Source organism: Phalangium opilio, unplaced genomic scaffold, assembly GCF_054372755.1.
Source record: "Phalangium opilio isolate 3A_F unplaced genomic scaffold, DU_Popi_V2 ptg000070l_1, whole genome shotgun sequence".
Lineage (NCBI taxonomy): Eukaryota > Metazoa > Arthropoda > Arachnida > Opiliones > Phalangiidae > Phalangium > Phalangium opilio.
In genome coordinates this window covers 2,850,426-2,986,619 of record NW_028324182.1, presented here as the reverse complement: position 1 = coordinate 2,986,619, position 136,194 = coordinate 2,850,426, and the positions used below count along the sequence as shown (strand labels likewise).

Below are 136,194 nucleotides of genomic sequence, written 5' to 3'. Positions count from 1 at the left end.
TAGAAAGACTGGGTTTATTTGAACATATTTTAGGCGCAGACGCAATTCGATATCGAATTTAATCGAACTGCATAGTTGATATCAGCAGGAGTTCATATTAATAATAAGTATGAAACTGGCCACAGAGTGCTGTCAGTTGTGACGTCAGATCCAAGGTTAAACGTCACGAGTCTGCCTTTAGCAATGAGCGGCCATGACAGTTACCGTTTTTTCTTTATGGGAAAACAGCATGGGTGACGTCACACCGGCGTTTCTGACAGCACTCTATAGAGCTAATTTTAAAAATCGCGAACAACAAGATTCTGTCGTTGCGCATAGAAAGGATTAGCCTGTTTATGGACATACAACCTTACAGTATATCGTAGTGGTATCTATGCTCCTTAGTTTTCGTTTCAAAACTTCTGTTGGCTGGGATCTCCGTCGAAAAGAAAAATGGCGATATGGTGGACGTAGAAACACGTTGCAATTCTTATATTAAAGATACTGCGAATAATTTTGTCCAAACCGTTATAATTTATCCACGGAATTCTCACTCACACATATCACAACAAAACATTATTGACGATCGTTTAAATGTTTAGTAGAAAACTAGAAACCCCGACTAAAAGCCAACTTCTTAGCCAAGGCTTAATTTACACCGTTCCGAGAGAAGCAGACGTGAGCCATTTTCGCTCCCAAAATCACAAGATAAAAATAGTGCTAAACCGGAAGTGTGTAAGTTAATGCGCGTGGGTGCTAAAAAATGGGGTAACTATTTTTTTTTGGGAGCTAAGCGGTGTATGAATCCGCTGAGCTTTACGGCGAAACTTTGTTGTTACGGGCTTTTTAACCAGTTTCGTACTTCGGGTTATTATGAACTCCTGATATCAGTAACGCTATAGACAATTAAATTAATTCCAGAAGAGAAGCAAAGGCCACAGGGGGGGGGGAGATCACCTTCTCGCGTTATTTATATTATTGGCGCCAACCAAGAAGCGCGTGACCACTAGAGGCAATGAGCGCGAGTTGGCTAGCCTCCCACCCCGTGTGTAGTTAACTCTCTGGGTGAACTCCGCCTGGCGTTGCTAGCTCTTGGTTGGTGCACAGCCCACTCGATCACGCAAGTTGCACTCGCTATAGAAGCCCGTTCAAAGAATTCAAAACCCATGCATTTTCAAGAATCGAGGGGATGTAGTGGAAAAGCTAGTAAAAACATGAACGAGTCCAGATTTTTGAGACAAAAAGCACTGAAATGTTAGGGGGAATTGTCGAGTTGATGAACAAACTTTTATAGGAAAGTGAAAAATGTAAGCTCTAGCTTCCTGATTTTTTTACTATTTGTAAATTAAAGTACGCTAAAAATTTAGATAATATTTTGAAAGGCTTAGGACTAATAGTTATTTTTCTAAAAATTATCAAACTTTCAGTTTGTGGTTTTTTCAACTCTGGATGACTTCTAGCCATTTTAAAACGCGCTGGGCAAATTTTTCAAATAAATAATTTTTCCCCCAATTCTTGTTGTACTTGGTTTTCACATATTTGCCAAGTTGTTTTAACGACTAGTAAATTGTAATAATAAATCAAATATAAGATATTAAATACAGTATTTTGATGAAGAACGTTATCAGAAGGGAATTCCCTTCAGGCGTTATTAGCTGGATTGGTTGGACCTAGTCTTTAATTTTTTACTGAAAAACTATTAGCGCTTGAAACTTCAAGATTTGTAGGACTTTAGAAAACGTTACTACGCACCTCTCAATAAAATTTCAAGACATTTGATCCACAAAAAACGAAATTACGCCCATTTTACCCCAAAAAACGGCATTTTTCTCATAGACATAATGCTAATTCGTAGACTGCTTTGACGAACTTTATCGGTTGGGCCTAGTTTTTATTTTTTTACTGAAAAACTATTCACTCTTGAAACTTGAAAATTTGTAGGACTTTAGAAAACGTTACTACGCACCTTTTCTTAAATTTTCACGACATTTGATCCACAAAAAGCGAAATTACACTCATTTTACTTCAAAAAACGGCATTTTTCCCATAGACATAATGCTAATTCTTAGACTCGTTTACCAAGGAGTACTAATCGGTCATATTCTTGACTTTTGGCTGTTTGAAGGGGCTTCTATAGCGAGTGCAACTTGCGTGATCGAGTGGGCTGTGGTTGGTGCCAGCAGAAGGGAATAAGAGAGAAGGGACACACTTTATATCTCCATAATGCTTTACACTCGTAACAACAGTCTTACTAACCTCAAATCAACTACCCTTCACTGATTGGCTATCTAACTTCTGTCTTAGCTGTGACGTCAGATAAGAAGGTGACGTCTCGGTTGACGTATAAAAAGTAGTTTTGTTTACAACTTTACATTGAAGGAGATAAAATGGCCGAATTTCATGTTGATAAACGAAATCAAGCTGTGCAATTAGTTTAGATGCACGGGAATTGAGAACATACCAAAATCAGATAATTTGAAGGTAATAAATAGATGAAAACTAATTATTCTGAATTAATATTAAAAAATATAAATTAGTTTCAATAAAATACATACTTGAGGTTATAATTACACAAGAACGAAACATCGACAGCCCTAAGCCTTTGGAGAATGAAAATCTAGCAGACAAATAGGCCGCCTGATACCGCGGACTCGGAGAACTTAAAGAACTATATTTGCAGTAAATTGGTTAAAAGCTGTGTACTTGCGCAAAGTTTACGCGGTTTTCTTGAGGTTGGTCGGACTCCCGTTACCATAGCAGGCTCTAATGTCTCCCTTCTCTCTTATTCCCTTCTGGTATTGTTTAATGTTTGAACATGAAAAATAAATATTTAATATTTTAAATGCTTATTCATTGATAAGAAGGGAATGGTTGACAATTTTGTTGTCTCCTTCCACAACTAAATTGAGTCCGTTCAACTGCATGGTTCACCCAAACCAAATTTAATGTAAAAACTTAGTTTTCGAGCGTCTTTTGTGACATTAAATCGCGCATTACCAGTGGCGTCGCTAGGCCTTTTTTAGGGGGACTATAGCCCCCTCAAATTCCAAACTTAGCCCCCCAAAATAATCCGTAAACCCTACCAAAAAATTGCTGTTAGCAACCTAATATTCTGTAGCAATATATAAAAAAAATTATAATGATAGATTCGTTAACTTCGAGGGGTCGGTCATTCATGAAATCCCGTACGCTACCCGTGAAATCCAATTTAAGAAATCCGAAATCAATGCTGATTTCGAAATCAAATAAAAAATCCGAAATCAGCAACGAAATCACAAAATCAGTAAAGAAATCATAAAATCAGTAAAAAAAAATCACAAAATCAACAAAGAAATCACGAAATCAACATAGAAATCACGAAATCAGAAGCAAAATCAGTAAAGAAATCGAGAAATCCATTACAAAATTCACGAAATCCAAAATCAAAAGTAATCACAAATCCGACGAAATCACGGGGAAAAATCTCAAAATCCGAGGAAATCACGCGAAAAACCTCAAAATCCAAAGAAATCTTGGGAAATATCGCAAAATCAGTCGAAAACACGGTAAAAATAGCAAAATCCGACGGAATCACGGGAAAAATCTCAAAATTCGATGAAATCCATTGGATTTTATCGAATTCTGAAATCCGAAGAAATCAAACGAAATCCGATGAAATCCGACGAAATCAATTTGGATTTCGAAATCCCGTACACGTTTTCCTAAACGTCCGACCCCTCGGTTAACTTTCATCTCTGCAGAGATGAATTTCAATATCAAGCAATACAATTTTGAAGAAAAGAACAGATGGAGACAAGTAAAATGTTTCATATTCTTTCGAAGGGAGTCCCAATAGTGTGGACTAAACGCTAACCAAAACTAAAAATAAACTTAAGACGAGTGAAATTCCTTCCGTAGTTTTTATCAATAGAAGGTTGTATATCTTTAAAATACGAATAATTTCACGTTGACACAAATTTACGGATAGTTTTAAAGGTCTACACATTTTCCAACGAACCCATTATGCAATTTTTTTTATTAATTTCTTATAATAACTAGTTTTCCCAGATTTAGCCCCCCCCCCCAAATTTCAAACCCTAGCGACGCTACTGCGCATTACAGCCATTGCAGCTCTAAACATATCACGTATCATTTCCAAGTTAACCTCATTCCAAGCAGTTGTCTTGAAGATGTCTTCTTGACGAATAACGATGAATTTGAACGCGACTTCTTTAAGTTTCTTAATTTCGTATTTTTTTGCAATTAGCAGAATTTCCACGGCGTTTTCCTAATTGATCAGTGTTTCCAGTCGGGCACCGCAAATATCACGTAGATCTTTCAAAGAACAGAGATAGGCTGCGTGTATCAATTTTTGGCTAGTGTTGTCGATATTTCGAGGAATTTTTCCGGTGTAGATGAAGTATAGTAAATCGTAGACGGTCTCCGCGTCGAACACTGTCGTCCAGTCAATTACATTTTCGTTGGCTTCCTTCGTCTCAATTTAGAACATCGTTTTGAAGTACTCGGATTTGACTGCCAGCAACACTCTTTATGGCAGAGAAATTCTTTCTCTTCTGTTTTGATGACACAGTCGCTTAGAAAAGTACTGTTCATGAAGTCATCAAGTTCAAGGGGAACTATGCCGTCAATCATGTCGTCCTCGAACCCACCGTTATCTTTATCAAGACTGGTAAAACAGGACTATAGGTTAAGACAATATCATCCCAGGCTCTGCAAAATGATTTGAATCCGAATTGACGAGTGTCGGATTCTTCGATCTTAACTTGATGCGAAGAAGCTTTTCGCCGCCATTTGTTGACGTAAATATCAACATTGCAGAATGATTTAACGTACTTTGTATTATCATTGGTACTATCCCAACCGAGTATCGCGGGGTATATTATATCTGACCATCTAGAGTAAATCTCCCACATTCGACTTACTGGTTTGTTTTGACTATTAAGACACTTAAATTCAACATCCCATACAAAACAAGACGACCCAAGGGCTCGTAATAGTAGTCACATCGTACGAGTGAATAGCCCCTCTATACCTACCCTAATGAGTGGATAACCCCTCTATACCTTACCCTAATGAGTTAATAACGCTATCTTTTACAATGCTTAAATGATTTACCGTGCATAAAATCAGAGTGAATAGCCCCTCGATGCCCTACCCTAAACAGTGATAAAAACTTCTGCCCGATCGGTAAAAATTTATTTAATATGCTTTTGCCTCTCCAACCGCGAAGTTATATCTCCTGGCCTCGGATAAGATCATGACTCCTAGTTGAAGATATACAGAGAGAGAGGGGGACCGTGCTTGCGACAAACCTCTCTCTCTCCGAGTATAGCGCTTTATTCGAGACCGTTTCTTGACAAACGATGTTAGGCGAGGCTGTATAGTACTGGCCTGGCAAGAGAAAGGTCCGCGGTTCTATTCTCCGTGGAGGAAGAAAAGTTAAAAAAATAATTTCTTCCCTGTATTAAGTTTGAAACTCCACCTGTGAACTGTAACGTTAACAAAAAGAAAATATTTTCTCTCGACGTTCAAAAATGACGAACGAAAAATTTGACACTGCCAAAGGCAGGACTGTGACACCCCTACTACTACTACTACTATTACAACTACTACAGGGCAGGTCAAACTAAGAGCCTCATCGTAGATGTACATCATACGATGTGGCTAAAAATCGTCCATTTCCTTTTCCGAATTGATGCGGAACACGCAAGTTTGTTTCTTTAACCGAAGAAGCTTGGTTTTCTTTTTCAGAAGCTGTATTCTTAGCCATGTCTTAACTATAATTAACTAATGTTTCAACTGGTACAATAACTTTAAACATAACCCACGAGAAAAATAAAACTATGTTAAAACCACGAGAAAGATAACGGCTTTACTACTAGAATTTCTGACTTTCCAAAACCAGGCCTGAAACATTTCCTTTCTAGACCCTGCTGGAATTTTGTCCAATAGTAACTAAGCAATAGAAACCAAGGGTGGTAGAGGGGGGAAATATCGAAGGTAGATCCAAAGAGAATTTATAATAGGGAGTGGAAGCCCTTGACAGTGCTAAATACAATGCAGCTCAAACAAGTAGGCTGCGACGCTAAAACTGACCAGGTAAATTTCCGGTCACATGATTCTACTTTAATTTTAAAGTTTGCCCTCAATCACTGTTGGTTGTACAATTACCCAATAAGGGTTCGCGATTTCGAGTGCGACTGGCACCATGAGGAGTTATTTTAAGTCAGATGTTTCCCTTTCCCTAAAAAGGTAGTGTCCATCTCCCCTAGACCCTCCCGCAACATTCTAGACCCACCCTAGAAGGATGGGGCCACAAGAAAATAGTACCGGAAATAGACCTCGCCAGTTTTGTTGATCACGTGATTTTTGAGCTACATAATATTCCTTAGTTTCCACTCCCTATTTTAAATTCTCTCTGGTAGATCAGTGTGAAAAAAATAAGGATTTTTTTTAAACTGGACATGTGGCCTGTAGAGGCTAGGTATTTTAATTAAAAAACTGGCCACGGTGACACCTACCGTTTTTAGCCTTTAAAATCAGGCTTTCGTAATTTATGGCCAAATTATCTATTCTTAACAATTAGTAGGTTAGCTTTTATAGGTATGGGTGTTTCAAAATAATGGAGTCTTAAATTAGTTAATCAATTAAAGTCTTTATTGAGTAATCTATATCTATACTAGCTGTTACCCGCGGCGTCGCTCGCGTGTAATAAGAACTTCCATCAAAATGATAGAAAGAATGGGTAGATTTTACTGATGACTAATATTTTTGTAGCACCCTAGGAGCGAAAGCACTCGGCGTTGCCCGTCAGCCCGTCGGGACATTTTTTATTACTTTTCACGCGGACATTATTCCATAAAGAAGGGTTTTTTAGTTTTTGGCCGCCATTTAAAAAGATGGCCCCAAATCGAACCCAAAAGACCATTCAGTCCGTCTATAGGTTAAAGGAAACCCGTGTACTAAATATCTGTGAAATCGGTTGAAACGCGCGGACTTTGTTGCATAGAGAAAAGTTTTTACATTTCTGGGCGCCATTTTTTAAGATGGCGGCGGATTAGAAAAATCTTTCTTAGTACGCGCCTACTACTTATGAGTAACGTTCCTGCAAATTTTCAGCCTTCTAGGGCAAGCGGTTTGGGCTGGGCGTTGATTATCAGTCAGTCAGTCAGTCAGGACTTTGATTTATATAGATATAGATAAATCAAAGTCCTGACTGACTGACTGATAATCAACGCCCAGCCCAAACCGCTTGCCCTAGAAAGGTGAAAATTTGCAGGAACGTTACTCATAAGTAGTAGGCGCGTACTAAGAAAGATTTTTCCAATCCGCCGCCATCTTCAAAAATGGCGCTCAGAAATGTAAAAAATCTTCTCTATGCAACAAAGTCCGCGCGTTTCAACCGATTTTGTAAACATTTAGTACACAGCTTTCCTTTAACCTGAATGGTGTTTTAGGTCCGATTTGTTGCCATATTTTTAAATGGCGGCGAAAAACTTAAAACCCTTCTGCATGGAATAATGTCCGAGTGAAAAGTAATAAAAAATGTCCTGACGGGCTGACGGGCAATGCCGAGTGCCATTCCTCCTAGGGTGCTACAAAAATATTAGTCATCAGTAAAATCTACCCATTCTTTATATCATTTTTAATTTTACACGGAATTTTATTCCGTTAAAATTTTAGAAACGGCACCAAAACCCCTGTCCCTGTCCCTGTGCCGGACGCGTCCGCGAAACGAACGCTTACGATAAGAGAGGGAAACCAGTCGCGTCCGCGAAACGTACGCTTACGATGAGAGAGAGAGATCGCTAGCGTACGCGGTGGCGATACGAAGCTCCGCGTAGAGAGAGAACTGCCTGCCTAGTATATTAGTGAGAGGGGGAAGAGGGAGAGGGGGCATCCCGCTCGGAGAGAGAGGAAAGAAAGGTAGTTTAAATCTCGCGGGCTTTTTTGAGTGAAGGGAAACAAGATGATAATTTTCGTGCACTACTGCACTTTGTGCGCGTGATACATCAGAGATTATGCTGGATGGTTAGGTTAGGTTTCGTAAAATAGAGGGGACAAGGGATACACGATTGTGTTTCAGAAATGTTTTTAGTTGTACGATTTATTGGAAATCAACTATACGGGGGGTCACGTGAGCCGTGTAAAATTACTATTAAGGCCCAGCCCTTGGGCCATCTTGTTATGGAAGTTCTTATTACAAGCGAGCGACGCCGTGGGTAACAGTGATGGGCGCTCTCATCTCCTACTCATAATTTTGAGTAATTTCTGAGTAAAGGAGAGGGCTTTTTTGAGCTTGTGATATGAGCGGGAGAGGAGAGGTAGTAAAATTTGAAATTGGAGGTGAGTTTGAGATGAGAGGTGGTTTTTCAACCTCCACGAGTAACTTTTGTGGTGAGATATTTTATTTTCCAAACTCGGATAGATAACCTAGTATTGAGAGCAATTTTTTTGGATCATGAGGAAAGTAGTTGGATGTGAGATATGATTTTTCGGTAGTCCATGAGTGGAGTGATAGGTGAGAGGCTGTGTTTGGGCATTTTTTTTCTTGAAGTGAGTGTATGATGTAAGTTTTTGGTTTTCCATGGAATGAGTGGTTGATATGAAATAGGTTTTTTAATGTGATATGAAATGAGTGGTTGATGAGAAGTTCTTATACTCGATGAAAGGAGTGGTTGACGAGATGTCGTTATACTTGATGATAGAAGTGCTTGGTGAGATACTGGATGAAAGTAGTGGTTGATGGGAGACATATTTTGGGCAGTAGGTAAAAAATACTACAACTGAAAAATAGAAAAGAGAAACTTTGCACCGCCTGAAATTTAAATGAGTTAGTTTCAAAGGCGAAACCCTACTATCTCAACCATAATAAAGGTTTATTTAATTATGTTGTGGCTGTCAGTTTTTTTTTCAGCTAAACGGAAATTACGGGATAACGTGTTTTGAGTTTGTACTTTTGATAAATTTTGAGATTATCTTTGAAGCAACTTATGTTATTTATAGGGGTTCGAAGCATTTAAACACGCGTTAATAAGATAAGCTTTAGTATTCTAAGAGAGCGGTAGATTACCGACTACTGGTAATGAAGCTAGATTACCGATGGACGCGCAACGCCCTAATACGTTTTCTTTCCAATGATTCTAAACAATTTTAAATAATATTAAGACTGAATTAGAAGATATTAATAAAAACTGCCTTTGTAGACAAAAAAGGGAAAGTGTAAAAGATAAGTATAGAAAATTAATTGCCTGAAGTACAGATATTCAAATTTTTCTTTTTGAGGAAATGATTATAAATCTTCAATTATCTGAAAAAGTTCTTATCCTACTTTTTTCCCCTAAATTTCATTTGCCCAAAAAATTTAAACACAGTATTTTTCTAGTAGTTCTAGAAAATAAGTCACCTTCAAGAATTTTAAAGGGATACAATGTTCTACTTTATACTTTGCTTATGGAAGATTCAAATACAAAGATATCTGAAAAAATGTAGCTTTTTTAAAGTTTTATATTATAAAATTGGAAATATTGATATGGTATATATATCAGTTTAAATTTTTATATTTTAAAATTGGAAATATTATTAAGCGGAAAATAACATAGGCATTTTCATTGTGATTTCACTATTAGTGTCGAAAAAATCTGTAGATTGATCGTGATATCTTGAGAGCTACACAACACGTAAAGTTTTAAAACTTCGAAATCTTTACAATTAACGAAAACTTTTTCTGCCCATTTTATTCCCCTTATTGGGGAGGCCGAATTTTCAACCTAATTGTAAATGTTTGAGAGAAAATAAAATGCAAGCGTGCTTCTTTTTTAAAATTATGCATATCTTTCATGTTAAATTATATTTACTGAAGTAAATTTGGTGAAAAAAATTAAGATAAGAATTTTATCAAATAATTGATGTTTATAATCATGTTTTCAAAATGGAAAATTTGAATATCTGTTACTCCAGGCAATTAATTTTCTACACTTATCTTTTACACTTTCCCGTCTTTGTCAAAAATGACATTTTTTTTTAATAATGTTTGACTTCACCTCTTTTAATTTTGCCTTTCATTATTTTTTATCTGATTAGCTTTGATTAAACTCTATTAGATACTCACTGAGAACAAGTACTTTGCGCCTTATTTTATAGCATTGGTGCATAAACGAACCCCAAATTCTCATATATAAAAACAAAAAGTACACTTCATTGAAGCTTGCTCGAGCCATGTAATATAATAAAACACCCTTTTACAATGAGATAAGTGCTAATTTAAAAATGAGATGAGCGCTAAAAATAAAATGATGTGAGATTGAAGAAATAGTTTTGAGTTCAAAACTAAGACTTCATGAGTGTTAAATGAGATGAGTGAAAAATACCAGATGACATTGCAGGTGCTTAAAATGAGATGATATACAAAACCCGGGATAAACTCACCGAGAGATATACCTACTAGAATAAAAAACTGAAAGGAGAGGAGGAGAGGACAGCCAAATTAAGGCTCTGATTTGAGGGCTGCCATGAAATGAGAGAAAATGTATATAACTGAAAGGAGAGGACTCAAAAATGAGCTTTCAATAATACTGACGAACAGTAGTGCGCTTGATATTTGGTTTCATTTTATAAAATAAAAGAGGTGAGCCATAGAGGAGAGGTTTCTATAGAAAAGAGCCATTTTGTTCACGTGAGATGAGATGGCATTGTATTTTAATTTGATAAAATAAGGAGAGGAGAGGTTTAAAAATATTTCACCATCTTATGAGATGGGAGAGGAGAGCGGCGCTTTGGTCAATATTTAAAAAAAGGTGTGAGTGGGAGAGGGAAGAAAAATATCAAAAATGCCCATCACTGGTGGGTAACAGCTAGTGTTAAATTAAAAAAAAAAACACAAATGGATCACGAGGTGTATTAATTTTTGACTAATTTAAATTCTCTTTCGCATTTACAATTATTACTAAGACCAAAAATAAGATTAAATTTCAGTGTGGTCATCACAAATACCAACTTTCTTACAAATTTTATCAGTAGATCTATATCACTATCACTCTCATTCTCATTTTCCCTAACTTTAATGTCTTTAGATTTTTTTGACTTTCTTCTGTTGAACCTTATGCCGCATCTAGCCAGCCAAAGGTCAAGAGGTAGGTAGGGAGGGAGTTGACACTCCATTGTTATCCTCCCATAGACGCTAATACAGTCAAAGGCAGCAGGCTGCCTTTCCCTAAAGACCAGACCCAAACAAGACTACCGAGAGAAACTGTTTATCTTCCCTTTAGCTAACTGCAAAAATCACTTCATCTACACTGTGTGTAGAGCGTAGACTGACAGACATACGAAACCCACCCATAATCCTACTCCCACATACACAATTCAGGCCTAGCAAGCGTAGAAGCAAAGACGAGACAGTTTTAGAGATTAACATAGTATCTATTTAATGAACCAAAATCTTGAGGGGGAAAAACTTTGAATTAATTAAGTGGCCACCAGGGCCAGTAGAACCTCCAAAGCGTTTAATTTTAAAACTGTCCCAGGTAGTTTTTAAACTGGCTATTGGCCTGTGATAGTGCCTTATTTCCCACACTGCCAGGAAGTGCGTACCAGGAATTTTCGGGGGTTTTTTTCGCTCAAAAAATCCGAGGGGTTAGTCACTTGAATAATCAGGTGTACAAAACCGTGGAATTCAATTATTTGAATTCTAGAATTCTTAGAAAATCATTGTGGATAATCAAAGGCAATCAGAAATCTCCGATAATCACTGGAAATCACATGAAATCTTGAGAAAATCAGAAATAATGACATCATTTACTAGTAATCTTTCGTAATATCCTCGGTAATCACACATTTTGTGTGATAATCACGCATAATCAATCGAGGAATTTGAAAATCCAAAATAAAAATCGTAATCAGTTCAAATAGAAATAATCAATGCCTTCATCGAAATTCACGAAGAATCCAGTGGTAATCACGGCATTCACCTAAAAATCACCGGAATTTAGAATTCAAACAGAAATAACAAGTAATCTGCGGCAATAACGGGAAATCAGTGTAATGATTATGGAAATCACCGAAAATAACCGTAATCACGGAAATTTAGGAATTTATTCAGTAATCAACGGAATTCCCATAACAATTCAGAAATGAGAAATCAGGTGTACAGAATTTTTGTGAATGACTAGCCCCTCGGAAAAATCAAAGCCGTCATTTTTTAACATGCCCGTCTATGGGAGGAACACCGTTTTTTGGCCCTAATTTAGTAAATACTGGTTCAAATCTCTTGAAATTTTAATGAGATGTGCAAATTAAGGTTTGTTATTATTGTGCAAAGTTTCAAAAGTTTCTCTTTTATAGTTTTATTTTAAACAAATTAAAACGAAAATTAGCCATAATTAAAGGGCTTCGTTTTCAAACGGTTTAAATGTGTTTTCTTCGGTTTCACTGGTTCGAATCTCTTGATATTTTAGGGAGAGGTATATGTAAGGGTTGTAAATGATCGTGCAAAGTTTCAAAGTTTTAAAACAATTAGTTCTTTCCCTAAAAATTCCCTAAGTTACTAAATAGGTTGTGATTAATAATCACAAACAAAATTTTAATGAATTTTTAGGAAAATAACTGTTCGCCTTATAAACCCTAAATATCCAAAAAATTGTTAAAGAGGCATACGCTTGAATTGGAACGTCAACAATAGCTATGTTTAAAATGATTTTAGGAATAAAGTTTCTTAAAACGATTAATCTAGAATTAAGCTAAATTAATGACGATTAAAATAATTAATATCAATTATATTTATTTAATTATTTAAGAAAAACCACTTAAAGTGTTAGTGCCATAATTTTCGTCATCCACAAACTTAAAATGCGAAAAAAATCCTTGAAAAATCTAGTTTATCATGATACGTTTCCTTCTTTATTTGGTTTCATAGCAATTTATAAAATTGCAATCAAAGTATTGTGTTTGGAAAAAGCCTAGTTTAAATTTTATTTCGTTTGATGACGTAGTAAGGAGAAATTTTCTCTCTAGATGTCGCTCACGTGACGCCTGTTAGCGTCGCCGCGTTAAGCCTATTTTATTCAGATTCGCGCGGCATTAGTAGACTCGGGCGCTCGCGCTTGGCTTTTTCGCGGGATGCCGCGAGTGACGTAACAAGGAGAAAAACCCGCAAAAAATCTTCTCCACAAATTTGCTTTTGTGCCCCAAATTTTAAGTATTCGAAGTGGTTTTTTTGTGTTTTCCCTCATATTTAAATATTTATCAAGCATATTTTGGAATCAGAAGAGTTTAAACTCCCAAAAAAGTAAGGTTTTCTTTAGATTTGAGATAATTTTTAAACCACGTCGCTATTCCTTTAATTACGTCTCGACTCGGAGAGGTTTTTTTTTTGTTTTCCCAACTTGTAATTTTAATACAATATTAGAAATTACACAATGTAAACTATAAAGCATAATTTAAAAAATAAGTTGTACTGCCCATGGCAGTAAAATTATGTTTCTAGAATATACTAGACTGCTTTTGGAAACTAGTTTTTGGAATAATTATTTTAATTTGAAAAAAATTTCCTTCGCTACTAATACCAGAAGTGAAATGAGACTAGAAGTGAAGGGCTCTAGCATTGATAGTAGATCCTGGCACTAGTGAACAAATTTGAGGATTTTATGCCGCTTCCACCGCGCCTACACTAGAGAGAAAAATTGGTCGAGTTCCAAAAGCATTTCCTACCCCCTTCCCTCAACCTAAAGCCGCGAATCTAGTTCGGTCGTCTACCACCGCGAGCGTCTCACGTTTTGGAGGGGAAAATCTGAAACCGCCACCAGAGGGCCAACCGTTGGTGTGTTATCAAGAATATTCACTTTCGCCGAGTGAAGAATTTGGTTAGCTCAGTACTTCTGGTCTCATCTCACTTCTGGTATTAATCAGGGTTGTTGATTTAAAAAAAAATTTAAAAATCAATAAAATCGATTTTTTTATTTAAATTGGATTTTTGTTTTTATTGAACCACTAGTTAGTAAATTACCAACCTGAAAAGATTTCAGGTTGGTAATTTACTAACTAGTAGGGGTGAACCGGTGCCGATACCGATACTCTGGGTTTCCCGATAGTATCGGATCGTTTCGTTTAATATGAAACTAAACCGATACTCGTTTAAAATGCATTAATTGATGGTGATACGTAACATTTTTAGGTCTTTCAGTAATGTATTGATGGTGATAATACCTAAGGCGTGATATTATTTTGGAAGTACCTTTTACTTGGTAGTATAATTGTTTCATTGTATGTTTAATACATATGTAATTGGCGCTGTACTAATAAAAATATCTGTATCGGGTTTTGGATCATAGTGAGTAAATATCGGTATCTGTTCATGTTTGGATCATAGTGAGTAAATATCGGTATCTGTTCATGTTTGGATCATAGTGAGTAAATATCGGTATCTGTTCATGTTTGCATCGGTATCGATCGGTATTGGGGTAAGCCTGGTAATGGCTTAGAACCACATTGCACGACTTTCAGTTAGCTAGAACCCTTCCATCTTTTACCCCAGCGGGGATTCGAAAATCGGCGCGGTCGCTCCATTGTTAGTCTCGATGCTCGGTTTTCAGCTCGCTAGAACATTTTTCGATGAAAGTCGGCCTTTAAAATCCTAGAAAACATTTTTTAAAAAAATAAAGAAGTATTTTATTTTAATTAAATGATTTTTTTAAATAAATCGATTGACTTAAATCAAGACTTAAATCAAACAACCCTGCTATTAATATATTTGTTGTTATTTATTTGTTATTATTTATTTGTTATTGATTAGTCGCCGGGCCAGCTCGCGATTATAACAAGTTGGGAAACTAAAATAAACCTCTCCGAGTCGAGACGTTTTTCTTAAATAATTAAATGTAATTGATATTAATTATTCTAATCGTCATTAATTTAGCTTAATTCTAGTTAAATCGTTTTAAGAAACGTTTTTCCTAAAATCATTTAAACATATATAGCTAATGTTGACGTGTGAATTCTAGCTTATGCCTCTTTAATATTTTTGGAAATTTAGGGTATATAAGTCGATTGATTCACTATAAATGACAAGAAAACCCGCAACTGCGTGAAACCTTGGTGGAAGCCCTGCCATTTGGAGACTAGACTTTAGTTTCTCGTAACCCTAGCCGATCACCGCGTAAATCTTAACCCTAACGGCGATGATGGAACTGCGATCTCATTCCGGATATCTATATCTATATATTCCGGATATCTATATCTATATAAATCTAAGTTCTGAGTACTGTCAGGAGTTCATAATAACCGGAAGTACGAAACTGGTTAAAAAGCCCGTAACAACAAAGTTTCCCCGTAAAGCTCAGCGGATTCATACACCGCTTAACTCCCAAAAAAATAGTTACCCCATTTTTTGCACCCACGCGCATTAACTTACACACTTCCGGTTTAGCACTATTTTTATCTTGTGATTTTGGGAGCGAAAATACAATTTTGATGGAAGTTCTTATTACAAGCGAGCGACGCCGCGGGTAACAGCTAGTAACATACGTTTGCTCCGATTTGTCAACTGCAAACGCGGTGGCAGACACAGAAACGTCCAGTGTAATACCTCTACGTGACGTCATCGTCACTCGGAGAGGTAAAAAGGAATCGTAGCTGCAAGAATTACAGGGCTGCTACGAAGTTTTCAGATGCAAATTTCGTAACTTTTAAAGGTTTTTTTCTGACCCAATTTTTTTATTGAGATAGTTATACGAGCCTCAGGAGAAATTCTTAAAAAATCAAACTTTTTCACGTTTTTCTCTTAGTCAAATCAAAACAAAAAAAATATATATTATTGAGGGGGCCATCATTATACATCTGAGTGTACGAGATTTGAAATCACTATCGATTTTGATGATTTCAATGATTTAAGAAGGATTTGATTGAGTTGCTGATTTGGACCAGATTTGAATGATATGAGAGCGATTTTCAGGATTTTACCATGATGTGAATGATATGAGAGCGATTTTCAGGATTTTACCATGATGTGAATGATATGAGAGCGATTTTCAGGATTTTACCATGATGTGAATGATATGAGAGCGATTTGAATGATTTGTATGATTTGAATATCTGGTGACTTGCCGAGGATTTAAAGGATTTGAATGATTCGTCGAGGATTTGAATGATTTTTCGATGATTTGATTGATTTGTGGAGGATTTGATTGATTTTTCGAGGATTTGATTGATTTTTCGAGGAATTGAATGATTTTTCGAGGATTTGATTGATTTTTCGAGGAATTGAATGATTTTTCGAGGATTTGAATGATTCGTCGAGGATTTTAATGATTTGTCGAGGATTTGAATGATTCGTCGAGGATTTTAATGATTTGTCGAGGATTTGAATGATTTGTCGAGGATTTGAATGATTTTTTGAGGATTTGATTGATTTGTGGAGGATTTGAATGATTCGTCGATGATTTGTCGAGAATTTGAATGGTTCGTCGAGGATTTTAATGATTTGTCGAGGATTTGAATGATTCGTCGAGGATTTTAATGATTTGTCGAGGATTTGAATGATTTGTCGAGGATTTGAATGATTTTTTGAGGATTTGATTGATTTGTGGAGGATTTGAATGATTCGTCGATGATTTGTCGAGGATTTGAACGATTCGTCGATGATTTGTCGAGGATTTGAATGATTTGTCGAGGATTTGAATGATTTGTGGAGGATTCGAATGATATGTTAGTGATTCGAGTGATTTGGTTTAAATGGTAGTGATTTGAATGATTTTGATGATCTCTTGATTTCACTGCCATCTAGAGTGAATTGAATGATTTTGATGATCTCTTGATTTCACTGCCATCTAGAGTGAATTGACTGATTTACTATTGATTTCACTAATTTCTTTAGTGATTTGAATGATTTGGTAGTGATTTGAATGATATGCTAGTGATTTGTTTGATTTGGTAGTGATTTGAATGATCTGCTAGTGATTTGTTTGATTTGTTAATGATTTGATTGATTTTGATGATTTCTTGATTTAACAGATTTCTCTAATGATTCGACTGATTTACTATTGATTTCACTGATTTGTTATAGTGATTTAAATGGTTTACTAGTGATTTCAGTGATTTCTTATAGTGATTTGAATTGTTTACAAGTGATTTCATTGATTTGTGCAGGGATTCAAACGACTTGAATGATCTGGTAGTGATTTGATTGATTTTGATTATTTTTTGATTTAACAGATTTCTCTAATGATTCCACTGATTTACTATTGATTTCACTGATTTGTTATAGTGATTTAAATGGTTTACTAGTGATTTCACTGAATTGTGCAGGGATTAGAACAATTTGAATGATTTGATTGATTTCATAACGATTTTAGTGAATTGTTATGTTTGGGAGCGATTTATGCGATTTGAATGATTTGAGAACCTATAATTGTACGAGATTTGAAGGAGTGGCGGCCCCCTCGGATAGTATAATCGCACCTGAATATTAATAAAAAACCCTTTATTAGTGTAATTGCTATGTTTTAATGAAAGCTAGGTAGTAAGAAAATAATTGCAAAATTTCATCTGTATTTATTTCAATATTCAAAGCGGTTTCGATTCGGCTTTCACCTTAACGATCATTCTGCCAGTCATGACATCGATACTTAAAGGGTGGGTGAAGTAGAAAATCAAGTGATTTTTTTATCAATTCTTCTACTAATTATAAGACCATTCTGCATAGTGAAACATTCAGGAAATACCAACTCCGAATGATTTTAAAATTCAAATTAGGTTCAGATTTTCAGAATAATTTGAAATAAGGACCTCTGACCAATAGCATAACGCCCTACCTTCCTGTTAACAAAATTCTCGTGGCACGCACTACATCTCGCGCCATGATTGTCACATCGCGAGCAACTGTTATTAAATCTCGCGCTAAATTTCATTCGGCATGGAACGTGCCACGAGGATTTTGTTAGTAAAAAGGCGGTTCGTTTCGCGATTGGTCGGAGGTCCTTATTTAAAATTATCAATAAAATCTGAACCTAATTTTAATTTTAAAATCATTCGGAGACTGTATTTCCTGAATGTTTCACTATGCAGACTGGTCTTGTAATTAGTAGAAGAATTGATAAAAAAATCACTTGATTTTCTACTTCACCCTCCCTTTTAATGAAAGCCAGTAAGAAAATAATTGCAAAATTTCATCTTAACGATCACTTTGCCAGTCAAGACTTCTTATGTTCTTAATGAATTGAACGATTTGACGAGTTAGAATTTAGTAATTCATTCCTGTGTATGAACACCGCGGGTTGAAGTGTTGTTAGCTCAGTTGGTCTTTCCATCAACCTAAAATCATGTCGCTGAAGATATTCCTTTTCGTGTTTGAAGTGATTCATAATTTGATGTCGTTAATATCGTCTCTATTTAAAAGTATGCCTTTACCGGTACTTTGGGATTCCTACCCAAATTACGGCTTCAAGTCCGTCTTTGCCTTTGGTCACGCCAGATTTCTAAAACTCTTTCCACCCGTTAAGGAAATTAGTTCAACAACTTGTGAGTTTGACTTTTAAAATGACTAATTGTTAAAGGGTATGAGAAGCTTCGTTTGAAAAACCTCTGATTTATATAAGAAAAGATAGAATTAATTTCTGTGAATTCAAAAATATCAAGCTTTTAATTCTCCCATTTCTGCTTATTTGGCCGCAATATGCATTTTTGAAAATGCTTCATATGAAATTATTTGAAATCCACTTTTAAAGAAAGGCTAAAACGTTTCCCGTTGGGTGACGTCACAGATTTTTTTTCACGTGAGATGGTGCCACTCTCTCCGCTATCAGACCCAGAGTTTAGACTGGCGAGAAGCTCGAGACACCTATAGGATTCCGGCGGTTTTTTTTCCATGACATCATAGTTGTTATGTCCTTATGTAGAAATAATAATGATTGAAGTTATACTTATAAAAATATCGTTTAATGAGACGGGAAGATTTTACATTCGTTCTGCTCTGTGCAGGTTTTTGGCGCGAACTGAGGGGCTACGCCCCAGACTATTTCTTTAGGGGTTTCTAGAAGTTACAAGTATTTATATAGTGGTTTTTCTTGTTCCAAGTATATCTTTAGTGAGTGGGAGAATGGAAGACTATTTTGTACATTATATATATATGCGATTGATTAGATATTAGATATAACAATATACCTTCACTGTAAAAAACAAGCTGGTCCAGCAACCAGAACATTTTGCACACCCAATCAATTTATAGGACATTGGTCCAGTGAGGCAGTGACCCCTATAAGTGTCTCAAAGTTATCTTACTTCTGTCCCTGCTTAAAATAAAACCGAAAAAATAAATCACAGCAAGACAAGGTTGAAAAGGGGCGGAAATGAGTCAAATACTTTGAGCCTCCTGGAAATTCGCGAGAGCGGAAATAAGCAGAACACTTGAAATGTATCCAGGGACACTATTCTCTAAAAATTTCAATAATTAAATACCCAAATCCAAATGTAAACATTAGGGTTGGTTCCATAAGGAAAGAGAGCTTAAAACCTTATTCTCTAACCCAAATCCAAATCGACATTTGAATCTCCCGCCAAACATTTCACCATCTCAAATTGTTCTCTTATTTCTTTAAACCAATTCGACATTTGAATCTCCCGCGAAACACTTACGTCACTTCCTCTTTCATTGCATAATTTTATTTCAGCATAAATTACACTAAGGCAGTAAATTAATTACCTACGATAAATTAATTTATTACTTTAAAATTAGAATTTTATTCATTATAAAACTAAGCTTTTCCTGAAGGTTTTGAACCGTTTAATTGAAATTATTTAAACTATTAGTGATGATCAATTGGCCAATATCGTAAATTAACCGATGTCAATACCAATTTATTTAAAATCAATGAAACGAAAATATCAATATCAAACAATTACCCACTGGAAAAGATAATAAACAACACTTGAGCTATTGTCATTAATATTTAAATCAAAGTAGAAAATTCAGTTAAGCAAAGGCTTAGAGCTGCCGACTGAAAATATTAGCTTCCCGCGTACATTACTATGGACTCATAGATAATAAACACCAGGATCAGAAGGTCGGGGCAGAGCTTGCCGCGCTTTGTACAAACTGGGTATGTTCTACTTCCGGAAACCAGCGCATGCGTACAGCTTAGAATCATGGATAAATAATGCACGTGTTGAAACAAATTTCCCCACGTGCATTCTTTAAAGTTTTTAGGCCTATCGGTTATCATCTTGTAGTATCATATGAGCATATTTTGGCACTATGGCTTTAACTGACTATAAACTACTTACTAGAAACAAAAGAAGGATAGCCCTTAAAGGTCAGGTTAATTTATACTTTTGTATTTTCAATAATTATTGAAAAACATCCTAAGCCTCGGTTTAGATTAAGGGCCACACGGGTGCCACGGGGCGGAGCGAAAAACGAGCAGGCATACCTCGTCTGCGCAGAAGCGGAAGTCAACTGCAGAAGTTTGACGTGCGGCCCCCCCCGCACAAGCGCGGCAAAGAGAGATACACTACGGAAGGCATACCTTCCGATCCTTGTGTTTATTATCTATGATGGACTCCCGTCTCCCGATAAAGCTGAGGCGCCCCTAATAGCGCGCGGTTCTTCACAGCTGCAATCTCCACTCAGTATCATCTTAAGCTTAAAATACGAGGTTACCTACGTACATAATATCGAATCGCCGTGATAGCGAGGCGCCTAGGCGAACTTCGCGAGCCCCGAACATCGCTCGAAAGAGTCGAAAAGCGAACAACCTCGTCCGAGGGATCAGCCACTGGCGTATTCCCCCGGTATTACCTCTTTGGAAGTTTTAATGCCGTAAATTCGGGCGATATGCCTTTAATCCGTTCTAATATTGAAATAAAAACTGTAAAAAGTAATCCCGAGTGTATTTCCGCGTTAAACGGCGTTATACGCTTCCCATCTTACACCCTCAGAAAGACTTTATTACAGAGTGGCATCTCCCTCGTCAAATTTTCCGTATAGAGTAATATTTTGCAAACGCCATCTAGATGTCGTGTGCAAAATAAAAAGGGGTCGGAAACGCACCTTCCCTAGTGGAAAAAATGATTGGAAACCAATCGGTGACAAATTCGATCCTATTGGTGTTTGAATATTTCTATTGGCGACCTATAGGAAATGATCTGCCAATAGAAGTCCATTTCATTCCGATAACCATCCGATTGGAAATTCTATTGGGAATGAATTGGGGTTGCTTGCCATTTCAAGACCATTACATTTCCAATAGGTTTCCAATAGGGAACTCTATTGGACATGTATTGGTCATTTTTGCAAATTAAGGTCCTTTTAATTCCCAATAGGTTTCCAATAGGGAACTCTATTGGACATATATTGGTCATGATTGCAATTTAAAGTCCTTTTCGTTACCAATTGGTTTCCAACAGGGAACTCTATTGGACATGTATTGGTCATGTTTTCAAATTAAGTCCCTTTTAATTCCCAATAGGTTTCCAATAGGGAACTCTATTGGACATATATTGGTCATGATTGCAATTTAAAGTCCTTTTCGTTACCAATTGGTTTCCAACAGGGAACTCTATTGGACATGTATTGGTCATGTTTTCAAATTAAGTCCCTTTTAATTCCCAATAGGTTTCCAATAGGGAACTCTATTGGCCATGTATTGGTCATGTTTGCAATTTAAAGTCCGTTTCATTCCCAATTGCTTTCAAATAGGGAAATCTCCATTGCCTAGAGGGCAGCACCATCGTTCTTATGCAATTTGAAAGTTTAAAAATTCTTCATTTTCTGTGGATATTGAAAATTAGGATATAAATATTGGTTTGTAATATATGGGTTTGGTAAATAATACCGAGATTAAATTTTTAATGGATAAAAAAAGTTAAATATTAATCTATCTTTTCTTTTAAACTCGATATATACGATGGTCGCGTATAGGAACACTTTGGTCTCAAAAGCGCTCGAAAATCGAAATGCCTTTTGACATGAGAATTTAACCATGGAATGAAGGAGTCTTTTTGAAGTGGGGCTTTGACTAGGATGTTTTGGGAAACGTCAAAAGACAATACCTTTCAATATCACTTGGACACATAGCCAATGGCAGGGGAAATACTATGTAGCCTTAGGATTATAGGCAAGTAGTGATCAGGCTAGGAAATAAGACAGGTTTACAGGTCAAAAACCAGTTTATTAATAGCTTGGACCACTTTTTTTATTCAAAACGCGAGGGTCACTGGTCCCAATGACTAGTTTATTAATTCCTACTTTTATTAAAAATTGATATGGGGACCTCTTTAATTATTTTCATTTTAACATAAATTTCGACTCCAGGAGTCCAGTTGTATATACAACCTTAAGCCGAGAGAGATTTTTTTAGAAGAGAGAACGACCACAAGTCCTGGGACCAGTAGAAAAATAAATTGGGGAAGGGTCACTAGTCCCGGGACCAGTTTCATATTTAAGACATCAGGGGTCACTGGTCCGGAGGACTAGTTCAGAAATAAACCTTATTTCCAAGCCTGGTAGTGATGTATATTATTTACTTCCTTAAAGAAAAACTAAAGAATGAAAGTCGAGGGGGTAGATTTAAAAATAGAGAAAATTCGTAACACTCCCGGTCCAACGAGTGTACTTTCATAGGGGTAGGATACAAACAGGCTTGATTGTCACAATATTCCACTTTGAAATAACAGCAAATTTTTATTTGTAAAAAAATAACGGGTTCGAACATTTCTCTTACATAATGCCAGTGTTTTCATAAATATTGGGCAAATGAGTTATGAAAGATTTGTTCTTAATATTCACTTCTATGCATTTTTCACGTACACACGCGAGTTTTAACGCTAGAACGTTAAGTTGTTTTACTCCAATTTTTACGTAAGGTTGTTTTAGCAAGCTTGGAAATGTATCATAATGCTCTAAAATTACTAGCGTGTTTTCCAAGTCGTCATCTAAACTTATAAAGTATTTAATCTTACCGTAAATTTTTCCCGTATCGACTAAACCCGAAATGAACGAATTATTTTGTCTCTTAGCTCTTGTGTACGACGTACCATGCAAAATTATACCCTTATATCTTAACCTCTTGTAAATTTCATAGCATTTGTTTTCATCATAATTGATGTCACTATTTTGATCCAAAATTTCTTTTTCTAAGTTACTGAGAATTCTTTTCTCAGGTTTGCCCATAAATTTGGTTAGCTCATATTGTTTACAAATCTTAAATGTAAGCTTCTTCAACATAATTTTACAACCATTATTTATATCATTGAGGAAGTTATTTAAGAAGATTTCAAAACTTTGCCTTCTTAAATATTTTTGACAAATCTGAGTAGCAACATCTGTGGTACCTTTGACGAAGTTAACCATCTTTCCATTTTCTGTTTCAAAAACAAATGCAGAGTGTGCCCATAGTGGCCCAAAGTTGAATACACTTTTAGGAAGGTGTAGCAAAAAATGAACGTTAGCCACCATGCTTGCTTCACCGTACAGAATCTGATAGTCGTAAACAAATTTAACAATATAATTGTTGGCGACATTTAGTTCAATCTCTGAAATTGATCCTTGGAGAAGTATAAATACTGCTTTTGACAGAAGTGCAAAATGCTTAAGGTACTTTTTCGGTAAAATATCTTGGAGACATGGAATGGAGTAAAATAAAAGCCAGTTTCGCCATTCATTAGCTTTCCAAATGTTTCTATCTTTCAACGATCTTGGTCTTCGAACTATTTCTGACGGAGGTTTTATGTTCGTTAAACGGCTGTTTAATATAGCAAGATTTTTGGGTGCTCCAATGTAATAATCTGCTCCATATGATGATAAAAATTTCTCGGTTGTGGTTTTGACAACTCCAAGCAATACTACGTGCATGTAATCAGGCACAAATCCATCAATTACATTAAAAAAAGGCAAGTTTATCAAAATAGAAGGCCCTTTTATTCCCTTCACGGATTTCTCTTCTACCAAAGCCAGTTCCATATGCTTCAGAGTTTTTTTCTCAGAACGATTTTCGTATACTTCCTCTGATTCCGTGAACCTTACGAGTGATTTTGGCTGTTTGTAATCTTTCTTTTTTATTTTTTCAGGTTCCTTAATTAAGTGGCCGGGATGTAAACACCAACTACATCCAAAATAACCATTAAACTGTGTAGAGTTTTGGAGTAGAGGTCTAGCCACAGAGTCTGGACATGAACATATCGCTATAACTTTACTCTTTATGATTTTTTGGTCCTTCTCAAACGTAAATCCTATGTTATACATCATTTTCAGTTCTTCAAGAAACGGTTGTAAAAAGATGTCCATTCGCGGGTGTCCTCGCCCACACCATAGGCCGACAAGCATAACATTATTAAACCTGTCTTTTGGAGGCAACTCATTCAACATGGCAAACAGGGGCCATATATTTTGTTTGCTAGATTTAAACACTGCAGCACCATCAGTAGAGAAAGTCAGAGATAAATTGTTTTCATTGCTCAAAGGCATACCATCTTTTGTTAAACTTTTGTAAACTTCACCATCATATATATCGTCTATCGCGTTAACACTAGCTTTCACTCTATAAAATCGATAATGAATTTTTTTGGAAAAATTACTATGGCTTAGGAGAGATTGAATTTGCGGGGCAAGAGGCATGGAAAAAAAGAAGTTTGGGACGGTATCTTCTTCATAACTTGTGAAACAATTTGGGCAATTCAAATCGTCATCAAGGATTTCAAAACACTTAGTATGGCACAAATTATGTTTTTTAGTTTTCGGTTTAGCAAAACATTTTTTGAAGCGATAATTTGTTGTTGGTACAGCATCAGAACCGAACAATGTATTGATGAGATTTAACATATCATCTATAGCCAATTGCGTTAAGGCATGTCTTAAAGCATAAGCTTGTATTAATATAACTGCTTCCCTTCTGGTAGTAGTTCTACCTATTGTAAGGTTTTCATCGAAGTAGTTATCATTCAAAAACATGGAGACACTTGGCTTCTGTAAGTTAGGTAACCTTTGTTACACTGGAAATCAATAACTTTTTCTTTTTAAATATTAGTTACCTCGCGTTTCTCTTCATTTTCTTCCTCGCTATCCTCTGATGATGCATTTTCAGGCTCCAACACGTCATTCTCAACCGTCTGGTCTTCATTTTCATTTTCATCATCGCTATCCTCTGATAAAGCATTTTCAGGCGCGTTATTCTCAACCATCTGATCTTCATGTTCGTTTTCTACGTTAATATTTCTCGTAATGTTTTCAACTTCTGATACTTCCTTTTCCTTCTCATTATGCTCAGTCAACGCTTCAACTGAATTGTCACCCTCATCAGATTCAGGCAATCCCAATTCTGATTCCAAACCCGCTCTATCCCTATTTTCACGGGTCTTTTCCAATGATTGAATCGCGCTTCTTCCATACCTTTCAGTTCTAATTTGAGTGTTGGTAGTGATACTAGTACTAGCTAATGACGAACCAGCCTAGAAATATAAAACCATGCTTTATGAAAAGTTTCAGACATAGTAGTGTATAAATTGATCATTCAATTTTGGCCCGAAATTCTTTTTCTAATAGAATATACTTTACAGTAATCGGTGTACACGAAGTTTGAGTTAGTAGTCCCTCAGGCGTGATTATTTAATTATACATAGTTTACAGGCGTGGAGGATTCATACCATTTGCACATGGAGACCTGGCAACTTAGAGTATAAAATAGCAGACGATTTTACACTCTAAGTCGCTTGGTCTCCTGGTGTTAATGGTAGCAATCCTCTACGCCTGTAAACTATGTAGGCCTATGTCTTTTACTTTTGTTTTTGAACTTCAAATAACAATTTAAATAGTCGCTAAACCTTTACATACTTTTCGAGTTACTATCATTATATCACAAGTTATTAAGTATCATAATTACCTGATTGTGATTGATTTCCCTATTTCTTGAAACTATTGTAGTTCGTGGGATTTTGTCTGTGTTGTGTGGTTCTAAGTACAACTTGTATTTTCGTTTTCTACTGACATTCGTAGAAGTGTACACGTCATTCTCCATAATTTAAAACTAATTTATGTATTTAAAAGCCGAATACTTCATAAGAAAAGCGCGCATATATGTCTTGGAATCTAAAGAAATGTACAGATGTCTGTCCTCTGTCACGCCTGATTTTTTTCCCCTCGGGTTTATTTTTTATTTTTTGCTCTGAGGTCAGTGAAGGCCATACAGCAGAGCTGCCAGTTGGGCTTCTTTTGATGTCTCCTTGCGGGAAAAAAATTAATTGGGCTGTTGGGCTGGATTTGGGCTACTTTTCGGAGGCTCTCGAATATATACACTAAAATCGGTAGGAGACCGATTTATTTGAACCAGAATTCGCTAGCTTTGAGTTTGAACTTTCTTCAATTCAAAAAAATGGGAGAAGAATCCTATTTTAAAAGGTAGTTTAAACAAAATTTAGAAAAGCGCGCCTCCAAAAAAATTAAATAGCGCGAAATTGGGCTAGATTTGGGCTTGTTTATAAAATTTGGCCTGTTTTGAATTGGGCTTTAATTTGGGCTGCTTTGCAAACTTTCTGGGCGGGAGTGGTAAAATAATTTCTGGCAGCTCTGCCATACAGCCTGCGTAGTCATAGTAAGAGGATCGGTATTCAAGGTGTTTTCTTCCCCCACAGGAGACGCACCCTTTTAGGTACAAATTCGCACCCCATATTTGGGGTATTTATAAATACCCCCTTGAATGGGGTGTTTTTCATTACCCTAAGGTGTTTAATAAAACCCTTAAAGGAATTTAATTGAACCTCAGAAATTCTGCTTAGGGTGTGAAAAATACCCTTTCATCTTTTAAGGGCGCGAATCGAAACCAAATATGGTATTTACCTGTACCTGATAAATTCGGTAGGGTGGTTCGAAAAAATACCCTTTCAATTGTTGAGGTGCGAACTGAAGCCATTTATGGTATTTATATGTACCTGATAAATTCTGTTTGCGGATGCGAAAAATACTTTTCCACCATTATGGGATGGAAATTAAAACCAAATGCATTGGCCTGTACCTGAAATATTTTCCTTGGGTGCAAGAAATGGCATTTCGGCCATTTACGGGTACTAACAAATATAAAATTTGCTGTGAAATGTTTAATTATTATCATACATGGTTCTCTTTCTTATAGTAGAAAAATGATGTTCACTGGTGTGAAAAACTTTGGCACTTTAATGTGCCTAAATCGCTACGTAATATAAGAAGTAATACAAGAAGTAATAAATTAACTTTTACATTAGTCTTTAATTCGAGGTTCAGAAACGAGTGTTAAAATTCATTATAAATAGTGAAATGACTTAGACCGCGAAATTCAAAACCAAAAACTTTAAATCATTTAAAAATGTATCTAAAACTAGTATACAATCAGAAAGTGACTTCGCAATTTTTCGGTTTCTTCGTTTTCTGCAATGGAGTACTTCTCAGAGGAAAGTTACGTTCACCATCGGCTTTATTAATCACCCGTTCTATAGCTGTTCTGTGACAAAATGGTGACAAGTCAAAGCACTTTCTGTCCATTATCCACGCCATTTGTGGATTTGCCATATTATCCACAGATGTTGTATTATAACTCTCATATATCCACCACTATGTTTATAAGGAATTAATGAATAGCCATGCCTAAATCTACACGCAAAAAGATTTAAAAATTAGTTGTTCGTTATTTGATTTAATCTTTTAATCATAAATTAGTCTGATTTATTGTTCATGGGCTCACGGCTTTTATTGAGACGTTGAAAGCTCTCGAAGGAAACTAAGTCAAGAATCAAAATGGTTCACATCCGTATTGGCATCAGGGCTACGGAAGCGTTTCTTCAAATGTCCACGCTGCTAGAAGTAGGCAACCTAAACCCCAGCAAAAAGAATCCAAACTTAAAAAAACCTAGCCAAACGTAAACCTAACCTAACCCTAACCAATCGAACCTAACTCTAACCTAATTTAACAAACCATGATTACTATGGATATTTGCGATCTTTTCCCGGTCCAAGCTGTTAAAATGGATGAAACATTTACATAAATCAAAGTTTAACTTATAAAAAGTTAGTTAAAATAATTACCTTCTTAAGTGGTTTGATAACAGTGAAACACAGACGCAAGTACACCGACCGTTAAGCCTATTTTGAATTTGAAAATGTTCGCGCCTCGTGAATCTGCGTTCGCGAGCTAAAAGAGTGCAACAGCGCGTGCGCTGTTGTTTGGGGTATAAAAACACACCCTTTTCCCATTAAAACACCCTTCGTGTGTTAAACATTTACTAAGGGTATGATAATACACCTTCAAATTTTTAAAGGGTTTTTATTAACAGCTCAGGAGGTGCTAAAACACACCTAAAGGAGTTTTTTGACCAAAAATACCTTTTTAGGTACAGATTCACACCCCCAAATACCCTCTTTTTTTACAGTGTTCCCTTAAAAAAATTTTACGAAAGTAAAATGAAACATGCAATTAAAATACAAAACAAAAACAGTGCATGTTGAGTTAAGGGATCCTTTATATCTCAGCAATCAAACGACGTGGGGTTTGATGCGGTCGCGAAGAGCGGCGAAGGACCATCGTTGGTTGACCAGCAACAGGATGAGGTGGTGCGTTGCGCACAGGTGCTGGTGTGGTAGTGCCGTTTGGCGGGCGGAGAACAGGTGGTATGGCGGTATGCACTGGGGCTGGCAGGAACCAAGGGAAAACTGGAGAGTCCCCGACCGTAGGGCTGTTGCATCGCTGTTCGTCAACATCTTGGCGATGTGCCTCAACATATCGCTTACGCAATTGATTAATATGGCGCCTGATAGTGCCTTGTGGTGTCTCGATGGAATACATCATGTTACCAATGGACTGAAGGATGCGACCTTCAAACCATTTAGGTCCGCGACCGAAATTCTTGGCGTAGACATGATCATTGATATGGAATTGGGGTTGAGTGTCGATGGTCATTGGTGGTGGAGCCACTAATGCCTGTGAAGGGTGAAAGAGATCTAATCTCGTGACAATTGAGCGGCCCAGCATCATTTCAGCTGGTGATTTGCCATTAAGAGTAGGGGTACGGCGATAATTCATTAAAATTTGCGCGAAACGACGTTCTAAAGTTCCATTACGAAAGGTGTGCAATCCGTAGTTCATCGCGTCGATGGCTTCAGATGAATCTCCAGATAATTTCTTCAAGTAGGACTTCATTGACTTGATGGAGCGCTCAGCTTGACCATTGCTGGCCGGATGATATGGCGCTGTGCATACATGTTTGATGCCGTTGAATTTAGTAAATTCTTGAAATTGTGCACTTGTAAAACACGGGCCATTATCAGTAATCAAAATTCGCATTATGCCATAACGTGCGATATTCTCCCGCATGACTTTAATGACAGTGTCTGAAGAGGTAGATGTTGTTATTTCGAGTTCAATCCATTTGGTATAGGAATCTACCATGAGCAAAATGTACTTATTCTCAATGGGACCAGCAAAGTCCGCATGCACACGATACCACGGTTTTTCTACCATCGGCCACGGGCTAAATTGTTTAGCAGGCATTTGTGCTTCTTCCTGGCATGCCTTGCATAATCTTACTTTTTCTTCAATGTGGGAATCCAAATTAGGCCACCAAATTGTTGATCGTGCTGTTGCTTTCATTTTGACAATTCCCTGATGACTACTATGCAGCTCATCCAGTAATCTCTCTTGATAGACGGCGGGAACAATGACACGATTGCTCCTCAATAAAATACCATGTACTCCCACTGGCGATGCGTCACATGCGAGATATAGTTGCTTATTGACATCATAATGTGCCAACATATTTGAAGACTTTAAGGCTTCTTTAGCCGCTTGGAAGGCTTGTATCTCAGATTCCGTCCATTTCCACTTGTTTTCCTTATGTAATAATTGATACAATGGTGCTAATCTGGTTGAATTGTTGGGAAGGAACCGTGCGTAGTAATTTAACATTCCTAAAAATGCTCGTAACTCTTCTACGTTGTTGGGTGCTGGAGCGTCTAAAATAGCGGCCATTTTTGCTGGTTGGGGATGTAGACCCTGTTCATCTAAGTAGTAGCCCAAAAATTCGACAGATTTCTCCAAGAAAACACATTTTTTCTTTTGTTAGTTTCAAGCCATTATCTTCCAAGATTGGCAGGACGTTATCGAGTATTTGTAAGTTCTCCTCAGCAGTTTTTCCACCCAATAGCAAATCGTCCTGGAAGGGCGTCGTTTTCGAGGCTCCCTTCAGTAGTGACTCGATTGTTCTTTGAAAAATCGCACACGCCGATGATATTCCATAAGGAAGGCGATTATATTGGTATAGGCCTTTGTGCGTATTAATGACCACTATCTTTCGGGACTCTTCATCCAATTCTATTTGACTGTAAGCTTCCTTCATATCAATTTTGGAAAAATATTTGCAACCGACTAGAGTTGAAAATATCTCTTCCGCCTTGGGCAATGGGTATGTGTCAACATCGATGACTTGATTTACCGTTGTTTTAAAATCGCCGCAGATACGTACATTGCCATTTCATTTCATGACTGGCACAATAGGTGAGGCAAATTCCGAGTGTGTTACACTTGTTATTATGCCATTTGATTCCAATCGCTCTAGTTCCTTCTCGATTTTGTCCTTTAGGGAATAAGGTATGGAACGAGCTTTACAGAATTTCGGAACGGCTCCGGGTTTCAAATTGAAACGAGCCTGGAATCCTTTTAAACAACCCAGACCGGGAGAAAATAACTCTTTATGTTGATGTAGAATGTTTTCTAGCTTGGCGTTTGATTCAACTTTATTGATTTCAATAGTTGATTGCGGCAATGGCAATATATTCAAATGGGAATAGATCCACGTTCTTCCACACAGATCAGTTCCTGTTCCTTGACTAATGGCTACTGGCAGTTCGCAAGTTTGGTTCTTATTCGTTACAGTGACAATCGCTTCTCCAATAATGTTAACAACAGGATGTCCCGTAAAGGAACTCAATTTAAAATTGAATGGTCGTAGAGGTCCTATGTTAGGAATTTTCTTTGCAGTGTTTTCTGTGATAATGGTTGCCACTGAGCCCGTATCTAGCTGCAAACTAACGCTACTTCCATTTACGCTGCATTCGACTGTGACTGCTGGTGGCAGCTGTTCATGACATTTCTTTCTTTCCGCTTTTTGCTCACATTGTTGGAGCACGCTGTTTGTTGTTGCCTCCTTATCTGTATTGATACTTGATTCCAAAACCTCATCGCTTGTAGGGTATTCATTTGCTCCTTCCCGTTCGTTCTGGACATAATAGATTATAAAAAAACGTCTTGGTTTGGACCAAGGCCGAAAAAACAAACGATATGTGTGAGGTTTATCATTTGACTGAAGTTTCAGATATTGCAATTGTTTTAGTTATTTTTATCCATTTAATCCTTAATCAGTATTAAATTCAATCAACTGATTTTACTGTTAATCGATCCATTCCCTCTAAATTAATTGAAAAAATTACATATCTACGCTTTTTCAAGAACAATTACATTTTCCGAAAACATTTTATCATGAAATTAATTATTTTGAAGGGAGTACGTATTGAGGTGTCAATATAGAATATTTGAAATATTCTACTGACTTTCTTAAAAGAGCAGGTGAACTTTGACATAATTCGAAAGGAAAATGTAAATATTTAATAGTGGATTCCAAACAAGGGTGTTGCACTAATTTATACATTTAATTTCGTATAACGAAATGCTACATTTCTATTGTCGCCTCTATGAAGAAAAGATTGCACTGCAATTTCCCTCTCCGTGCTTTAGAATTTCTTGGTCATAATTCAGTCTTCATTTGAAACGTCACCACCCCTTTCTACATTGTTGGCGCTACTTGTACACCGGTTACGTATTACGTGTAATCCTTTTAGTACGCATAAAGACCATTTCGGAAAACACACAGGGGCGAGGCCACCATTGGGGTATTCTCCCTCACACCAAGGGTCACCGCCAGACTGTGCCAAAGTTCACTACAGGCAAGAGGCTAGTCAAATCTCACTGCCTCTAGCGGTGCTTCTAGGCAAGAGAGAGAGAAGACCTCAATGGTGGTATCACCCCTGTGTTTTAATTATCTGTATGTAATTTCCAAAATGGTCCACTCACTTACAAATGTACACCGATTACACTGAGTTATCGGTCCTTCAGGCGCTAGCGAGTGTCAGGCCACAACCATAATCATTCATGTACACGAATGTTTTATAGTTTTAGGTTATTAATGTTGGCGGGCAAGTCCGGAGAGTCATGTACCGTTCACTAATGTGAAAAGGTCTCGAACTATATGATAATATTGGCTGAGTGTGTTGCGACGGCTCAGATGACCCATACACTGGAACCACTGGTGATTGTAAAACTGTATATATTGGGAATATGAAGGAATTGGGGGGGGGAGTTACATCAAAAGCGCATACATTAAAATAAAATAATAAATTTTTTGTGTGCTACAGAGTGCCACCTACTCAAAGAAACCACACACGATAAACGTTGATGCTTTGTCTTATGAGGACGACATTAGTTTATAAATAAGTTTGAGCAAAATAAGTTATTTATCATAATTTCTTGAACATCAGTCTTCTCAGAAACTTACTACAGATTTAAACTTTTTTGCTGCAAAGTTCAAAATTTGTCAAGCCAGCCTTAATTAAAACTATGACCGTCAATGTGCTTTCAAGTTAGTAATCATCGACACGAAATCCCTTCAAAATAATTAATTTCATGATAAAATGTTTTCGGAAAATGTAATTGTTCTTGAAAAAGCGTAGATATGTAATTTTTTCAATTAATTTAGAGGGAATGGATCGATTAACAGTAAAATCAGTTGATTGAATTTAATACTGATTAAGGATTAAATGGATAAAAATAACTAAAACAATTGCAATATCTGAAACTTCAGTCAAATGATAAACCTCACACATATCGTTTGTTTTTTCGGCCTTGGTCCAAACCAAGACGTTTTTTTATAATATCTGTCACTTCAGTCTTAATGTAATTAAAATTTGAATAATTTTATTTTTGCTTTACCGTCAAACATTTGGGGTTGATCTATTTCTAATTGCTTAAAGAAGTACTTAATTATCGTTAATTACATTTAACTTATATCCAATAACATTGATTTTGATATCCATATAATGTTGTACCATAAGTCTATTATGGGGACCTTACATAATAGACTTATGGTTGTACTTTATTTATGAAAGAAGTTTAAAAACGACGGTATTTGAAATATGGAAGAAAAATATTTGTTTCGTAACACTGTATACACATACAGTATTGTCGAGATCAGACAACAGCATTGAATGTTGCCAGATTAAATTGTTGCTGGTGATTTTACGAACTATGTTAATGATATATTAAAATTTAAATGGAAAAGTTACATTTTGACACATTCCTAACCCTAAAATTTTGTATTTGGAGCCTATTAAATGCATTATAGTGATAATGTAATTAATTTTAGTGTTAAATAGGAAAACGTTTAGGCTGAAAGAACTCGCGTAGTTTAATCTTATTTTCTTATTTCAGTTAAAGGTTATCTATAGTTACCCAAAAAACCTGTTGTTTTCGATTAATTTCACGTTAAATATGGTTATTAAGTTGAAATTAACGGCTTATCTTCTTTTATTAGTGTTATTGCAGTTTATTATACGAGTTTGAATAAGAAATTCTCCTAAATTGCAAACTTTAGAGGAGTGCCTGTTTGACTCTTGCGGAACAATCACTATTTTGCCCCAAAACTTTTAAATATCGCGCCTTTTCAATGGCTCTCTTTTAAAAATGGGAAAAATGCTTTTAAATGACAATTTAATTAATCGTAAGAATTCAACAGGAAAATGGAGGCTGGGTGAAAGATAAGTGTAGTTTTAATTTTAATTTGTTAGTCTAATTATAAGGTATCTATGAATTTACCCAAAACATTCGTGTTTTGGGCTAATTTCACATTAATTATAGTTAAGTTTAATTTAACGGCTTATCTTGTTTATCTAGCGTGGATTTTGTTTATAAAACAAGTTTCAATAAAATATTAACTTTAATTGCAATCACCCTAAAATTTTAATGTATGCGCTTCTGATGTATTTTAACGATCATTTAAATTAATTTGAAAGTGAAATAGGAAACTACTGTGGCTGTACGAAAAACTTGTGATGTTTTAATCTTAATTTGAGCGTGGTTCTCGTGAGAGTGGATTAAGCTTAAAATTTATTTGAATTTTTTACCCTAATTGCAATGTTTAGTGCAGTTTAATATTTTTTCCGCAAATTAATTTTTTAACCCAAAACTATTGAATTTCGCGGCAATTATTGTACTTTAAAATAGTTTAAATTAACTTAAGTGTCAAATAGAAAATATTCGACTTTACCAATGGCTCGGGTAGTTTTAATCAAAATTAAAGAGTTTATTTAAAAGTTATTTGAGCCTTTATCCAAAAAATGTATATTTTGGTTTAATTTCACGTTAATTATGTTTAATTAACGTAGGACTGTGTTTTGGCACTATACATTTAGTGTTATAAAATGAGTTTAAATGTATACTTCACCTTTTGCACAATATGCCTTTGGCATCGGTGCTAGGGCGTGAGCCCCGCCTCATCAACAATACTTCACCTTAATTGCAATTTTTAGTGGAGTTTTAGATTCTCATTTTACGCTAAAGTTTTGAATTTCGCGCCTATTAAGGTACTTTGAAGATAATTTAAATTAGCTTATGTGTGGGGCTTTACCAACGGCTTGGGTAGATACAATCTTAATCAAGAACATCATTTAAGAGTTATCTGAGTTTTCATCCAAAAAAATGTATATTTTAGTTTAATTTTACCTTAATTACAGTTAATTACGTTGAAATTAACTTGTCGTCAGTGCTCATTAAGCTTATAAAATGTCTTTTAAAAAATAATTCACCTTAACTCTAATGTTTAGAGGAGTTTTTGATTATTTCCAACAAATTGCGTTAAATTTTTATCATATCCTGAGCTAGGTTTGTGGTAACATAAAGATTATCTATACAATATGTTAATGAATGATGTTATTCTATAGTTTAGCTTTAATATCAGTAATTAAATCAAATACCTTTACAATTCATAGCAATTTAAACCAATAAACAAACGGCAATGTGGACTGTGGAAATAGAAAACAACGTAACCCTCCGTTTCTAACGTGGTTAGGTTGAGAGAATCTGGGTTGTAAACATGAAAATTATTTGACTAATTAAATTATATAACGACACTGTCCTCCTGGATTAACCAGCACAACTGTTTCTTATGAATTAAACAATCCACTGTTAGTAACAAGTAGTTTATAAAATGATAACGTAACATCACTGTATGACTGATTCAATAGGATCAAAATTGTTTTAACGAATAATCTGGTCCTCTACATTGGTTTAGTTTCAGGAATTATACCACACACATTGACAATTAGTAGCATTTTAGTGAGATTAACAAATAATGAAACCGTTTATACCAGTCCTCAAATGAGAATGTTGACTTAACAGCGCTAACATTAACACCACTCTTTTAACTGCCGAAGGGAAAACAAATTGGAAATTTTGTCATCTTTCCTGTAATATTTTGAAGTCGAATTCTTCACAGGGTGAAAACACTACCGTTGATTTCTAAACCATAATAATTTGGATATATATGCCATTTTTTACTGTCATAGATACAGTATTAAGTTACAAGAAGCGTAAAACCTTGGCCCTAGGGTTGGGATTTGTAGCATGAATCGAAGCAGACTACGTATTTTGTAATTCCAAACAGAGCTGGAAATTAGCTTTCTTATAATCTTTAAAAGGAAAGACACTATAAACACTATAAACACTATATAACATAGAGTAACTAAAATACAACTTAAGCCTTGGCCGTAAAGAACGTCGAAAAGCTTACTTTAAATGATATAAAAACCTCTATTAACCGTAATTATTTACCTGAATTACTTTTCTAGACGAAAATTCGACCTGATAACGACGTATTTCTTATTAAGGGTGCTACAGTTAATTAGAAAATACATATAAAGGTGCTCAAGCTCGGACGAAATACAAAAGTAATTTGCTGGAGTCTACTGCTAAGAAATTAGGAAAATCAGCAAGTAAGCCAACATTTACAATTAGTCAACGTAACTTGTTAGCACCCACAAACCTAGGACCTTCTAGTTGTCAACGAGAACGAAATGAAGAAAATAGGTTTAAGCGCGCTATAAGGTTAGGCTGACATCTGACCCAAAAGTAATTTTTTGACTTACTATCTTAATTAGTTAAATTACAAAAATTAGAATTCATTAATTAAAAATCGAAACCCGTAAGTTTCCCGTTTAATAAATGCTTGTTAATTTAGAAGTATTCCGAAAACTAACTTCGCTATACTTTTTCCGTATGGCCTATGACCATTTCGTTAAAAAACGAAAATTTTTTAATGCTTTTTCTATGGGACGCTAACCCTAAAAGGTGTGACTTTTTCTTTAACATTACGGAAGGGTGTCATGTCATATCTACAAGGGCCTACCGGCCCTGTAGAATAGGAGACTACTCCGCCATGTTTGATTGACAACCACGTTCCCTTTCTTGACTGATGTCGCGTGGAGGCAAATGTTTTTCATTTAGATTCTGTTGATCTTTATTGTCTATGCTGTTAATTCGTGACGCTCTCTGTTGCTCTGGTCTTCTGGTATGTCCATACTGTTTCTTGAGACAGGCTCTTTCTAAATGACCTTGTGTCTGACAATAATTGCATATTGAATTGATGTGGGAACATTTATATTCGACGTGGCCAAACTTGTTGCATCTAATACAAGGCCGTTGGACATTATTTCTATAGTTCCAGGACACAGGGTATCGCTGTCCCTGGTGCTGGAAGTTCCTCGTGCTCGTGCTACTTGACTGGGACTGATGTCCTTGATAATTGCGGCTATAAGATGGTTGACTGCTTGATGATCGTAAGGGTTGATTAGTTCCTTGACTCCTATATGTTGATTGCGATCGACCTCTGCTATTGTCTCGATTTGATTGATGTGTAAAAGACGTGGGAGGTCTTGATTTGACAAACGAACGCTTAGCCGTAGACAGCATGTTTATTGATTCTTTTGATTCTTGCACTTGTCCTTTCAACTCTCTTTGATTACGCATGGCTGCCTCTATGGTCGTTAATATTTCCACCGCTCGAACATATGTTAAATTCGGTTCCGAAAATAAACGTTGCTGCATGCTATCATTGTTTATACCACAAAATAGTCTGTCTTTCAACCTATCCTCTAAATTTTGACCGAATTGGCAATGCTCACTCAATCGTTTAAGTTCTGCTATGTACTCCGATACAGTCTCTTCGGGTCTTTTCTTTCGTGAATCAAACTTGTTACGCTCTACCGCTATGGCAGGTTTGGGTGTGAAATGCGCAGTTAAGGTGCCAATTAATTCATCGTAACTCTTCGTCGTTGGCTTGTCAGGACTTAATAAGTTTCGCAATAAAGCATATGTTTTAGAACTCAGCACCGTTAGTAAAACAGCTCTCTTTTTATTATCGGAAGTGATCTCATTGGCTTCAAAATATTGATCCAACCTTTCTGAGTATAGAGTCCATGATTCCGCCTGATCATCGAAGATTTCGCAGCGACCGAATGTGCCGACTACTTGCGTTTGGTTTGGTGGAGTCGCCATTAGAGCGTCGATAGACTGGGCTGATAACAATCCGAGTTCGCTTCACTTGCTTGATGCCGATTATTTGATTTATTTGATTATAAAAGATCCGTAATAATAAATATCTCCCCTATCCCATCTCCGTCGCCATTTTTGTTATGTCCTTATGTAGAAATAATAACGATTGAAGTTATACTTATAAAAATATTCTAGGAGAGCGATAGCTCTCTTAGATAAGACTTCATACTTTAATGTATAAGGATGGTTTTTTGATTGGTTATAACCTTTTTTGTATCGTATTAACTGCTTTGAAAAAATTCCACAGAACTACAATTCGAGCCCTCAATATGTGGTTAAAATTTCAAAAAGATCCACTCATTAGTTTATTTTATAAAAAATAAAGTTGCTAAGGGTGGTTTTCATTTGCATAAATTTGTCAGTGTTTTTGGTGAAAAAGTTAAATTTTCCCATAGAAATAACATGGAGTTTTTTTCAAATTTAGCCATTTTGTGGCCACCTTTTTGACATGAAATATTCGTTTGTTACGTTTGGGAACGGTTTGATATGAAAATTTAAACCTTTTTCTAGGACCATTTTTAAGGTTTTTGCGAAAAATTAATTTTAAGTATGTTTAATTTTAAATTTTAAAAACTACCCCAATCTGCGATATTTAGCATGGATACGCTGTTTTATTGGTAAATATCAGCGCGACCAATATTGGCCTTTTTCTACGTATAGTTGCGTCATAATAATCCGATAGTTTTTTCTTAATGCCTTTTGGTTGAAATGGCCTATCGATAGTGAGATAAGACTGCTTTAACGATTACAGGTAATTAAGCTAGATTAACGATTACAGGTAATTAAGCTAGATTAACGCTTACAGGTAATTAAGCTAAATTAACGCTTACAGGTAATTAAGCTAAATTAACGCTTACAGGTAATTAAGCTAGATTACCGGTGGCGGGTAATTAAGCTAGATTACCGTTGGCGCCTAATTAAGCTATATTACCGTTGGCGCCTAATTAAGCTAGATTACCGTTGGCGCCTAATTAAGCTAGATTACCGTTGGCGCCTAATTAAGCTAGATTACCGTTGGCGCCAAATTAATCTAGATTACCGTTGGCGCCAAATTAAGCTAGATTACCGTTGGCGCCTAATTAAGCTACATTACCGTTGGCGCCTAATTAAGCTAGATTACCGTTGGCGCCTAATTAAGCTAGATTACCGTTGGCGCCTAATTAAGCTAGATTACCGTTGGCGGGTAATTAAGCTAGATTACCGTTGGCGCCTAATTAAGCTAGATTACCGTTGGCGGGTAATTAAGTTAGATTCTGTAATAGATAATTGGTCAGTTCAAAAGCTTTAACTAATGTAAGTGCAACGTTTTCTCTCCGAAGGTTTCTAAACTATTTTAATTAATATTAAGACTGAAGTAACAGATATTAATAAAAACTGTCTTTGTAGACAAAGACGGGAAAAAGTAAGAGATAAGTGTAGAAAATTAAATGCCTGAAGTAACAGATATTAAATTTGCACTTTTGAACACATGATTATAAAACATCAATTATTTGAAAAAATTCTTATCTTAGTTTTTTTCACCAAAATTTCATATGCGGAAAAATTTTTTAACATTATTTACCCTAGTATTTTGCTCCCAATATTAGCTCTAGAAAAAGGCTTCTTCAAGAATTTTTTAAAGGATACTAGCTTGATACTACGTTTTACCAGGGAGGAGAGACTGGCATGGTCTTTAAGAAGGTTCAAATACTTTCATATCTGAAAAAATTGAGATTTACGAGTTTAATTTTTATATTTTTAAATGAGAAATATTGCGAAGCGGAAAGTAACATAGGCAGTTTTATTGTGATGTTGATATTAGTGTCGAAAAGATTTGTAGATTGATCGTGATCTTTAGAGAGCTATATATTACGTCAATTTTTGAAACTTGGAAAACTTTGAAATTAACGAACACTTCTTGTTTTAATACGGTTTTTACTTTATCAGCTATTAACCGTTTTCTGTTCATTTTATTCTCCTTATATTGCTCAACCTGATTGGAATATTTGAGAGAAAAATGGAAAACGCCTATTATTTTTAAAATGATATATATGTGTCATATTAAAATATTTTTACTTAAGTAATTTTGGTGAAAAAAACTAAGATAAGAATTTTTTCAAATAATTGATGTTTTATAATCATGTGTTCAAAAGTGCAAATTTAATATCTGTTACTTCAGGCATTTAATTTTCTACACTTATCTCTTACTTTTTCCCGTCTTTGTCTACAAAGACAGTTTTTATTATCGTTTAATGAGACGGGAAGATTTTACATTCGTTCTGCTCTGTGCAGGTTTTTGGCGCGAACTGAGGGGCTACGCCCCAGACTATTTCTTTAGGGGTTTCTAGAAGTTACAAGTATTTATATAGTGGTTTTTCTTGTTTCAAGTATATCTTTAGTGAGTGGGAGAATGGAAGACTATTTTGTACATTATATATATATGCGATTGATTAGATATTAGATATAACAATAGTGATGTCATCAAACGGGCGAACAAACTCGAATATATATCGAATATAATCGAATAATATATCGAAACTGAGTTTTCGTGATTTTTCAATGGATTTTAAAAATAAAAACTTTGGTTCAATTATATTAAAAACTTGATATTTTGAAATTAGAGTGTAGATTTAATTTTAGAACTAGGATAGGTTAAGATTATATTTGGGTATGCTTAGATTATTGCTGGTTTTCACCAGAGATAGATGTAATTTTGGAAGCAGGAATGGAGAACAGAGTAATCTGCGCGCGTCAAAGTCCTGGCCCCCTTCCCCGCTAACCGTTCTCCATTCCTACTTCTAAAATTAAATCTCTCCCTGATAATAAAAAAGTATATACAGGGTTCGTACAAAAATTATGGAACGAATTTCCCTGCCTTTTCGAGGTTTTCCCTGACTAAATTCCACAAATTTCCCTGACCATTTGCAATTACGTACATGGCAAACATATATGAAAGCCATTCTAAATTCACTCGAATCATTTTCGCAGGAGTTCTTGTTGCCTGGTCAAATCTCAGACAACACATTTTCTGGTCGCTTTTATACTGCGGTATCCAGACTTAAAATTTCCCTCCAACATATTTTTCCTTGTCCTTTCCCTGACTTTTAGGCCCATTTCCAATTTCCATGACTTTTTCAGGATTTCCAGGTCATGTACGAACCCTTGATATAGATATAAAAACCAAAAGTACACTTCGTTGAAACTTGCAGTTGCCGTGTAATATGAGAAGTCCCGCCTCCTTTATCCCAGAATACACCCTTTCGACGAGTCTATGAGGGAAAGGCGCGGGGGTTAAACTCTGCCTTTCATCTCGCTTTTTAGCGCCTGCGCTGTAGGCGTTTTGGATCTGAGAGTACGCAAACACGGCACTGGAGCAACCCTCTTGTATCTCCCGATACTAAGGGTTGCCTAGCCCCCTTTCCCGTCGAAAGGGTGTATAGTGTCAACTCCTATGCGTTTGAATACCTTCCCGATCGTAGCACATAGAACAAGTTCAGCTAGCTAATTGGACCAAGTCATCTTGCGACTTAATGCCACTTATCTAACGCCTTTACAATGCATAGAGGGAATAGGCTCATAAAGTAGCGGATGCTAGCTCTAGTACCAAAAATTAACGTTTGCATCGCCAGCATCTATAAAACCTATGACGTCAAGAAGCTCTTCCCTGTTTGGTTATTTGCTGTAGGTGGTTGATCTGAGCCTGCGGAGGGTAGTTTACTTCTCAGTTTACATGTCGTCCACAGCCAAAAGCAGGGAATTGTTAAATGAAGTTTACTTTTTGTTTTTATATCTATACACTTTTGATAATAATAAAATATGGGTGAAATCTCAGGCCACCTAACCGGGCATGGACAGGCAAAGCCATGTTAACCCCGCGTTAACAAATGGTAATGCGTAGCACGCGCTCTCACGCCAAGGTCTGTATACCGCTTCGCATTTTTGCGGTCGGTAGACGCCCTCACGCGTCTACCGACCGCAAAATTTATCGCCAAATATCCCGTAAAGAAAAATTCCTGTGTAATGGTTCGGGATATTTTTTAGCCAAGGCTTAATTGTTAAACAGACTTTATAAACAATACCAGAGTGATATTTATAAAAACTAACTTGATAGATCGTTTATGAATCTTTAATGAGAGACAGGCTAAATAATTTAGTCAGATTTTCTCTACCCCTCAAAAAACAAAATGGCGCGGATTTTATTTACTAGGGTTTGGTGAAAAACTTCCAACATCCGCCGCCACACAGCGCTAGTGTCAGGCGTTACTCTAAGCAAACCTAGCTCCCTATTCAGTTGCCTGTCCATGGGTTAGGTGGTCAGAGGTTGAAGGTTTGCTTTTTATAGATGCGTTGGAAACTCTTATTGGAAATGCTACCATATTTCGTCAAGAAGGAATTTTTGATTTCAACATTTTCAATCATAAAACGGTTTGTTTAACTGATCCAGAGCTAATAAAGGTAATTGCCCTTTCAAGTGTGGCAACAAATTTGCGACTGACCCCGGCGCTAACTGCCGCCGAATCTACCACTTATTTCTAGGTTGTCCTTAGCAATAGCAAAGAAATCAAGAAAACCAACCATTACAAGTTATTTCACATATTTTTAGGAAATGGCTTAATAGCGAGGTAAGACCGTAAGAGTTAAAATAATTATTACGATTTTTCTGATTGCGATGTCGAGTGGTCCGACATGCCCTAAAACGCGTGCGGGATTTCGCGATTTCGCCAAAGATTTCGTGATTTCTTCTTGATTTCACAATTTTGCCAAAGATTTCGGAATTTCCTCTTTAATTTCCTAATTTCTTCAAAGATTTTGACGATTTCTTCTTTGATTTCGCGATTTCTCCAGAGATTTCGTGATTTCTTCGTAGATTTCGCGATTTCACCAGAGATTTCGTGATTTCTTCGTAGATTTCGCGATTTCACCAGAGATTTCGCGATTTCACCAGAGATTTCGTGATTTCTTCGTGGATTTCACGATTTCTCCAGAGATTTTGTGATTTCTTCGTGGATTTCGCGATTTCTCCAGAGATTTCGTGATCTCTTCCTGGACTTCGTGATTTCTTCCTGGATTTCGCGATTTTGCCAAAGATTTTGGAATTTCTTCTTTAATTTCGTAATTTCTTCAAAGATTTTGGGGATTTCTTCTTTGATTTCGCCATTTCTCCAGAGATTTCGTGATTTCTTCCTGGATTTCGCGATTTTGCCAAAGATTTCGGAATTTCCTCTTTAATTTCGTAATTTCTTCAAAGATTTTGGGGATTTCTTCTTTGATTACGCGATTTCGCCAGAGATTTCGTGATTTTGAGTGAACGATTTCGCGAGAAAAGTACGGGATTTCGTGTAAATATCGGGTGCCTCGCTATAGACTCAAAAAATAAATGTAATTGTCGAATTTTCAGCAATGGAAACCTTTGGAAGAAACAGAGGAAATTGCTGAATCCGATGTTTCATCTCCGGTGCATCAAGGAGTTCGTTCCTATGATGAACAAACACGTGAAAAAGATGATCTCTCAATTTCAAGAAGACCTTACGAAATCAGATTCCAAGATTTTAGATATATCGGAGTCAATCGAGAAGTACACGTTCTACATAATTGCGGGTAAATTAAGAATCTGCATATGATGTGCACAAATCTGCTCTTTGACATCAACCGGAGAATCCGCAATCTCTCTAGGCCCGTGCCTGCCTATTGCGAAGCGAGAATTCTTTTTCAAATAATTTAGTTCGCCGCGTTTTCTCACTCGGTGGCGCTTTAAGTACCGTAAAGTAAAAACAAGTTCAGCCTCGTGACCCCGTCGACTGCTACAATATTATGGCAAGGCGTAGACGTAGAGCAGTGAAGCCGAGGTCGCGGATAGTAAGTAAACGTTTTAGAAAATTTACGAACATCTTTATTAAACAATCATGCTGAAGAAGTTAACGATAAAAAACAAAAGGTTAAAAACTAAAACGTTATGAAGGTGCAAAAAAAATTACTCCTATGGTATAATAAAACTAAATTCAAGAAGTTTTGTTTTATTAGAAATAACAATGCTAAAATCTCATAATTAATTTTGTTGTCCACACAATCAAACCAAAAGATTCAATAAAAAATAAATAGCCCCTAAAACAATTACGTTAATTCAAAGGTGAAACCTTTCTTATTCATAAAATTTTTATGATTGGCCCCTAAAATTTGAACGATAATTTATAGAAGACCCCTGTTGCAACGGTAATAAAAAGCGCCATCTAGTACACATATTGGGTGAAAATATTTCCTCTATGAAACTGGATATTTCCCCACATAAAAATCGACACGCACGGGCCTAGAGTCCTATATAGATTGCGGACGCGTGAACTCATTGCAGTACAATTTAGGAGTATTTCAGTTATACCGTTTGAAGATTGAACCGTGAATCCCCGTGATAAGCCGCTAAAGGAATAATTTAATCTTACGTTTCCATTAAGTACCATAATTACCCCTGATAAGTAAAACACACTAATGTAACCAGCATGTTCATCCAAAAACCATTGTAGCCATTTGAAACTGTAAATCGTCTGCCGAAGCTCATATTCAGACCTCCTCTAAAGATATCAGGGCCGCAAAAAAGAAATATTTCTTATAGGACATATTTCCAGTGATCCTCGCTTTGACTCCAAAATTTATGGGACATTGTCCACTGGAGTGTACAAAATTAGTGTCGCATCTTCATACTCAAGCTATCAAAACTTCGTAAAACCTTACTGGTCAAATGTCCAGTGACCCCCTTAGTTTTTAAAAAATTATGGGACATTTTTAAATTTTATTGGAACATGTCCAGTGTCAAGCGCTTACTTCCGGCCCTGCTGGGAAATATCTCCCATTGGCTAAGAAAAGCTGGGACGCGAATTATACTAGGGTTTGGTGAAAAACTTCTTACATCGGCCGCCACAGCGCTAGTGTCAGGCGTTGCTCTAAGCAAACCTAGCTCCCTATTCAGTTGCCTGCCCATGGGTTAGGTGGTCTGAGGTTCAATGGTCGTGTTTTACTTATCAGGGGTAATTATGGTACATATGGTATTGGTAACTATAGACAAAAGCGCAGTTCACAATTTCTCAGTTCCTAAAACGAACTATGCTAGGTTAAGATTATGGCTGGTTTTCACCAGGGATAGATGTAATTTTAGAAGCAGGAATGGAGAACAGAGTAATCTGGGCGCGCGTCAAAGTCCCAGACCCCCTTCCCCACGACGGGAGGGGGGGATGAAAGAAGAGGCGGGTCATAGCGTCAGAGGTAAAAAGGAATAACGTATTTTTCGCAGTCCCCGCCAGCAACGTCATCAAAACGTAGTTTTAGTGAGCCAATAAGATAATTGAAAATTTTCGTTACGTGTTGGAGGGAGGGGATCTAAACTGGGCTACGAGTCGGACTGAAGTAAATACTAACCGTTCTCCAATCCTACTTCTAAAATTACATCTATCCCTGTTTTCACTTATGCCCAGAATTTCTCGAGATTTACTCAACATGTTTGTATACGTCTTTAGTTCTTAAATTGAAATCAACGCCAATTTCATTTTCACATAGACGCAGTTTTTGATTATGAATCTGAAAATGAAGAGATTTTACAAGATGGATTTTTCGAACCTGCTAAAAGGTAAAAACACGGATAATCTTCTTTCTGTCCAAACAATATTACTTTTTTTAAAAAAACGTTTTATTAAGATAAATGTTTAAAATATTGGGCTATCGGAAACTGTTTTACAATTATTAGTTAAATCTCAGAGCACCTAACCCATGGACATCAGGCAAAGCCATGTTAAACCCGCTTTAACAAATGGCAATGCGTAGCACGCGCCCTCACGCGTCTGCCGACCGCAATTTATCGCCAAATGTCCCGTAAAGAAAAATTCCTCTGTAATGGTTCGGGATATTTTTAGCTAAGGCTTAACGTTTACAGACTTTATTAACAATTAATACCAGAATTATATTTACAAAACCTAACTTGAAAGATCGTTTATGAATCTTTAAAGTGTTAGAGTCACCAAAAATCGCTATTTTTAAAACTAAAAGGTTTTAATCTCATCTGAAAGATCAAATCTTTCTGATTCAGAATATCTATTTATATAATGCATTATAATTTTCCAAATATTATTAAAACCCCGGCTTTCGGAACCTACTCGCAGAATTTTTTCAAACTATTTTGACAGTTGAATAATCCATATACCCCTGGTGACGTCACGATTCGAGCTCGCGTGAGCACGTGGCACGCGCGACTCCGCAAGTCCTATTTTTTTATTGATAGGTGGTGCTTTCAAAGTGATCGAATTTGACGCGCGCGCGATGTTTAAAAACTAGGCTTAGCTCTCGTAATGAAATCTGTCTCACGCTGGTCAACCTCTTATGACGTCACCAGGGGTATATTTATAATTTCGTCTTAATGAGGTATGTGAAATATCAATTTTCTTTTTCATATTACAAAATGAATAAATTTCTTTAAGACTTTTTACCTTGGATCTACTGTTATTATAACCCAATTGATGTTTTAAAACGAAAATTAGCCACTTTTCAAAAAACGTTGCACTAACACTTTAATGAGAGAGAGAGACTAGAATAAATAAATAATGAAATTCAACTCACTTTTATAATTTAGTCAGTTTTTCTGCCCATATCGGTGACCGGAGACCTCTACTCCTCAAAAAAACAAAATGGCGCCAATTTTATTTACTAGGGTTTGGTGGAAAAACTTCCAACATCTGCCGCCACAGCGCTAGTGTCAGGCGCTCCTCTAAGCAGACCTATCTCCCTATTCGGTTGCCTGTCCATGGGTTATATGGTCTGAGGTTAAATAAATCCCATAATAGGTTTATGTTTCAGACGAGGGGTCCGACATTCCCAAAAAAGTGTGCGGGATTTTGCGATTTCGCCAAAGATTTCATGATTTAACCAAAGATTTCGTGATTTCATGATTTCGCAAAGATTTCGTGATTTCTTCCTGGATTTAGCGATTTAGCCAAAGATTTCGGGATTTCATCTTTGATTTCGCGATTTAGCAAAGATTTCGTGATTTCTTACTTGATTTCACGATTTTGCCATGGATTTTGGAATTTATTCTTTGATTTCGTAATTTTGTGTGAAAGATTTCGTGATTTTGTGTGAAAGATTTCGTGTAAATGTCGGACCCTTCGGTTTCAGGGCTCTACCAAAACGCGCCTGCTTCATAATTAACAGAAAATATTCATTAATATCAAAAGTATATAGAAATAAAAATTAAAAGTACACCTTGTTGAAACTTGCTTACGCCATGTAATATGAGAAGCCCTCCTTTATCCCAGAATTGTGTCGACCCCCCCCCCTCTGCGTATGATTGATTACCATCCAGACCGTGGCAAATTGAACAAGAAGTGATAAGGCGCATAAAGTAACAGATGTTAGTTCTAGTACCAAAAATTAACATTTGGATCGCCAGTATCATGTACTAGTTTCTATAAAATTATGACGTCAAGCCGCTCTTCCCTGATTGGTTAATTCGTGTAGGGGGTTGAGAGGAGGGTAGTTTGCTTATCAGTTTACATATCGTCTACAGCCATGGAATTTTTAAAGAAGTGTACTTTTTAGCCACATCGTAGTATACGATAGGCTCTTAGTTTGACCCGAGCCGTATAGTAGTTGTACTAGTAGTAGTGGCCCGGGTTGTCGCTTTCGTTATCGTTAGATTTTAGCTTAAAAGAACTCCATAGTACTTCAACCCACCCATAAGGGTAACTGGGCTCGGTTAGAGATTTTATTTTAATTAAAATATTTTCTAGGTCGCAGCCGGGACTCAAACCCGGGTCGCTCGCACAGCAGTAAGACACTCTACCAGGGCTTGACAGATATATGGAGTTTTCTTCCTTTAATTTATCTCTAAAGGGTCGGGAATGTGGGAGGCGCTATTCATTTGTGGGGTCTGAATTTGTGTCTTTTGGTCTTTATATTTCTTTTTATTTATGTGCTAATTAAATAGATAACGATGTGGCTACTATTAAGGCCCAGCCCTTGGGCCATCTTGTTTTTATATATCTATATACTTTTGTTAATATTAGATGCGAAGAAAGTATTGGTTACCGTTTAGTTCGACCATGGTTGCAATCGGACAACATATACAAAATGACAACTAAGGGAAAGGAAACCGTTAATGCAGCTAAAATCTTAGAAGAGACGTTACAAGTAAGTAGACCAGAGCCTCCACAATCTATCTAGGCCCGTGCGTGTCGATTTTTTTTGTTGGGAAATATCCGGTTTTATAGAGGAAATATTTTCACCCTATATGTCTACTAGATGGCGCTTTTATTACCTTTGCGACAGGGGTCTTCCATAAATTATCGTTGATATTTTAGGGGCAATTATAAAAAAAAATTACGAAAGAGAAAGGTTTTACCCTTAAATTAGTGGCTATTCACTTTTTATTGAATCTTTTGGTTAGATTGTACGGATAACAACAAAATTAATTATGAGATTTTAACATTGCTATTTAATAAAACCAAACTTCTTTATGCTGCTAATTCACAGTTTTATTATACCGCTAGCAGTTACCCGCAACGTCGCTCGCGCGTAATAAGAACCTCCATCAAAATGACACAAAGAATGGGTAGATTTTACGGATTACCAATATTTTTTTGTAGCACCCTAAGAGCAAAGGCACTCGGCGTTGCCCGTCAGCCCGTCGGGACGATTTTTATTACTTTTCACGCGGACATTATTCCATAAAGAAGTGTTTTTAAGTTTTTGGCCGCCATCTAAAAAGATGGCAACAAATCGAACCCGAAAGACCATTCAGCCCGTCTATAGGTTAAAGGAAACCAGTGAACTAAATATTTGTGAAATCGGTTGAAACGCACGGACTTTGCTGCATAGAGAAGATTTTTTACATTTCTGGGCGCCATTTTTTAAGATGGCAGCGGATTGGAAAAATCTTTCTTGGTACGCGCCTACTACTTATGAGTAACATTCCTGCAAATTTACAGCCTTCTAGGGCAAGCGGTTTGGGCTGGGCGTTGATTATCAGTCAGCCAGTCAGTCAGGACTTTGATTTATATAGATATAGAGGAATTTTTTTAAACCTTCATAACCTTTCAGTTTTTTAAATTTTAATCTTTTTTTATCGAATAATTATTTGGCATGATTGTTTATTAAAGGTCTTCGGAATCCGCAACCTCGGCTTCACTGCTCTACCTCTAAGCCTTGGCCTAATATTGTAGCAGTCGACGGGGTCACGAGGCTGAACTTTTTATTTTACGGTACGGACAGATTTAATTTTAGAAGTAGGAATGGAGAACAGAGTAATCTGGGCGCGCGTCGAAGTCCCGGACCCCCTTCCCCACGACGGGGGGGGGGGGGGTATGAAAGAAGAGGTGGGTCATAGCGACAGAAGTAAAAATGAATTACGTATCTTCCGCCGTCCCCGTCAGCAACGTCATCAAAACGTAGTTTAAGTGAGCCAATAAGATAATTTAAACTCTTCGTTACGTGTTGGAGGTAGGGACTCTATACTGGGCTATGAGTAGGACTAAAGTAAATAATGACCGTTCTCCATTCCTACTTCTAAAATTAAATCTATCCCTGACCGTACTAAAAGCTAGAAAACACAGCTAAGTAAATAAGTTAAAAAAAGTTCTCGCTTCGCGATACGCACGGGCCTAGATAGATTGTGGAGGCTCCGAGCATAGCCCACTTGATCACGCTGGCTGCACGCGCTATAGAAGCCCGCTCAATCGACCCTAAAAATGAGAATAACATAGGTTCGGTCTAAAATTCAAACCCGTCTGGTTTTAACATGGGCCTCTATGGGAGAGGACCAGTTTTTTCAACGTTTTTGACAATATTAGTGCATCTACTGGTTCAAATCTCTTGAATTTTTAATGAGACGTGTATTGAAAGGTTTGATATTATCCTGTAAAATTTAAAGTCTTCAGCTATAATAGTTTTTTTTATAAAAAATAAAAATCATCACATAGTAGAGAAATTGAAGGGGCAAAATTCACTACTATGTGATGATTTCTATTTTTTATAAAAAAAACTATTATAGCTGAAGACTTGAAATTTTACAGGATAATATCAAACCTTTCAATACACGTCTCATTAAAAATTCAAGAGATTTGAACCAGTAGATGCACTAATATTGTCAAAAACGTTGAAAAAACTGGTCCCCTCCCATAGAGGCCCATGTTAAAACCAGACGGGTTTGAAAGTTTAGACCGAACCTATGTGACGCGCCGTATTCGCGAGTTAACATGTAAAAAAAATCGTTTGGACGGGCTTCTAAAGCGCGTGCAGCCAGCGTGCGTGATCAAGTGGGCTATGCTCCGAGCTAAGACCATTAACAACCCCCAGGACTCGCAACGCAATAAGATCCTCGTATTGAAATTTCCGTCTCTAGGAGTTACGGCTGTTTTCGCGACAAGGGTGGCACCAAGCGGCAACGCATAGAAACTTATATGGTGTACAGAACTTCCGGTTCCGGATATCGCTTAAAAAAAGAAATAAGATCGTCTTCTAAATTCGGAGTCCGAGGCCGCAACGGTACAATTATGATAGAATAGCAAAATAATATATTGCTAAATTAGCTTGATATCTGCAATATGTACACGTTAACATTTTCATTCTCATCTTCTTCGTCGTGATCCGCCATTTTTAAATAGCAAAGAGACGAACCTGTAAACCGGAAATTCGGTGCCCCCTAAAAGTTTCCTCAATATACCGCAAGGGTTGCTAGGATCGCGCGTAACAGAAAACCACGAAAAGTAGAAAGCTTGCGTTGGGAGTCCCGGGGGTTGTTAATGGTCTTAGCTCCGAGTAGACACATTTTGAAATTTGGACTTGACACATTCTGATCAAAACCACCAACTGATTCGCAGACGGAGTTAATGAACAAGAAAGCGAATATGAAAGAGCCCGACTATAACGTTCGAAACGTAAACTTTATGAATATCATTTTACAAATGCTCGACAAAAAACCGGAACTAATGAGCGATAAACAACTTCGAGACGAATGCTTGACTATCGTTGGAGCGGTAATAACAAGAAGACATACACTATAAAAAGGCATAAATAACGTCCGGTGTGACAATCCCCCATCATGGGTGGGGTGGGAGTGGAAAGTTGTTGTTAATTAGATTAGAACGTACTTTCTCCAATAGTAAAATGTACTACCCCAATGGGAGGCTTTTTGAAAACGTACTTTTCCCCCTTTGGGAGGTATTGAAATTTCCTTCCCCCTCCACGAAAGGCTTTTGGCGCCATCAGGGAGTAAGGAACGTTAGAGGGAGTTTTGATCTAATGCTAAAAAAACCGTCATACAGTGGCAAATGGTAAAGAAAGTGGGGGGTAGGAATTTTTATCTCCGTTCCTCAATTTTTGATAACGCGCAGGCGCGAGTGACGTCGTTTACTACCGCCAGCAGAGAGAATTTAAAAATTATCTCTGCAGCCAGCGCCAGCTTCCGCTTCCACCATCGACTGCTGCGGCTGCTGCCCCACTCACTCTGTTCGACTCGCCGTCGAGATAACCGGGAAGCCCGGAAGGCGAATTTGCGGTATCGTTCGGTAGGCGTTATAAAATATCCAACGTTTTAAAGCTCAAGTTTCGAAATTTTTTGAGACATTTACCAAGTCTTCAACTAAATATTATAACATTTTCTTTAAATTTCAACATAAATATATCTCTGAGAATAAAATTAGAGACACGAAAACTACACTAAGCATTGGTTAGATATCATCGGCTGAGGCCGAGCGGCGCATCTCGAGCCGCCGGCGGCCGGGCTTGCCGTAACGGCGAGAACAGAAAAATACCTCGTTAAAAAACAGATGCACGACGGTTTTTAAATTTGACGCATGCGCGCGGACACCGCGTTGAGTCCCCGAGTCAGCGCCAGAGAGAGACGATTTTAGCCACGAATCTAACGAACGCGCCTATTCACTTTAATACTCCCTCTAACGTTCCTTACTCCCTGCCCGCGGCGTCGCTCGCGTGTAATAAGAACTTCCATCAAAATGAGATAAAGAATGGGTAGATTTTACTGATTCGACTAATATTTTTGTAGCACCCTAGGAGCGAGGGCACTCAGCGTTGCCCGTCAGACCGTCGGGACATTTTTTATTACTTTTCACGCGGACATTATTCCATAAAGAAGGGCTTTTAAGTTTTTGGCCGCCATTTAAAAAGATGGCAACAAATCGAACCTAAAAGACCATTCATCCCGTCCGTAGGTTAAAGGAAACCAGTGTACTAAATATTTGTGAAATCGGTGGAAACGCGCGGTCTTTGTTGCATAGTGAAGATGTTTTACATTTCTGGGCGCCATTTTTTAAGATGGCGGCGGATTGGAAAAGTATTTCTTAGTACGCGCCTACTACTCATGGGTAACGTTCCTGCAAATTTTCAGCCTTCTAGGGCAAGCGGTTTGGGCTGGGCGTTGATTATCAGTCAGTCAGTCAGGACTTTGATTTATATAGATATAGATTATTTAAGTCCAGCTAATAGCGCTCTCAGGTGAGAGAATTTGGCAACTTAAGTTGGCAAATGGAAAATAAAAATCGGCGCCGCGCACAGGCCTTGATTAACGTAGGCAACGGTTTCATAAAGTATTTAGTAGAGGTGTGCGGGTTATGATTATTCAATTTTGAATCGGGTTCGGGTAATCAAAAATATTATTCTCGGGTATCGGGGCGGGTACCCGAATTTGTCTCGGGTATTAGGGTAATTAGGCTTAGCCCAAAAATGGTTGTCGGGTAACAGTCGGGTATTAAAAGTTAGGATGAATAGTTATGGCAGGGAGTAAGGAACGTTAGAGGGAGTATTAAAGTGAATAGGCGCGTTCATTAGATTCGTGGCTAAAATCGTCTCTCTCTGGCGCTGACTCGGGGACTCAACGCGGTGTCCGCGCGCATGCGTCAAATTTAAAAACCGTCGTGCATCTGTTTTTTAACGAGGTATTTTTCTGTTCTCGCCGTTACGGCAAGCCCGGCCGCCGGCGGCTCGAGATGCGCCGCTCGGCCTCAGCCGATGATATCTAACCAAGGCTTAGTGTAGTTTTCGTGTCTAATTTTATTCTCAGAGCTATATTTATGTTGAAATTTAAAGAAAATGTTATAATATTTAGTTGAAGACTTGGTAAATGTCTCAAAAAATTTCGAAACTTGAGCTTTAAAACGTTGAATATTTTATAACGCCTACCGAACGATACCGCAAATTCGCCTTCCGGGCTTCCCGGTTATCTCGACGGCGAGTCGAACAGAGTGAGTGGGGCAGCAGCCGCAGCAGTCGATGGTGGAAGCGGAAGCTGGCGCTGGCTGCAGAGATAATTTTTAAATTCTCTCTGCTGGCGGTAGTAAACGACGTCACTCGCGCCTGCGCGTTATCAAAAATTGAGGAACGGAGATAAAAATTCCTACCCCCCACTTTCTTTACCATTTGCCACTGTATGACGGTTTTTTTAGCATTAGATCAAAACTCCCTCTAACGTTCCTTACTCCCTGGCGCCATCTTGCGGCAGAATTTTCGTCCCATAGACGCTAATGTTAAAAAATGGAATTTGAAAATGTACTTTCAAACATCAAATTGTATTTTTCCTACTGAAGACTTTAAAATGTACTAAAAAAGTACAACGGAGGCGAGACTTAATATTTTATCTTACTCACCATCTATCTCTTTTACCTTTTCGTTAAGCCTTGGTTTGGTTTTTGGAACTCACGAAATGATAAGTATTCGATTTAGAAATAATTGTAGAACTATTTTCACGTAGAGACACATATTCAAAATCCATTATAGTTAAATTCGAAATCTTTAACTAACTTGTTAATGGCAATTAAAAACAACTGTCGTACTTTTTAAGCACCTAGGGCAGCCTCCATTTTTTGTTTACTTTGCTTGAGTTTTTTTCCCTAGTCGGAATACGTCATTCGCGTCTGTATGACCAAGAAGTGATATCTAGTTACTAGGGAGAAGATATAAATTCGCCACATTTGAGGCTTTATCTCCAGTCCAAACGTAGGTCCGGAGTTAATCCCCGCCTCTAAATTACAACCAGCATCTCATTGGTTCTTGAAAACTCCCGTCAGCGCGACGCGGATGACGAAAATTACGTATTTTCCGACTGAGGAGAGGCGAAATAGCCCGGCCTGTTTTTACGTACTCCTTGTATTTTGAAAGGGAGACTGGGACTATGGCGCGCGAATGCTTAGGCATATTAAACCTTCTCCCCAGTAAACTAGATATCCCTTCTTGGTATGACCTATCCCCACGGGATCCAATGGGAAAAGCGCAGAGCAATGACGGACATGAAAAGGGTGGGGCTTACTTGTTCACTGACACCGGCGTAAGAGTAGAAGTGTAAAATCTCGCGACTTATGCCTTCTTATAGTATATCCCTTGTTGGCAATAAACAACAAAGTGAGCTCAGGGATAGATTTAATTTTAGAAGTAGGAATGGAGAACGGTTAGTATTTACTTCAGTCCAACTCATAGCCCAGTATAGAGCCCCTCCCTCCAAAACGTAAGGAAAAGTTTAAATTATCTTATTGGCTCAGTTTTAAACTACGTTTCGATGACGTTGCTGACGGGACGGCGAAAAATACGTAATTCCTTTTTACCTCTGTCGCTATGACTCGCCTCTTCTTTCATATGTGTTCCGGGGAAGGGGGTCCGGGACCAAGGTTCGTAAAGAGAAAGCACTATATAGGTTGCCTCAATCCGCGCATTTCGCCTTCGATATTTCCCGTAATTTCATTGGCTAATAAAACGACTCTCTCACTGACGTCGTACGTGGAGATCTGCAGACGACGTAATGGTTTTCACGCCATAGTTCATCTGTATTTCTTTCGAATGGGGTTTTTCTTTCCCCGGCGCTTTCGAAATTGGAACCACGACTTTAGGCAAAGGTTAGTAATAATTATAAATACAGATTACAGATGACATGATATGAATAAGCCTGCTCTGATAGAAGTTTCTATTTGTTATGACCAAGGCTTACAATAGAATTTCTATCCAGAATCGCGATTTATGCTTATTTCCCATGTTTCTTGCTAGTTGATATTGTAACTTAAATAAGGAACTTCTTTTTAGGACAGAAAATCATTTAACATGCCTTATGGTGGAGTAACGTGTGCCGTTACTGGATGTGACAATAAATTTCGAGTAACTTCTAAATCTGATGGCAAGAAACAAATTAGTTACTTCACATTTCCAAAGGACCAAAAAGTTAGAAGAATATGGACACGTAAATGTGATAATCCAACGGTTAATACTACATACGGACGAATATGTTCTGAACATTTCCAAAATAACGATTTTGAAAGAGATCTTAAATCGGAATTGTTGGGAATTAAAACCAAAAAAAGGTTAATTCCAGGTGCTGTTCCTTCTTTGAAGCTACCGTTTCAAGATTCAGTTTGTGTAAAACGTTCAGAAGAGAGAGAATCAAGAGTTAGATGTAGAGAACGAAAAAAAATTGTTACCGAATTATTGGGAAGTTCAAAGTCGTTAGACTCTGGTGTAAACTGTGATATTTCTACTGAGTCAAATGTTGATAGCAATGCTGTTAATGAGAATGTCCTACAAATGAGATCTGTGATAAATCTGATAATTTACCTCAAACTAGTACTAAAGATGCTTTACAACGAAATTTATTCAAGGCAGTAAAGAATGACAATGAAAATATTACTAATGCTGAAGAAATTTTGAATTTCGGAGAAGAAGAGAGTCAGATAATCAGTCCGTCGGAGAACATTCCTACTCAAAAGCATCACGAAGTTGCGTGTTCTCGTTGTTCAAGAAATGATTGCAATTGTGATGCGGTTGAAAACTTAAGGAAAAGTAATATATTTTTTAAAAACTTTGCGCGTTCTGAAAAAGAAAGGAAAACGTTAGCCAAACATTTAAACATAGCCAAACATAGAATTTTAAAAAAGCAGAGGAAAAATCAGCTTCAAGCCTACGAAATCGCTTCCCAAAGATGTGCTATTCGAAGATTAAACAATGAAGTAAAACGTCTAAAGAAGAAACTTAAAGAGAGTGATGCGTATAAAAACAAGTACATGGGTTCATTAAAGCAAATTTTCACACCATGCCAAATTAAAATGCTACTAAGTAAGAAGAAAGTGAACTGGGACCGTGAAGATATAGCGAACGCTTTCACGCTACGGTACCTGAGTAAAAGAGCTTATGTTTATTTGAGAGAAAAGCGAAAAATTCCATTGCCTGGCATTTCAACTCTCCAACGTTATGCTTCTCAAATAGACCTTAGAAAAGGTTTGATCACCGATGTATTGTCGCTAATGAAATCAATAGGTCAGACTCTCTCCGACACAGAAAAATTAACCGTCCTAACATTTGATGAAGTCAATGTGAAATCCTTTTACGAATATGATGTGAAAAATGATCAGATTGTTGGGAAGCACAAATATTTACAAGTGATAATGGCTAGAGGCTTATTTTCAAATTGGAAACAACCAATATACTTGCAGTTTGACCAAAAAATGACAAAGAATATTTTGTCAAGCGCAATTGTGGAGTTACACAAAGCTGGATTTACTGTTCTGGCTTGCGTTAATGATATGGGAGGAGGCAATATGGGACTTTGGCGAGAACTGGGTATAACCATAAATAAAACCTGGTTTCACAATCCAGCTCTTCCAGATGAGATAATCTACTGTCTTGCAGATGTTCCACATGCTCTGAAACTAGTCAGAAATTGGTTTTTGGATACGGGGTTTGATTTTGACGGAACCACTATTAAAAAAGATCTTGTTGTAGCCATGTTTAAGCATGACAGGGCCGAATTGAAGACGTGTCACAAGTTAACGAAACTGCACCTTGAGTGTGTTAAAACACAACGGCAAAACGTGCGGCTCGCTGCGGAGTTATTATCACGTACTGTAGCTGTGGCCATTAAACGCATGCCTCCATCTTTAGAGGAAGATGAAGAATCTCGAATGGCAACAGTGGATTTCATTGAAACCGTAGGTAGTTGGTTTGATGTTATGAATAGCTATAACCAAAATGATGGCACCAAAAGTGGATATGGAGTGGATTTGAAAGAGCAATCAGCCGCTTTGGACAAAATGACCAAGCTCATGCTGTCAATTAGATGTTTTGGTAAAAAAGGTGTGCCCTTAAAATGCTTACAACTTTTCCAAAAAGGCATAATCATAGGCAATAAATCGGTTCAGTCTCTCTTTTATGACGTAAAACGAAAATACAATATTAATTATATATTAACGCACCGCTTAAATCAGGACTGTTTAGAAAATTTCTTTTCTCAATTGCGGACACGTGGTGGTCTTGACGACCACCCAACACCACTAAACGCTTTAGCACGGGTTAAAATGATTATTTTGGGTAAGAACCCAGGAATTCTCCAAAAAAACTGCAATACAGAGTCAAAGGCCAACGATGAGTATTTTGTTACAAAACTATTTTCTCAAGCAGACCTAAAATTCGACGATGCCCAAGAGGTTAGCTGTATGTTAAATGATGAAATTGAACATCCAACCAGCTCTATTAGTACATATGAAAGCCCATTAAAGTCAACTACCCGTCACAATTTAAATATAACCACCAATTTGAATTCGCCGGTACGTTTTTTTCCACCAACAACCAGTACACCAAAATCATGCACGACTCAGCTTTCACTAAGAAAGTCACCACCCAAAATCAACCAAGAAAACCAAGAAATGGAGGTTGATAAATCGCTATATGATTTCAATCAACATGAAGAAGGGGGTCTTGAATATTTAGCGGGTTGGGTCGGAAAGAAATTTATTTCTAAATACCCTAACTTAAATTTAGTGTCAAAATGCAGAAGCAGACTTGAGCATGATTACGGAGTTCCATCGTGGGTCTCTCAACTGTCGTATGGTGGAATAATTGTACCAGAGAGAAGGGAGACATTAGAGCCTGCTTTGGTAACGAGAGTCCGACCAACCTCAAGAAAACCGCGAAAACTTTGCGCAAGTACACAGCTTTTAACCAATTTACTGCAAATATAGTTCTTTAAGTTCTCCGAGTCCGCGGTATCAGGCGGCCTATTTGTCTGCTAGATTTTCATTCTCCAAAGGCTTAGGGCTGTCGATGTTTCGTTCTTGTGTAATTATAACCTCAAGTATGTATTTTATTGAAACTAATTTGTATTTTTTAATATTAATTCAGAATAATTAGTTTTCATCTATTTATTACCTTCAAATTATCTGATTTTGGTATGTTCTCAATTCCCGTGCATCTAAATTAATTGCACAGCTTGATTTCGTTTATCAACATGAAATTCGGCCATTTTTATCTCCTTCAATGTAAAGTTGTAAACAAAACTACTTTTTATTCGTCAACCGAGACGTCACCTTCTTATGTGACGTCACAGCTAAGACAGAAGTTAGATAGCCAATCAGCGAAGGGTAGTTGATTTGAGGTTGGTAAGACTGTTGTTACGAGTGTAAAGCATTATGGAGATATAAAGTGTGTCCCTTCTCTCTTATTCCCTTCTGGTACCATCGACTGAATTCGTAAATGATGTTAAACGTTTTGAAACCATTTTTCTCAACCATCATTATAATAATAATACTAATCTACAACCTACACTGTCAAATGAAGTTGGAATCGTCCGCAATGTTACTGATAAGATTTGTCTAGTATTCACATTATACCCTAGGGATCTTGTTCATACATTTGTAAAAATGCGCACTTTCATAAGAATGAAATTTTTAAATCAGCTAGTCATTGAGCCAAATCAAGATAAAAAAACAGCTAAAAAAACATTAAAATTTGTTACCTAAGAAAAACAAAGATACCTGATTTTTTGAAAATAAATTATTCTCGTTGTGATATATTCAAATGATACCTGATTTTTTGAAAATAAATTTTTCTCGTTGTGATAAATTCAAATGATACCTGATTTTTTTGAAAATAAATTTTTCTCGTTGTGATAAATTCAAATGATACCTGATTTTTTTGAAAATAAATTTATCTCGTTGTGATAAATTCAAATGATACCTGATTTTTTTGAAAATAAAAGTATTAAATAATTCCTATTTAATATGCTTCCATATTGAAATCAAATATATATTAGTAATTAAAAAAAACCAATTAAAAACAATCTAAATTCCGAAGGTAAAAGATTCCCGCTGTAACTTTTGAATAATATCTCAACTTGTGACGTCACACGTTTTATAAAGCAGACGACGCTTCAAGCCATCCCAAAACTTTTCTCAAACCATAGAGGGATCGAGACCCCCTTGGTCCGGGACTATGACGTGCGCTTAGATTACTCTGTTCTCCATTCCTACTTCTAAAATTAAATCTATCCCTGGTGAGCTTTAAATGACGAAAGTTTATAAAATTACTTTCGCAGGGTTTGGATAGCACTTCCGTCACTACAACGGTTACACTGTACATGCTCGGTCTTTATCCGGAGATTCAAGATAAGGTCTACCTAGAATTGTCTTCCATCTGTGGAACGGACATCGAAAGAGACATTGAATACACGGATTTAAAACACTTGACCTACCTGGAAAATGTCATAAAGGTTAATTTTGACCCTTAAATACGAACTAGAAATTTTATAATTTTAAGTAAAACAAGACTATGCGCAGGAATCGCTAAGACTGTGTCCTCCAGCTCCAGTGATTGGTCGCCAACTCACAGAAGATTTACAAAAAGGTTCGTTTTCCGCTTATTTCTGGTAATTACTCCGTTTGCAAGTGCGCTTTGGAACTTCTCCTTTCTTCCATCTGAGATTTTGATATTGATTATAATCAGGGATAGATATAATTTTAGAAGTAGGAATGGAGAATTTTAGAAGTAGGAATGGCGAACAGAGTAATCTGGGCGCGCTTCAAAGTCCCGGACCCCTTTCCCCAGGACCGGTGGGGGGTTATGAAAGAAGAGGCGGGTCATAACGACAGAGGTAAAAAGGAATTACGTATTTTTCGTCGTCCCCGTCAACAACGTCATCAAAACGCAGTTTAAGTCAGCCAATAAGATAATTTAAAATTTTTGTTACGTGTTGGAGGGAGGGACTCCTTACTGGGCTATAAGTCGGACTGAAGTAAATACTAACCGTTCTCCATTCCTACTTCTAAAATTAAATCTATCCCTGTTATAATTTTTCTTTCAATTTTAAACGTATATAAATAAACGTTAGGGAGATTTAAGATGGCGACATTTTCATTGGAAAACCTTTATTCCAATATTCGTTTAGAAGTTTCAAATTACGACTAAAATCCACAATCGTTAAGTAGTGGAGGCAGTAAGCCTTTTCAAAAAGTCCCCTATACAAAATATGTAGCCGGGGGAAAAGCAGAGATGGAAGACATTTTTCCCTCCCTAATTTCTGCGCGCGCACCTGTGAAACGTCATTTTTAAAATCGCCTATTCTCTAAATTTTATCGTCTAAAGGGTTGGTGTCAACCTTGTGTGTTCAATGAGAGCGCGATATATAAATTGGTGATTAGTCATAGGTGTCTCGCGAATTCCCCTCGTTCTAATTAAAAACAAGGTGGTTAAAGGGTATGGAAATTTACATTTTCATATCATATTTTACCACGAAAGTGGTATTATGTTACACCTCTACTTTCAAAATATCAAGTTGAAGCAAATCCATTGAAAAATCACGTAACCTCAGTTTCGATATATCAATAATTTTGTCTTGTCGAACTTGTTCGCCCGTTTTATCATGGCATCACTATGACGTGAGGAGAAAAAAGCGCGGGAATGCTCCTATAGGCGTCTCGAGCTTCTCGCCAGTCTAAACTCTGGGTCTGATAGCGGAGAGAGTGGCAACATCTCGCGTGAAAAATATATCTGTGACGTCGGCCTACGGGAAACGTTTCAGCCTTCATAAAAAGAGGATTTCAAATAATTTCATATAAAGCATTTTCAAATGCATATTGCCAAATAACCGGAAATAGGAGAATTAAAAGCTTGATATTTTTGAATTCACAAAAATTAATTCTATCTTTTGATAAATAAATCAGAGGTTTTTCAAACGAAGCTTCTCATTCCCTTTAAAGCATAGCGCGGCTCCTGTGAATCCCCTACAAGTTGACTTTCCTTATACGTATATGTATAAATCCCGCCCACTAGCCTTTGCCAAGCCAAACCCGGAGCTCAGGAGGAAAGTCCCCTTGTATGGGATCCACAGGAGCCGCGCTATGCTTTAAGTTAAAATTTAATCTTTTTTAATTATCACGGCAGTGATAACTTAGTAAAAGGGTTAAGCTGGTCGATAAGTTATCGCGTGCTTTATAACTAAAGATGGTAAACTTTTAATTTCACCACCTTGTTGTTTCATTAGCACTAGGGGAATCGCGAGACAGACGCCGATTTTCGTTCAAGGTTTGATGACACCTATTAATAATAGCCTATTTATATATCACGCTCTCATTGAACACACAAGGTTGACACCTACACTTTAGAAGATAGTTATCACTTGCGATAACTCGGTTAAAAAGTTAGAGAATTGACCTCAGTACTGAGTTTTCGATAAATATTATATTAATTTCAGCATTATTATAAAATGATTGCATCTTATATTTCTAGGCGAAAAAATTATTAAAAAGGGGGTAGAGTGCGCCATCTTGATACAAGGTGTTCATCACGACCCCAGACATTACCCCAATCCAGAAGTATTCGATCCCGACAGATTCAACTCGGAGAACAGGAAAGGAAGACATCCATTTTGCTACATCCCATTTGGGGCCGGTGCCCGCAATTGCATAGGTTCGTCAACACCTTTCCTCGAGGGGTCCGACATTTACACTAAATCCCGTACGCTTCTCGTGAAATCTTTCACACAAAATCCCGAAATCAAAGAGGAAATTCCGAAATCGTTGGCAAAATCGTGAAATCAAGAAGAAATCACGAAATCTCTGGCGAAATCCACTAAGAAATCACGAAATCTTTGGCAAAATCGTGAAATCAAGAAGAAATCACGAAATCTCTGGCGAAATCCACTAAGAAATCACGAAATCTTTGGCAAAATCGTGAAATCAAGAAGAAATCACGAAATCTCTGGCGAAATCCACTAAGAAATCACGAAATCTTTGGCAAAATCGTGAAATCAAGAAGAAATCACGAAATCTCTGGCGAAATCCACTAAGAAATCACGAAATCTTTGGCAAAATCGTGAAATCAAGAAGAAATTACGAAAACTTTGGCAAAATCGTGAAATCCACGAAGAAATCAGGAGATCAAAGAAGAAAATTTTGGTAAAATCCCAAAATCAAAGAGGAAATCTTTGGCGAAATCCCAAAATCAAAGAAGAAATCAAGAAATGTTTGGCAAAATCGCGAAATCAAAGAAAAAATCCCGAATTGTTTGGCAAAATCGCGAAATAAATGAAGAAATCACGAAATCTTTGGTGAAATCGCGAAATCTTTCACGCAAAATCCCGAAATCTTGGAAGAAATTACGAAATCAAAGAGGAAATTCGGAAATCGTTATCAAAATTGTGAAATCAAGAAGAAATCACGAAATCTTTAGCGAAATCGCCAATTCCACGAAGAAATCAGGAGATCAAAGAATAAATTTTTGCCAAAATCCCTAAATCAAAGAGGAAATCTTTGGTGAAATCACAAAATCAAAGAAGAAATCTTTGGCAAAATCCCAAAATCAAAGAGGAAATCGCGAAATTAAAGAAATCCTGAAATTTTTGGCAAAATCGTGAAATCTTTCTCGAAATTACGAAATCTTTGGCGAAATCACGAAATCCCGTACGCATTTTTTGGGAATGTCGGACCCCTCACGATTCCTTCTATAGTTAATAACTTCATTTAATTTCAATTATTTTTCAGGGCAAGCATTCGCGATGACTGAATTGAAATTAATTCTAGCGAACGTTCTTCGCCATTTCCGAATCACTTCCCAATTACCGAGAGACAAAATAGTTCCTAATATGTTTATTTTCATAAAAATTCATAAAATGCCTCTACATTTCGAGCCCAGAATTCAGAAGAAATGAAAATACATGCATTGCATTTTCATTGTTACAATTTATTTATTACAAACAAATGATGAAGTAAAGGACCAACACTTTTGTATGTTAATTTTAAATCAAAGAGTAGTTTTTGTTTTTGAATTAATTTTAGTTAATTATAAATTTGAAACCAAATTATAAATGGAAAGACATGAGGCGCCATTGCATTGCGGATTTTTTTTTAAATTGTGACGTTATTCGCAATTTAGCGTTTCATTCGTCAACTTCGCTTCGCGGTCACGTGATGCCGCTATTGCTACATTATTGGTAGCGAAAGGTAAAAAATACACGCCCCATAGTATAAGATTTGAGATGATTTCTTCAGCTTTCATGTCGCTGCATGGAAAATATGCTAAGACGTGTTTGGAGTTTGTTGTAACTCCTCGACCGTAACACGAGTCGCTAATGGTGGGTCTGAGCAATTTTCGCCAGTTTCTTGAGCCTTTAAATTCCCTCCAACGTCGTCGTTTAGGTGGCAAAAACCAACTACCTCTCCAGTACTTGCATTGTAAACCAAATTATCTTTGATCTTCGTTTCGTCTTCCATGATAGGGAAATGTCGTTGATGTTCACAAACTGATTCTAAATCTATTTCATTCTTCATTTCAACTATCTCTTCCATGGTAAATCCGCTCTTTGCGGAAAACGTCGTCATGTAATTTTTGAGTGTGTGTGGTGATGGTAGAGGGATAACGTTTCTAAACGCGTCATAGGCTGCCACTGACTTAGCTCTTACAAAACAACACCACTGAATAATAGACTTATGCCATTTTTGCGGTCTCTTCATTTTGTTCTTTAGTAGTTGAAATTGTTGCTTCATCATAAGACGATAAAAGTTTTCTGTGGTACAGAATGGGTTTTCCTCTACAATTTCTCCAAATATTTCCTCACCTATCGCTTGTCGTTGCGACTCAAATAACCGTTTACATTTTTTCCTAAGTCGATTTACTGCGGTTTTCAACAGTTTATTCTCTTTTCTGGATTGTCGTAGCAGATTTAACTGCTCATCTCCAGACAAGTACCTCAAGTTTCCCTTCTTTTTGTTTTGAATTACTCTGCCCTGGTTTTCAATTACTCTGCCCTGGTTTTTAATTACTCTGCCCTGATTTTTAATTACTCTTCCCAAATACTTCCTTAGTATCGAACATTTATGGCATTTGTTTGCAATTTCCCTGTCATTGAAAATACTCACGCAATCGTTTGAATGAATAGCGTTAGTTACGTTATTAAAATAATATGATTTCGTTTCTACGTCGTCACATCTACCCAATTCTAAAAAACTATTCTCCCGATTCCCTAAACACGTCTGAAACGTGTCCAAGTACGATAGAAAGTCAAGTAATTCATTCAATGTTTTCACATTGCTTTTGAACTGTTCGGATTTGAATATTTCATGATCACTATTAAGCGGCTTTCCAAAAATATTTATCGACACTTGGAAATGATCATTTATATCAACGCACTGGAAACCTATTTCTCGAATATTTCTGGTAGAGTAAAAGTGGACCGTACTCAACCCATAGGGGCTTTTTGTAACCATCCAGTTGACTATCTGGTCCGTGTTGTTAATTTGAAATTCTGAAAACATCGCGAAGACATCGTGTAAATTAGAAAAGGTGTGTCTATCTTCCAGGATTTGAGTTTGATTTCCGGTTGCTAGGTATGATGTTGAAATAAGCCCAGTAGGCGAAAGATTCATGACGTTTGCATGAGAGACATCACTTCCGTCAGATTCCATAGTGGAAGTAGAGACGCAATCATTTGTAGTAGTAGATACTCGATCTAGTCTTGGATCCTTATTAATCAAACAGAAATAAGATAAAAGCCAATATATTTTAAATTAAGACAGATAACAGGGTTGCCACGGAATTTTCAGAACCAAATTCCCTGACTTTTCCAGGTTTTCCCTGACCCTTTTTCTGAGATTTTACCTGACCCTTTTTCCGAGGTTTTCCCTGACCCTTTTTCCGAGATTTTCCCTGACCCTTTTTCCGAGGTTTTCCCTGACCCTTTTTCCGAGATTTTCCCTGACCCTTTTTCCGAGATTTTCCCTGACCTTTTTCCGAGATTTTCCCTGACCCTTTTTCCGAGATTTTCCCTGACCCTTTTTCCGAGATTTTCCCTGACCCTTTTTCTGAGATTTTCCCTCACCCTTTTTCTGAGATTTTCCCTCACCCTTTTTCTGAGATTTTCCCTGACCCTTTTTCTGAGATTTTCCCTGACCTTTTTCTGAGATTTTCCCTCACCCTTTTTCTGAGATTTTCCCTGACCCTTTTTCTGAGATTTCCTCTGACCTTTTTCTGAGATTTTCCCTGACCTTTTCCTGAGATTTTCCCTGACCATTTTAGGCCGAAAGTGTAAATGTTTCCAGCACGCTTAAAGTGCTTATAATTAAATAAACTCTCTACATTAAGTTTTCCAAAGTATTTGTTGCACCAAAATGAATAAGAAACATTTTAACTATAAATAACAGCCTGAGAAATTTTTTAGAGAACATTTACTTTACAAAAACAATTCTAGACAGCATTTTTAAGGATTACTCAGAGTTTTCTGTGTTAAGAGAGGATGGGTGGAGAAACTTTCATTACTCTTTCAATAAAGACTTATCCCCAGAAATTTTACCCACTAAAATAGAATTCCAGGGTTCATACAGCTTTTGGATAACATTTTTCCCTGATTTTTCCAGGTTTTTCCCGTACATGGATCAAATGTTATCGAAAGAGGGGGGCAAATAGGACTGTAACATACTCAAAGGACATCCCCGTATCTCTAATATAACCAGAGTTATGAGCCTCCAAAATTTAGTGTAATGTTAGTCCTATGGAGGATATGTTCACGAACATTTTGCTCAATTACTCGGCCCCTGTTTGTCGTAGTCCTACGTTTTTAGTATGGTTGGATGGGGGGCAAATAGGACTATAACACACTAAAAGGACATCCCCATATCTCTAGTAGAACCAGAGTTATGAGCCTCCAAAATTTAGTGTAATGTTAATCCTATGGAGGGGCTATGCTTATGAACGTTTTGCTTAATTACTCGGCCCCTGTTTGTCGTAGTGCTAAGTTTTTAGTATGGTTGGATGGGGGGCAAATAGGACTATAACATACTCAAAGGACATTCTTGTATCTCTAATACAACCAGAGTTATGAGCCTCCAATGTTTAGTGCAATGTTAATCCTATGGAGGGTATGTTTATGGACATTTGGCTTAATTACTCGGCCCCTGTTTCACGCAAATTTGCCTGAATTTTATTAAAAATTCTAAATTTTCCCGAGTTTTCCCTGAGGTTTTTGTCAACTATTTATTTCCCTGATTTTTCCAGGTTTGGATGAACCCTGAAATTCCCTAACTTTTCGCCCCATTTTTATATTCCCTGACTTTTCCAGGTTTTCCAGGTACTGTGGCAACCCTGGATAAACATAACGCATGCCCAGCCTGATACCATGGATAAAGAATGCGCGTGCGGAAATTTGTATTCACGCTATAGGATAGGCAACTCCCTATCTCGAACGACAGCTTAATTGTTCTGTATATACTCTGTTACAACATCGGTTGTCAGCACGCGTAAAGCTAGGTCACTATGTAACCTAGCTTTGTGCGTGCTGACAAGAGACAAAAAACTTCAGGATCTTCAGGATTTAAAATCGTTTAAAATATCCTGAAGTTTTTGTCTCTTGACAGCACGCGCAAGGCTAGATTACTTAGAGACCTAGCTTTGCGCGTGCTGACAACCGATGCTGTAACAGAGTATATACAGAACAATTAAGCTGTCGTTCGAGATAGGGAGTTGCCTATCCTATAGAGTGAAAACAAATCTCCTCACGCGCATTCTTTATCCATGCTGATACTTACAATCATATACTTAATGGGGTCATACACCATGGGGTCCGGATATTCCGCCGTCGGACCTGAACCACCAACAAAATGTTCTGAACAAACATAACGACTACTCGTGATGTTATCAATTGTTAAAAAATCAGGCCTTCCACAAGCTTTTATCCACCGTAAACATTTCTCTCTTTTAGTTTTAGGCTTAGGAAATGGTGTGAAGAAAATTCCTTCCATATACTCGGCATGCGATGACCTTGAATCGTTTTTGCAGTCTTTGTAACAGCAATTTTTTGTTCGAGGCATTTTCGTAGACAATTTTTAATTATCCTAAATGTCTTTAAGTTTCTGTTGTTGTGGGCAACGTTTATAGTTTATAAAGCCTTCAAAGGCCTGAGGGAAGACGGAAGAGCGGACGCGTAGCAGACGAAATAAACTAAAGACTACAGGCTGGGAAATAAGGATATTTTTTAAACTAGTCCTTGGGACCAGTGACCGACCCAGGGTCCGAAATACCCTGAATCTAAACGTACCGGAAATTTTTGTTACTCCCCCCCCTATATTTGTCATTTTTCAGCGGATTTTATAGAGGTCATGTATTGGGCTTTTATAGCGCAGGCAGCTTGCTTGGTGATGCGCATGATCGTGTGGGCTATGATTCTACCAAATGGGTGCGGCTGGAACCAGCTTGGGAAATAATGCGGTGGCACAGGACAAATGACCAGTTTAAAAATTAAATCGGAGGAAGGTCAGTGGTCCACGGAACCACTAATCAATTTCAAGGGTAACCAGAGTTCAGATATTATCTCAACAATTTTAATTATCCACTTCTTGACTTTAGCAGACGACGTGCCCTGGTAGTCATGGACCAGTTAATTTATTGCGGGTCAGGGGGTCGCTGGACAAATGTCCAGTTTAATTAAAAATAATTATTTCCCACCCTGGCTGGAACATATTCGGGCATTTTCCAGCGTCCTTAAAGATTGTTTTACACAACAGTATCTTCAGGTTGGATCTCCTATTTTTATCACTCCATAGAAGCTTGATGGGAGCGCTGCGCCTCCTCGGGAGTCCTCCCTCGATATTCCGTGCAGGGTGGGAAATAAGGATATTTTTGAAACTGGCTATTGGGCCAGCGACCCTCCTCGCCTGGAATAAATAAACTGGTCCATGACTATTGACCAGGGCACGTCGTCTGCTAAACTAAAGAAGTGGGTAATTAAAATAGTTGACATAATGTCGGGACTCGAGCCGGGAGTGTGGCGCACTCCTGTAAGCCAAGCTTCTGGGCGGCAAAGTTTGAGGGAATAAGACAAATGTCGGCGATCCTACCCTATAGGTGCCAACTTCCCCGTGTCCAACGGAGGTAACTTGACCCCCACACCCGTCCGTCACCTCCCAAGTAAACCTCATTTCCTTCCCTGCTTATACACATACGACCTAGCGGCCCCCGTCAGTGCTGGGCCGCGTAGGGTCTCCCGCTCAATTCTTCCTGGTGCTCAAGACCTAACGGCTAAGGGCTAAGCACTAGTGTTAGTAGGTGGTAAAAAAAAAAAAAAAAAAAATTCTTACGGTTTGTTTACATCTTTCTGACGGTCTGACCTTTGACTTTTTGAGGGACATTTGCCAGTAATCCATTTAGTTCCTTTGATAATGATTTAAAAACTAAAGTAAAGAAGTATTTTATTTGATAAAACAAACAGCTTCTGAATCTGAAACAACATTTAAACGATTTAAAATGAATCGTGGAAGATCGGGAGAAGAAATATTTCGTCGAAAGGAGACTATATCAACATTAGTGAATCAAGTCATGTTTTTCATGCTGTGCGAAAGATGGTTTTGCCCGGAAGAGCGTTTAACTGGCCTTTATTCCTTACTTTTCTATAATGTATTCGGTTATTTAGTCTCTTACGCCTCAAAATTAATTAGTCTTCATAAATATTCACCTATCGTTAGAGTTTCCGAGCATACAAACATAAAACACTTGGCGTTAACCGCAACTAAAATTGTATTAGATTTCACTAAAGCCGTTACTTTCGCGATCACACTAGTCTTTATGCTTTTAGCATTTGGATTGGAACAAGGACTTGAACATTTCAATCCGACCTTCGGTTATATTTTATTTACGGCCATATACTTTACGTTAACGGAGAAAGCGTGCCAAGAAAAAGCCCCTATCGTTTTAAATTGGTTTCAATTGGATTTCTTTGAAAATTTGGAGACATTTTGGTGTCCATTTTTATTGAGACTCGTTTCGTCTTTGGCATCCGGAATTATGATCACGTTAGTCTGGTTTTTTACCGATGGAGGATGGATTTTGGTTTTTGCGGCTGGCTACGTTAATATTTTCCGTACGTTGAAGGAAATGGACAGATGCTGGAAAATCTTGTCGCGAGAAAGAGAGTGTTTGAGTAAATATCGTTTTGCCTCGCGTAAAGAACTAAAAGAAAGGGATGATGATTGCCCCGTTTGCTTGCAAACTATGAAATGCGCTCGCGTTACCCCTTGCAACCATTTTTTTCATGGCCCATGCCTTAGAAGGTGCCTTAAGGAAAAAATGTCTTGCCCCTTATGCAAACAAGAACTGTAATTACCAATTGGCCACAAAAACTTATTTTTCTCCATTTTTAACCCCTCCCCCCCCCCCCATTTCGACATTTTAGAATTAATTTTTAGTGAATTTAAATTGCCTATTCTATATTGTAAAGGTCTGCGTGTTGTGCTATTTTGACCAGGGTGGGAAATAAGGATTTTTTTTAAACTGGACACTGGGCCAGCAACCCCCCTAATAAACTGGTCCATGACCATTGACCAGGGCGTGTCGTCTGCTAAACTAAAGAAGTGGATAATTAAAATAGTTAAGATATTGTCTGGACTCTGGTTACCCTTGAATTTTATTAGCGGTCATGTGGACGTCTGACCCCCCTCCGATTTAATTTTTAAACTGGTCCAGCAATTTAAACGGGTCATTTGCCCTGTGCCACCGCCTTATTTCCCACGCTGATTTTGACTAGACCTTGGGTACGTTCAGTAACCCTCTTTGATGGCAGCGCTTACTAAGCGATGTCAGATTTTCGCTACTGTACGCTTTTTCGCGTTTCCGTTGATGTCATGGTGCTCAGCGCTTACCCATCAAAAAAACCATCTAATCGATTTGGTTTTTTTGATGGCGTGACATAGCGCTTGAGTGATGAACACTTGACAGACGAAAAGTTGGCGCGAGATTTTAAAAATTAAATTCCAATAATGATATTCCTACTGTAGTTTTATTAGTTATCTTTACAAAACTACTTCTACCATTCAAATGGACATAATTTTCTTAAACAATTTCATTATTTGCAAGCTCGTTAATAATTGAAAAGAGCCATTTGCGCTTCGTAACGTTTAGAGGGCCAGTACGACGTTTCCCCAACACCATTTTCTTAAATAGCGCTAACTTCAAAATGTCACTTTTCCGTTCAACAGCCTTTTACGTCACTATGACGTCTCGAGCCCATCAACCACACATCAAGAAAACAGCGATTTCCTTGGGATTTTCGTTACTGAACGTACCCATTATTTATTTAGGAACAGGGCTGGAAATAAGAAAATTTATTTATTTAAATAAGGTTGTGGAATTGCCTAACTTTGTTCGTAGATGGCGCTTTTCTCAGTTTTCAGAAAATTAGCCTATCCACCTTATTTCCAATATGTGTGCCGACACTGCCAAGGGTTATCGCGCGACTTTTAACTGAGAAATCTGGGCGCGTGAAAAACTTTCGACGCTCTATAGGATGTGCAACTCCCTATACTAAAAAATAGACAAGTCGATACTAGCGCCGCCTGGCTACCAGCGCTGGAAAGCCTTGCGCGAAAAATAAAAATTGCTGGACATAAGAAAAAAGAACACTATTTTGCTTCTAGCAGACGACGCCAAGAAAACAAATCGATGGTAGCGGTGGTTTTTTTTCTTATGTCTAGTATTTTTAACTGTTCCCGCGAGGGTTTCCAGCGCTGGTAGCCAGGCGGCGCTAGTATCGACTTGTCTACTTTTTAGTGTAGGGAGTTGCGCATCCTATAAAGTGTCGAATGTTTTTCACGCGCATATTTCGTCCATGATCTGGGTTTATATTATATAATTTGAACTCAAAACACGTACGACGTTTCATTTTGATCCAGATTTGACAGTTAATAAGCCTTGGCACACACAACCAATGAAATCACAGTTAGAAAGACCCCAGAATAGTTGATTGTATAAAAGAGGACAAGCTTGTAGAGAAAATGTAGCCCTCAAGTCATCTCGCTAGAGGGAATGAAATGAAAGCCGACCATTGCCCCAAAGCATAGCCCACTCGATCACGCTGGCTGCTCAAGCAAACAAGCGTGATCGAGTGGAATATACCAATGAGATAGAATATATATTTTAAACCTAGAGTCACAACGTGAAATCTCGAGATCGACGTTTCGCGATACACCTTTTGTCGAGCATGAATCTTTATCAAATACGGGTGGCGCCACCTATTAATCACTAGAAGAACTTTTTTATTACCGTCTGCTGCTATAATCTGCGTAACAAGCTGTCAAGATAGTTTTTTAAACGAGTTAAATAAAATACGCGAGTTAAATAATAAAACCTCTAGTCCTTTTTAATCTAATAAATAGATGAAATGAAAATCATAACGATGTTTCTGATTGCAAATAAGCGAGTAAAAGTTGTAATTAGTTCCGCTAGAGGCTCACAGATGGCGCTGTCATGTTTTGATAAACGTGCTTAATAAAAGCAATGTGTTTCGCGGAAATCCGATTTGAATTGTAACTCTATCTCATTGAATCTAAGTCCTGATGTGCAGCCAAGTCCCTATTATTTTAGCAGTGACACATGTAATTTTAGAAGTAGGAATGGAAAACGGTTAGTATTTACTTACGCAGTCGGATTTAATTTTGAAACTGGACCAGCAATTTTTAAACTGGTCATTTGCCCTGTGCCACTGCCTTATTTCCCACGCTGCTTACCAGCGTCGCGTCACTCTAATTATGAGGTTTTTGCAAATCTAATGAAGTTCTGGTTATCCAGGCTGCTCAAACTTAAATCATAGGCAACTAAACTGAAGTTAAATAGTTTTTTTTAATATATTTCAAATTTTAATTTCTTGTTGAGTACCTAAAATTCTCGAACAAAAAGTAAAATTACAATTAACTTTTACAAATAAATATATTTAATTAATATGGAGCTTCAATAATTATCGCTTCAGAATAATTTTAACAATGCTTAAGAGCATTTTTAATCGCTAGTCATTTGATAAGGCTTAACAATTTTTGTTATTGAAAACCAAAGGGAGTGGGTAAAGGAGTAGTAAATGTCAGAAAGACTCAGAACCCCGACTTAGCCAATCAGGCTCAATCCTTCATGACCTTTCAACCTTGGACTAAATAAAGCTTTACCGGGACTAGACACTCTTGCCTTGGTAAGGCAATCCGGTTTGAGTCACAAAAGCCATTGAAATAAGGGGGGGGGGAGAAAAGACTTCTTTCCCTCGTTTCCGGTAAAGTGGTTACACATCCGGTAGGTTTACACGACGCATGCGCGACTTTTCCACAAATCAGGAGCCTTCACGAGTTGGATTTGTAAACGAACCAACGGTTTGGGCATTTATCGAGACGACTGATTTGAAAGAAGCGGGCTGGGTAAACGGAATTTTAAGTTTTAATTTAAGAAATCCAGCTTATTCCCTATCGCCGGAAGTTAGGCTTATCTCGGGATTCGTGGAGGGGAGTAACTGGTAGAAATTCGTCTGTCGTCTGCTACAGTACATATTTTTGGCCTTTGTAGCAGACGACAGACGAGTTTCTTCCCGTTACTCCCCTTCACGAATCCCGAGATAAGCCTAACTTCCGGTGATTAGGGAATTAGGTGGATTAGGTAGGTAATGGCGGTTAAACACTGTATTTACCCAAAATGCAAAAGTGATTCTAGGTACTCTGACCCCACTAATGTGAATTAAAGGCGTTAAATTTATACCTTTCCCTAAGCCTTTGACCGCACGATGTATAACAAAATAATACACGTTCTATCTTGTTAATTTGTCCGCCAAGCTTTCATAAAGTCACGCTAGGCGCGCTGGCATCACCAATGGCTTTTGTGAGCCACGTTTTAACTTTTTATGGAGTGGCTTAGCGAAATTTCTATTATTAGTCCTAGCTTCAACTGGGCAAATTTTGCAGCCATTTTGGCTAATAGGGGAATAGCCATCTTAAGACACACTCCTCTGACCTATCCCTTTGAAAATAAAGAAAAACATATTGAAATATTGCGAGCCATCACTTCGTTTTGGCAGAATTGTACTTTAAACTATTTAAATTTTGATTTGTTAATCTACATTGTAATATACTTCAAATTGGAAACAAATTAAATATATATTTGTTAAACCTTAAATTACGTTTATTTATTGTTAGCGCAGTTAAAGTGTTAGTGACATAATTTTCGTCACCCACAAACTTAAAATGCGAAAAAAATCCTTGAAAAATCTAGTTTATTATGATATGTTTACTTTTCTATTTGGTTTCGTAGCAATTTATAAAATTGCAATCAAAGTATTGTGTTTGGAAAAGGCCTAGTTAAAATTTTGTTTCGTTTGATGACGTAGTAAGGAGAAATTTTCTCTCTAGATGTCGCTCACGTGACGCGCCTGTTAGTGTCTCCGCGTTAAGACTATTTTATTCAGATTCGCGCGGCATTAGTAGACTGGGGAGTCTCGGGCGCTCGCGCTTGGCTTTCCCGCGAGATGCCGTGAGTGACGTATCAAGGAGAAAAACCCGCCAAAACTCTTCTCCGCAAATTTGCTTTTTTTCGTTTTCCAAGGGGTTTTTCTGGATTTCCCTCATATTTAAATATTGATCAAGCATATTTTTGGAATCAGAAGAGTTTAAACTCTCAAAAAAGTAAGGGTTTCTTTAGATTCGAGATAATTTTAAAACCACGTCGCTATTCCTTTAAAGCATGGTTTTCACTTGACCGAAAAAAACCACTTTGCAGCTGGACGTCAAACGACAGATTTCTTTTTTATGTTGTCGCCCAGTGTTATAGCGTTTTCACTTAGCGTAGTTCCCGCAAATAATGGAACCAAGGCTTAACTGATAAACTAAACATTGCACCAATTGCGGCCCATCTATATTGTCTTTCTTTTTTGTAATTTTTGGGTCTAATATCATAAAGATTTGGACGGATCCCAACCTCTTCAATAAAACTTTCAGCATTGAACTTCGGCATTCTCAGGGATTTGCACTAGTAACTGACTTGAGTAGGAACGAAAGAAATAAAAACATTGCGAACCACGGACGGCCTCTTCCGAACACGCGTGGTCGAAAATGATGTAACGACTCAAGCTTATTGCTGATTGTCTCGCGCAGAGCGTTAACGTTGAACACGGCAAAAAACAAGATGGTCTAGCCCATAATTAAGCCACATCGTTTACGTACTCTCGCTATCCCTACTACAATAAATATACTTCTAGTGAAATATCCCCTAATATACCGGTCAGAGGGAATAATTTTTCAATGGCTGCTTGGCAAAGAGAATCAAATATCGCCAACGCCCGTTACCAAATTACTAATACTACTATTACCACTACTACTCAGGTAAAACTATTAGTCCCATCGATACCTTGTAGCTAAGAAGAAACTAAAAAAATTCCAAAGCGCGCTTCTAGAATTCTCGCCCGCTCGGACTTTCTTTTAAAATTCTTCTCGTTGTGAGGAGAAATACACGTAAATTTTAATAATAAACACCATTCTATATATAACGTCGGTATTTACTTGCTTTTGCTTCTTAAAAATCCCCCTCAATTTCTTTGAATTTTGAAATCGGGGATCGGGATGATTGATGGCGTGAAACAATTAAATGCAATGCTTAAACATACTATTATAATCTCCATCCTTTTAAAATACACGAACGAAAAATATCACCTCACCACAATTCTCTCGCATTCACTCTCCATAAAATAACCATTTCTTCGGTTAGCTCTGACATAACCATTTCTTTGGGTAACTCTGACCGCATTCCAAATCGCGAAAAACTACTACCACGACCACCACCACCACCGCCACTCCCACAGGCTCGCGGGACAAACTAATAGCCTCATCGTATATATACGATGTGGCTAAAAAATAATAATACTGAAGGGCCGATGGCAGCCCATAGAGCCCCATACTAAGCGACTAAACAACCAATGTTAAGCTTACTTCCCCCTTTTCAGCCCCAAAATGGAGGGGGGCTATGAAAAATGCTGAGTCAAATCCCGGAAAAAGCTAGCGCCATCTAGACAAAATAAGGATTTACTCCCATTTAACCCAAACCGTTTCTCCCAATTCCCATATCTCCCAATCCCATTTGACCCAACACTATGTCTTTTCCCCCAATTTCTTTTGTCCCAATTCAGCATAAAACATATGTTACTAAGTTCAAAGAGAATTTTTTTGTTTTATTAACAATGATATGTTTTACATATTCAGTAGGAGAATGTTTAGGAAAAGGTGGCAGCTAACTATTAGGAGAATATTTAGAAAAAGGTGGCAACTAATTAATAGGAGAATATTTTGGAAAAGGTGGCAACGAATTAAAGGAACCATTGTTTTGGAAAAGGTGGCAACGAATTAAAGGAACCATTGTTTTGGAAAAGGTGGCAACGAATTAAAGGCACCATTGTTTTGGAAAAGGTGGCAACGAATTAAAGGAACCATTGTTTTGGAAAAGGTGGCAGCTAACTATTAGGAAAATATTTTGGAAAAGGTGGCAGCTAATTAGTAGGAGAATTTATTTATTTATTGGAGGGATAGGGTTGCTAAGCCAAATTGACTTATGTGCAACCCCCCAAAAGCATTAAGGTACATCAAATGAACCGAAAAATATTAAATTCAGGCGTTGTTGAATGTTTTGGAAAAGGTGGCAGCTAATTAATGGGAGAATATTTAGGAAAAGGTGGCAACTAATTAATAGGAGAATATTTTGGAAAAGGTGGCAACTAATTATTAGGAGAATATTTTGGAAAAGGTGGCAACTAATTAATAGGAGAACATTTTGGAAAAGGTGGCAACTAATTAATAGAAGAATATTTTGGAAAAGGTGGCAACTAATTAATAGAAGAATATTTTGGAAAAGGTGGCAACTAATTAATAGAAGAATATTTTGGAAAAGGTGGCAACTAATTAATAGAAGAATATTTTGGAAAAGGTGGCAACTAATTAATAGAAGAATATTTTGGAAAAGGTGGCAACTAATTAATAGGAGAATATTTTGGAAAAGGTGGCAACTAATTAATAAAAGAATATTTTGGAAAAGGTGGCAACTAATTAATATGAGAATATTTTGGAAAAGGTGGCAACTAATGATTAGGAGAATATTTTGGAAAAGGTGGCAACTAATTAATAGGAGAATATTTTGGAAAAGGTGGCAAAGAATTATTGGAACCATTGTTTTGGAAAAGGTGGCAGCTAACTGTTAGGAGAATATTTTGGAAAAGGTAGCAGCTAATTAGTAGGAGAAACACGCCTATATGAACTTCTATAAAAATTTACTTTCCTTATTTTTTATAGAATCGCTAGAAGTCCCATTAAAAATTCTTTCGACGAAGTGACACCCCTACCCAGATATCATAGAAGTTTAACGCGTACTTCGACTCCCTTACCAGAGAGGTCAGTATTTACAAGTTTAATTATGATTTTGAATTAAGATTTTAAGTTATATTTTTATAATTATACGCGGATTTCGACTAAATACGCCTACTTCTCCGATTATGCTCAATTTTGACGCTGTCGAAGATAGTGAAGAGTACGGCACGAGTGAAGATGATTCAATGTAGTGAATCAAATAAAATTAATTGTGAACTTAAAATAATATAAAAATTCGAAATTAATGTAACGTCATTTGAATAAAATAAATTAATATATTTATGAAACACGTTCAATTTATCTAGAATTTTAACCCTATCGAGGTATTTTTGAAAAATTAAAACTAAACATACTTAACATTAATTTTTCTGAATGAAAAGTAGAAAAGGACCTATTATAAAGATCAGATGTTCATTTTAAACCGTTTTCAATCCTAAAAAATGTATAGTTTTTGTAATATACGTTCCACAATGTTATTTCTATGGGAATTTTCGAGTTTTTTTGCCAAAAAGGCTTATTAGTTTTATGTAAATAACAAGTTGGGAAAACCAAAATATTACCTCTCCGAGTCAAGACGACTACTTACAAACTTATTTACCCAGATATGGAAATGTTTCTTAAGTTAAAATTTATGAAATATTAAAGCAGTATACAAAAAGCATAGCAAATATACTGTAAATCAGACGACATTTTACATCCAATAATGTTATACTTGTACACATTAAAATCATCCGATGGGGGAGAAACGGGAAATGAAGAGATAAAACTTTAGAGGGATACTACCTCAACTGTATGCCCTCTATGTTCAAAGCCATATTCACAACAGGGTTGCCATATAAACACTATCCTCTCGTTTCACCTCAACGATTTTCTTAGTTTGTCAACATGACTGTTAACGTTACATAACACCAAAGCTTATTTGTGGCTACACACACTGAAAGTAAATGCGTATCATAGAAGTTTAACGCGTACTTCGACTCCCTTACCAGGGAGGTCAGTACTAACACGGGCCACTAAACTAAGAGGACATTTCAGCTCTGCTATCGGGCGGCGCTCAAGCTAAACGGTTTTTACTAGTGTCGCCTCTAGCCGTAGTTTTTAAAAAGCGAAACTACGTCATTTCGGTAACAAGGCGAGTGAGGCTGGAAAATAGTATTTTTTAGACTAAGTAGCATTGAGTAAAGCCATAAGAAAATAATATGGAGCTATATATTATTTTCTTATGATGGGACTAATAGTTTTACCCGAATAGTAGTAGTAGTAGTATTAGTAATTAAATTAGTAACGGGAGTTGGCTACATGTGATTCACTTTGCCAAGCAGCCATTGGAAAATTATTCCCCCTGAGTCCTGACCGGTATATTAGGAGATGTTTCACTAGAAGTATATTTATTGTAGCAGGGATGGCTTAATTATGGGCTAGACCATCTTGTTTAGTTTTAAAGGCATTGTTATAAAACCTCAATTATTTGAAAAAATTACTTATCTTCTTTCTTCCATCAAAATTTCATTTAACGAAAATATTTTTCAACGTAATCTAAAGTACCATTAGTATATTAACATTATTAGGTTAGTGCAGAAAATGGGCTCTTCGTGGATGGTGATGAACCATAGAGGTTTTGATAGATTTTAACAAGGTTACGCAATGCCATTTGTTATCGCGGGTTTAACAAGGCTTTGGTGGTCTGAGGTTGAATATACTTAGTCCTAATCAATGATAGAAGCAGTGAGCACAAAAAGGAGAGTAAAAGAGAGAAGGGGGATGGTAACTATAACGGGAAGGCCAACGTGACTCTCTTTCTCAAGCGCACCTACCTCAGCGCACAGCCAAGAAGTAAGACAACGGAGCTGTATTGTAGAAGGAGTAGAGACTCGTAGCTTCCCCTCTCCTAAAAAAAGCTAGACCTTGTTTGTCCATAAAAAGGGGGTATGAATTTTGTGCCTCCCTCCAAACCTAGGCGAGCCCATGTAAACAAGAAAGATGGACGCGAGCTACGGACGTTAAGCCTCGGTCTTTTGTGTATCGAGTCCGAGTGACGGGAGTATCTCAAGCGTTTGCAAATCTTATTTAAATTTTTATTTTTACTATTATTTCTATTTATATTAACTATAATATGGAAAATATTAAAAGAATTAAGCCAGGAAAGAAGAAAATGACGGCTTTTTTAAAACACGTGACGTCAGAGATTGTTTACATAGGCTCGGTATGCGTGAAAATTGTGCGCGGAGCACTAGTACGCTTATGTCTCTACGCCTTCTACAATACACATCCGTGGTAAGACGTTACCTGATCCAAGGATTATTTTAAATAATCCTTGCCTGATCCGTTGAGATGGAAATTCAAAAAGGGTAAAGCCTGGTTTTCACTGACCCAAAACGCAGGAAAAACCGTGTTAAAGGTAACTTTCCGCAAAGTTTCGCGTTTTCTGGGCGGCAAGTACGGAATTGGTTTTTCTACTTTTCCGCAAATTTTTACGGAAAGGAAAGCGGTGGCCAATAGGAATCGATGAATGCGTGACGTCATAGGCTTGGTTTTGGTCAGCTCGTGATGTTTTTTTGATGCCATTTTTTAATTGAAGGCGTTTGTGTTGTAGAGTTAAATTTCTATAAATGTATAGTTAACGATTTGTTAAAGAAATTTGTCTTAATCGTTATTTATATGATAAAAATGAACGCTTTTACAAAGACAATAAAGTGTAAGAAAATCGATAGGTTGCTAATGGTGCATTTCCAACACGATTGGTAAGCTTTGGTCTCCACGAGCTCGCACTCTTTCATATTACAAGTTTAAGTGAAAAAAAATTTCCGCCTTTTTTCAAGCAATTTTTTACTGTTCCGTGAAATATTCAGCAGTGAAAACCAGGCTTAAGCACGAAAATACGGTTAGAGGTTCACACCAGAGATCAGCTTCTCTGATTTTTAGCCACATCGTAGTATACAATAGGCTCTTAGTTTCATCCGAGCCGTAATAGTAGTAGTAGTTGTGGCCGTAGTTTTCGCTTCGTTATCGTCAGATTTTAGCTTAAAAGGAGCTCTATAATACCTTAACCCACCAATAGGGGTAGCTGAGCTCGGTTAGAGATTTTATTTTAATTAAAATCTTTTCTCGTCGCACTCGGGAATCGAACCCGGGTGGCTAGTGCAGCAGTAAGAAACGCTACCACTGAACCATAGAGACTCAATAGGAAGTCCGAGTTTTCATCGTTTAGTTTATTTCTAAAGTGGCGGGGGTGGTACCTCTTTATCTGTGGGGACGGATACTTTTTAATTTTTATCGGTAGGGTCGGATACTTTTGATTTTGTATCTTTTGGTTCTTTATATTTATTTTATTTTTAAGTGCTAATTAAATTGATGACGATGTGGCTACTATTTTGGCCCAGCCCTTGGGTCAACTTGCTTTCTCTCCGTTGCGCCGAATGCGCATTTGCGGCACGCTTTTAAAGAGTCCAGGGGTTACGTTTTTGAAAGGGGGGGGGGCTGACGGAGAATTTGGTCTCTCCGATTCTCTTTCCTATTTGTGCTCACCGGTTGAAAAGAAAGTGTGAAGTTATTAGAGAGCTAACAAGTTCTTATTCGAAGTTAAATTAACAATGCCTTCAATGAAAATGGCCAAAAGTCGCGAGTCATCAGAGTATCGCTGTGGTTGACCGTTTCATTGGCGTAGCTATACTGGGCCTGTTCACTCCCTTAAAATAGGTCTTGTGTTAATTCGCGGTTACGCTGTTACCGTCGTCTGCCATTATGTATGCTAGAACTTCCTGGATTTGTGTTTGTAGTCAGAACAGAGTAGCTGGTAATGTTTTAAAAGGTATTTGAAGGTATAATATGGATTTAAGTAAGGTTATCGAAGCAATAGAAGAGCGCATAAAACTAGATACGTTTAAAACAAATCTCAGTAATTTAGCTATAGCGCGAGCAGCTTGCGTCGTGATGCGCGTGATCGAGTGGGCTATGGTTAAACCAAGGAGCATAAATGTCTCAACTACTTTCAGTCGCGAGTTTGCAAGTCCATCAGTTACTAGCAAACTAAATAGTTATTGGCGAAACTTTGATGTCCGCGTTTTTTAACACAGGCTCTATGGCCATTGTCATACTTTCCCTCTCATCCACATTTGCTTCAAATGAAAATATCGCTCGATTTGGGTCTGTATTTACTCTCCTTGCAATTTTCTGTCGGGTTCTGCTTTTCCTTGAGATATTCCAGAGTGATGGGTTTTTTGATGTGATTTAGGCCAAGTTCAATCAAAAGAGGTAAAATGCATAAAATGTACAGAAAAATTAGATATCCGAAAGCTCGACCCAAACTCGCTAGATCAGAGGTCAAATTCTTGATGATTCGGTCTTTGTTGATATCATACTGAGTACAAGTCTTCTTGTAATGCAGGACTTCGGCACGACGATCATGTCCAGTCTCCATGTAACTTTGCAGTCTGTAAAATTATTTAAAGCGCTTTTAAAGGCCGACTTCCAGCGAAAAGGGTTCTAGCGAACTGAAAACCAAGTATCGAGACTAACAATGAAGCAAACCGTGCCGATTTTCAAAGCCCCGCTGGGGTAAAAGATGAAAGGGTTCCCGCTAACTGAAAGCCGTGCGCAATGTGGTTCTAGCGAACTGAAGATGAACAATAGAAATCCTTTTAAATTTATTTCCTCTCAAATTTTTCCTTTCCCCTGAAGGAAATTCTCTATTGCGTATCTTCAGTTCGCTAGAACCACATTGCACGGCTTTCAATTAGCGAGAACCCTTCCATCTTTTACCCCAGCGGGGATTCGAAAATCGGCAAGGTCGCTCCATTGTTAGTCTGGATGCTCGGTTTTCAGCTCGCTAGAACTCTTCTCGATGGAAGTCGGCCTTTAACAAAACTTGTATGAATACATATTTATAGAGATAAATAAAAACAACTTTAATAATTAAAATTAGAAATACTAGCATATCTCTTAAAATTCTCGCGTGATCAGCCGGTTTCACGACAATTTAAGGTATCGTTCCTTTCAACCGAATTCCCAATGGACCGAAATCCCATTCGACCGAATATCCCGCAATGATTTTAGATTTCCAGCCCAATGGCTATATTCCCGATGGACCGAAATCCCAATCGTCCGAATATGCCCCTAAAAAATACATGAATATAACTTGAAACACTGTAGCCGTCAGCGTTTCGGTGGTGTAGTGGATACGATGTTGGACTGCGAAGCGATAGGTTGTTGGTTCGAATCTCCGAAAGGTATGTTAATAATATTAAAAGTAGATGTTTCGTGATACTAATTAAAACGCTCACTTTCATTCCTTTCAAGGCAAGAGATATATAGAATTAATAAACAAATTGTGCTTAAAATGAAGTACAGTCTTAATGGTAGTTCCATCAATGTCTTTAAATTTTAAATTAAAATTTTAATATTTTGGTTTCGGGTGGGTTGGGTTGGGTTAGGTTAGGTTAGGTTAGCATAGGTTAGGTTAGGTTAGCTTAGCTTAGGTTAGGTTAGGTTAGCTTAGCTTAGGTTAGGTTAGCTTAGGTTAGTTTAGGTTTGGTTTGGTTCCAATAATTCGTTGACACCTTTTCCAAAATATGCTCCTTTTAATTAGCTACCACCTTTTCCAAAATATTCTCCCTTTAAATAGCTACCACCTTTTCCAAAACATTATCCTATTAATTAGCTGTCACCTTTTCCAAAAGATTTTCCTATTAATTAGCTGCCACCTTTTTCAAAATATTCTCCTATTAATTAGCTGCAACCTTTTCCCAAACATTCTCTTACTAATTAGCTACCACATTTTCCAAAATATTCTCCTTTTAACTAGCTACCACCTTTTCCAAAATATTCTCCTTTTAATTAGCTACCACCTTTTCCAAAACATTCTCCTATTAATTAGCTGCCACCTTTTCCAAAATATTATCCTATTAATTAGCTGCAACCTTTTCCAAAACATTCTCCTACTAATTAGCTGCCACATTTTCCAAAATATTCTCCTTTTAATTAGCTACCACCTTTTCTAAAATATTCTCCTATTAATTAGCTGCCACCTTTTCCAAAAGATTTTCCTATTAATTAGCTGCCACCTTTTCCAAAATATTCTCCTATTAATTAGCTGCCACCTTTTCCAAAATATTCTTCAATTAATTATCTGACATCTTTTCCAAAATATTTCTATTATTGCTAATAAATTGTTCGTGGTAAGAGGCGGGCTTTTAATACTCATAAAAATAATCTTTTTACCTCCAAACAAGGTTAGGTTAGGTTAGGTTACGTTTGGTAAGGTTAGGTTAGGTTAGGTTAGGCTAGGGTAGGTGAGGTTCGCCGTAATTAAAACGTAGTTAAAATAAGTGCAGTAATACATTTTCAACTCACATTTATTTTAACAACAATAAGTTGTGAAATTAAAAATATATTTAATGCAAAACCACACAGTATGTCTTCTTCCAGTTCAATAGAATTTCGGTCCAATGGGACTATAATAAAATCGCACCTTTGGCTACGTTCGGTCGAATGGGACCCCAAAAAAACCCCCCTTCTGTCGAATGGGAATTCGGTTCAATGGGACCAAAGCCAATTTAATAGGTAGTCCCATCAGAATCAGCAAGAGCTATTTGTAATAATTTATCCGTGTTTTTTTTTTGCCAAACTGAGAACTACGCTTTTTACGTCACGCCATCCAAAAATTTTACTTTTTTCCTAGTGATTGCGCTGGCTCGGCGCTGAGCAGCGTGACGTCATGATCCAAAAGCAAAACCTGTTCTCTAAGACGCAGCTAACAGTGGACTCGGCGTTGAGCTCTGCTGAACGCGGCCCTTAGATCGTTGTTGGGTGCTAGAAGGATCAGAAACTGGGAGGTTTTTTCTGCTTATAACTTCTGTGCGCAGTTGCCCGCCAATTTCGTAGGGTACGCGCACCGCGGTACAACGTAGACAAACGTGACACTTTCACAATCGCCAAACGCGCAAATCTTTATTTTTCCTATTTTTAACTACTTTAAAAAAATTAACATTAGTCCCAAGGCTTAGCGAAATGAGACCAAGCGGCCATTTCACTTGATTACATTTTACCGTCTTTCTCAAGACCTTGTCGTCTGCTAGTTTTTTTTTTCTTTATTATTTTGAGACACTTTATCAAGAAAACTTTAACATAGGATCCGCCATTAAAATTCTGGTCCATTATATAGAAGGTTCATGATGCGAGCCACCGTATAATGTATGCCAGCTACTGTACAGCCTTAGATCGTTGTTGGGTGCTGTACAACCTTAGCACATTCGAAACCACACGGAGTAATGCAAAATATTTTTTCCTCTTGTTATTGACTAAGTTGACTGTTAAAGGGAGGGTGAAGTGAAAAATCAAGTGATGTTTTATCGATTCTTCTTCAAATTATAAGACCAGTCTGCATAGTGAAACATTCAGGAAATACCGTCTCCAAATGATTTTAAAATTCAAATTAGTTTCCGATTTTAAGAATAATTTGAAGTATACCCTCCGACCAATCGCGTAACGCCCTGCATTTTTTATTAATAAAATTCTGGTGGCACGCTCCGTGTCGAATGAAATTTATCGCGAGATTTGATAAAATTTGCGCGCGATGTGACAATCGTGGCGCGAGATGTAGAGCGTGCCACGAGAATTTTATTAACAAAAAGGCAGGGCGTTACGCGATTGGTCGGAGGGGGATACTTCAAATTATTCTTAAAATCGGAACCAATTTTGAATTTTAAAATCATTCGGAAGTATTTTCTAAAGGTTTCACTATGCAGACTGGTCTTATAATTAGAAGAATTGATAAAAAATCACTTGATTTCCACTTCACCCTCCCTTTAAGATATGCTTAATTAGACAATTTGGGACTTGTGTTGGTACCTTTGAACGAATATTTCTCTGCCTTCCAAGGAGGAATTATTCGGAATGAGATAGGAGATGGATTTAAGCAGAAATATTTCTGCAAAGTTGACTCCGTCAAGATGCTTGTAGTAAGTACAGTGATGACGCATTGTCGAAAACCAGGCTACGAAAGCGGTATTTCCTTGTCCTTTGAACATGTCATAAACTTGCAACTTTAAAGCTTTCCATTGTTTAAAACCACCCTTTGCCTGATAATCGGCGAAAAATGTCTTGTAGTGCTTCTGAAAGTTTAAAATAAGATAAATTGAATCTCAGACTAACAAATCCATGGACAGGCAAGTGAATTGGGAGCTAGGTTTGCTTAGAGCAACGCCTGACACGAGCGCTGTGGCGGCGGATGTTGGAAGTTTTTCCCCAAACCCTAGTAAAATTCGCGCCATTTTGCTTTTTTGTGGAGTAGAGGTCTCCAGTCACCGATATGGGTAGAAAATCTGACTAAATTATAAAAGCTGGTTGAATTTCATTATTTATTTATTTTAGCCTCTCTCTCATTAAAAATTCAGAAACGATCTATCATGTTAGTTTATGTAAATATCGCTCTGCTATTGTTTATAAAGTCTGTTTAACATTAAGCCTTGGCTAAAAAAATATCCTGAACTATTACCATTTACACTGCAGGAGGCAAGGCTACTTGGTGCTGCACTTTGTACGCTAAGTAGCCTGGCCTCCTGGTATAAATGGTACCAATCCTCCTATTCTGAAAACTATGTAATTGAACACTGATTTACATTCATTATCTTACTTAAGTTTCAAAATTAGCTTGAAACCTAAATAGCCAAGGCTTAACTGTATTAAGAAAGTATAAATTTTAAGTATAATCCTCTCGAGCAGCCAGCGTGATCGAGTGGGCTATGCTTTAGTGAAATGGTTGGCTTTCATTCGCTCTTGCGAGATGGCGTAGAAAATGACGTCGAGGGCAACATTTTCTTTATAAGCTCCTCCTCTTTAACAAAATCAACCACTTTTAAAACCAAAAGCGCATGGAGAGGCTAATCACTCAAATTTTCTGCACTTCTATGAAGTTTGAATTACGGGTAATCATTTTAGCACAGATAATTGTAGCGCATCAAGGGGCCTTTAGCTCAAATTTTCTGTACGACTGTTTAGTACGGTACGGTGTGGCTACTATTACGAGCCCAGCCCTTGGGTCGTCTTGTTAATGTTCGATAAGTCTGTCACTGGTTAATGAGAGCTTGTCATGAAGTGACATAGATGAAACGTCATAGATTCTCGAAAAGCGACGCCTGGTGAGGCGCTGTCAAAGGCTTAGAACAGACTGAATAGGAAGATGGACTGCAAAACCGCGTGTAGTCAATTCTCACGCCGTTCTCGAACTAGCTCTCAGTAAGTCTCTAGCATTACGAAGTATAAGCAGTGTCATACTTATGGTACATATCTTATAAACTTATGCTTTAAAGGTGTAATGACGTACTTGAAAGTAGCGATTAATGTATCCGTCATCTTGAATAATAACATTAATGCTCGGTTCCTTCAATAAGTGGTCGAGCGTGTAGATTTTTGGGGATGATTGGTACACGTGGTACGATGACACATTGGCTTTAGTTATTGACATGAAAAACACGATTGCAATGCCCAAAAAACATACGAAACCACCTTCGTATTGAAAAGAAAATAAAAAAGCCAATTTTTAGCTGTTTAATAGTGTATAAGAAAGGATAGATGTAATTTTAGAAGCAGGAATGGAGAACGGTTAGTATTTACTTCAGTTATTCCGACTCATAGCCCCTCCCTCCAACACACAACGAAAATTTTAAATTATCTTATTGGCTCACTTAAACTACGTTTTGATGACGTTGCTGACGGGGACGGCGAAAAATACCATGAATCTATATAACTATGAATATACAGCTGCGTTACGCTGTCTAACCTCTCGATAAGGTTTGGGCGGGGCTTAGCGAAGGGAGACATCAGTCACGTGTCTACTAGTGTTAGGAGCGGGAGAAGGGAGGGGGAGTCCGGGGGTGTGTAAATTCGAAACGTCACTTCCTCTTGTCTTGTGATTGGCTATTAGAGCTACGCAAAACGCGTCAAAGCTAGAAGGGTAACATCCAAGACAAATCGACATGATAGAAGGGGTATATGATACAATATAAATTCATGAAATACGTAATTCCTTTTTACCTCTGTCGCTTTGACCCGCCTCTTCTTTCATCCCCCCGTTACAGGAAGAGGGTCCGGGACTTTGACGTGCGCCCTGATTACTCTGCTCTCCATTCCTGCTTCTAAAATTAAATCTATCCCTGATAAAATTAAGAGGGAAAAGAAGGACAGAGCTTTGACCCGCCTCTTCTTTCATACCCCCCGTCCCGTGGAAGGGGTTCGGGACTTTTATTACTCTGTTCTCCATTCCCGGTTCTAAAATTACATCTATCCCTGGTATATGTAATTGATGAGGTAAAATGGGATTTCTTACTTAGATTTTTAAACTGTTTTCCAAGGTTTGTTTCCAATTGGGGCATTTTTATCTGTTTAAGGTTAATTAGAAGAGCGCACAGGAACAAAATGAACCAAGCCTATAATATAATATGTTTTCAATTTTAATTTTGATGGACATATTCATAATTTTAATTGCGTACTCCAATTGTGGCAATCCCAAACATTCTGGTGACGTTAATGTCTTCTGGTCGAAAATATTTCACCAGAAACGAGTAATAAATGAAGTCAGTGGCCGGTCCTAGTTGATAACCTTTATTATATTCCTTGTTATAACGAATTCCGTACCAAAAATCAGTCATGTCGTATCTCAAATCAGCGTTCTAAAAATATTATTAAAGGGAATGCGAATTTACAATTTCATATCATATTTTAGCACAAAAGTGGTATTATGTTACACTTTCGAGTCTCTACTTTCAAAATATCAAGTTTTTAATATAATTGAACCAAAGTTTCTATTTTTAAAATCCATTGAAAAATCACGAAAACTCGATATATCAATAATCTTGTCGAGCTTGTTCGCCCGTTTCATGGCATCACTATGAAGTGAGGTAAAAAAGCGCGGGAATCCTATAGGCGTCTCGAGCTTCTCGCCAGTCTAAACTCTGGGTCTGATAGCGGAGAGAGTGGCACCATCTCTAACGGGAAAAATATATCTGTGACGTCACCCTACGGGAAACGTTTTAGCCTTTCTTAAAAAGAGGATTTCAAATAATTTCAAATGAAGCATTTTCAATAATGCATATTGCGGTCAAATAACCACCAGAAATCGGAGAATTAAAAGCTTGATATTTTTGAATTCACAGAATTTAATTCTATCTTTTGTTATATAAATAAGAGGTTTTTCAAACGAAGCTTCTCATTCCCTTTAAAGAATATCGGTAAAGATCCGTTTCGAGGGTTTTTCCCATTAATCTGAAAAATTGGTTATAATGTGATTGTGATGTCACTATCTCTACTTCAGCATCTCATTTTGAAGCTCTAAACTTGTTCACTCCAAATTACTCGGAGATTATTTCACGAAATGCCTTAATTAAGTTATAGATTCCGCAGCATTAAAGGGTGAATTAAGTTTTTAATTTTAAACTTTTTTTTTCTAATTTGAACGCAGATGCAATCAATGATAGCGAACCTTTAACAGACACTGCGTTAAAAGAAATTGAACAAATGGGTAAAACTAGCGGAATGTCCACCAATAAGAGTACACTCATTATACACAGCGTACAGAGGGTAAATATTGTAGCCACTAATATTTTGATAACACACCAACGGTTGGCCCTCTGGTAGCGGTTTCTGAATTTTCCCTCCAAAACATGAGACGCTCGCGGCGGTAGACGGCCGAACTGGATTCAAGCACCCGCGTCCGAGTTCCTCGGCTTTAGGTTGAAGGGAAGGGGGTAGGAACTCGAGAAAAAAAATTTTCTCTCTAGTGTAGGCGCGATGGAAGCGGCATAAAATCCTCAAATTTGTTCACTAGTGCCAGGATCTATTACCAATGCTAGAGCACTTTACTTCTAGTCCCTTATCATACTTCTGATATTAATAAGCTTCATATTTTTATGTTTATCAACTGCGCTTGCGAGTAAGAATAGCATTATAACAAAAGATCTCCACTGTTCAGAAAGTATAATAATAAAAAAACACGTATTATATAACAAAGGATTGTCTTTTCTACTTTAAAATCTGCGTGTATTTATATATTAGCATAATTCAATAGTATTATTATATTACAGGGCGATGATATTAGTTCATTTTGTCTAAAATTACTCAACTGTAACGACTAGTGCATGTACATAAGTTCATAAGATATATTTCATAAGTTCGTAAATGGTTACAGACAGAGAGTTTGTCATAGATTCTCGAAAAGTGAGGCCTGGTGAGACGCTGTCAAAGGCTTAGTACAAACTAAATAGGAAAATGGACTGTGAAACCGAGTGCAGTCTATTCTTGCGTCGTTCTCGAACTAGCTCTCAGTAAATCTCAAGCATTACGAAGTGAAGGAAGTGTCAAACTTATGGAAGATATCTTATAAACTTATGATGTACTAGTGTCTGTTTATTCTAAGCTGATTCAACACCTACTAAATAATTATACATTGTATATGTAACTTGTCCTTGAATATAATTTTATTTATTATTTTTAAACTACGCAACTAAGCTTGTTTTTCGAGTATAGCTTCCTTCAAAGAGCATAAGATTGACTGTATGAAAGGATAACGGAAGTACCGATAGCCATATACCAATTATTTAAGTAAAATTCCTTAGTAACTTTCATTTCTAAAGATTGAAAGAAATATGGTTAAATTATTGTAGAGAATTAAATAACTGATAAATTAATATAAATATGTCTCTCTATTTAGAAGTGGATTTATAATAAGAATTAATTCATGTAACTAAGAATATTGAGAGACTAAGTTTCCTAAAACATCCTTGCCATACATTAAAGAGTGTTTTAAATCTGGGTCAAAGAACATATAGGGTCTACAACATTCAGCAGTCCTGTCAAAATTAAGCTCGGGATCTTTTGAAATCCAAACATTCCACGCATGTATGTATACATATTTATACGTTATTCTTTATAACATAGCCTCCTAACGGATACAGGCCTAAACATAAAACTATCAACTTTTTTTTCTCCTGATATTGTGCTACTGGCAGGATAAGTACGCTTAGAATATGCCTTACTTGAAATGTAGAAAACATTAAAGATAATGTCAACTTTATCAGAGTCGTTTAAAAAACAACCCAAAGATTTCAAACTGTTAATTGGTTTTAGTAGAAACCATCAGTGGAAGGACGAGAGTAAAATATGTCTCTTATTTTCGTATATGGTTTGATTAAATTTTAAGAATGTACTTTAAATATTCCGGTTTGTCTTTTCACGTGTAGGCCGCCTGTAATTATACCATAAGGCAATGTATTGTACGATATTTCGCAACGGCTTGAAACGTTTGCGCAACACTTTTAACAGATGACCTGCTCCGTTAAAGGAAAGGTTTCACAATATAACATTACACCAGAAGCGACATAAAAATATTATTATAAAATTATTATTTCTATGTCGCTTTTGATTATACCTTAAAAGAACGGAATTTTTCTAATTATAAATGGGAAAATTTTAAAAAGATAAAAGATCTCTTATTAAAAAATAATTGGCATTTAACTAGTCTTAAAACATTGACTACTGCGCCATCCACCATGGGTCTAGTGGGGTCTGCTAGCCCGGACCTCTTACCCCTAAGGGATTGGTTGAATTCTCACAGGCTTAGAGAGGTAAGGGGTAACATTATACCTTAAAAGAACGGCCTTTTTCTAAATATAAAAGGAAAAATATTCAAAAAATAAATAAATGATCTCTTATTACAAAATAATTAGCATTTAATTAGTCTTAAAGACGAGGACTACTGCGCTATCCGCCATTAGTTTAGTAGCTTCTGCTAGCCCGAACCTCTTACCCCTAAGAGATTGGTTGAATTCTCACAGGCTGAGAGAAGTAAGGGGTAAGAGGTTCAGGCCAGTAGACGCCACTAAACCAATGACGGATGGCGCAGTAGTCCTTGATTGTTTTTAAGAATAATTAAATGCTAACTATTTTGTAATAAGAGATCATTTATTTATTTTTTGAATATTTTTCCTTTTATATTTAGAAAAAGGCCGTTCTATTAAGGTACGTTATTTTATGTTAAGCGCCCTTTTCCTTTAAACGCTAGCGGCTTGTCGTCAAAAACGTTATTTCAATGAATAAAACTATGTACGCGACCTTCGCGAATTTAAAATCAGTGTGTGCTTATCACCGGCTGGTTATTAGACAGAAGAGTTGTGTTTTTTAAATAGCATCGAATTAGCTAGAGTAAATTTCTAATATTCGTATAAATATTACAGTCATGTCGTTGTACGAAACCTTAGAATTAACGGGAATTATAATTGGAACAATTATTGCCTTAATAGGGGCGTATTGGTAAGTTTTTAAATATTTTATCATTGCGATTAAAAAACGCGGTTAGAATTTAGATTAAAATGTCATCTAATAAAAACAAGTTGGGAAACCAAAATAAACCTCTCCGAGTCGAGACGCAATTAATAGGTTTTCTTAAATAATTAAATGGATATAATTGATATTAATTATTTTTATCGTCATTAATTTACCTTGATTAAACTTAAATCGTTTTAAGATACTTGATTCCTAAAATAATTTTAAACATAGCTATTATTGACGTTTGAAGCTATTGATTCACAATAAATGATAAGAGAAACCGCAATTGCTTGAACCTTTGGTCGTAGCCCTGCCATTGGGAGGCTATGGCATGGTAAAAAAAACCCAAAAAAAAACTTAACAATAGAGTGGGAATGTAATGATGAAACATGTATAAAATTCATCAAGTGACAAGTTAGCTTAATAGCAGTTCAAAAATATTAACAGGCTCTATTCTCCACAGCATCTATTTCAAAAGAAACCACTATTGGGTTGGAAAACCGATTCCGTCAGATTCGCCAGTTCCCATTTTCGGAACAACTTTTGGTATCATAACAGGAAAGGTAATGCTAATTAATAGTCATATTTGAGCCCACATTGAAAAACAATGGTCACAACTTGGAATGCTTTTCTTAAAGAAGGCACCTGCGGGTGGGTAAAAAATATTTGAAATCCGTCTCAATCACGTGAACCAGGAGAGGAGTGGTAGTTCGTTTTATTTCGAAAACTACCACCTCGGGGAAGTGGCGCTGCATTAACGCGAGAAACAAGGACTAGGTGTCCAGTCCCACTCAATACGGAGTCTTTGGATCGTGGCTTCACGTTTTCCCTGTGACGTATTTCAAATAATTTTTACAAACCGTTCGATGCCTTATCTTTCGAGACCCTTTAATTAACAGGCCCCTTAGAGCCGGTAGATATTTGGAACATAATTGGCCAAAGTAATTGTCTCGCAACCTTAATATAGAAACTTTTAACATCGTGTTTAAAGTTCGATGTGTGATATTATGAAGGAACATAAGTAGATTTCGCGCTTCGATGAAAGAGGTCAAATTATTACCCTATGAAATTCAATTGATCCCTTCACTAGAGGCATGGAAAGCTACCGCTTAGCAAATGTCATTTCGCTTGTGGCGCTATCGCCTTTTCGTAAAGCTTCCATCATGTGTGCTATTCGAGTTTTGTTTATCCATTCACCTAAAATATTTAATAAAATGAAATATTTTTTTCTATATTTCATAAAGAAACTGTATGAAACAGACCAAGATCTGTATCGAAAATATGGCAGAGTTGTGGGGTAAGTCATCCTGTTTCAAAAGGCTGGTTATATCACGATTTTCTCAGTGCACCCACAGATCAGCAACTTATGTTTTTTACCTACAACAAATACTATATAATTGATACAAAATAGACCGCTAGCACCTACTGAAAGCAGTTGTCAATTTAACTAGTTTTAATAACCAAAAAAATAAAAAAAACGTTTCAAAAATTATAACCGATAGTACGGTTGCTACCATTAACGCTCCATTAGACTTGTGTCTATTAAACAACGGCAGTTGTACATACAAGTAATAGAAATCATTGAGTTCTCATAATTCCCATGTTGATTTCTATGCGGGTTTTGGGGGCCGGGCTTGAGTACGTCTTTCCAACTGTGATTTTATTGGTTGGTAGCACTGCGAGGTCGGGTGCGCGCAATGTGCAAAGGGCAGCAAGATTGATTATTCGCGAAGTAAAATTAGTCTACCTATTCGCACAAAATCTGCCAAGATATGTTGAGAAAACTGCTACACAAATGATTTATTATTGCTGTATGTATTCCCAGGAATACATAGATTTCTTCTACTTGGAATCTTTAAACTCCCATAAACCACATACTAACATCTGATTGAAGGTAGGGGGAACGGCTAAAAACTTCGTTATACCGCCAGCACCAGCTTCCTCTCATTTCATTGGTTATTCGAATGTATTTGTGGTTCTGGATAACTCTGTTGAGGTGCGCGTAGGTCGCAAGCCGTGTCGATATCACGTGATTTTCTAAGTCTGACGTTAGGGTGGCGGTTTTTACACCACCTCCTCTTTAATTCAAGCAGAAAGGCCACGAAAATGGCTTCTCAAAGATTCCAAGTTGAAGAAATCTATGTATTCGTGATAACGATGATAAACTGTTTTCTTGGGATTCCAGGCACATATATTCCCATATCTTCCAAGGAAAGAAAAGAGAATATCCCGAATGTTGTTTTAGACTAGTTAATTGGCTAATCCATAAATATCATCGCTAATTGTTTACAGAACATACAATGGTTATAAACCAGTTATATACATAGCAGAACCGGAATTAGTCAAACAAGTCCTTGTGAAGGATTTCACTAGTTTTTCATCCAGAATAGTAAGTCTTTTTAACGGTGATTTTAGAATGAGCGACGATAGTCTGAAGGTATCTATGTGATAATTTCAGGAATTGAAAACAGGTGATCCCTTAGTGGATAATATGGTAAACGTCGTGGCGGGGGATGAACAATGGAGGAATTTGCGAAATACTATGACACCTGCTTTCTCTTCTGGCAAACTCAAGAAGGTAAATAAAAATATAAAATCTTCAAAAGTTGAATCAGGCATAGATGTAATTTTAGAAGCAGGAATGGAGAACGGTTAGCATTTACTTCAGTCCGACTAATAGCCCAGAATAGAGCCCCTCCCTCCAACACCTAACGAAAATTTTAAATTAACTTATTGGCTCACTTAAACTACGTTTTGATGACGTTGCTGACGGGGACGGCGAAAATACGTTATTCCATTTTACCTCTGTCACTATGACCCGCCTCTTCTTTCATACCCCCTGTCCCGGGGAAGGGGTCCGAGACTTTGACGCGCGCCCAGATTACTCTGTTCTCCATTCCTAGTTTTAAAATTACATCTATCCCTGGTTGAATTAAAAATAGAAATTTATAAAAATTGTTATTACAGATGATTTCACTCGTATGCGACTGCGCAAAGCTTTCAGTGGAGAATTTTGATAAATACTCGAAAAATGGAGAACCAGTCGATTGTAAAAAGTAAATATTGAAATATTTTCGGGTATTCAATGTTAGGCAATCATGGATTTCTAAATATAGTAATGTTATGTTTTAGACTTTATGGAAACTACACATTAGATGTTATTGCTAACGTCGCGTTTGGCACTAAACTGGATTCTCATAACGATCCAGAAAACGAATTTGTGCAACATGCCAAAAAGGTTTTCTCATCAGAAATAAATGTTCGATTAGTTATTGCCCGTAAGTCTAGCCTTAATAGCATTTAACCATATTAGCGGTTCATAACGATATAAAAAATAATCAATACTATTAATAATCAATTATACTTTACAGTTCTGTGCCCTAAACTTGGAAGAATGCTTGGAATTACATTTTTTCCAACAGACACGATCGAATTTTTCAAGAACATAACGCTAGCTATTGTCGAACAACGGAAAAATTCTAAAGAGGTGATTTTATATTCCCATAAATAGGAAGATTAGTTAAAAAGCAAAAATTTCTAGCATTGTTTGGTTCTTTCATAGCAAAATACAACGATTTAAAAAATAAATGATATTATCTTCTAGGAACATCACGATTTCTTGTCCCTGATGTTGGAGAGTCTCGAAACCAATAGTGACGAATCCAAAGTGTCCCAGACAAATGGAAAGGATAAAGACACAAATGAAGAAATTAACAGTGTTGGTGACATTAAGAGGAAACGTAAGCAATCTTTGTTTTCATTATTATAACCATAAGTTTATAAGATATGCTAGAGACTGAGAGATAGTTCGAGAACGACGCGACAGTTGACTACACTCGGTTTTGCAGTCCATCTTCCTATTTAGTCTGTACTAAGCCTTTGACAGGGCCTCATCAGGCGTCGCTTTATGAGAATCTATGACGTTTCTCCTATGTAACTTCATAACAAGCTCTCAGTAACCAATGACAAAAACCTATCTTATAAACTTATGTTATAACTGTGCGTGAAATCCATTGAATCTAAAAGTAAAAGTTAAGGAAAAATGTGTATCAACATGGTATTATGCATGGCACTCCAACAAAATAACATAGACTTTCGCGTGATGTACGAATTTTTAACCCAAAACAAAATTCAAAAAGAAACCCTTTTTAAATCCGAAACAATAAATTTTACAATGATTAAAAAATAAAACACAGAAGTGCTACCTTACTAAGTTTTCACAATGAATATTGTTCAGAATCTAAACAAAATATTACGTGTCGCTAGAGATGGTATAAGCGAGAAAAACTTAACACATTACAATCCAGACTTTGAAGATAATTAATTCAGTTTTAATTTTCAATAAATAGCTCTTACGAAAAACGAATTTTTGGCCCAAACCATCATTTTCTTTTTGGCCGGATACGACACAACGGCTACCACCCTAACAGCGGTAACTTATTACTTTGCCACGAACCCCGAAACTCAGAAAAAAGCCTTGGAAGAAGTGGATAGGATTTGGAAAGACAGAGTACGTTAGGAACTTAGAATTCGCATAATTTTAACCAGAACAAATAAACGGTTGATGACATGCATTTATAATCACAGACAGAAATTGATATTGAGGCCGTGAGTGAAGCTAAATATATTGGGGCTGCCATTGATGAAGCATTGAGATTAACACCACCAGCAGTGAGGTCAGTTATTCTTGCTAATTTAGTGTATAAACTTAATTTAAATGGTAAGATACATTAAATATTTTTAATCTTAACTTTAGACTCGAACGCACATGCGTCAAAGAATGCAAATTGGGGGACACAGGTGTGACGATACCAAAAGGAATGGTTGTAGAAATCCCCGCCTATTCTATGCACCGTGATGCAGTATTTTTCCCTGAGCCAGAAGAGTTTAAACCTGAAAGGTGAGGTTTTCTTGAAATCCAAATTACCATAGATAATTCCATTAAATACACGCAGGGTAGGGCCCGCCATTGTAGGTTATTTCCCTAGCTTCAAGAGGCACTACACGCTGGAGGCTCGCCAACTCGCACTGCCTCTAGCGGTGCTTCTTGGCACCTAAAATGGCGGGCCCCTACTCCTGTAGTGTTTGCTCCTCTTACGGAATTAATTGAATTTAAATAATCTCGTGAAGTATTGTGAATAAAACCTTGATTTTTTTTCATCATAGATTTTTAGGAGAAAGCAAAACCGTCATTGCAAATTCGTACACTTATCTTCCCTTTGGAGCTGGTCCAAGAAATTGTATAGCAATGAGATTGGCTTTGATGGAAGTCAAGATTTGTCTACTTTACGTTTTGCGCAAGTTTGAATTTACACCAACGGAAAAGACGAAGGTAAACTATCACACACACAAGCAAGTTTTTGCTGAATAAAATATTTTGGTCAAACAAAAATATTTTTGTGCGTGAGCTTCGCAATATTGCAAAATAATAATAATATTATTTTTGTAATTGCAGATTCCTATGGAGTTCCTGAATGCCGGTTTGTTACAACCAAAAGACATCATCCTTCATGTTAATAAACGACACGTATCTTAATTGAGCAACTGTACTGTATTCTAGTGTAGTCTATTCTTGCGTCGTTCTCGAGCTAGCTCTCAGTAAATCTCAAGCATTACGAAGTGAAGGAAGTGTCAAACTTATGGAAGATATCTTATAAACTTATGGTGTACCAGTGTACTGTTAATTTTAAGCTGATTCAACACCTACTATTGTATATGTAACTTGTCCTTGAATATAATTTTATTTATTATTTTTAAACTACGCATCTAAGCTTGTTTTTCGAGTAAAGCTTCATTCAAAGAGCATAAGATTGACTGGATGAAAGGATAACGGAAGAACAGATAGCCATATACCAACTATTTAAGTGAAATTCCTTAGTAACTTTCATTGCTAAAGATTAAATGATACATGGTTAAATTATCGTAGAAAATTAAATAACTGAAGTGATAAATTAATATACATATGTAAATAAATATTAAGAATTGTCTCTCTCTTTAGAAGTGGATTAAAGAGGCTCAAGGGCGCTGTTGGAGGTTCAGGGGAAAACACCGAGGTCTTTGGCCATAAGGAATGGCGCCACCGTCGCGGTGGGCGGGTAAGCAATGTGCTAACCATCAGTTTGACCCTCCCCCCTTCACCCCAACAGCTCCGGCCAGCCCCTTTAACAATAAGAATTAACTTATGTAACTAAGAATATGGAGAGACTAAGTTTCCTAAAACATCCTTGCCATAAACTAAAGAATGTTTTCATTATGGGTCAAAGAACATAAAATTCAGCAGTCCTGTCGAAATTTAGCCTCGGAATCTTTTCAAATCCAAACATTTCACGCATGTGTACGTATACTTATTTATATGTTATCCTTTCTACCATAGCCTCCTAACGGATACAAGCCTAAACATAAAACTATAAACTATTTTTTCTCCTGATATTGTGGTACTGACAGGATCAGGGATAGATATAATTTTGGAAGTAGGAATGGAGAACAGAGTAATGTGGGCGCGCGTCAAAGTCCCGGATCCCCTTCCAAGGGACGGGGGGGGGCATGAAAGAAGAGGCGGGTCATAGCCACAGAGGTACAAATGAATTATGTATTTTTCGCCGTCCCCGTCAGCAACGTCATCAAAACGTAGTTTAATTGAGCCAATAAGATCATTTAAACTTTTCGTTACGCGTTGGAGGGAGGGGCTCTACACTGGGCTATGCGTCGGACTGGACTTAATACTTACCGTTCTCCATTCCTACTTCTAAAATTAAATCTATCCCTGGCATGATAAGTACGCTTAGAATATGCCTTACTTGAAATGTAGAAAACATTGCTTAAAATTAAAGATAATGTCAATTAATTATTTTATTAAAAAAAATCCCAAAGCTTTCAATTTGTTTTCTGGTAGACCAGAGCCAGTGGCTTGGATCTTACCTCACAAGGTACAAAAGGTCTGACTATCGGAATGAGCTTAGTTTTGATGCTCATTAATAGATCTGGCCGTCTTGCGCGTCACAGCTGGGGCATTTGAGTGGGGCGGGGTCATGTTTGACCCTAATGAGGTATGATTTCTTACCTCATGAGGTACATGAATAAAAAAGGTGGCAAATGATAGAGCTGGAAATGGCTATTCCAAATATATGAAATCTGACGTCATCAAAGGGGGCCATCAATAAATCAGACGGGGGTTAAAATGGTCGATATCGCGCGATAACGACAATGCCGTAAACATTCTATAACAAGCGGAATGATAACCTGACAGTTCATTACACACTTCTGGATTGTATGACATCTGAATATTTACTCTTTATTTTCTTTCTTGCATCACATAATTCTTTGCATGTCGCTAGCGAATCTTCAGTAAATGCATGAACATTAGAATAATTAGATTCGGCCTCGTTTGAATGTAGACCCAAAACACATTTTCTTTCTGGGTCCATTATTATTCATCTGTAGTTGAACAGCACTGTTTTTGAAATTTCGAGACGGTTTTGAACCTCAATTTTCCCTTACAATTACGTTTTCTTAAAACTCACCTAGATTAAAATGGTTTTAAGCTTATGAACAACTACATCTAATCCAAGAATTTAACGATAAAGGTTTAACGAACAAACCGCGTCTAAAAATATTTTATAATGAAACTAAAACTAAATGCAATGCGCTAACGTGATTAGCCACTCTTTATACGACACCTCGTGTGTGTATGTGTGGTTTTTGACAATAAAAACGTCAAAAAGGTATTCAAACAATATAGTAATATGGATGCTAGTTTGCGATGTAGGCTGCCAATTTTGCAAGCAGTGACGCGTTGACGTCAATAAAGTTATATTTAATATCAGACTGATTCGGATGATGAACCAGATGACATTTAAAATGAAACATTTTTGTATATCTTTTTGCATTAAAAAATAATAGAAGGTTTCATAGAATCAGTTTGGGCCTGTATTATTAATTGATGCCGATTTAAGTTCATCTCTTGTTTCACACAAAAGTAAGTCCCAGCAACCACCACCAAAGCTAGTCATTTTACCTCAAGGGTCATCAACGATTGGAACTCTCTGCCAGAAGACTTATTATTATTAGAATGTTCCGTCCATTTCCGTCGAAGTGTTACGGATTGGATTCGAAAGAGTTCCTGAATTTTTATTTTTTATTCTAATTTTTGTTTGTTTATTTGATGTACCTTAAGCTTTTGGGGGGTTGCACACAAGCCGACTTGGCTTAGCGACCCGATCCCCTCAGTTCAAAATAAACATTACCCCGTTAGAATAACGGACAATTCGCTCAAACAAAATAAGTTTAATATACTTGGCATCTGTGGGGCTTGTTTTACAATATGACACCTGTTACATTTATGTGCCTTATGAGACCCGAAGTTGTCAAAGTCTGACGCAAGAATCAGAACGTCAGATTAAACCTTAGCCGCGTATTATCAAGTCAGATTTTATATCCCAGCCAAGTCGAGCACTGGCACCCTTTTCTCGAAGCAACTCACGACACTTTTAAGCCCACTGTAACTTCGTGATGGGTATAGGTAAAAGTCTGAAATTTTGCTTGCCGCGAGGATTGTCAATCCTAGCTATAGTTTCCAAATTTCAAGTTCCTACCCTATATACTTTTCGAAATATCGAAGGTGAAATTTACCTTATTTTGTCATTCACTCACTCACCGATCATCAAAATTCTAAGGTACTTCTAGGGTAGATAGAAACTTAAAATTCAGGATTTAGTTTTCATTTATTTTATAAAGCACAGAAAAATTATAACATCCCGAAATTTTTATAAAAAAGTCTTGGTTTGGACCAAGGCCGAAAACACAAACGATATGTGTGAGGTTTATCAATTGACTGAAGTTTCAGATATTGAAATTTTTTTTAGTTATTTTTATCCACTCAATCCTTAATCAATATTTAATTCAATCAACTGATTTTACTGTTAATCGATCTAGTCCCTCTAAATTAATTGAAAAAATTACATATCTACGGTTTTTCAAGAATAATTCCATTTTCCGAAAACATTTTATCATGAAATTAATTGTTATTGAAAAAGCGTAGATATGTAATTTTTTCAATTAATTTAGAGGGACTAAATCGATTAACAGTAAAATCAGTTGATTGAATTAAATATTGATTAAGGATTGAGTGGATAAAAATAACTAGAAAAAAATTTCAATATCTGAACTTCAGTCAATTGATAAACCTCACACATATCATTTGTTTTTTCGGCCTTGGTCCAAACCAAGACGTTTTTATATAATATCTGTCACTTCAGTCTTAATGTAATTAAATTTTGAATAATTATGTTTGCTTTACCGTCATACCATTGCACTCTAAAATATAACGGTGCATTCAAACGCCATTTATGCTGTTTTTTCCAGTGCCAAAAAAGACATCATTTAGGGTGTACTTTAACCCCATTTCTATGATCAATTAACGCCATTTACTAATATTATTTGGAAGTATTAAGGGAATATTAGGCATTTAAGCACCATTTACAGTGGCTTTTAACATCTTTTTTTGACAATCTGTTGAACTTCTAATATTACTTAGTCTAATGGTTTTAAAAGTAGGGAAAAAGTACGCTACCTATGTCACATTATTAAACCAAGTGAAGTGAAATAATTGTTAAATATTTATTATAACCACTACACCACAGACACGTGGTAAGTCTAAGTTTTCCAAGAGATCTAACTAATTATTATGTCCAATCACGATGGTTAAAACATGTATCTACCTGGGCTCGAACCTGGGACTTTCCGTGTGCGAGGCGGACGTGACAACCACTACACCATAGATACGTGGTAATACTGAGTTTTCCAAGAGATCTAGCTAATTCAAGCGCCCAATCACGATGGTCAAAACATGTATCTACCAGGGCTTGAACCTGGGACTTTCCGTGTGTGAAGCGGACGTGATAACCACTGCACCATAGATACGTGGTAGCACGGAGTTTTCCAAGAGATCTAGCTAATTCTTATGTCCAATCACGATGGTCAATACATGTATCTACCAGGCCTCGAACCCGGGACCTTCCACGTGTGAAGCGGACGTGATAACCACCACACTACAAATACGTAGTAACACTGAGTTTTCCAAGAGATCTAGCTAATTATTATGTCCAATCACGATGGTCAAAGCCGTACTTCTGTAATTAACTAAAATTAACATACTTAGACTTAATTGTTTTCATCAAACTGGCTGATAGCACACCCTGAATACTTAATTGTTAATTTAAGATAATTCCGAAAAGTAACTTCGCTGTAATTTTTAAGTTAGCGGTGGGGAAAAATCACGAAAAACCCATGTAAATCTCCATAGGAAATTAGCAAAAGCGGGTGAATATTACTTTAACGTTACAAAACGGTATCAAGTCATATCTACAAGGGCCTACCGGCCCTGTAGAATTTCCCAAGAGTCAGCCCAAACACTATTTGGTGTTTTAAAAAAAACTCGGAGAGCTTAGCTAGTTGTCCAAATTGCGTAAACAATTAATCACTATTTACAAAAAACATAAAAAATAACGAAAAATAATTATTTTACTTAATGAATTGAAAGAAACGATTTTTTCAAGTGCACAAGAAAGTTTTCAAGATAGCTATGGACCATATCTTTATAGGAATAGATACTCTTAATCAACAGAAAAAACTACTATTCGAGAATAAAAAAAACAAGTTGGGAAATCAAATAACCCTCTCCGAGCCGAGACGCAATTAAGAGGTTTTTCTTAAATAATTAAATAAATATAATTGATATTAATTATTTTAATTATTTTAATCAACATTAATTAATTAATTCTAGTTAAATCGTATTCAGAAACTTTATTCCTGAATCGTTTCAAGCATATCTATTGTTGACGTTTGAATTGAAGCGTATGCCTGTTTAATAATTTTTGGCAATTTAGGGTATATAAGGCGAATTGCTTTCTGCGAACACGTTTGCTCCGATTTGCCAACTGCGAATGCGGTGACAGACACAGACACCCCCACCCCCAGACACGTCTAGTGTAATACCTCTCCGTGGCGTCATCGTCACTCGGAGTGGTAAAAATGAGTTTAATAGAATATTTTTTTTGTAAACGGTCCAATAACTAGTCGAGCCATTTTAATAAAAATTTGTGCTTTTGAAAAATCGTTTCTTATAAATACATTTAGTTATTTTGCCCAAGGAGATATTAATCTCTATTTTCAAAGTAATTTTACTTACCAGACTTCTGGCGTCAGGAATTAATTGAAGCTTATTTCTAAAATTGGTTGAAATTAATTATAATTATTTAGTTAATGCCAGGATTAAAAAACTAGTTTTTTTTTAAAAAAAAAGCCCCGAACACCGGGTTTTATTGGGCACTTGGGTTTTTTATCTTTAGCAGTTACTAAAATTGTCCTAAAATGTTTCATAAAAACTAATAAATAATATTGAATGGTACTTTAAGTTGAAACAACAAATATCTTTAAATTTAAATTCTTCTAGCATTCAAATTCATCAAAATTGATGATCTTAGTGATGGGGTTTTTGGGCGGGTTATTTATGGTGGGTTAAATCCAATAAAACCCGCGGCGTTTTTTGGGCTGGGGTTTTTTAATTCGAAACCTAATTAATGCTGGCATTTACCTTTTGCTGGGGAAAATCGTTAAAAACTCAGCCACAATTGAAAATTTTTTTGAAATGGATTTTAAATTGAATTCGCCCGTATTAGCTATGATGTATTTCTGAAAACAGAGCAATTTTTAAGTTTTCAAGTTGAGAATGGTAATTTTGGTATGTTTTTAAGCAACAACTTGAATATTATTATTTAAATTTGATTTTGAAATCTCACCTTATTAAGGGCCATTCTCAAGGTTACATTTGAAAATAACATATTGGTTGTCGTAAAACGTCAAGTTTCAAAATTCAAAAACTTAATCACTGGCACTGAGTATAAAAATCGTAATAATTTAAAATCTATGCTCTGTAAAATACCGATTTATTCGAAGGGTCCGACATTCCCAACAAACACTTGAACAAAGCGTACGGGATTTCGTGACATCGAGAAAGATTTCGCGATTTCGACAAAGATTTCGTGATTTCTTCATCGATTTCGCGATTTCGACAAAGACTTTGGGATTTCTTCTTTGATTTCTTGATTTTTCCAACGATTTCGGAATTTCCTCTTTCATTTCTTAATTTCGTGATTTCTTCGAAGATTTCGGGATTTTGTGATTTCACCAATGATTTTGTGACTTCATGATTTCGCAAAGATTTCGTGATTTCTTCATTGATTTCGCGATTTTGCCGAACATTTCGCTATTCCTTCTTTGATTTCACGGTTTCGGGATTTCTTCTTTGATCTCGCCAGAAATTTCCTCTTTGATTTTAGGATTTTGCCAAAAATTTCTTCTTTGATTTTGAATTTGGCCGAAATTTCTTCTTTGATTTCGACAAGGTTTCGGGATTTCTTCTCTGATTTTGCGTTTTCGACAAAGAATTCGGGATTTCTTCTTTGATTTTGCAATTTCGACAAAGAATTCGGGCTTCCTTCTTTGATTTCGCGATTTCGCCAGAGATTTTGGAATTTCCTCTTTGATTTCGTAATTTCGTGATTTCGTGTGAAAGATTTCGCGCGAAGCGAACGGGATTTCGCGTAAATGTCGGACCCCTCGCATTTTTATTGCAGATCGTAATTTCGTAAATTCTTTAAATAGTATTGGGATTTGTTAAAGTTCTAAATTACCATGAATTACGGACAATGTGGAAATATAATTTGTAACAATTACTAAAGTACCATTTAGAAAAAGTACAGTGCACCTCTCGAGGGGTTGGTCATTCACGAAATCCCGTACGGTACCCGCGAAATCAAAATTATCAAATCCGAAATCAATAACAAAATCAGAAATCCGGAAAGAAATCATACGTATTTTTGCAGACTTTGAAATCCCGTAAAAATCCGTAATCTGTAACGAAATCAAAACATCACCTAAGAAATCAAAAATCAGCAAAGAAATCACGAAGCAGTAAAGAAATAACAAAATCAGTAAAGAAATCGCGAAATACAAAATACAAAATAAAAAATCACAAAATCCGACGAAATTACGAAAAAAATCACAAAATCCGACGAAATTACGGAAAAAATCACAAAATCAGTTAAAAGTCACAAAATAACTAAAAAAACCACAAAATAACTAAAAAAACCCACAAAATAACAAAAAAAACCCCACAAAATCAATTCAAAATCACAAAGTAACTAAAAACCCCACAAAATAACTAAAAAAACCACAAAATCAATCACAAAATAACTAAAAAACCCACAAAATAACTAAAAAAAACACAAAATGTCTAAAACAATCACAAAATAACTAAAAAAATCACAAAATTACTAAAACAATAAAGCATAAAATTAGTAAAAAAATCACAAAATCAGAAGCGAAATCACAAAATCAGTTCAGAATTCGCGAATTCCATTACAAAATTCACGAAATCCAGAATTAAAAACTAACAAACAACGAAAAATCATGAGTAAAATCTCAAACCCCGAGGAAATCACGGTAAATACCTCAAAATCCAACGAAATCAACTGAAATATCGCAATGTCTCTCGAAATCATGGGAAAAATCACAAAATCTGATGAAATTACGGGAAAAATCACAAAATAACTAAAAAATCACAAAAAAACTAAAAAATCACAAAATTAGTAAAAAAAAATCTCAAAATCAGAAGCGAAATCACAAAATCGCGAATTCCATTACAAAATTCACAAAATCCAGAATTAAAAAATAACTAAATCCGAAAAATCATGAGTAAAATCTCAAAATCTGGGGAAATCACGGGAAATACCTCAAAATCCAACGAAATCAACTGAAATATCGCCAAGTCCCTCGAAATCACGGGAAAATTCGCAAATTCCGACGAAATCGCAGAAAATTTCTCAAAATCCGTGGAAATCACGGGAAATACCTCAAAGTCCGTCGAAATCACGGGAAAAATCTCCAAATCCGACGAGATCCGTTGGATTTTATCAAATTTTGAAATCCTTCGAATTCAAACGAAATCCGAAGAAATCAAATTGGATTTCGAAATCCCGTACACTTTTTGCAGAACTTCCGACCCCTCGGTATCTGTAGATGAATTTATACTAAGTTATATTTGGAGAAATTCTCAGATTGTCGTCGAAAATTATTTTTATTTTTTAAGTAAGGAATGACGACAAAATATTTTTCTCGCAAGTAAAAGAAATATAATGGCAATAGCTAGAAGACAGTAAAATATTTTTTTCAATGAGCGTCATTAGGTCCTTTGTAATATTTTCTGGTGAAACTGTAAAAGCAAACAAAATATGACAAGCGCACTTTGGGGATTATTAAATCTTATCTCAGACCAGTAAACCCATGGACAGGCAAAGCCGTGTTAAACCCGCGTTAACAAATGGCAATGCGTAGCACGCGCCCTCACGCGTCTACCGACCGCCGCAATTTATGGCCATATGTCCCGTAAAGAAAAATTCCTCTGTAATGGTTCGGGATATTTTTTAGCCAAGGCTTAATGTTAAACAGACTTTATAAACAATACCAGAGTGATATTTACAAAAACTAACTTGATAGATCGTTTATGAATCTTTAACCAGAAAGAGAGGCTAAAATAAATAATGAAATTCAACTCATTTTTGTAATATGATCAGATTTTCTCAGCATATCGGTGACTGGAGACCTCTACTCCTCAAAAAAACAAAATGGCGCGAATTTTATTTACTAGGGTTTGGTGAAAAACTTCCAACATCCGCCACCACAGCGCTTGTGTCAGGCGTTGCTCTAAGCAAACCTAGCTCACCTATTCAGTTGCCTGTCCATGAGTTACTTGGTCTGAGATCTTATCTATGCTCAATGCTAATATGTAAAATAATATTTATAAAGCGCGCTTGAATACATATTGCACTGGAAGAATGTAGTAATTAGTAAAGTAATTAATCGGTTCCACTGCTCAATCTGTATGTGTATTGCAACAAATGAAAGTAATTATTATTTCCTAAAAGAACAGTGAGGGGTTAGTCACTTGAATTATAAAACAAAACCGCAGACATCGATTACTTTATTTCTAAAATTCTTATAAAATCATCAGTAATCACAATCATTTTTGTGGGTAATCAAAGGTAATCAGAAATCTCCCATAATCAATGGAAATCATGTGAAAACTTGAGAAAAACAGAAATAATCACATGATTCACTAGTAATATTTTGTAATCACCCCGGAAATCACATATTTCGTGAAATAATCACACATAATCAATCGGGGAATTCGAAAATCAAAAATAACAAGGCTCCCAAGAGGACCATTACAATTTTGCGCCACATCTCGTATATTTTAGCGAAATCGAAACCTGGCATTTTCCAAAATATATTTAAAATTATTTATAATTTCAAATTACTATTTAAAATATTATTTTTTCATATTATTTAAAATAAATAATTTATATAATTTAAAATAATATTTTGTAAATGAATTAAATAGCTTAAAATTTCAAGGGAGGCTCGAACGCGCGACCCTAGGTTTAAAAACAATCCACGAGGAAAAAACAGTCGAGCGTCTTACCACTGGGCTACGGCTAGCTCTGCAATTTCTCTTCTGTTTGCGTACTGTATACATATTCTAAAGCTAGAGTTGACTGACAGCTGAGGGTGAAAATTAAGGCGGGGTTTTCGACGCCGTCCAATAAGCGGTGTGACGCAGACGAAACGAAGGAGGAGTTAAACTTTCCGTTTATGCTCCCCAATATTTTGCGCTCATCGCTAGATGGCGCAAAATAAAAATCGTGGTCAGTTGAAACAGAAATAATCACTGCATTCATCGTAATTCACTAAGAATACAGCGGTAATCACGGCATTCACAAAAAAAATCACCGGAATTCAAACAGAAATCGCAAGTAATCTGCGGCAATAACGGGAAATCAGTGTAATGATTATGGAAATCACCGAAAATAATCGTAATCGCGGAAGTCAAGGAATTAGTTCAGTAATCAACGGAATTCACAACATTTTTATTCAGAAATCAGATGTACAAAATTTTAGCAAATGACTAGCCCCTCGAATAATAGGAATAAAACGTTTATATAGATAGAACTCTTAATGAGATCCTTGTCAGAAAAAAACACTGTATTCCTGAATAAACCCTTCTTTTTGGTTTTGGTTGGGTTCGAAACCTTGCCTTTTTTTTATATATTTTTAATTTAAACTCTGGGAGAGCTAATTTTAATTTATCGTTACCACAAGACCGACTGAAAAATCCTGTGGAATGAATTTCTTTGTTTTATTTGTTAATATTTTTATTTATTTTTTAAGACTTTTTTTTGTGAGACCCTTCCTCTTGGAGGGCAGGAGAGAATCTGGTTTTTATTAGATGAAAGAGGTTACAAATTTTTGAACTTGGGGCCCCGTAGGAAAACCCCGTGACGTGGTCAGTTTCTTTCCCTACGGCTTAGCTTTACATTTTAAAAGAGTTGGTTATTTTCCGAAGAGAGAAGCGAGATAGGGGTAAACGTTCGCTACTAAGGGATTAACGTAGGCTTTTTACGCGGTTTTTCTCCACCCATAGAGCTTCTCTCTTTTACAAGGCGTTTATTTGCGTTTTTCTTTTTTTTTACAATGTCTATTTTAGTCAGCTTTTTTTTTATAACCTGTTTTGAACATTTCGTTTTTAAGATATTTATTTCTTTTTTTTTTTAAGGTTAAGATTTAAATTTTAGAGATTTTTTTTTATTTTAAATTTAATTAAGCAATGAATAAGTAATACAAGAAAAAATTATACTAAATTATAATGTAAATTTGACAAAGTTTCTACACTCCCCCGGGTAATATTTAATATTACCACTACAAGGAAACTTTTATTTTGAGGGAGGGGGGGGGGTTGCGTTAAGTAAATTTATTTTTAATCAGAAAATTGGTTAATTTCTAATGGATATAGAAGCTGGATTGGCCGTCTGATAACATTTTGATTTCCCATTTTTATAGAACACGATCTAATTTCTCCATCCCGACCTACTCTAACCTCTGATACTACACCTAACTTCCACATGTGCTTTGGAATTTTCTCTTCATGGACCAGCATGACATCACCAATCTTAACTTTGTCTTTTATTTTATTTTTGGCTAGATTAATGTGATGCGCTGTCCTTAATTCTAGCACGTATTCTTGCCTCCACCTTTTCCATAGCTTGTCCATAAGCGAATTTCTATATTGTAGCCGTTTAGTAAATTCCTCTTGTGATTTTGGAATTTCATTGGTGTTTAGTTTTTGATGTGGCAAAGCGGTTAATCTTTTTCCAGTAAGGAATTGAGCGGGACACAATGGCTCTGGTTCGTTCACGGTATTGAACACGTAAGTTAGCGGTCTTGAATTAATTACGGCCTCGGTTTCGAGGAGGACCGTTGTAAGCTCTTGATAAGATAGGGCAGCTTTCCCGAGAACTTTCTTTAGAAAGAGTTTGACGCTTTTAACCAGTCTCTCGTAAAATCCACCTATCCAAGGGGCCTTTTCTACTATAGATTTCCATTGCTTGGTAAAGAATTGCTTGCTTTGGTCATTGTCTATGTTTTTCCAGAGTAAATCTAAATCCAATTTTGCTCGTTTGAACGTTTGGGCGTTGTCTGAATAGATTATAGACGGTATGCCTCTCCTTGCAATGATTCTTCTAAGTGACATGAGAAACTCATAAGTTGATAATGAGGGAACCAACTCGAGGTGTATGGCACGAGTGGTGGCGCAGGTGTATAAACAAATGTACGCTTTTTCTATGTTTTTGCCCATTTTTACCGTTAGAGGGCCGGCGAAATCCAGTCCGACCACTGCAAATGGCTCTGATTGCGTAATTCTTTCTTTGGGTAAAGTTCCCATGGGTGCTTGGCTTGGTTTTGCAGCGTATCTTCGACATTTATAACAATGCCTCACGACGTTCCTAGCAAGTTGCCTTCCGGCGATAATCCAAAATCTTTCTCTGGCCTCTGTAACGGTTGCCTGTATTCCAGAATGCAGTACTGCCTCGTGGCATCTTTTCATTATAAGCTGGGCAACTTGCTGAGTTTTATTTAAGATTATGGGGTGTTTGATTGCGTAAGAGAATTCTGAGTCGTCGAGTCTGCCTCCGACGCATAAAAGACCCTCTTCGTTAAGTTTTGGTTTTAGAGTCAGAATGGTCGAATCCTTAGGGAAGTCCTTGTTTTCTTTTAAAGCTTTAATTTCTTTTCCATAATCTTCCTTTTGGATATCCCTAATTAGCATATTTTCAGCGTGGTTAATTTCTTCGGTGCTAATTTCACCCGTTTCGGCTTTTTCTTTTCTTGCCATTTTGGCTATTCTGTATAGATAAGCGATAATCCTAAGAGTTTTGTTTATGTCGCTGTATCTTGCCAGATCGACCACGTGCTGGAGTCCAACCTTTTCTTCAATCTTTACGGCTAGAACGACTTTCCTTTTTTCCTCTTCAACTTGTTTGTAATCAAACTCGGGTTCTTGTTCTGTTGGCCATTGAGATTTTTCTTCTCCTAACCACGGGGGTCCGTGAAACCATAGAGAGTTTTCTATCATTTCTTGGGGCGTTGCCCCTCTTGTTGGGAGGTCAGCTGGGTTCTCCTTTCCTGGACAATGCGACCAGCTTTTTGGTTCTATCAAACTTTGAATTTCGTTGATGCGGTTTTGAATGAAGGGTTTCCAAAGTTTCGCTTGACCTTTAATCCAATCTCTGGCAATCGTGGAATCTGTCCACATGTTTATTTTAATATTTTCTTTGAATATTTGCTTGACATTGTTGATTAATCTAGCTCCTAGAAGGCAGCCCATCAGTTCTAATCTTGGGATGGTCAGCTCTTTAGTAGATGGAACGGTAGTTTTGCTCAATGGGGCGACTCTTGTTTTTGAAGCTACGAATGACACCTTGATTTCTTTTTTCTTGTTGACGTAACGCATGAAAATTACCGCGGCGTAGGCTTTTTTGCTCGCGTCCGTGAAGCAGTGTAGTTCTTTCTCTATTATATCTTCTTTAGGATCCGAATAATAACATCGGGGTAACTTCAATTTTTCAAGATCTTTCATGTCTTCCAGCCAATTTTGAAATTCTTTGCTCAAATCTTCCGGTAGGGGAGAGTCCCAATCGAGTTTTCTTTTCCATAGCTCTTGAAATACAAATTTGGCTCGCATGGTGTATGGCGAGATAATCCCTACAGGATCAAACATTTGAGCAACAACGCTCAAAACAAATCTTTTACTGTTTTTATTGGTTTGAACGGTATTTAACAGGTTCTTCAAGTCGACTGACAAAACGTCGGCTTCGGGCTCCCAAGTCAAGCCCAATATTTTTTGTTCTTTGGCTTCCAAGGGTCCTTCGAATTTCAAAGTTGAGTTGGGGTTGTTTGTTTCTTCATGGAATATTTTTCTTAATTCCGCGCTATTTGAGTTCCATTTTCTTAGAGTCATTGAAGCTTCTTTTAGGATTTCTGACGCTTCGACTGTCAACTGGAAAGCCTCTTTTATATTGTCTTTCCCGGTGGTGAGATCATCCACGTAGAGTTCTTGGTCCAGCACCTCACAAGTTTCTGGATATTTTTGTACGTAGCCTTGAACGTGTGTTTTTATTGTCGCGGCTAGCAGATAAGGACTGGCCGTTATCCCGAACGGTACCCGTGTCATCCTCATGACTTGAAATTCCTTTTCGTTTATTTTTCCGTCTTCTTCTTTCACCCAAAAGAACCGTACTGAATCGCGCTCATCTTCAGCCAATCCCACCTGAAGAAAGGCCTTTTCTATGTCTGCGGTTATGGCCACCAAATGTCTTCTAAATTTGAGAATGAGGATTAACAGGTCCGGATTTAGATTAGGACCACATGACATGCAATCATTTAAAGATGGGGCGCCCTTGGCATGTGATGACCCATCGTTAACCACTCTGAACTTAGTTGTTAAGCTCTCTGGTCTAATTACTCCTTGTTGAGGAAGGTAGTAAGTTCCATCGGGTTTTATTTCGGGATTCTCTACTACTTCTACGATTCCGTTGCACAATTGGTCTTCTATTACTTTTTTGTAAGGCTCGTAGAAAGCTGGATCTTTGTTAAACCTTCGGACTTGCGTCTCCATTCTTTTTCTAGCCACTTCTTCATTGTCTGGCAAATTCTTTTTACTGGTGCTCCATGGAAATTTGACGTAGTAACGCCCATCTTCTTTTTTTATTTCTTTTTTGAAGTTCTCCATAACTTCTGTTTCGCTCGTTTCTTTTTCCTGACTTTCTTGAATTCCCATGGCTTCCAATGACCAAAACTTTTCCATTTGTTTCATAATTTCTTTTTCTGTGACGGTCACTTTCATTACTCTAACGGCGTAGCATCCGACGGCTACGCTACCTATTTTTGCTGGACCACCGATGGCCCATCCAAAGGTGGTTTCGACGGCCACTAGGGACCTGGAGAATCTTTCTATTTGTCCACTAACAAACTCCCAGTAGGTGTCCCCACCGATCAAGATTCCGATGGTAGAATTGGACGGTGTTTTAAATTCTGACTGATCGGCTAATTGGAGTTGTTTTGACCGCATCTTTTCTTTGATATCTTCGCACCTGGCGGTTTCTACAGCTTCACAAATATAGGGAACCTCCAGGGCTAGAATTTCGACCCTTTCGCTTCTTTGGTACGCGTTTTCGAGCGTGAGTTTAACTAGTTTTCTTACTACTGTGGCGGGTTCTTCATTTCCGAAGTTTTTTATTTCTATTTTTCTCTCTCCTACTATGGGCAGTTTTAATTTTCTGGAGGTGTCTTCCGTAACAAAGCTAGCCTGGCTTCCTTGATCCAGAAGACAACGCGCGATGGTTCCGCTTTCAGAATCTGGATTCTTAGCGATAGCTTCAGCTGTTTGGAGTAGGACCATTTGTCCGTTTCCACAGGTTACCGAATTCGTCGCGACTTCTATTGTTTCCCGATTTGGTCTATTTTCATTAGGTTGAACCTGTTTTTTGTTGACTTCATTTTTCTCACATATAGCCGCGTTATGTTTGCCCTTGCATATTTTGCATGAATTATAGTAAGAAGTACAGTCATTAGTTTCATGACCAAATCTTGTACATATAGAGCAGCGATTATCTTCTTCAATCATTCGTTTCTTTTCAGAGAGCGTGAAATTTTTGCAATTACTCGTGGGATAAGTGTCCGATTTGCAAAAAATACAAAACACATTTCTTCCCCCCGCTCTTCTCCCAGGGGCCCTTACGGTAGTATTTAAAACGGCCGCGGACGAGTTTCTAAATTCATTTTTGTTTTCAAATCTTCTATTATTTGCGAAACCTGGCGGTGGTTTAAATCGATGATTTTCTTGCGAAATGAAGCCACTCTTTTGACCAAAATCTTTTTTAAATCGGCGCATTTCTCCTAACCGTTCGCACGTTTCTCGACTTTCTACTTCCTTTCGCAAGAAGTCAATAAACCCGTGTAAGTCCCATTCAGCGGACGTACCTCTAGCTTTTGTATACTCTAATCTTACATCTTTAGGCAAACACGCTATTAATTTTGGGCATAGGAATGCACCATTATCCATTGTATCTAATCCTATCGACCTCAAACTTCTAATATTTATTTCACACGCGTCGTAAAATTTTCTCAGAGCGGCCAAATCCCCCGAATTTGTTACAGGTTCTAAAGTTAACAATTCTTGCATATGCGCGTGTGATACCATGTCTTTTCTACCAAATCTATTAGTTAATAAGTCTATAACCTCGTCATAATTTTCATCCGACGGGCTCAGTCCTTTCATGACGCTTAAGGCGTCTCCAGTTAAATAAGATTTTAAATAGGCGAATTTCTGTACCTTGGAAATAGAAGTTTTGCTGTCCACTGTCGTAGAATATTGGCTCCAGAATCCAATCCATTCGGTTACTTCTCCGGAGTATTTGGTGATGTCGAGCGGCGGAAGTCTCGCTTCGTTGTTCGCTTGTTGAAGAAGGCTCGCGGCGAGTTCTTGAGTCGACACCATTGAGCTGGCCGATGATGTTGCGGGTTCGAGATTTTCCATTGTGATTCCCGCTTTTCTGAGCTTTCTTTTAACTTGAGTCCGGATTAGTTGCACATTTGTGCGGTATTCTTCTACCTTATCGCTTTCTTTCTTTAGGTCGTATCTATCCGGATCAATTAGTTCGTCCATTTTTTTATTTAACGCGTTTAAACTTTCCGTTTTTAAGTCCAAAATGGACATTTGATCTTCGATATCATCCGCGTTAATTGGGTTATCATTAATTAAATTTTTTAAGGCGTTTATAGCTACCGTTGTATTTGCGCGTACCGTACTTCGTAACGCGTTAATTTTCTTTATTTCGGAGTCTATTTTGGCCATTTCCTCGGCATCTTTACTTCCGGTGTCCGACATTTTAATTATTTTTATTTAAATTTCCACTTACGTATTTCTTTTAGTTCTTTTTAATTCTACGAGATGATATTTTTCATCGTATTTTTCGCGAGGATAATTTTTGTCGCGCACACTTTATTCGATTTATACGGGATGATATAATTCACCGTATTGTTATTTCACGAGATGATTTCACGAGATGATATTGTTCTCACAAGTTCATTAGAAGCCCGTTCGTTAGTAGTATCCCGGGTTTCTCGCACCATGAATAAACCCTTCTTTTTGGTTTTGGTTGGGTTCGAAACCTTGCCTTTTTTTTATATATTTTTAATTTAAACTCTGGGAGAGCTAATTTTAATTTATCGTTACCACAAGACCGACTGAAAAATCCTGTGGAATGAATTTCTTTGTTTTATTTGTTAATATTTTTATTTATTTTTTAAGACTTTTTTTTGTGAGACCCTTCCTCTTGGAGGGCAGGAGAGAATCTGGTTTTTATTAGATGAAAGAGGTTACAAATTTTTGAACTTGGGGCCCCGTAGGAAAACCCCGTGACGTGGTCAGTTTCTTTCCCTACGGCTTAGCTTTACATTGTAAAAGAGTTGGTTATTTTCCGAAGAGAGAAGCGAGATAGGGGTAAACGTTCGCTACTAAGGGATTAACGTAGGCTTTTTACGCGGTTTTTCTCCACCCATAGAGCTTCTCTCTTTTACAAGGCGTTTATTTGCTTTTTTCTTTTTTTTTACAATGTCTATTTTAGTCAGCTTTTTTTTTATAACCTGTTTTGAACATTTCGTTTTTAAGATATTTATTTCTTTTTTTTTTTTTAAGGTTAAGATTTAAATTTTAGAGATTTTTTTTATTTTAAATTTAATTAAGCAATGAATAAGTAATACAAGAAAAAATTATACTAAATTATAATGTAAATTTGACAAAGTTTCTACAATTCCTACCTAATAGCTTTCAAAACTAATTTTGTTCCAAACAAGGCACGTAAATCAAGATTACTGTATTAGCAACGTGTGGTTGGGGATGGTTTGAGGTCAAACCACCTAACCCACGGACTGGCAAGGCCATGTTAAACCCGCGCTAACAAATGGAAATGAGTATCACGCGCCCTCAGGCGTCTACCGACCGCGATTTATCGCCAAATGTCCCGTAAAGTCGGTAAAGAAAAATTCGTTTGTAATTCTTTAGCCAAGGCTTAATGTTAAACAGACTTGATACACAATTCCAAAGTGATATTTACAAAAACTATAACTTGATAGATTGTTTATGAATCTTTAATGAGAGAGAGAGAGGCTAAAATAAATAATGAAATTCAACTCACTTTTATAATGAGCCTTTTCGCTAATTTATTCACGCCTGCGCAGAAAGCGCGATGTAGCTTATTTTCTCGCTTCGGCGCGATTCTACCTTATTTTCGAATGGAGGGTTTGTGAACAGTACAGTTATATCCAAAATGTATAGTAAATACACCATTCCGCAACTGAAACTGTTATTGAAAGAAAAGGAAATAGTTTTTAAATCCAACTGGAAAAAAATTCAATACATCGAAGCTTTAGAAAAGTTTCACTGTGATGAAAGACAAAGTTGTGACCAAGGCTTAGGTAACCAAGGCGGTCAAGACCAAAATAATAACATTTCCGGCTCCTCTACAGCTGCAGTAACTGATTGCCCAAGGCTTCAAACTTGCAAAAACATTGACGACGTTCACGTTGGAAGGAAATTAACTTTTAATTCATCAGGTTCGTTCCATAAAGAGTTCGTTTTAGAAGAAAAAATCCCAGAAGCATTACCCTTATACAGGGTTAAATATTGTCTTCCTGATCCCGAAGAAATTCCACCGAAAATATGGTCCACCAATGTTTCCCAAATCCCTGAACTTAATTTTTCTCACATATATGATTATTTTATTAATGTTAATATGATTGATGGTGAAGCAAGAATGGATAAGAGAGGGCTAGATAGGGCCATTGCACATAGAAATTCTGGTGACATTCATTCTTTGATGTTAGTTGTTAAAATTACAGCCACTTTAGTGTACGTAAAGTCAAAGTGTTTTGCATCACAAAAGCGTCTGGCGTACAATGTTATCGTTTGCATCAAAACCAATGGTAAAATCTGTGGCGGGGCATGTGAATGTGCTCGAGGCTTATCTGGATCATGTAGCCATATCGGAGCATTGCTTCTGTGCTTGGAGGCTTTAAGTCGGGAACGCCAAAGTTCTGGAGAATCAGCATGCACATCCAAGCCATGTGTGTGGAATCAGCCACGTTCTCAAGATTTCCAACCTAGTATAATTATGCCAAAGATGTTTAAAAGACCACGATTGTGCAATGACACTACACGTATTGTCGAAGAAGCTAACAACCTCAAGTTCGATTTTGATGGACGCCGTGCTTGTGATCGAGAAATTGATCCTGTGAAAAATAGGCAAGCAGTTAAAGAGCTAATGACAATCTTTCCAACTGGATTACAGCATTTCTGGAAAATTCCAATTGAAGAATTTCAAGAAATGGTGCCTGAAGTTGCTATAGAAATTGATATTAGATCAGATGATGCTGGAAACGATATCAACGTTAGAGAATTTCCAGAAATAGCACCATCTCTCGCCCAATCTGCTTTTCAAATTGCTGAATTACCAGACTCTTCCAAACCATCTGATTTAAAAATTTCTAGCAAAGTTGACGATGTAATTGATGCAAAGAAATTCATTTTCAAAATAAAAAACGAGTTGGGAAATCCTACCGATGAAAGAGCTTTCATAGACATAAATGTACAGAAAATAAGTTTGGAAGAGGTTCAATTTATTGAGCAGCACACCAAAACTCAAGCAAACTGTGATTTATGGAAAGATTTAAGAATTGGCAGAATTACCAGCTCCAACTTTGGACTTGTTGCGAAAGCCAAGTGCAAGACGATTCCAAAATCTATCATTGAAAAAATTCTCAATCCACAAAAACTGGACATGTATTCGTCTCTTCCAAAGGCCATGAAGAGAGGAATAGACTTGGAACCGTTAGCAATAGAGAGGTACAAGGATCTAACTGGATTCGAAGTTAAAGAAACGGGCCTTGCACTATACACCAAGTACAATTTTCTTGGAGCGACTTCCGATGGAATTGTAATGGACCCTAACGAGTTTTCAAAAGGAGTCTTAGAGGTTAAATGTCCATCATCTTTAAACAAAATAGATATTAGTAACATGCCTGCCACCAAAATTGCTAGTCAGTTCAAAAATTTTTGTGTAGAGAGGAAAAATGACGAATACTTTTTAAAGCGAAACTCCATCTATTATTATCAGATTTTAGGGGAAATGGCAATTAAAAATCTGCCCTGGGCAGATTTTGTGATATTTACTGGTACCAAAGAAACTAGTCACGTCTATATGGAAAGAATTCGTTTTGATCCCGATGCTTGGAACGAACTAGAAACCAGACTTGTTGAATTTTATCAACGCTACATTGTACCTTATATTATATAACAACAGGTTTAAGTTCCTATTTTTTACAATTGAGAATGGTATAAATATTAATAAAAGATGCTGTTAATCATAAACATAACGGGTACACAAATGTTCAAAATTTGATTATAGTACAAAAGATTTCAGTGAGACAATGTTAAATTTACTGAACTATAAATTTTATTATAAACGTTTTTAAATCTATCTTATTATTGGTTTATTAATGTTGGTTAAATATGCACAAACACTAAATATTTGACTTATTAGCTTTATTTGGGTAATGGGAAATACCCCATCTAAAATATGAAAATTTCTGATTCGTCCAATTGATCTTTCAACATGTATTCGTAACTCGGCTATCCTCCGAGTTTCAAGGACTTCCTCTTCTGTAAATTGATCTCTATTTGATTTTTTCATTGGAGGTATATTAAGTTTACACCCTCTCTCTTCCAACATTTTTTCTATTAAGAATCCTTTATCAGCCATTACGTTGTCACCGGCGTCTAACATATCTAATATTCCACTTTTTTCAACAATCACTTTATCAGAGGCTCGACCTCCCCATGCTGCCGAAATAAATGAGATTACACCTCCTGGTGTAATCCCAATAAGGAATTTAGCTGTGTTGTGATGTTTGTATGAAGAAAATGTTACATTCTGAGTTAACATATCTGATGACCGCTCAATGAAAACTTCCGTACAATCTAGGATTATACGCGTATCCGGGTATTTGCGAAATTTCTAAGGCATGTAATCTTCCACAAGCTCTTTGTCTGGAAATGGGCATAAACCACAAAGTTCTCTATCCAGTAAACAAATCCAAGTTGTAAAAATTTCGGAAAAAGTTGATATACTAATATCAAAACGGTCGGCAATATCTTGCACAAGCAGACCGAGTTTTAATCTCATTAGCACTGCTAAAAATTCATTAATTAGGGACAATTTCCGAAACCGCACGTTCTTCCTTTCGTTATTCTCAACCTTTGAGGCTCGATAATACGTCATTTTTCTCGCTTTTTCTTTCAAAAAACTAAAATATTAATTAAATAACATATTAACACTTAAAATTTACAAAAGTTCCCCGAAACAGTATTGCGCTAAGATACTTACTTAAACAACCACATGAAAACAGGAAAAGTTGGCATTCCTGTATAAAATCGAGTGACATTATCATCGTGTTGAATTTTCTCAACCGACCATGACTTTTGACGTAATATCTCCTCATATTCTTGAAGTTTTTCTTTTAAACAATGATTCTCGTATAAAAGTGGATCAGTAATTGTTTGCGTGCCAATAGCTTTAAAAAATATAGTATAAATAACCGTTTAATTACTTGTCAAGAAAAAATATACCTACAAGTGTAAATTATTTCGCTGTTTTTCTTCTTTCGTTCAACAGTCTCACTAACTGAATTAACCACATAGTCATGAAAATTTAACGAAGCTTTAAGAGAGTCTGCCATGAAGTTTTTATTTTTCAGTTCTTTAGCTCTTTTAAGCTACGAAAAAGAAACATGCAACATTAATCTTGTATTTATAAGAAGTTTTAAGTCATCATCACACCTTTATAGCTTCCCTCGTTTTGCATCGTTCTTCTCTCTCGTTAATAGAAATTACTGGCCTTTCTTCTTGGTAGAATGGGACAATATCAGGATCCACTGATTTATTTTCAAGAATCTTACTGGTATTAGGTGACTGCGATAGCCGTATTCTTTTTGCTTTAACTTGGGTTGAACTTGGTTTCATAAACAATGTTGGTATCCAATCTGGGTCTTCGACTTCCCAGCCTGGGTACCCACTAATAAAATGTCTACTGCACACTCTACTAGTGGATGAAGCTTTCCAGTCTTTTCTATTAATAATCCTTTGCCATAATTTAATTCTTGCAATAGGGATTCGGTGAAATTTGACATTATCTCTTCTGGCTACATCGGTACCTGACCGAGTCTTACAGCCAGCTACACAACATGAAGGCATTTTGATTTTAATGAAAATTCTAACTATCTAATATGCTAATTTATTAAAGATTGGTTGTCTTTAGAACTAAACAATTTGGTCATCCTAAAACAAAATAATAATACATAAAATATTTCATCTAAACTTACAAATCAAAAGAAATTTCAACTCACCTCCAAAGGCCCCAATCACCCTGGGCAGCAGTCGGCTACAAACAACGCAACGCGCATGCCCAACGAACTCCCCTGTTCTCTCCCTCCCCGCAGTGCGAAAAGGCTCATTTAGTCAGATTTTCTCCTCCCCATATCGGTGACTGGAGACATCTACTCCTCAAAAAACAAAATGGCGTGAATTTCACTAGGGTTTGGTGTAAAACTTCCAACATCCGCCGCCACAGCGCTAGTGTTAGGCGTTGCTCTAAGCAAACCTAGCTCCCTATTCTGTTGCCTGTCCATGGGCTATTTGGGCTGAGGTTAGAGCCTGTTAGTTTCTCATGAGCTAACATTCAAAACTACGTACGTTTTACTTACAAAAATAGCTTATTCCTATTTTGTAGCTCTCGACACCAACTTATATCAAGGCTTGCAGTAAAAAATATGCCTTCGCGAGGGTTTGGAAGCTGTAAAAAGTTTAACACAATGCTCCTAAACTTAACAGTCTTGGTTCAGACAGTGTATCGATAATTGAGACTGTTCACTGGTGTTGAAGTCGTTCAAATTAGAACATTTACGAATACGGATATATTCTCTGCGAGGGCACCATATCTCTTCCTCTCACTTTTAAATTCCAATTTACTTTCTTTCATTCAGCGCCCCAGCGTTTTACCTGCTTTACCTCTCTCTCTCTCATTCAGTGCCCCAGCGTTTTACCTGCTTTACCTCTCTCTCTCTCTCATTCAGCGCCCCAGCGTTTCACCCCTCTCTCATTCAGAGCGCCAGGGTTTTACCTCTCTCACATTCAGAGCGCCAGCGTTTTATTTCTCTCTCATTCAGCGCCCCAGCGTTTTACCTCTCTCTCATTCTGCGCCCCAGCTTTTTACCTCTCTCTCATTCAGAGCGCCAGCGTTTTAAATCTCTCTCATTCAGAGCGCCAGCGTTTTAAATCTCTCTCATTCAGAGCGCCAGCGTTTTAAACCTCTCTCATTCAGAGCGCCAGCGTTTTAAACCTCTCTCATTCAGAGCGCCAGCGTTTTACATCTCTCTCATCCAGAGCACCAGCGTTGGTTTTACCTCTCTCTCATTCAGAGCGCCAGCGTTTCAAATCTCTCTCATCCAGAGCACCAGCGTTGGTTTTACCTCGCTCTCATTCAGAGCGCCAGCGTTTTACCTCTCTCTCTTTCAGAGAGCCAGCGTTTTACCTGTTACTGAACTTTATATATCACCACCATCCGGTCTTTTGTCCATGCCACGTGGACACCAGTCTGTATTTTCTGGCCTTTAAACACAACCATCATCTGGTCTTTTGTCCAACCCACATGGACACCAGTCTGTATTTTCTGGCTTCTACACACCACCATCATCTGGTCTTTTGACCATCCCACATGGTCACCAGTCTGTATTTTCTGGCATTTGAACACCACCATCATCTGGTCTTTTGTCCAACCCACATGGACACCAGTCTGTATTTTTTGGCTTCTGCACACCACCATCATCTGGTCTTTTGACCAGATGTCCCACATGGACACCAGTCTGTATTTTTTTGCTTCTGCACACCACCATCATCTGGTCTTTTGTCCATCCAACATGAACACCAGTCTGTACTTACTGGCTTCTAAACACCACCATCTTCTGGTCTTCGTCCATAAATAAATACGCACATAAATTCATCACTTGTGAACGGCGCCCTCCAATCGGCCAAAACACACCACGTGGACTGCGCAATAGTGTTCATTGATGTGGCAAAAGCATTTGACAACGTAAGTCATCAACACATACAGGAATTTTTGAATACTATGCCTTTCTCTCAAAAACAAAGAAAACTATATACTAATGGAACTTACCTCGGGTAATGAGGTCCAGATTGAAGTCGGAGGGAAATCAACAAGGCGAATTTCCATCGCAAGAGGAGTTCCGCAAGGGGCCCCCCTTTCCCCAATATTATTTAACATTGCGATTGATTTCATCTTGAAAGAACTTACAGAAGACTCTGTGGCAATGACAAATGGGTTCGAAATGATTGAGGGGCAAAAACCGCTATCAGGTCTGGACTTCGCAGATGACACTGCTGTAATTGCGAAAAATAAAGCATCGGCAAAAGTATTAACACAAATCGTCTTGGATGGCCTAGGGTCAATTGGATTAACGGCAAATTGCAAAAAATAGCAAGGCAATCATCATTGAGAAGGGGAAATTGGACCACTCAGAGGAAGATATGCGGTTGCTAAATGGAGAATTAATACCCACTCTTCGTCTAAACGAAAGAATAAAGTACTTGGGGTGAGCTTCGCAGACGAAATAATACTCGACAAAGCTGAAATTCTTCAATCGGTTGCTGGCGACCTGGACCACTTGATAGCGAGCCCACTCTTGCGCCCTATGCAGTAACATAACATTATTAACCAATTTATTTGGCCCACAGTGATATATCCGTTACAGAGCGGTCCATTCAAAAACCTGGCGGAACAGTTCCTCAGTGACCTGGACAGTTTTATAAGTTCAGCTAGCTAATTGGACCAAGTCATCTTGCGACTTATTGCCACCGATCCAACGCCTTTACAATGCATAGAGGGGTGGTGACTAGCCCCTATGCCACAGCTAACCTACAGCGCCCTATACTAACTATTACCATGAATCTATATAACTATGAATATACAGCTGCGTTACGCTGTCTAACCTCTCGATAAGGTTTGGGCGGGGCTTAGCGAAAGGAGACATCAGTCACGTGTCTGCTAGTATTAGGAGCGGGCGAAGGGAGTGGGAGTCCGGGGGTGTGTAAATTCAAAACGTCACTTTCTCTTGTCTTGTGATTGGCTATATAGCTACGCAAAACGCGTCAAAGCTAGGAGGGTAACACCAAAACCAAATCGACATGATAGAAGGGGCATATGATAGAGCTGTATATTCATAGTTATATTCTACAGGGCCGGTAGGCCCTTGTAGATATGACTTGATACTCTTTTGTAACGTTAAAGCAAAATTCACATGCTTTTACCATTTTTCCTATGGAGATTAACATGGGGTTTTTCGTGATATTTAGCCACCTCTAACTGAAAAACTAGAGCGAAGTTACTTTTCGGAATACTCTTAATTTAACAATTATGTATTCAAGGTGTGCTATCGGCTAGTTTAATTTAAATCAATTAACTCTAAGTATGTTAATTTTAGTTAATTCTGAAAGTACGTCAAAATTATTTTGAGTCAGACTATCTAGCAGTAGACGCTGACAGATTACTTTACTATTTCATCCGAGCTTGAGCACCTTTATATGTATTTTCTAATTAACTGTAGCACCCTTAATAAGAAATAGGTCGTTATCAGGTCGAATTTTCGTCTAGAAAAGTAATTCAGGTAAATAATTACAGTTAACAGAGGTTTTTATATCATTTAAAGTAAGTTTTTGAACGTTCTTCACGGCCAAGGCTTAAGTTGTATTTTAGTTTGTCTATGTAATATAGTATTTATATAGTCTTTCCCCTTTCAAGATAAAAAAAGCTCATTTCCAGCTCTGTATTCCAAAAATACGCAGTCTGCTTCGTTTCCTGCTACAAACAAATATATGAGGACTGAGGTATACAGGGTTTCATTATTTGTTAATCTCACCAAAATGCTACTAATTGTGAAGGTGTGTGATATATTTCCTTAAACTAAACCAATGTAGAGGAATTTCCATGTTTACATCAGCACAGATTCTCTCAACGTAACCACGTTGGAAACGGAGAGTTACGTATGAGGTATACTGGGTTTCATTATTTGTTAATGGTTTAGAAATCAACGGTAGTGTTTTCACCCTGTGAAGAATTCAACTTCAAAATATTACAGGAAAGATCACAAAATGTTCAATGTGTTTTCCTACGGCAGTTAAAAGAGTGGTGTATAGGTTACTGGTTAGCGCAGTTCACTCAACATTCTCATTTGAGGACAGGTATACGCGGTTTCATTATTTGTTAATCTCACTAAAATGCTACTAATTGTGAAGGTGTGTGATATAATTCCTTAAAACTAAACCAATGTAGAGGACCAGATTATTCGTTAAAACAATTTTGGTCCTATTGAATCAGTTATACTGTGATGTTACGTTATCATTTTATAAACTATTTGTTACCAACAGTGGATTGTTTAATTCATAAGTAACAGTGGTGCTGGTTAATCCAGGAGGACAGTGTCGTTATATAATTTAATAAGTCAAATAATTTTCATGTTTACATCACAGATTCTCTCAACGTAACCAAGTTAGAAACGGAGGGTTACGTTGTTTGCTATTTCCACAGTCCACGTTGCCGTTTGTTTATTGGTTTAAATTGCTATGAATTGTATAGGTATTTGATTTAATTACTGGTATTCAAGCTAAACTATAGAATAACATCATTCATTAACATATTGTATAGATAATCTTTACCACAAACCTAGCACAGGATATGATAAAAATTTAACGCAATGTGTTGGAAATAATAAAAAACTCCTCTAAACATTAGAGTTAAGGTGAATTATTTATTAAAAGTCATTTTATAAGCTTAATGAGCACTGACGACAAGTTAATTTCAACGTAATTAAGTGTGATTAACGTGAAATTAAACCCCGAATGTACATTTTTTTTGGATGAAAACTCAGATAACTCTTAAATGATGTCCTTGATTAAGATTGTATCTAACCAAGCCGTTGGTAAAGCCCCATGTTTTCTCTTTCACACTTAAGCTAATTTAAATTATCTCGAAAGCACCTTAATAGGCGCGAAATTCAAAAGTTTAGGGTAAAATAAGAATCGAAAACTCCACTAAAAATTGCAATTAAGGTGAAGTATACATTTAAACTCATTTTATAGCCTAAATGTACACTGCCAAAACACAATCCTACGTTAATTTTAACTCAATTAAATATAATTAACGTGAAATTAAACCAAAATATACATTTTTGGATAAAAGCTCAAATAACTTTTAAATCTGGGAGCACGGCAGTGCTCCCAGCCAAGTCGAGCACTGACATCCTTTTCTCGAAGCAACTCGTGGCTCTTTTAAGCCCACTGTAACTTCGCTATGGGTATAGGTAAAAGTCTGAAATTTTGCTTGCCGCGAGGACCGTCAATTCTAGCTATAGTTTCCAAATTTCAAGATCCTACCCAATATACTTTTCGAAATATCGCAGGTGAAATTTCCCTTATTTTGTCACTCACTCACTCACTCACCGATCATCAAAATTCTAAGGTACTTCTAGGGTAGATAGAAACTTAAAATTCAGGATTTAGTTTTCATTTATTTTATAAAGCACAGAAAAATTAAAACATGCCGAAATTTTTATAAAATTGTTCTTTAGTTCTTTATTTTAAAACTAGATGGCGCTGCCGTCTTTTTAACAGTAATAGTGTGTGTTCTTGATGAAAGGACGTAATGGGCCAAAGTTAACCGAAAGTTAAATATATATTAAAGCTAATAGGTGTAGTAATTTAAAAGAAATGTGTCGTAACTGATGCTACATTCTTATATTAGGATATCGCGTACAACCTTTATTGCATATTCTCTGCGGGTCGAAAGGGGTAATTCAGCGTAAATATGGAGAAACGTTAGCGATTATATTGGTAAACGAAGTACCACGAGAGGGTCTTCTTTTAATATAACTACCGAAGTATAACGAGAGGATCTACAAAAAGAAGTGAGATCCTATGAAAAACATTAACATGTACAAAAATGGGCCAAGCCTCGCTTCGTGCCCTTTCCGCCGTAAAACGTTCTGAGATCCCATGTAGAGCCAAGTCTGCCTTTTGTTCTCATTCAATCGCCAATTGAACAATTATGTTATAAATTAAGTCCTTTTCCTAATTAATAACCAATATTCTTTGACTCTATCATTATTATACATCTTTGTTCGTATCAAAAATATCGTGACTTGGCAAGCGCAGGTAATTACCTTATAAATGTGTACATAAGGTTATGTATAACTCACCTAATAAACATGTAAATAGGGTTATGCATAACTCACCATATAATTTGTACATACGGTTGAGCATGACTCATCTTATAAACTTGTACATATCCCCTATACCATAAACGATTTAGTGAACATCCCTTCGATTATTTTAAAATCGGCAACGATTTAGTGACTTCCTTTTAATATTACTTACCTGCGATTGCCAAGTCACGATATTTTTGATACGAACAAAGATGTATAATAATGATAGAGTCAAAGAATATTGGTTATTAATTAGGAAAAGGACTTAATTTATAACATAATTGTTCAATTGGCGATTGAATGAGAACAAAAGGCAGACTTGGCTCTACATGGGATCTCAGAACGTTTTACGGCGGAAAGGGCACGAAGCGAGGCTTGGCCCATTTTTGTACATGTTAATGTTTTTCATAGGATAAACTGTTTAAACTACCCAAAAGTTTAGGGTACCATAATGATGAATATATGGCAACCCTTACCGAAAAAAAACCTCTAAAAAACGTCTTCAGCCCAACCCAAGACGTGTTTTAGAGGTGGTTTTTTCGGTAAGGGAAAAATATTAAACTGCACTAAACATTGCAAATAGGGTAAAAAATTCAAATAAATTTTAAGCTTAATCCACTCTCACGAACCACGCTCAAATTAAGATTAAAACATCACAAGTTTTTCGTACAGCCACAGTAGTTTCCTATTTCACTTTCAAATTAATCTAAATGATCATTAAAATACATCAAAAGCGCATACATTAAAATTTTAGGGTAATTGCAATTTAAGTTAATATTTTATTGAAACTTTTATTATAAAATAAATCCACACAAGATAAACAAGATAAGCCGTTAAATTAAACTCAATCAAGTATAATTAACCTAAGAAATACATTAACATGTACAAAAATGGGCCAAGCCTCGCTTCGTGCCCTCTCCGCCCTAAAAAGTTCTGAGATCCCATGTAGAGCCAAGTCCGCCTTTTGTTCTCATTCAATCGCCAATTGAACAATTATGTTATAAATTAAGTCCTTTTCCTAATTAATATTTTTAAGGGTTTATCATGATTACGCTCTACAGCTACACTAATCTTACACAAACAAGGAGTACTATAAACCCACTACTGGAAGCGGTATTTTTATTCAAACGTAAAAAATTTCGCTTAAGTTTATCATCTCTAGACATCGGTAAAAATGTCTCTATCACTCCTAGGTAACTGTATGCAGAGGATTTTACGGCATTGTAACTCAAATTCATCTGATTATGTTTTAACAAGGTTAAATCTAACTGGGAGTAAGATGAAAGGAGTAGAAGCTTATCTGTCTTAGGAAATATGAAATTTTAATTCTCAGTTCGTTAAATCATAAGTTTATAACGAAAAAACGCGGAAGGGGAAACCGAGCAGACAAAAGCGATTTTTGGGGGTAGAAGGTTAAGAGCGCCATCTGTCGTCCGTGCCAAAGTTGAACTTCCTCTCGAAACGCAAAGAGAAAGTGCATAAAATAATGCTATCAGCTATTTAACTGCGTCGATATATTTAACGACTTGACCCATGACATGCCCTTAACACTGGCTTCTATGAATCCTATTTATTCTTGGATGCTAGGAAACTTGGTAGACGTAACAGTCTGTACCAAGTACCCAAGCATCCTTCTATAAACGCCTGGCAACATTGTGGTACGCATGGTACAACTAAAATATAGGATGTGTATTTATCTTTCGACTCACTCAATCGCTTCAACACTTACAGAGACGCGAAATATTGATATCCATATTATGTAGTGAAATTAAAGGTTGCGTTTACGCTATATATAAATGTAGTAAAGCTGAATTAAAAAGTAAACACCAAATTTGAAATGTTAATATCAAAAGATGTTCTTGGAATATTGAGATGAAACAGAGCTTTATAGCTACACAACTACTAAAAGAATCGTAATGCCGAAAAATATTAAAAATATTTCCATTTAATATTCTGCAAAAAGGAAATGTTATCGTTTTGTAAGAGATCTTATCATCCTACTCGCTTTATATTAACTTTGATATGCGTGTAGTGTTTCGATTCAGATGTAATCTTCATTACTCGTTCTATATAAACTCTCACTTGTGCCACTTCAAAGAAATAAGTTTATCTTAAATAATTAATTAAATATAAATGATATTAATTATTTTAATCGCCAGTAAATAACTTTAAAAATAGTTAAATCGTTTTAAATAAAGTTGTTCCTATTCTCTTTCGAAACTTTGCTAATATTGACGTTTAAAGTGAAGGGTACCCCTCTTGCCCGCTTTCTTCAAATTTAGGGGTATATATACGATTCGTTTCCATTATAATAATAGATAGAAACGCATTCGCGTGAACCGATGGTGGAAGCCCTGCCATTGGGAGGCTAGACGTTTCTCGTAACCCTAGCCGATCGCCGCGTATATCTTGAAACCAATACTAGATAAAAACGCATTCGCGTGAACCGATGGTGGAAGCCCTGCCATTGGGAGGCTAGACGTTTCTCGTAACCCTAGCCGATCGCCGCGTATATCTTGAAACCAAACGATGACGAAGGAAGAGAAGCCAGAATGGACTGACTGGCGTCCATGTGGAATGGACAAAGACCTGAAGATGCTGGTGCATAGAAGCTGGTGTCAATGTGGAATTGACGAAGAACAGAAGATGGTGGTGCATAAAAGCTGGTGTCAAGGTGAAATTGACGAAGAACAGAAGATGTTTGTGCTTGGAAGCTAGCAAGTACAGACTAGTGTCCATGTGGGATGGACAAAGACTAGCAGATTGTGGTCCTAAGAAGCCAGTTAGTAAAGGCTGGTGTTGGTAGATGAATGGCCAAATTTCCGTGAACCGCGAACGCGTTCCGGAAATCGGGTATTTGTTTGCTCCGATTTGTAAACTGCGAACGTGGTCACGTGGGGTCTGACAGACAGACAGACAGACACACCGACACACAGACAGACAGACACGGCCAGTGTAATACCTCTCCGTGACATACGTCACTCGGAGAGGTAAAAATCGACAAAGCTGTAAGTCAAGGAAATTAACTCTGTACTGGACAAAATAACCGAGCGAATTTATTTGTGAATAACCACCATGTGCACTATATACCTTTAGTATCGGTACTTGATGCGGCAAAGCGTCACCCCATTCAACCACCATGTGTCGGGTACTGTTTGTAGAGACAGCCCTTATTTTAATTTTATTTTTTAATTAATTCTTTCAAGTTGAACCATGGAGGCAGGTCGATAGAGGTAAAAACAGTAATGCCAAGAGAAGTTCCTTAAATGTGGAGAGGTTAGAATCAGGTTGCATTTAGAGATGTCTCTTGGAATTATGACCTTTAATGGCCGAAGTGCCCTTATGCGCGTGACTCTTTCTTTGAATTACGCATAAAAGTATCAGAAATTAATTTCAGCAGTGAGCACGTATAAAAAGGAGCCTCTTGAATCTTGTAAGACCAAGTACTCCGTCGGCCTCCTACCCCTTTCAAAGCCGGTACCGAACTGATAGAGTGACAATGATGGGCGACCTGCGGCACTGAAAAGTCTCCCAGTGTACCTCGTTGGGCGATTGTTAACCGCTGCCGCCTAGCGCCAAATGTTGTATTTTCATGAGAACTAGTTTTTACCTCTCCGAGTGACGTATGTCACGGAGAGGTATTACACCGGCCGTGTCTGTGTGTCTGTCTGTCTGTCAGACCCCACGTGACCGCGTTCGCAGTTTGCGTATCGGAGCAAACAAATACCCGATTTCCGGAACGCGTTCGCGGTTCACGGAAATTTGGCCATTCATCTACGAACACCAGTCTTTACTAACTGGCTTATAAGGACCACAATCTGCTAGTCTTTGTCCATCTCACATGGACACTAGTCTGTACTTGCAAGCTTCCAAGCACAACCATCTTCTGTTCTTCGTCAATTTCACATTGACACCAGCTTCTATGCACCACCATCTTCAGGTCTTTGTCCATTCCACATGGATGCCAGTCAGTCCATTCTGGCTTCTTTTCCTTCGTCATCGTTTGGTTTCAAGATATACGCGGCGGTCGGCTAGGGTTACGAGAAACGTCTAGCCTCCCAATGGCAGGGCTTCCACCACCGGTTCACGCGAATGCGTTTTTACCTCTCCGAGTGACGTATGTCACGGAGAGGTTCTGTAACGATCGTGTCTGTCTGTCTGTGTGTCTGTCTGTTGTTACACCCACGTGACCGCGTTCGCAGTTTCCAAATCGGAGCAAACGTGTTCGCCATTTCCGAACTGCTTTCACAGTCACAGAAATGGCTCCTCTACTTGAGTTCTCACACCACCATCTTCTGGTCTTTGTCCATCCCACACGGACTCCAGTCTGTATATACTGGCTTCTAATCACCACCATCTTCCGGTCTTTGTCCATCCCACTTGGACAACAGTCTGTACATTCTGGCTTCTAAACACCACCATCTACTGGTCTTCCGTCTATTCCACATAGACACCAACCTGTCTCATTGGCTTCTACTCCATTATCATCGTTTGGTTTTAGGATATACGCGGCGATCAGCTAGGGTTACGAGAAACGTCTAGCCTCCCTAAGGTGGGATCGCCACCAAAGGTTTTCGCAATTGCGCTTTTTCCTTACTATTACGATGGAAACGAATCGTATATATACCCCAAAATTTGAGGAAAGCGGGCAAGAGGGGTACCCTTCACTTTAAACGTCAATATTAGCAAAGTTTGAGATGATAATAGGTATAACTTTATTTTAAACGATTTAACTATTATTAATGTTAATTATTGAAGATTAAAATAATTAAAAATAATTATGTTTATTTAAATATTAAAGATAATCTTGTTTCTCAAATCAAAATGAATACGGAAAGAGTTAAAAAGCAGTCTATGTTTTTGTCTGTGTGTGTCCGTCCATTGTTACACTAGTGCGTCGCGTTAGCAGTTAGCCTTGTGTTGATGTGTTAAGAAATCATACAGAACCTTAATATTCCCTTTTTCCATAATATAAAGTGAATATGTGGAAGTATTTTTCGTAATTATGATGCATTTAGTACTTTTGTAGCTTTAAAGCTCTGTTTCATTTTGATATTCCAAAGAGTTTTTTTAATATTGTTATTTGAAATGGCTGTTTATATATTACTTAAGCTATACTACATCTGTATATAGGATAATCCTTGGTTTAGTGATTTCATGAAGAAAACTAAGACCTAGACTCCGGCGGGTATATTATGTATCATCCGCAATAGGCTTAGTGAAATAAAGAGTAAATAATTGAGGCCTGAGGTGAAGTAAACTTTGGGTTTTGATTTTCGTGTCTGAAATGAAGAGACATCAACGGTTCAGAGTGAGCCGAAAGTTAAATACACTATTAAATAGTCAGGTTAAGGTTTTATAATAGAAGAAAAGATCATGGTGGCAATTCGAATAGTAAAAGGGCTAATGGTAAACGGGTAGTAGCTACAGACTTTTTATTCTCTTTATGGTGCGCATTGACTAATAGTGCGTCTAGCTACAATTTAGCTTTATTGTTATTTAACGTTAACATTCATGTTGGCAAACTAAGAATATTGTTGAGGTGAGACGAGACGATAGTCTTTACACTGAAAACCAGTTGTGAATGTAGCTATCAGAATATACGGTAAAAAGCTGAAGCGTAGACTTCATTTCCTGATCTTTTCCCCATTGACTGATTTCCATGTGTCCAAGATTTATCCTTATTGGATGTAAAATGTCGCCTGCTTTACTGTATATTCGCTATGCTTGGAATACTGCTTCAATATTTCGTAAATTTTTACTTCAAAAATGAGAAATAATTCCATATCTAGGTAAATAAGTTTGTAGTAGTAGACCTCTTGACTCGGAGAGTTAATATTTTGGTTTTCCCAACTTGTTATCTATTATTATAATGGAAACGAATCGTATATATACCCCAAAATTTGAAGAAAGCGGGCAAGAGGGGTACCCTTCACTTTAAACGTCAATATTAGCAAAGTTTCGAAAGATAATAGGAACAACTTTATTTTAAACGATTTAACTATTTTTAAAATTATTTACTGGCGATTAAAATAATTAATATCATTTATATTTAATTAATTATTTAAGATAACTTATTTCTATGTAATGACACAAGTGAGAGTTTATATAGAACGAGTAATGAAGATTGCATCCGAATCGAAACACTACACGCAAATCAAAGTTAATATAAAGCGAGTAGGATGATAAGATCTCCTACAAAACGATAACATATTATTAACTCATGATATTATTAAAATAAAATTTGACTTATTTCAAATTAATTTGTGACTTTCATTCAGTTCTAGGGTAAAAATAGGTGTACGTAAAAGTTATTAGCCTAAATATGGTGAAAATTTGCAAATACGAAACTTTTTTTGCTTTGGATTGGTTAATTGGTGGTGTCAATGGCATGCAATATTTACGTTCAGTTTGTTTTATTCGGGTTGGGTTGGGTTGGGTTTGTTTAGTTTAGGTTGGGTTAGGTTAGGTTCGGTTCGTTTAGGTTCGATTGGATTAGGTTAGGTTTGGTTAGGTTAGGTTAGGTTAGGTTTTCTTCGGTTAGGTTGGGTTAGGTTAGGTTAGGTTAGGTTAGGTTAGGTTAGGTTGGGTTGGGTTGGGTTGGGTTAGGTTAGGTTTTGTTAGGTTTTGTTAGGTTGGGTTAGGTTAGGTTAGGTTAGGTTAGGTTAGGTTGGGTTAGTAATATTTTATAAATAACTTTAATATTTTACGCCTTTTCCAAAATATTGTATTTTATTTTCATTGACTTCCCAAAATAATATGCCTTTTCCAAAATATTGTTGTTTATCTTCATTGACTTCCCAAAATAATATGCCTTTTCCAAAATAATGTGGTTTATCTTCATTGACTTTCCAAAATAATATGCATTTTCCAAAATATTGTTGTTTATCTTCATTGACTTCCCAAAATAATATGCTTTTTCCAAAATATTCTTGATTATCTTCATTAACTTTCCAAAATGATATGCCTTTTCCAAAATATTGTTGATTATTTTCATTGACTTCCCAAAATAATATGCCTTTTCCAAAATATTGTTGTTTATCTTCATTGACTTCCCAAAATAATATGCCTTTTCCAAAATATTGTTGTTTATCTTCATTGACTTCCCATAATAACATGCCTTTTCCAAAAAATTGCATTTTATATTTCCTTCGATATAACATTACTCCTTTTTGCATAATAATGTTCTTTATTTTATATACTTAATATAATAGAGATTTCCCTCCCTGTCAATCACAGTTTGGTGGGAATTTGTCCTGGGGCTGGGGGGCATTTGAAGTGGGGCCTGGGGGGGGGAATTGTCCGGTGGATTTTGTCGCCTACGAGAGGGGATTATGTCCATTTTTTCTCTGATGGTGGGATTTAGCTCTGAAGTAGCTTTCGACAGTCTTTAAGCTATGATTTCAAAAGGTTCTCGAAACAGTCTAGACCTTTAATGGCGGGCTGCATTATAGTTTGAGGATTACTCGACCAATGCTTTGATTATGTTATAATAACGATGCTATCTTCATCGCATGTGCATTCAATTTGGTAGTTTTCGAATCTTTACTACTTTATATTACGTTTCGTTGTAAAGGTATTTAGCTGTTAATAATTTCGCTAAAAATGTATTTAGCGTTTAATGATTTCGAGGTAATTGTAATTCGCTAACTTTGCTATCGCTATAAAGATATTTCGCTATTATTGCATTTCGCTGTTTTTGTTTTCGCTATTTTGACCGTCGATATTGTGCCTTCGACATTTTGGATTTCGCTATTTTGACCTACAAGCGTCGCGGAGAGGTATTACACTGGACGTGTGGGTGTGTCTGTCAAACTCTACGTGACCGCGATCGCAGTTTACAAATCGGAACAAACAAATACCCGATTTCCGGAACGCGTTCGCGGTTCACGGAAATTTGGCCATTCATCTGCCAACACCAGTCTTTACTAACTGGCTTCCATCTTCTAGTCTTTGTCCATCCCACATGGACAGTTAGCCTGTACTTGCTGGCTCGTAAGCACCACTATCTTCTGTTCTTCGTCAGTCCCATATTGACACCAGCTTCTGTGCACCACCATCTTCTGTTCTTCGTCAATTCCACATTGACACCAGCTTCTATGCACCACCATCTTCTGGTCTTTGTACATTCCGGCTTCTTCTCCATCGTTATCGTTTGGTTTTAAGACATACGCGGCGATCGGCTAGGGTTACGAGAAACGTCTAGCCTCCCAATGGCAGGGCTTCCACCAAAGGTTCACGCGAATGCGTTTTTATCTATTATTATAATGGAAACGAACAGTATGTATACCCCAAAATTTGATGAAAGCGGGCAAGAGGGGTACCCTTCATTTTAAACGTCAATATTAGCAAAGTTTCAAAAGATAATAGGAATAACTTTATTTTAAACGATTTAACTATTATTAATGTTAATTATTGAAGATTAAAATAATTAAAAATAATTATATTTATTTAAATATTAAAGATAAACCTCTCAAGTACCGAAGTCGATTAAATCATGGCCTCCTAAATCTATCAAGGCCCATGCATTGCGTTATATTTCCTACATTGCCTCCTCTATCTATCAAGGCCCGTGCATTGCGATATATTTTATTCATTGCCTGCTATATCTATACAGGCCCGTGCATTGCGTTATATTTTTCAAAACAACAACCAAAATGAGAAGCTCCCCTCAGAACCATAATAATTTCTTTTTCTCTGTATATGAAATGAAAATATGGATAATATTTTCGGCAATTCGATTATTTTAGTTGCTTAGAAGCTATTTAGCTCGGTTTTAGTTCGATAATCCAAGAGAGTCTTTTGTTATTATATTTGAAATGCGCGTTCATCCGTACTTGAATCACCCTGTATAGTGTAAACGTAACTTTTAAAAACTTCATCTCTTCATAATTGTTGAACCGATTGGGTCAATGAAATTGGTGTCTATGTTGTATAGACGAAAGACCAGTAGATGGTGGTGTTAGAAGCCATTAAGAACAGATTGGTGTGTATGTGGTGTACACGAAAGACTAGTGCATGGTTACCGGTTGGCATTGGGTGAAATAATTGGCGGTCAGACAGCAGATGAAGGTGTAACGGCTGGTTAATGATTGGCATCAAATAAGATGGATAGAGCTATGAAGTAAAGTTTGACCTTGTTTCGTGTCCTCTTATTGGAGGTCTTAACGGTTCAGGGTGAGCCGAAAGTTAAATACACATTTAAGTGATAGATGTTAGGTTCTCTTTAGAATTATTGAGGATACACAGGAAATTATTGAAGGTTTCAACCTTTACTAATGATCTTGGCAACATCTCGCCAGTTTAAACCTTGTATTTCCGGTTTTTCTCATTGGCTGATGGACCTGTGCCTAGAAAGTAAATTCGTCTCGGCTCGGAGAGGTTTATTTTGGTTTCCCAACTTGTTATTTTTGCACACGACATCTAAATGGTGTTAGCAAAAATATTACTCTATACGGAAAATTTGTTATTTTTACACGACATCTAGATGGCGTTAGCCAAAATATTACTCTATACGGAAAATTTGTTATTTTTACACGACATCTAGATGGCGTTAGCCAAAATATTACTCTATACGGAAAATTTGACGAGGGGTAAGCCACTCTGTAATAAAGTCTTTCTGAGGGTGTACGATGGGAAGCGTATTACGCGGTATAACGCGGAAATTTTTTAGTTTTTATTTCAATATTAGAACGGATTGTAGGCCTATCGCCCGAATTTACGGCATTAAAACCTCCAAAGAGGTAATACCAGGGGAATACGCCAGTGCCTGATCCCTCGAAAGACGTGAGCTGCTCGTGACGTGCGGTTTTGCATCGCTACCACGGTGACTCGATATTATGTACTGTGAAAGAAGCTGCCAATTTTTGTGTCAGAAAATAATAAAATTTATCTTCTTTTGATACTTGTCATGAGAAATTTAAATTAAAGAATAGCTTAATATCTTTTCCAGTTGATAATTGTTTAATGTTGATATTTCAGTTTCATTGATTTAAAAAAAATTGGTATTGGCATCGGCAGAGGTAATACCAGAAGGTAATACGTTATCAATGATTAAAAACTAAATTGTAATTGTCTCTGACTTAAAAGATAACACCAACCATCACTTAGAGGCTGTGGAAGGCTTATTAAATCATTCTATTGCAAAATAGGGTAAGAGAGACATGCCATATTGGATCATTCCTATTTACAAGGCCGACTTCGATAGTGGGAATTTTTTTAGCCACATCGTATGATGTACATCTACGATAAGGTTCTTAGTTTGACCTGCCCTGTTGTTGTTGTAGTAGTAGTAGGGGTGTCACAGTAGCGCCTTTTGCAGTATAAAATTTTTCGTTCGTCATTGAAGGGAAAGTGAAAGGGAGAGAATTGTGGTGAAGTTGATATTTTTCGTTCGTCTACTTAAAAGGAAGGGAATTATGATAGTTAGGTTAAACCATATACTCTCCCTTAAAAATTCCTCTCACCCGTCGACAATAAAAATTTGACCGCTCCCCTCTTTCAACATTCAAAGAAATCGAGGGAAATTTTGAAAGCAAAAGCAAGTATTTACTGACGTTCTTTTTAGAATGGTCTGAAGGCACCGGGATATTACAATCATTGGGTGTTTTACCGAATTCTTTCTCTTTCAAACTTCTGGCCATAAGTTCGTGCTAGAAACTTATAAGATGCGAAAATTATGCGTCGGCATAAGTCTATATTGTAAACAAAAACTTTCTGTGCGTGTATTAATTGAGCGTTAAGTGCGTAATCATTTTAGCACTGTTAAAGGTAACTCGACCATCGAGGGGTTAATCACTGTTAAAGGTATCTTGTTGTTCTAATTTACGTACGTTACGATGTGGCTAATATTTTTGTCTTTACAAACTTGTTCAGTAAAATATTACTAAAAATAGTAGTATTTTTCGTACAAACGAAAGGCTAAACCGATGACGGAGAAAATACTATGGATAGCTACATTTTGTCTAATATGGTTTTACCATGGATAAAGAATGCGCGTGAGGAAATTTGTTTTCACTCTACAGGATAGGCAACTCCCTATCTCGAGCGACAGCTTATTCTGTATATACTCTGTTACAACATCGGTTGTCAGCACGCGCAATGCTGGGTCTCTATGTAACCTAGCCTTGCACGTGCTGACAAGAGACAAAAAACTTCAGGATATTTTAAACGATTTTAAATCCTGAAGATCCTGAAGTTTTTTGTCTCTTGTCAGCACGCGCAAGGCTAGATTACATAGAAACCTAGCTTTGCGCGTGCTGACAACCGATGTTGTAACAGAATATATACAGAATAAGCTGTCGTTTGAGATCAAGGTTCTTAAACTCGCATCCGCTTGAGATAGGGAGTTGCCGATCCTATAGCGTGAAAACAAATTTCCTCACGCGCATTCTTTATCCATGGTTTTACTGTTTATATAATTTTTGATTATTATTTTTATCATTACCGATTAGTGCTATATTTATAGCACGGTTCCGCCTTGAGGGAACGAAATCTCTTGTAGCGAGAGCAGTTCTTACATGCAGAACTATACCCGTTTAAGCGAGAGTCCAATCTGTGACCTGTGAGCACGTATAAGAAGGAGACTCGGCGCATGAGAGACGAAATTCTCAGTCCCCGTCAGTGTTGTTCTTAGCAATTTTGGGAATGTACTTTTCTCAACTCTAAAACGTACTTTTCCAGAAAAAGGGGGGGAACGTACTTTTAACTTTCACCCCCCTCCGAAACGCTTAGTGCGCCATCTAAGATACAAAATATCTTAAATATAATTATAAGATTATTTTTTTATTCTAGAGGGCCGGTAGGCCCTTCTAGATTATATAAAAACGTCTTGGTTTGGACCAAGGCCGAAAACACAAACGATATGTGTGAGGTTTATCAATTGACTGAAGTTCAGATACTGAAATTTTTTTCTAGTTATTTTTATCCACTCAATCCTTAATAAATATTTAATTCAATCAACTGATTTTACTGTTAATCGATCTAGTCCCTCTAAATTAATTGAA

At 37.0% G+C, this 136,194-nt stretch overlaps 9 protein-coding genes, 3 long non-coding RNA genes and 1 other non-coding gene across 24 annotated transcripts; 5 read left to right on the top strand and 8 right to left on the bottom strand.

The window, feature by feature from the left end:
- Nucleotides 1–19,139: 19,139 nt before the first annotated feature.
- Nucleotides 19,140–19,533, bottom strand: LOC149661081 (uncharacterized). Of its 2 annotated transcripts, none has more exons than XR_016368781.1 (3): nt 19,491–19,533; nt 19,327–19,398; nt 19,140–19,253 (listed from the first exon to the last, which is right to left on the bottom strand). It is a non-coding gene; the product is annotated as an uncharacterized LOC149661081 (long non-coding RNA). The 2 variants fall into 2 exon arrangements; XR_016368782.1 differs by having other exon boundaries at nt 19,478–19,513.
- Nucleotides 19,534–22,610: 3,077 nt separating this feature from the next.
- LOC149661080 (uncharacterized) lies at nt 22,611–26,335 on the bottom strand. The gene is made up of 3 exons (XM_089842476.1): nt 25,839–26,335; nt 24,991–25,407; nt 22,611–24,925 (listed from the first exon to the last, which is right to left on the bottom strand). Exons 1-3 carry the CDS (start codon nt 25,971–25,973, stop codon nt 22,682–22,684), a joined length of 2,796 nt encoding a protein of 931 aa, XP_089698602.1. The 5' UTR covers nt 25,974–26,335; the 3' UTR covers nt 22,611–22,681.
- Nucleotides 26,336–31,557: 5,222 nt separating this feature from the next.
- LOC149661079 (uncharacterized) lies at nt 31,558–36,295 on the bottom strand. Of its 2 annotated transcripts, none has more exons than XR_016368779.1 (3): nt 35,856–36,295; nt 34,538–35,713; nt 31,558–34,470 (listed from the first exon to the last, which is right to left on the bottom strand). It is a non-coding gene; the product is annotated as an uncharacterized LOC149661079 (long non-coding RNA). The 2 variants fall into 2 exon arrangements; XR_016368780.1 differs by having other exon boundaries at nt 34,538–35,690.
- Nucleotides 36,296–50,469: 14,174 nt separating this feature from the next.
- Nucleotides 50,470–62,648, top strand: LOC149661077 (cytochrome P450 4V2-like). The gene is made up of 5 exons (XM_089842475.1): nt 50,470–50,620; nt 58,945–59,118; nt 59,186–59,252; nt 61,134–61,313; nt 62,387–62,648. Exons 1-5 carry the CDS (start codon nt 50,474–50,476, stop codon nt 62,551–62,553), a joined length of 735 nt encoding a protein of 244 aa, XP_089698601.1. The 5' UTR covers nt 50,470–50,473; the 3' UTR covers nt 62,554–62,648.
- LOC149661078 (uncharacterized) lies at nt 57,937–58,420 on the top strand. Its single transcript, XR_016368778.1, has 2 exons — nt 57,937–58,005; nt 58,188–58,420. It is a non-coding gene; the product is annotated as an uncharacterized LOC149661078 (long non-coding RNA).
- Nucleotides 62,477–66,944, bottom strand: LOC149661076 (uncharacterized). 2 transcript variants are annotated; one of them, XM_089842472.1, is made up of 2 exons: nt 66,422–66,944; nt 62,477–64,363 (listed from the first exon to the last, which is right to left on the bottom strand). In XM_089842472.1, exons 1-2 carry the CDS (start codon nt 66,701–66,703, stop codon nt 62,921–62,923), a joined length of 1,725 nt encoding a protein of 574 aa, XP_089698598.1. In that variant the 5' UTR covers nt 66,704–66,944; the 3' UTR covers nt 62,477–62,920. The 2 variants fall into 2 exon arrangements, with proteins under 2 accessions (XP_089698598.1, XP_089698599.1); XM_089842473.1 differs by lacking the exon at nt 66,422–66,944 and adding an exon at nt 64,839–66,136 and having other exon boundaries at nt 62,477–64,791.
- A 607-nt stretch (nt 66,945–67,551) lies between these two features.
- On the top strand, nt 67,552–72,809 carry LOC149661075 (RING finger protein 145-like). Its single transcript, XM_089842474.1, has one exon. It carries the CDS (start codon nt 68,136–68,138, stop codon nt 68,985–68,987), a length of 852 nt encoding a protein of 283 aa, XP_089698600.1. The 5' UTR covers nt 67,552–68,135; the 3' UTR covers nt 68,988–72,809.
- Nucleotides 72,810–76,242: 3,433 nt separating this feature from the next.
- LOC149661072 (uncharacterized) lies at nt 76,243–102,706 on the bottom strand. 3 transcript variants are annotated; one of them, XM_089842465.1, is made up of 8 exons: nt 102,148–102,706; nt 101,943–102,040; nt 101,538–101,574; nt 86,524–86,703; nt 86,361–86,460; nt 85,359–85,540; nt 83,885–84,147; nt 76,243–80,469 (listed from the first exon to the last, which is right to left on the bottom strand). In XM_089842465.1, the coding sequence occupies exons 1-8, from the start codon at nt 102,187–102,189 to the stop codon at nt 80,157–80,159; spliced, it is 1,215 nt and encodes a 404-aa protein (XP_089698591.1). In that variant the 5' UTR covers nt 102,190–102,706; the 3' UTR covers nt 76,243–80,156. The 3 variants fall into 3 exon arrangements, with proteins under 3 accessions (XP_089698591.1, XP_089698592.1, XP_089698593.1); XM_089842466.1 differs by lacking the exons at nt 101,538–101,574; nt 101,943–102,040; nt 102,148–102,706 and adding exons at nt 91,413–91,549; nt 91,615–91,762; XM_089842467.1 differs by lacking the exons at nt 86,361–86,460; nt 86,524–86,703; nt 101,538–101,574; nt 101,943–102,040; nt 102,148–102,706 and adding an exon at nt 86,069–86,351.
- On the top strand, nt 86,978–97,652 carry LOC149661074 (cytochrome P450 3A41-like). 5 transcript variants are annotated; one of them, XM_089842457.1, is made up of 17 exons: nt 86,978–87,610; nt 87,668–89,181; nt 89,269–89,652; nt 90,262–90,337; nt 90,816–90,915; nt 91,597–91,649; nt 92,645–92,741; nt 92,811–92,930; nt 93,320–93,408; nt 93,485–93,630; nt 93,724–93,839; nt 93,957–94,092; nt 94,702–94,862; nt 94,940–95,028; nt 95,109–95,252; nt 95,519–95,684; nt 95,808–97,652. In XM_089842457.1, exons 4-17 carry the CDS (start codon nt 90,264–90,266, stop codon nt 95,886–95,888), a joined length of 1,572 nt encoding a protein of 523 aa, XP_089698583.1. In that variant the 5' UTR covers nt 86,978–87,610; nt 87,668–89,181; nt 89,269–89,652; nt 90,262–90,263; the 3' UTR covers nt 95,889–97,652. The 5 variants fall into 5 exon arrangements, with proteins under 5 accessions (XP_089698583.1, XP_089698581.1, XP_089698582.1 ...); XM_089842455.1 differs by having other exon boundaries at nt 86,978–88,927; nt 89,038–89,181; XM_089842456.1 differs by having other exon boundaries at nt 86,978–89,181; nt 89,269–89,374; nt 89,547–89,652.
- On the bottom strand, nt 100,198–100,270 carry TRNAV-CAC (transfer RNA valine (anticodon CAC)). The gene has a single exon. It is a non-coding gene; the product is annotated as a tRNA-Val (tRNA).
- Nucleotides 102,707–107,222: 4,516 nt separating the features above from the next.
- LOC149661071 (uncharacterized) lies at nt 107,223–112,691 on the bottom strand. The gene has a single exon (XM_089843766.1). It carries the CDS (start codon nt 112,689–112,691, stop codon nt 107,223–107,225), a length of 5,469 nt encoding a protein of 1,822 aa, XP_089699892.1.
- Nucleotides 112,692–114,010: 1,319 nt separating this feature from the next.
- On the top strand, nt 114,011–116,157 carry LOC149661070 (uncharacterized). Its single transcript, XM_089843765.1, has one exon. The coding sequence runs from the start codon at nt 114,133–114,135 to the stop codon at nt 116,155–116,157; it is 2,025 nt and encodes a 674-aa protein (XP_089699891.1). The 5' UTR covers nt 114,011–114,132.
- A 588-nt stretch (nt 116,158–116,745) lies between these two features.
- Nucleotides 116,746–118,366, bottom strand: LOC149661069 (uncharacterized). Of its 3 annotated transcripts, none has more exons than XM_089842469.1 (5): nt 117,699–118,366; nt 117,493–117,634; nt 117,247–117,433; nt 116,991–117,166; nt 116,746–116,909 (listed from the first exon to the last, which is right to left on the bottom strand). In XM_089842469.1, the coding sequence occupies exons 1-5, from the start codon at nt 118,110–118,112 to the stop codon at nt 116,878–116,880; spliced, it is 951 nt and encodes a 316-aa protein (XP_089698595.1). In that variant the 5' UTR covers nt 118,113–118,366; the 3' UTR covers nt 116,746–116,877. The 3 variants fall into 3 exon arrangements, with proteins under 3 accessions (XP_089698595.1, XP_089698594.1, XP_089698596.1); XM_089842470.1 differs by lacking the exon at nt 116,746–116,909 and having other exon boundaries at nt 116,911–117,053; nt 117,118–117,166; XM_089842468.1 differs by having other exon boundaries at nt 116,746–117,166.
- Between the last annotated feature and the right edge of the window lie 17,828 nt (nt 118,367–136,194).

Bases quoted from the DNA above. Each gene is read 5' to 3' on its own strand.
- LOC149661069 (XM_089842468.1), bottom strand. From the start codon at position 118,112: ATGCCTTCATGTTGTGTAGCTGGCTGTAAGACTCGGTCAGGTACCGAT. The intron at 117,635-117,698 runs GTGTGATGATGA...TCTTTTTCGTAG, and splicing joins AAACGAGGGAAGCTATAAAG to CTTAAAAGAGCTAAAGAACT. The intron at 117,434-117,492 runs GTAGGTATATTT...TATTTTTTAAAG, and splicing joins CAGCGAAATAATTTACACTT to CTATTGGCACGCAAACAATT.
- LOC149661076 (XM_089842472.1), bottom strand. From the start codon at position 66,703: ATGCCTCGAACAAAAAATTGCTGTTACAAAGACTGCAAAAACGATTCA. The intron at 64,364-66,421 runs GTAAGTATCAGC...TTGATTAATAAG, and splicing joins ACCCCATTAAGTATATGATT to GATCCAAGACTAGATCGAGT.
- LOC149661071 (XM_089843766.1), bottom strand. From the start codon at position 112,691: ATGTCGGACACCGGAAGTAAAGATGCCGAGGAAATGGCCAAAATAGAC.
- LOC149661070 (XM_089843765.1), top strand. From the start codon at position 114,133: ATGTATAGTAAATACACCATTCCGCAACTGAAACTGTTATTGAAAGAA.
- LOC149661080 (XM_089842476.1), bottom strand. From the start codon at position 25,973: ATGGAGAATGACGTGTACACTTCTACGAATGTCAGTAGAAAACGAAAA. The intron at 25,408-25,838 runs GTAATTATGATA...TTATATTTCTAG, and splicing joins GGGAAATCAATCACAATCAG to GCTGGTTCGTCATTAGCTAG. The intron at 24,926-24,990 runs GTAACTAATATT...CCTAACTTACAG, and splicing joins AAAATGAAGAGAAACGCGAG to AAGCCAAGTGTCTCCATGTT.
- LOC149661072 (XM_089842465.1), bottom strand. From the start codon at position 102,189: ATGTTATTTTCAAATGTAACCTTGAGAATGGCCCTTAATAAG. The intron at 84,148-85,358 runs GTACGTCATTAC...TTAAACTTTCAG, and splicing joins ACATTAATCGCTACTTTCAA to AAGCACTACAAGACATTTTT. The intron at 80,470-83,884 runs GTACCAACACAA...ATAATTTTACAG, and splicing joins AGAGAAATATTCGTTCAAAG to ACTGCAAAGTTACATGGAGA.
- LOC149661077 (XM_089842475.1), top strand. From the start codon at position 50,474: ATGAACAAGAAAGCGAATATGAAAGAGCCCGACTATAACGTTCGAAAC. The intron at 50,621-58,944 runs GTAATAACAAGA...TTACTTTCGCAG, and splicing joins GCTTGACTATCGTTGGAGCG to GGTTTGGATAGCACTTCCGT. The intron at 61,314-62,386 runs GTTCGTCAACAC...ATTATTTTTCAG, and splicing joins CGGTGCCCGCAATTGCATAG to GGCAAGCATTCGCGATGACT.
- LOC149661075 (XM_089842474.1), top strand. From the start codon at position 68,136: ATGAATCGTGGAAGATCGGGAGAAGAAATATTTCGTCGAAAGGAGACT.
- LOC149661074 (XM_089842457.1), top strand. From the start codon at position 90,264: ATGTCGTTGTACGAAACCTTAGAATTAACGGGAATTATAATTGGAACA. The intron at 95,253-95,518 runs GTGAGGTTTTCT...TTTTCATCATAG, and splicing joins GAAGAGTTTAAACCTGAAAG to ATTTTTAGGAGAAAGCAAAA. The intron at 95,685-95,807 runs GTAAACTATCAC...TTGTAATTGCAG, and splicing joins CACCAACGGAAAAGACGAAG to ATTCCTATGGAGTTCCTGAA.